At 40.4% G+C, this 141758-nt stretch overlaps 2 protein-coding genes across 2 annotated transcripts; one reads left to right on the forward strand and one right to left on the reverse strand.

The window, feature by feature from the left end:
- Positions 1-19160: 19160 nt before the first annotated feature.
- On the forward strand, positions 19161-116400 carry USP9X (ubiquitin specific peptidase 9 X-linked). The gene is made up of 45 exons (XM_066545490.1): positions 19161-19370; positions 43693-43946; positions 47516-47661; positions 47965-48044; positions 52094-52206; positions 52540-52758; positions 53942-54057; positions 54315-54566; positions 54644-54782; positions 56262-56414; positions 60102-60206; positions 61675-61881; positions 62712-62848; positions 67934-68067; positions 72328-72415; positions 73976-74318; positions 75739-75834; positions 77424-77635; positions 79169-79409; positions 79618-79767; positions 79871-79991; positions 80456-80586; positions 80845-81123; positions 84269-84394; positions 86401-86526; positions 89356-89522; positions 92832-92940; positions 93522-93668; positions 93798-93944; positions 94753-94960; positions 97262-97482; positions 97890-98080; positions 98502-98675; positions 100560-100701; positions 100877-101627; positions 102134-102257; positions 103515-103740; positions 104762-104891; positions 106514-106699; positions 108377-108597; positions 109649-109737; positions 112058-112214; positions 112612-112824; positions 113268-113363; positions 114803-116400. Exons 2-45 carry the CDS (start codon positions 43851-43853, stop codon positions 114935-114937), a joined length of 7644 nt encoding a protein of 2547 aa, XP_066401587.1. The 5' UTR covers positions 19161-19370; positions 43693-43850; the 3' UTR covers positions 114938-116400.
- A 10811-nt stretch (positions 116401-127211) lies between these two features.
- On the reverse strand, positions 127212-130878 carry RPL8 (ribosomal protein L8). Its single transcript, XM_066571663.1, has 6 exons — positions 130813-130878; positions 130520-130663; positions 129032-129173; positions 128574-128792; positions 127667-127782; positions 127212-127411 (listed from the first exon to the last, which is right to left on the reverse strand). The coding sequence occupies exons 2-6, from the start codon at positions 130655-130657 to the stop codon at positions 127253-127255; spliced, it is 774 nt and encodes a 257-aa protein (XP_066427760.1). The 5' UTR covers positions 130658-130663; positions 130813-130878; the 3' UTR covers positions 127212-127252.
- Positions 130879-141758: the final 10880 nt, after the last annotated feature.

Below are 141758 nucleotides of genomic sequence, written 5' to 3' on the forward strand. Positions count from 1 at the left end.
ATCCTCCTGCTCCTGAAGTACTTGCTGACAAAGTGAAGTGGATTTTTCTTGAAGCTAATGTCCCTTTAAGGATTCATGTAAATCCTTCATGGGTTTTGCTTTCATTTTCAGAATGACTGAATTTTATGGTGGAATCATATCAACTCTTCCATTTTAAATTCAGTCTTGCACCAAGGGATGTTTTCTATCATTATGTCTATAGTTAGTAAAAGCAAGGCTTTACCATCTGAGCTGCACAAAAACCAGCTAAAACACTTTACAGACCCTGTTTTCCTTTTCACAGTAGTTAGTTCCTCAGACAATAAGCAAATATATCACTCTTCTAGAGGGGAGTTTCATTTCCTCCTTATGTACATTACCTCAGGAGTGATTAAACTTTGGGCTTAGTTTGCAGCATCCAATTTCTGCTTCATCCAGCAGCTCTTGGCAGGTTGTTTTTGGGATTATGTGGCACAGAGTCAGTGTTGGCAGCACTGTCCACCCATGAGGATGCCCTTACACATCCCAGGGGGTGTGAGGAAGAAATGCCCTCCTTTGCCTGTCTCAGAAGGCTGTGGCAGGAAAGAGGGAGCTCAGAGCCACCCTCTTTGGAAGAGCAAACAAGACATCAGCTGCTTCCTGAGGTCTCCCTGGGAAACGCACAGCTCATAGGAGCTCTGGATCTTGTGGTTCTTCTCCATGAATGTGGCCTAAAAATAGAGCTGAAATGTGGCTGTTCAAGATACAGCCTTGTGGTAAACAAGGAAATTGAGCACATAGCCATGAAAGTTTTGCTTATTTTTTTCTATTGTGGTCTGTAAACTGTTAAAATCTATTGACTGTAGCTTTTTATTTTAGGGTCAATTGCCAATAAGCTTAAGAAAATCTTCTGTTGTTCCACTAGTCCAGCTTGGTGCAGATCTCAGGGGCTTCTTGCCTGTTTCCAAGGTTTTTTCCAGCAGGCACTCTGATTCAGTTAGCTTACAATGTAAATGGTATTTGTAGATACATGCCAAGTAGTATAGACATTTACAGGATGATTGCCTAAAACTGTCCATTATAACTTAATTTTCAGTTGTCTATCACTTGGGTGGACATTTTCCAGAATTTCCATCAGGTTGAAAGTAGAAGCCATTTGCATGTGCATGCTGGACTCTTTCAGAGCCACAGACAGGGAACATCACACACTGGCCTTGCCACAGTGAGCTGAGCCTCTCAGGGGAGACAAAGACAAAACTGATAAAACTTTTCCAGGCTTGCTTTGTCAAGGACAGCCATGATTCTGAAAATTGCCAAACTCATCCTGAAGGATCCTTTAGTGCAGATGGCATAACCTGGGGTGTTTCCATGGCCAGAGCTTTACTTCCTTATCTCAATCTTTCCCAAGACATTTTGGAGAAAGGCTGTTTGGGAGGGACTGCTGCTCAAGAGAGATTCTGGAGGGTCTGACAATAAGGGATCTAGAAAGTCTAATGATCAACCTCCCTCCTTTCCCAGCTTCCTTTGGAGGAGCACAGCTCTGTCTTTCTCAGGATACAGGAGTGGGAGGAGGGGTGAGACAAGGATGTGTGAGACAGCTGAACTCAGCTACCAAAAAAGCTGCTGCCCTCCCTTGTTTAGAGATGTACCCAAGCTGAACTTGCAAGCCTTGCTTTAATGATGACTCCACATCCACTGTGAGCTGCCTTCCCACTTATCCATTATATATTGTGGAAGTAGAATATGCAGCTGAAGCTTCTCCATCACTCTTTAAATCTGCTGTACACTCCTCCTTAGGCTCCACTTTTGGGACCTGGGATGTTTTGTTTTATTCTATGTGGTCTTTAACCCCATAACTCACCTGGGCTCTGCCAAGCTCATGCAGGCAGGTCAGGAGGCCATGCAGACATTCTTGCATGGAACAAAGGCTCCAGAAACCTCATTTTTTTGTCACACCACTCCAGTTTTTCACCATTATTGTGCCAGAAATGGCACCCCTGGCCATTGACAGGAAAAGCTGTCAGCACTGGTGGAGGAGTGAAGATGTTGGGCAGCAATACTGCAAGGTGGAAGCCATAAACTGGGCTGCTTTTCTCCTCTGACACCAAGGCATCAAAGACAGCCCAGAAAAGACAGAAAGAGGACAAAACCAAGAGCATGGAGACTTGAGCAATGAGGATTCTGCAATGTCTATGTTAAAGGCTTGTCAAAGGTCATGTTCTTTTAGGGGGCCTGCATCCCATGTCTTGCTGTCCTGCCTCCCCTCAGCATGCCTGACATGTTTTGCATCTTTGTTTCCCTCACCACCACTCCCCTTATGGATATCTATCACCAGCCTAGTTCCTTTCCTAAAGAAGGAGTTAATTTCCTAAATCCTTCCATCATGCCCTTGGCTTCCTCTGGTTTCTCCCACATTCTTGCTGTATCTCCTTCCAGCTTGGGAAGATGATGCCTGCACATTTGTCATGCAGCAGGAATGTCATCCAGTCCATGAATGTAGCCAGGAGGGCAAACTTTGTGGGTTTTTTTTTTCCCCCTGCAACTGACTGACCCTTCCTGTCACCAATTTATCATGCTTTCATCTAGCTCTGAAAAATCCTGTTAGAGTGTTGCAGTAGGGCACCACACCAGTCTGAGATGCTTCTTCTCTTCCTTTCAGAAGAGAAAGGAAATTTCAGAAATCTCATGGGTATTTTTCTTTAGTGTCTCACCTGGAAAAGGATCAAGGAACATAACCTTGAAATAAAGGCCTGCTAGCTACCCCCCAAAATTCAATATGGACAACCAGCTTTACTTTACATTTTATAAAAACCGTGGTGCTGAGTGCTGTAATGTTTACAGATGTATTTTTATTAAATTTACACCTACAGTTTTTGTGCAGTCAATCTCACAAATGGCAAACACAGGACTACTAATAAGTCAGCTGAAAGCTGCACGGAGGGACCAGGCTGGGAGGGAAAGGATTTTGTTGTTGTTGTTAAGGATGGCATGAACAAGGGGAAGCAATGAATGCATGGTTTTTCATTGCCTTGGCAGGATAAGAGCTCTGAAGGAGCCCAGGCATGCCCAGTCCATCAGAAGAGGAAAAAAGAGAACTGCAGATAACATTCTCTCCAGAGTGCAAAAGAGGAACCAAGACTATCAGAAGATGTCACAGGGAAGGCAGAAGTAAACACAAAGCCAGCTGGAGAGTTCCTGGAACAGGGGAGGAGTGGGAAGGCCTGTGAGGCTGGGAATTGACTGAATCCTCTGTGCAGTCACTCTGGGCACAGTTTATCCTCTCTTCTCCCTGGGGTGGGCAAGCAGGAAACTGGGTTATGCTCCCTCAACTTCTGGCTGCATGTGCACATGCCCAGGGAGAGGCTGGAGAGGGACCAGGCAGGGAACATATGGGATGACACAATGTGGATAAATGGAAATTTTGCCCAGGTCAAACTGTCAGGACAGAAGACAAGGTAGGAGCATGCAATGGGGTTAGATGTACTCCTGACTCTATACAATACATATCCTTAAATGCCTCAGTCCTGAAAACACAGCATTCTGAAAGCAAACTGTCCCTTGTCCTCTGCAACAGGCACACCTTTCCAGCACTGCCCTTCTCTTGGCACGGGGGGTGACAGAAGAACATCAGAAACTAAAGGTCCAGGGCAGCTGGAGTGAAGAAAGGGAACCCAGAGAGAGAAAAGGCATCTCCCAGTGAACCACAGGGAGCAGAGGCAGAAGGGTGCAAGGCAAGGGGTGAGGGGTAGAATGGGAGATAAAATTATGATGAATGGTATGGGAGAGGTAATTGTGTCACTGAAGGTCAGAGAAGGGAGAGGAGAAGAGAGAGAGAAGAGAAGAGAAGAGAAGAGAAGAGAAGAGAAGAGAAGAGAAGAGAAGAGAAGAGAAGAGAAGAGAAGAGAAGAGAAGAGAAGAGAAGAGAAGAGAAGAGAAGAGAAGAGAGCAAATGCAAAGAGAAGCCAGCAGGACTGGAGGAAGAGGAGAATATGCAGGAAGAATTGGGTGATGAGATCCCCTTGGAAAGAGGAGTGGTGTTGGTGTAGTGACTTTCACAGCACTCTGGGAGGGACTCACAGCTCTGTGACCTGCACTCACATCCAGTGGCTGATGCTGCCTTGGAAGTACAAACCTACATGTCCTGAGCGGTGACTCTCTTTCTTCTGGGCAGCAAAGAAGCTCAGAAGCTGCTGCTGCTCACACTGAGGGCTTTGGCACTGGCAGGAGCTGTTGCCATGTACATTTACAAAGGTCCCCACCTCCAGCAGCACCCAGGCACACCAGGAACTCTCCCAAGCCAAGGCAGCCAGGTGCACATCTGCCTACAGGGTGTGATGGTCACTGCTAACAATTTTGTAGCTCATCGAGGCAGCCCCTGCCCATTCTGCTGTGCACTGAGGGGCAAGCTCCCAGCACACCCATTTAACTCACATTCACAACAGATTATAATTTTCAAATATTTGTAAAGAATTATTAAGAGCTATGCCAGAAATTATCTGTACATCAGAGTCACTTATAAAGTGCAGGAGAATGCCTGGAGAAGCTGAGGTTTAGATTGCAAATAATGTGGTATCATGACAGCTTTTCACTGGGAGTTGCAGCACGTGCGTTTGCACTTCTATTATAAAACCTTACTCAGCTGCTGAAGGGGCTAAAGCCATTCTTAGGTTCTCTAAAAGATCTTTTTAATTTTCAGCTCTCCCTGTGGGAGGCTGGAGGCCAGCTATTCTTTCCACTTGAAGAGTAGGTACCTACAATTCTTGACAAGCAAAGTTCTTTGTAGGCAGACAAAAGTAGGCTAAAAGCAAAGATGCCTGTTAGGAGTTTTTCACCACGTACAGAAACTGAGAATTGTTGGTTCTTATCCTAACTTGTCACCCCATTTCTAACATATGCTAAAGATGGTTATTTTTGAAGAAAAGACCTTTATCACAAAGAAAAAAAAATCATATTTGTATTGCTCATAACAGAGTATAAAATGTCACTAAGAAAACTATTCAGCAAAGCCCAATAAAGTATTTAAGTGCTCACCTATGACAATTTAAAATATTCACTCATTTATATGTCAGTGGATGAAAAGTAACCCCTCTAGAACAAGTTCATTACAATCTTCTCCTGGTTTTGTGTCAGTGGTGCCCTCAGGTGTGTCCTGGACATGGCTGGTAGGTTTGGAAGGCAGCATGGTCCTGATGCAGAACCCAAACCTTTGTCCTCCAGACTGTACCCAGGAGGGCACATCTGACAGATCAAAGCAGTGGAAGTCCTGAAGACCCAGAGGCTTAGCTCAGCCATCATTGCAGTGCTAAGCTTCCTACAAAAACCTCTGAAATGTCCAGCCTCCAAACAGAATAAAAATATTCAATAAAGCTTCAGAAAACTACCATTCTATACCTTTAACACAAACACAGTTATACTTTTAAATAAATCTGATTTTGTTTTTGTAGGCTGAGTTTGTTCCTTAGTGCCTAATTTTATCTCAGGAGACTTAGTTGCCTAAATCAATATTTACTGCAATGGTTCAGTAAGACCACCGAATACAACATGTTATAGAATCACAGCATCTTCATATTGTATTTTAAAAGACATCAATTTTATGAATTGGGATGTATGAAATGTAAGCCTGGAATTATCCACCCTAATTTTTATGCACTAGGTAAAGTTTATTTCTATAAATGAATGCCTGTAAAGCAAGACACTATTTTTATCATCCCTTTAACTCATGTTAGATTAACAGATTTGGAGTCATTCAGATAATAATACGGGGTTTAGGTTATAATAAAAAGAGGATTAATAGCACCAACATTATCCACATGATATATTCCTTATGCCACCAGCTCTCCACTACCTCAGACAGCCTGAGCTTGGCACCACGGACAGGAAAACCCAGTGGCAGAACTCTTGCAGACTCCAGAGTCACTTTGGCATCCCTGTAGCACATTCCAGGTTTTGCAAGTGCTCATGAGTGGAGCTGGCTCCTCACAGATAAGAAATGAAAACATTACACAGTCAACTCATGGCTGAATAATCTTCCCATGGGCTTTGGAGGCTGAATGATCTTAGCAAGTCTTCAGACTCTCAGAAAGCAGATTTTCTAGGTCTAAGACAATGTTCTTGATATCGTATCCTCCTTGTCAGCAGAGAAGAAAGCAATGAACTCTTTCTTTTCTAGATCTTTCTCTTTATTTAGCAGCTTTTCCCAATGTAACATTTTAAACTGGCCATCTTGATGTATACAACAGCCTTCCTAGAAGCAATTAATGAATCCAGAAAATTATTTTGAAAAAATTGTAACTATTATTTGAGTTTGATTTCATGGTCTGTTTGCTACACATTTGTTGAAGACCATTTGAATTTTTGCTTAAACTGGAATGCACTCCTAACACAGCATAAAATATTAAACATTTATATTCTCATTTTTTTCAGCCAGATCCTATCTGTTAAGACTTCTTAGATCTTTCAAATGTTCATCCACTTCCAAACCAAGGTTCTCAGAGTCCTGCTCCAGCATACAGAGGCATGCTGTTGGGTTTTTGTTTGTTTTTTCTTCAGTTCCTCCCTAATACCCAACGTTTTGAGCTTTTACATTTTAAGAAAGGCAATTTTGTCATCTGCAAGTCCATCACATTATGTTTTTAATGCTTTTGTTAATAAAAAGGCAAAACCTGGTGCATTTCCTTTTATGATCTTGGAATTAATCTTCCAGGATAAAGAAAAATGAAACAAACCTTCTTGCTGGCTGCATTAGAGATATTTACCCTTGGCATTAGTTACTTATTATGAACTTTTCTCCTGCATTATCTCATTTCTTATTGTGGAGGTGAACTTTTTCATGTTATATAATGTTCTTGTAAGATTTACCACTGACAAAAATACAGCAGGAGTGAAGCTGGTGGTTTTAAGCAAACTCCTGTGTTTTACTTTCACTCTCAACCAGAAATAGCTCTTTAAAGTAATAAGTTTTATTTTGAAGAGATACTCAGTGTTCTGACTGTTGCATACCTTGCCTTCTAATCTATGCAGAAAATCATGAAGTTCTAACATTCCTTAGAGGAGAAGCTTTTACTTGGTAAGATGGACAGAGCTGTCCATCCTTGCCTTCAAGCCATTCTTCATTCCCACCAAGGGTGTGAGCAGCAGAAAAGTCACAGCCTAGAGTAAACCAGGCACACCCAGACTGCAGCCAGCCAAACAATGTGGAACTCAGCAATTCCTGCCCATCACCGCTGCAGAGGAAATACCAACTACAGCAGAACAATCTTGGATCCTATCCCTGAGTGTCCAAGAATGTGACATGTTTCCTCCAGTGCACGACTGAGAGAAAGCCAGGTAAATAACCATTGTGACTCAGGAAGAATTCACACAAAATGCCCATAGGGGAAGAAACACCTACTTGGCAGTCAGTGGTTGTTTCTCAAAAGGGTCATTTCATCCTAATCATTCAGTCTGGACCCTCAGGGGAAACTTCCTGAGGATGAGCCTGGTAACTATGGACTCATTTATAACTCTGCACAATCACAGAAATAAGAGGATTTTCAGAGACTTATTTTTGACATTTTATAAACTCTCTTGTCCACTGCTAAGCTCTCCATGCTATACAGGTTATAGACTACAAGTCTCTCTATTTTTTTGCCCTAGAAGGGAGCAAACCTGAAATTTCTCCATATTTCATGCATCCTCCTCTCTCCTGCAGTGAGGAGCCCCATTCTTCACAGGGACCCATCACCTGCACTATTAAGCACTATAACTAACCCAAGCAATCAAATTGGTTCATACCCATCTAAGCCCTGAGCCATCATCCTCCATTCATCTTTATCTTACAGACTCAAAAAATCATGGAATAGTTTGTGCTGGAAATGATCTTTAAAGAACATCCAGTCCAACCCCCAGATTTTTGAAATCTGTTGCTTTTATTTCAGAACAATGCCTTTGTGTGTCTGAGATATTTTCTGAATTCTTCAACTATGACAGTTGGCATGTTAGAAAATTATTTCCTCTCCCTACAAGCCTCATAGCTGCAGCAAAATAACCCACACTACCTTTATCTGATGTTCCACCATCAATATATCTATGCCTTGTTAAGGTTCTAGAAAAGCCATTCCATACTTTACAGTCATTTTTTAGTTTTTAATTAAGAATAAATTATGGACAATATGTCCATCATTTAACAATACACTGCATACACAAGCATGACAGGGAGGGACTGAAGACTGTGTGGGTTTTTTTCACATTTATTCCTATGTGAACAGCTGTGTGGTTGTACCACTGCATTAAACACTTCTATATATTGATTTTATGTTTCTAATAAAATTGACAGTGATAGCTCATATTTTGATTACCATAGGATAGATCTTTTTACTGTAATTTGCCTGTGTGGAATACATAAGGCAATACAAAAAGCAATATTCAAAATATACACAAATAATATTCAATTTCTCATCTCCCTTTTTGGTCTTTCACTATGAGATTAAATAGTTAGGAAACAATATTCCTTCCAGAAAATAAAGAAACAGAGATTGAGAAAACTCTTTTCCAGACAGTTTTGAATATATCTATGCCTTGTTAAGGTGCTAGAAAAGCCATTCCATACTTTACAGTCATTTTTTAGTTTTTAATTAAGCATGCACAATATGTCCATCATTTAACAATACACTGCATACACAAGCATGACAGGGAGGGACTGAAGACTGTGTGGGTTTTTTCACATTTATTCCTATGTGAACAGCTGTGTGGTTGTACCACTGCATTAAACACTTCTATATATGTATTTAATACTTCTCATAAAATTGACAGTGATAGCTCATATTTTGATTACCATAGGATAGATCTTTTTACTGTAATTTTCCTGTGTGGAATACATAACCCATTTCTGCTGTACAAAGGAACAGAATTTACAGATGAGTCCATCTTACAGTGCTAGGGATCTCTGTGAAGTTGAAGTTCTCTGCATCCATGGAAGAAATAGCAAGACAAAGCTAATTAGTGCAGTGAGAATCTGGGAGGAGAAGTTGCTTCCTGTCTTTGAAATTTTCCACATCTTGGGTGAGCTGATCAGGCAGTGAGTGCTTTGTGACAAGCTGCAAGGCTGATGGTACACCTTCGTTTGCTATGTGTTTTAAATGATATTTCCACACTAATATGCAGTTGTTTCCTAAGTGAATATGTGTTTACTTAGGCAAGAAAAATACTCTTTTTTGTATTTACAAGACAGTCGGCTTTAAAATTTTGCATTCATAGAAGCTGAGTAATGCACTTAATGGTAAGTAATTTTTTTCCCTTTACTCCCCAGTAGGTTTTAGTGAGAGAAGCTTCCTTAAGAGATGTGTCAGAAGAGAGGAAAATATGCTGGTCTATTACAGCAATGTGGGAAACAGTAATGTAGTAATTGTAATATTTATTAAGCTTCAGATTTTATACAAGCTACAACTTTTAGCTTGTATTTTTCTTTCATCAGATAAAGAAATCAGGGATTGAGAAAGAATAACAGAGCTTTCTAGCACATTCAAAATTCAGCGTGTCATGCCCTGGTGTATGAAATTGGAGATGTTCCAAACAATATTCATTGAAAATCAGCAACTTTTTCTCACTTCATAGTTTTGTATCCAGCCAATATGAGTGTAAATATTATTAATCAGAAATTTAGATGGTCTTTCATGAACAAAAGAAAGGGAAATGAGGAAGGCAAGAATGCCTTTCTTCTTGTTTCTCTGCTTCTGTTGCTGTCCCTGTATAATATGAAGACAACATGAAGTCTGTAAATGTGCTGCAAGTTAACTTCAGTAGTGTCACAAAAGCAATATTCAATTTCTCATCTCCCTCTTTGGTCTTTCACTATGAGATGAAATAGTTAGGAAACAATATTCCTTCCAGAAAATAAAGAAATAGAGATTGAGAAAACTCTTTTCCAGAGGGTTTTGAATTGATCAGGCACTTATCCCAGATAGTAAGATATACCGGCATGACTTAAAATACTTGATACTAAATTTTGCCATTAAGGGCATCTGTATAACTTTGAAGGATGACCTTTGCATACTATTAAAGGTATGCAAAAACTGATCAGCCACATGTAGAAATTGAAAAAACCCAGGTATGATCTTGATGAATTCTTCACATGTATGACACAGAGCCAGTCTGTAATTTATTTGTTCTTGCAAGCAACATCAACATCTAAATTTAGCATTCATAAGGCAACTCCAAGATTCTACACCTGAAAACTGTGTGCAATGTGATAAGTCCTGCATTTCCAGAGTCCATGTGAAAATTTTTAAGCAATTCTTTGAAGAATAAATTTATGTGTGGCTCCCAAGAAAAGCTGGACAAAGAATTTTCAATCTACACGTGAAGCAATGGTTGTCTTGTAATTTCTACTCCCTGATAAAATGAATTAAGCCTTTCAAGGAGGGAAATGAACAACAGTGAAGTTGAGCAGTGAGGATTTTCCTGTGCAGGACAGACAGAAGATCAGCCAGAAGAACAGCTGACCAAAGCTGGAATCACACAAGTGTCCACAAACACTAAGCAGAGGGCATAAATGTGGTTGAGTCCAGCAGCTGTTTGCTATTAGAATGAGGGTTTTCAAGTACTGTGTAGGTAATACTTGGACAGTGTAGCCCATTGTTTAGGGTGAGTTAAAGAAACCATTCCTGGAAAGAATTGTTTGTGGTCAGACTCTCATTATCACAGTTCTTTTCTCACCCCATCTTTCTCTCTCACTGGCTGCCCTGGCACCTCATCTGTGTCTGGTGAAACAGATAAGTGGTTGTCATGAAGCCAGGACAGGCAGCAGTCATTCCATCTGCTCCCTGAGCACCTCTGATGCTGTGGGCAGCACATTTCTGATCCTGTGGCCCAGGCAGTTTGTGCTCCACTTGCTGTCTGTGTGCTAGGAGGGGAACTGTGGTGGGCCCACCAAAGCCACTCTGTCACTCCCCTCCTCAGCTGGGCAGGGCAGAGAAAATCCACCAGAAGGTTCATGTGTGAGGTGAGGACAGGGACAGGTCACTCACCAGTCACTGTCATGGGCAAAACAGGCTCAACTTTAGGAAATTACTTTAATTTGTCACCAATCAAATCAGCGTTGGGTAATGAGAAAGAAACCCAAAGCTTAAAAAGCACTTTCCCCCCAGCCCTCCCTTCTGCCTGGGCTCAGCTTCACTCCTGACAGCTTTACCTCCTCCCCTAGGCAGTGCAGAGGGATGGGGAATGGGGACTGCAGTCAGTTCACTGCACATTTTCTCTACCGCTTCTTCCTCCTCTGAGGGAGGACATCTCAAACTCTCTCCTGCCCCAACATGGGTTCTTCCCTCGGGCTGCAGTTCTTCATTAATTGCTCCAGTGTGAGGCCCTCCCTCGGGGTGCAGTCCTTTGGGAACAGTCGGCTCCAGCACGGCTCCTCCATGTTCCAAGGCCTGCCAGCAAACCTGTCCCAGCCTGGGCCCCTCTCTCCATGGGTCACAGCTTCTGCCAGGAGCCTGCTCCAGTGCAGGGGTCTCTGCCTCCTCTGGTATCCACCTGCTCCAGCATGGGATCCTCCATGGGCTGCAGGGGATCTCTGCATCCCCGTGCCCTCCATGGGCTGTGGGGGAATCTTGACTCCAGCCCCTGGAGCAGCTCCTGCCCCTCCCTCTGCACTGACCTCGGTGTCTGCAGGCTCTTCCTCTCACACCTCCTCACTCCTCTCTTTGGCTGTCGTTGAGCTACAGGGTTTTTTCCCCCTCTCTTAACTAAGTTATGCCAGAGGTGCTCCCACCATTGCTGATGGGCTCAGCCCTGGCCAGCTGGGCTGTCTCAGAGCTGGTTTTGACTCCACAGGACACAGGGGAAGCTTCCAGCAGCTCCTCACAGAAGCCACCCCCGTACCCCTCGGCACCAAAACCTGGTCTCACAAACACAGGGTTCTTCCTGGCTTCCTGAGCCATTGCTCATCTTGCTTGCAGCTGCAAAACTCACTCCTGGGCAGACACCCCACTCGCTGAGAACCCAAATTTCATTTCATAACTATGCCAAGATGAAAGTTACATAGCCATTCACTTTTTCTCTGCAGCTACTGGGGAAGGGAAAGCAGCTGTGGAGGGCAAAGGTGGAATATAAATTCCACCATTGGGGCAAGCTGTGCTCAGGGAGTGCTGCCCTTCCCCATGGTCTGCCCAGAGATGCCAGGGAGCCACCTCTGACAAGGTGCCCCATTTGTAGGTGGTTACAGCCCAGTGAGATGGATACAGCTGAAATGAGTATTATTTGCCATGCTGGGAGCCTCACTCTCCTTTGAAATAGAGACAGACTTTTGATGGATTTAGCCCACTAAGTAGAGGCTGGAGCTGTGCAGTCGGCTGCAGTCTTTCAGCCATATGGTTTTGATACTCATAACATTCCTCGAATTAAGGTTCAAGGAAAACTTCAAAGTCTACTATTACTTGGTGAAATTAATACTATTACAGGCATTAATCTGTGGACTTCAGTTGGATTCTTCACCTGAGAAGAAGAAGGAATTAGTCTTTTGTACTGATGTGTAGTCACAAAATCCTTAAGAACTGTTGGCCATTTGGTCCATCTTATTCAGAGGGGAAAAAAAGGAGCACAAAATATGGGTGACTTGAGATTTTTTCCTGTCATTTCAGAAAGTAAAGGAATAATTACTTTGTCTCCAGGAAGTTAAAACACATTATTTTGTCCATTTTTGTTTTATTTTATATTTCGGTTAAATATGTTAAGATTTTCCGTAATAGATTTTAAAAAACCAGAAGTATTTCTAACCATGTCTTACTACATGTGCACCTAAAAGTACAAACTCAAGGAAAAAGCAGATAATTAAAGGGATGTTATGATATGAAATTTTATTCTCATTTTAACCTTGGAAATAACCAGCAATAAGTTTAAAAGCAGAAGAACTCCAGAACTATAGTAGTTTAGATTTCAAAAAGAAAATTAACTTGTAGATATCAGATTTGTCCATTTGGTCTCAATTTGTAACTGAGAGCAGTGCAAACTACAGAAGTAGTGACAAGTGAATTGTACTTTAAAGAGCTTTTTGCTTGATATTCAAAAAAGTCAAATCACAGAAATAATCCTCTGTTTACAGCATAAACTTTAGCTTTTGTCCATTGATGTTATTTCCACATATTTAGATTCTGAATTACACTTACCTTCCCAAGATAATGGTATAGAAAAAGAATAAATGGAAAAGAACTAGTGTGCTAAAAAAAAGCAGATTGCCTCTGGATGATGCAAGATCTACTTAAATATTGTTTCAGTAGACCAACTGATATGTCTAGTAAAAACAGACAAGCTTTGATGCATACAAGCCTGTTTTCAGATTTAATAAAAGATATTACCCTCTATACAAGTTCTGGCTTGCTTAATGCCTTATACCATCCTGGCTACAAAGACACAGCTATTGCTCAAACATTATTGCTACTGTGAACCTTCCAGCCAAAATATCACTGCTGCTGCACAAGTCCTGCTATGAGTTACTTCACATTTATCCAAGATATTTTAATGTAATCTCTCAGAAAGGCTGCAGGGCTACATAAAATACAGCACGGCCACAGTTAATCTGCATTATGTTTTGAAGTGACCTGCCACAGACTCTTGATGGAACAGCAGTAGCAGTTATCAAAATTCATTCCTTGCAAATCATCCATGTAAACTGGCATTTGCTTACTGTACCATTTCATCAAAAGAGAAATAATGATTGTTTTGGACAATGGGAATTATTTTTGTAGGTAACTGGCAATAAAATAGTTGAGAAAAACTTCTGGACAAAGTTAAAAAAGGAAAGCATGGAATGAAAGCACATAACTAAAGGTTCCAAAATCCTACTAGTCTGCATGCTACTGTATGAAATCCTCTTTAGACTGAAGAAAGAAAGTCTTTAGTCACATGAAAGGAAAAAACCCTAGCTTTACAAAATTGCAAACTTTCTTCCTGTAAATATTTTTAGATTTAAGCCTTTCTCAGAAGCTATTTTTATAAAGCTCAGATAAAACCATTGATACAAGATCTGAAATGAATCTGTGTTTCTGTTCAAATCATGTTTGCATGTTTGTTTCAAAATCTGTGGTTTACTCTTAAATAATATTTTCCTATTGTTTCTGATCACATCTTTTTTTTTTTCCCATTTCAAATGTGTAGTGGCAACCCTTCTCCTTTCAGACTACCCCGTTTTGAAGTTTTGAAACTTCTCATGGTTTTTTTAATGACACTGGTTTCACATGAGCCCATTGTCTGGCTCTGCCTCTGCCTGTTGGTTCCCCTTGATTCTTTCAGCCAATTTCAGTAAACCCTGAATGAGGAAAAAGGGCTTTTCAAAGAGATACTAATTCCTACAAAATTTTAGGAAGAGGAAGAAGAAATGCCAAAGAAATGCCCAGAGTGGGAAAGGGAAGTACAACTCAGTTATTATTCCTCCTGCTTGCTATTAGCTAATGAAGCTCCTGCCTAGCCCAGCATATCCAACATAAACCAGGCACTCCAGCCCATGAGGAATGTAATTTGGGGTTGAAGGGAGATCAGGGCTGGAAGGATGGAGGATGCTCAGCCCTAGGAAAAGAAGCTGCTTCCCTTCTGCTGCACCCATAGCAACACTGATGTTTACAAACCCAGCTGAGGAGGAGAAAATGGCCATGACGTGGTGGCTGGGGTTTGTGAACAACAGACTCCCTCAGATCCCCACCAGTGCCATGACAAACACTCTGTGTGCACAGGCATTCAGAAAAGCTGAGGAAATTCACAAACCTACAGAATTTCTTGCTGTTCTTTTTGAACAATGTCCTCATCTTGCACATTTAGGAACAACATTGACAAGTTTTAAGAACAGTTTCCCTTCTTCCCTCACTCTACTCTTAAGGCTGGAAGGAAGTCAAACTTCTTCAAGGTTCATGTGGATGAAGAGGACCATATGGCTGTCAAATCCATTTTTTGAACTCTGTCCAAGTCCTACGAGACGGATGCTTTTCACATGGACACCACATGGTTTATCTGAGGACAGTTCAGCTAGCAATGAACTAGACAGGGAAAATATTTTGAATTGCTCCCTCTCCAAAAGATAGGGGAGATACTCTTTTAAGCCTATAAACAGACTTTTTGACAAATGGTCTCTGCAACATCTTCTGAGTATTTGGTAGGCACTCTGAGAATTTCTATTCAGGCTGTTCATTTAACCCATAAGTGCACAACTAAATGAATAACAGGAAAATGCCACACCATGTTTCTCTTATCATAAGAATTGTTCCTAATCAGATAACATCCTTTCCTCAACGTGAGAGACCACAGAATCTTTTCCTTATAAAATCTACAGAATCCTTTTCTTATAAAATTTCTATGATTTCTGCCTAAGCAACCATTCTTTTGCAGCTGTAAGTATGGAGCACAAACTGGATTTAACTGCTTCTATGAGTCTTTTAAGAGTGACATTATGCCCATTCCAACATCACTGTTAATATCTCTTACAATCAGAAGTTAAAAGATGGAAAGTGAGTGACAACTATGAAGAGAAGTCTTACACTGATGTGAGGAATGGTAATTAAAGCAGTCACCTCAGGAGAAACTAAAATGAAATGTCTATACTTAACCTTTATTTGCAACAAAAAAGAGATAGAGCATCACTTCAGGAGAGTTTTTACAACTTATAGATACATCATTATCATGGGATTTTTTCCCTAATTTTGAATGCTAATTTATATGTAAAGTACTGTCACACAACCTGTTGTTTTCTGAGTGCTGGTGAACAGTGTGTGATGCAGCATCCAAGGGGCTGAACCAGAAAAAAAAGATCTTTTGTGGGTCTGTGGAAAAATTCTGCTTTCTCCCATCTGTTATTCCTCCTTTTGCTACCCCACTGCAAAACTCCACAGCTTTACTCTGCATCAGCAGCGTTGTGAATTTCATTTTTGTCTACTCATGGAGCAGTGCAGCCTCAACCAGAGTTTAAGGACTGGGAATAAACACACCCATTAACAGAGATTTTCTAAATTCTGAGTAATAACCAGAATGTTTTGGTTTTCCTTTTCAGCTAGTTCACAACTGGTTTCACTTTTTGTTTGATGGGCTAGCTGCAGTGCTGGAGCAGGGGAAGCCTTCAGGGAACTGCTTCCCTTCCCCACATTTTCACACTGAATTAAAGATGTCATAAAAGCATTTCTAATCATATCAACAATTTCTAATCATACCAACAGTTGTGTACAGCGGGGAATTAACCAGAATTCTGTCACAGAATTTGGAGCACTTAGTCAGATTTGTGAATTCCTACTGACTTCTGTCTTCATCTCATGGGTATTCTTTAATCAGCAATTTATCTCGCTTGTATTCTTGTGTTTCCACAGCTGCTGCACAAAGACAAACTGGTAACATTTATTTGCAGTGTTGGGGTGTGTGAACCTATTGAGGCAGAAGAGTGTAGCACAAGGTGAGCCACAGCAATGCTCTCAGAAGCCTGAGCAAAGAGGGGCAGGCAGAGATTCCTGTCTGGGCAGGAAGAATTCCCCAGCCAGGAGTCCATGTGCAGATTGCTGGTTCAGGAACCACACAGGGTTATTGCAGACCCAGTACCTTCTTTTATTTGGTGCCATAAATAGCTGTGTGCTTCAGCCTATTGTGACCTTTGATTAGCATAGCTTCAAGCTGCTGCTGTCAAGGCACTCCAGAAGACACCTTTAAACCAGGCAGGAGGGCAGCTATAAACAATAGTTTTGGTTTTTTTCCCCATGCAAAATTCCTCTGGTATTGCTGTGCTTCTGCAAATTGTACATCAAGTAGAATCTAAAACCTGAAAAGTACCAGCAAAGGTCCTGGGGAGCTGAAGAGCAATCAGTTCTTCATCTCTTCCAAGCCTAAGGCTTCAATTAAAATAATCAAAGTTCCCACTCTTGCTCTTGGCTGAAGAAATGCTTTTTCACCAGAGGGAATTCTTGCCACAAGTTGTACCACCATTGTTTCCACAACTACTGTTCATATCTTTTTGTTGTTGTTGTTGACTTTTATGTGACCTGACAGTCAATTTCTTGGTGGACAATTGCCCACATTATAAAAATCCACTGATGTGTCACTCTTTGGCTCTGCCAAAAAAAAGCCATGGTACTCAGAAGGAACACAGTATTTGGCCTGTCTTTAAAACAAGGGACTGTTTAAACAATAAAAGAAATTACCATCAACAAACACAGCAGTTTATTTTTAAAGTTAAGTGTCAAAATATAAGCAACTACAATTGTTTGAGGTGTCACCATGCCTCTGTAAGTTATCATAAACAGTGAAGGGCTTGAGGGAGAATACTGTGGTGGCAAAGGAAGGTACAAGCATTATAGGTGCAGCTATTTTAAATGCTTTCCCTGGAAAACAAAGTGGATTAATGGGAAATAGGGGGAAAAGCTGAAAGTTGATAAGGGACAAAAAAGGAGACCACAATCACACAGATAAAATGGCTGTTTTGATATGATTACGTGTATTTCTAACCCAAACACGAAACACAGACACTTGCAAACTTTCATCATGGTTATGGCTTATTTTTATTGCTGAAGAAAATGCACATACAGCTATTCCTTCAGTAAACAAACTGTTGCATTTGTACAGTGATGAAGCAGCTGCATCCCTTGTTTTGTTTACTGAGTGGCTAACACAGCAACATACTTCAGATTTCCATCCCAAAACATACCATCTAATGATCAGCAAAAAACCTAATAATTTTGCTAAATTAGGAAGCATCAGAACTTATCACCACTTGATTTTGAGCTCCAGCTTTTTATTGAAAAACACCCACCCAATGCTGTTCATCTCCTGCAATGAGCAATTGTATTTTAGTTTTTTGTCACTGAGTGGTCCAAAAGATAAAATATTTTGCACTAGAGTTAAGGTTGTTGGTCTGAGCCTCTCCAGCAAACTCCAACATGGGGAGCCTAACTTCCTCCCGTGTTTTCAGCTCAATACCGTATCTTTCACCTCCTGTTCGAAATTCTTGAACTATGTTGCTAATATGAGACTTTGATCTTGGAATTAATAAAACTTTAAGCACTACTTCAGGTATTCCTGAAGTCCGAGTTCGCCATATGTGCCAAACTTCTGTCCTGCCCCAAGCATCCTTTCCCAGGGTTTAAATCCAGGCTTGAAGTCCTCTCGGTCGCTATATAAAGCAGGTATGGAGTGGGGTTCTACCCATCTCCTACTGTGGCCATGTAAATGCAGACGCATCATAGGAAAAAGAATCAAAAAAATCACAGAATATTCAGAGTTGGAAGGAGCCGTGGAGATCATGGACTCCAACTGCAGGCCCTGCGCAGGACACCCTGAGAGCCACCCATGAGCCCTGAGCGCCTTGTCCCTGAGCTCTGCCAGGCTCGGAGCTGCGACCGCTGCCCCGGGGAGCCTGCAAGAAGGAACAAAAGCTCTGTCCAGCTTTCGGAAAGCGCCGGTGACCCGGAGCGAGGTGCGAGCTCTGCTCTGCGGGCCCTGAGGGCCGGAGCCGCCGCGCCGCCCGCGCTCCCGTCCCGCTCCCCTCCCGGCCCCAGCGCGGCGGGAGGCGGCCGCGCTGACGTCACCATCGTCACCGCCCTGACGTCACCATCCGGGCCCCGGCGCGCGCCCGGCGGCGCGGCGCGGGCCACAATGGAGAGCGCGCGCTCGCCCAACTGACGCGAAGCAGGCCCCGCGCGCGCCCGCGCGCCGCTGGCCGTGCGTGCGTGCGTGTGTTTGTGTGTGTCCCACAGCCCTCGTCCTTCCCTCACCGCCGCCCCGCACACCGACACACCGAGGGGGGGCCGGCCGGGAGCGGCGGCCCCGGGCGGGCACACGGGCAGCGCGTCACCGCCGCGCTCGGGTGGCCGAACCGCCGCCGCGCTGGGCCGGGTGCGGAAGGCGCTGCCGGCGCCGCCATCTTGCCCACGGGGCCCCGCCAGACGCGGCTGCGCCGCCGCCGCCGGGAGCGCGAGGAGCCGCCGCCACTGCCGCCTCCCTCCGCGCTGCCTCCCCCGCACCGCCGAGCCCTGAGCGCGGAGCTCCCGCCGCCCGGCCCGGCCCCGCCACCCCCGCCCGGCCGAGCCCCGGGCGCGCGTCCGCCCACCCCCCCCGCGTGCGCCCGGTGCCCGGACGGGGCGGAGCGGAGCGCGCAGGCCCCGGCCCAGCCCCAGCCCGAGCCCAGGCAGGGCCGCCGCCGCCGCCGCCGGGCAGCAGCTGGTGACGCAGGAAAAACGCCCCAGAGAGAGAGAAGCGCTCAGGGCCGGCACCCGGAGCGCGGGCAGCGGCGCCGGATTTGCCCTCCCGCTTCCCGCCGCAGCGCAGCCGAGTGGGAACCGGGGGAAGCGGAGCCGCCCCCTCAGAGCCGCGGCCTGGCATGAGACCGTGCCCCGCCAGCCGCCGGGCATGAGGCAGCGCCCAGGAGGGCTCCGGGCCGCCGCAGCAGCCGCCGCGGGACGAGGGGAAGCGGTGCGGGGGTGAGTGCGGAGCGGTGCCCGGGCGGGGCCGGGCAGCTGTTTGTGCTCCCCGGGGATGGGGCTCCGCGGGCCGGGGCGCGGCTGGGGGCGAGGACGGAGCTCCCCGGGACCCGCGGGGCGTGAGGCGGCGGCAGCGCCTCCCTCGGAGCCCCGGCGTGTCGGCCCCGCACCGCCGTGTTTTGGAGGGCGAGGGAAAATGGCTGACGGCTCCTCATCCCCGGCTGCCGGCGGGGGGGAGCGCCCGGCGCCCTCGGGGGGCTCTGGCCGCCTCTCCGGGGCCCCTCTGGCCGGACCCCCCCGGTGAGGAGGGCCCGGTGCGTCCCCGCAGCGCTGCACCGGCATCGCCTCCCCTGGTTCTCGCTTCCCTTCGCCCCGAACGCCATTACTGAGGTGGAGTGATTGGGGCCGCGTAGGCCCGGGCGACGCCTGGAAATCAGGCCCTGCCGAGGCGCTTTCCCGACGGTCTCAATGAAATCCAGCAGCAGCAGCTCGTTCACGCCCGCTGTAAACACTGTTAACACGTAGGCCACTCCTCTGGCCTCGGCTTCCAGCGCCCCGGCTTCCATGTACGAAAAACGTTCGTGGCTTTTTCATCTAATTCCTGCAGTTCACCGCGCCGCTTCTCCTCGGAGTTGTGTCTTAGGGCTTGTCTGTAGCGATTTATTTTAGGCAGGACAGCCCTCTTCCCTTGCCCGACGTGTACGGCAGAGGTAGTTGCGTGTAGTTTGGCCGCAGATACTCAGTGTTATTGTCCTCGAGAAAACGGGATTTCACCAGTTGGATGGGTTGTTGGGGTTTTTGTGTGTTAGTTACCACTGTGTTAACATGTGCTGTCCCACTTTGTGCAGCTTTGTTTGTATACAGTGGGAATACCTTTTGAAAATTACTTATTTTGTTCTTGAGTGATTTTTTTTTCTTTTAGAGGTATCCAAAAATGTTGGGGTAGTTTTTAAGATGCCATATTTAATTTTCAGCTTGCTCCTTCAGAAGTCCAGTTAGGTATTTTGGAGATTTGCAGTAGCTCGCAGCTGTACAGGAAAAAAAGAACCTTTCAGAAAAGAATTGTTCTAATTAAATGTTCAAAGGACTCCCAGGCTCGCTGCAGACATATTGTGTCTGTCTCAGCTGTTTTCATGTTATCTGTACAACTCGGTTGATATTCGCAGTTTTGCAGCTGTGTTCATATCACTGGACGTTTGTATCAGCCCAAAGACCCTCTGAAGTCGCAGGCTCAAAGCCAGCACCAGGCCTGCTTTTGCTGACCTACTTGCAGAACTGGGGCCTGTATTTTTTTAAAAAGTTGTTGAATTGAGATACTGTTATGCGTTCTTCAGCATACTGTGGCAACACTTGCTATGACAGATCACGTAACCTGGGTTTTTTGGCAGCTTCTCAGAGGCCTGACAAATGGCTGGTAAAATTGTTACATTTAGGAAGGGGCTATTGATGGCTGTTTGGGGGATTGACCTTTATTGATTATGGAATAGAAACTGTGTCCCTAGTAAGTAAGGGTTAGGGGTGGCTGAAAGCTGTAGGCAGCTAACTTTATTATTCATATTGTACTTGGGAATTTCCTTTTTTCATATTTTACTTGAGAAATTGTCAGGCCTCCCCACCAAAAGTATTGCTGATCAAGTTGCATATTTATTTCAGCAAAACCCAAGTCATACATGAGGGAGTTGGTTTGTTTGGGCTTTTTGTTTTGTTTTGTTTTCTAAAACAATGCTTTTGATTCTTGGAGTTGAAGTAATGTTTATTCTTTGAACCAACAAACTACGGTAGTGATACCAAGAATTTCAGGGAGGCATATAGAATATGTGTATTGATTATTCTGTTGCAATACACCAGACAACAGTGATACTTAATGATAGCTGTGTACAAAACCCAAAAACATAATCATAAAGCTGCAGTGGAAGAAACTCAAATTATCAGCATGTTTACGGGGAGGGAGTTAACCAGAAATAAATGTAAGATTGTATCATAGTAACTTTTCCCTCTCCAGAGGGTCTTGTACTTTGCTTTTGTGTAGTTTTCTTCGGGGTGTTTCTTTTGGGAAGCTTCTGTCTTAATCTTGCCTGGCTGCTGCTTCATGTCTTGCAGGATTTGCCTTTGTGGCAATTTCTCTGCCCATGGAATTGACAGGAAGACTACATCTGGAGGTGGTAATCAATAAAGATAGTGGTAGCAAAACTGTTTTCCATCTCTGTGGAACATTGTCACCCTTACATAAACATTTTATTCCTCACATTGTGGTGCCTTTGTGCTCAGACCAGTGCAACTACTCTGTGTTCTAAAGGCACACTTTTAGGTTTATGCATTTTATTAATATGCTGAAATTCATAGATGAGAGACTCAAAATAAACTAAAATAGTTATTAGTGTCTATTTTGCAAAATTAAATAGACTTCTGAGAAAATAAAGGTACCTGTAATACCTTTGTTTCAAGACATCTTATATTTGAAATTAAAATTAGTTTAGGACCTTCCAGTATGAATGCAGCCTTGGGTAAGAATGAATAGGAATTAATTTATTTATTAGTTTGAACAATTTATTTTTAAATGGCTTTGAAGTTCTGTTTCTGTCAGGTGTGTATTTAAAATATATTAAATTCCATGGAAAGTATTTCTGCCCTTCCTGCTATGGTTTGGACAAGTTCAGAACTTATTTTGGATATTTGAATGGAAAGTACTCTGAGTGTAGAGATATATCTGTATATGTGTATATAGATATATATATATATAGATATGTGTGTGTGTATGTATTTACTCAATTTTTAAAAAGAAACACTGTTTTAATCTATTCTAAGAGATAAAAAATAGGTATATTTTGAAAACATCCAGATCAGGATAGCCTCATTTCTGAAGTAAATGAATGAATCAAAGGTGTCCCTCACTGTTTTAAACTTAAAGCAGGATTTTATGTTTTTTAAGGACAATCCAAACCCTGCAAAACCCTTGAAACTATAGTACTAAGTTTAATTCTTTCTCTTGTAATCACAAGAGCCTTGCTTATCCAGCACTTGCAGAGGCCAGAGTGAAGATGTAAGAAACTTTGCTGGACTTTGTGTTCATTTGAAAAGTTGTAAATATGCTTTTGTGTGCAGTTGCTTGCTGAGTGTGAGCATTAACAGTAGTCTGGATGTGGATTCTCTTGTGCAGGTATCTTAATTTTTTTATGTGGATGTGTCTTCTCTTCACCCTCTGCATAGCTGCACCCAGTTTTATTGTCCATATCACCCCTGTTTGAAATCAGAATTCCAAGTTTAAAGCTGGACTTCAGGGTGTGTTTTGGGAACGCAGCTTGGTAGTGTCTGTCTTTCAGTGTAGTCCTTGTCTTTTGCAAAGCTGGCAGCGTTGTGTGCTGTTCCTGTGGACCTGTCTCATACCACACTTGTTATGTGTGATCTCTAAATACACAGCATTACCTTTATTTTTTAACATAACTGAGCGTGGTTCTGATAGTGCAGAGCAGAGGCCAAGAAGGTCTTCTGTTAGCACATACTTGCATGCAGTGAGACTTGAATCTTTCTGTCTGGGAAGTTGGAGCTACTTCAGATTCTGTGTTAGAAAAACACAATTACTTTTTTCCATGTATTAAATCTAGTTTTTTGTTCTCTTACTAATGTAGGAACACCTGAAAGTTCTCACACTCTTATTATGAAGGCCACAATTCATTATGAGTTCCCTTTTTAGAACAGTTATGTTGTATTGGCTGCTTCTCTTATGCTTAGGGCTAGAACGTGACTTGAGAATATGGTTAACAGAGGTGTCCTCTGCACTTGGGGATTTGGATATTTTGTTTAGAGTTTTCAGTAGATAGGGCAGAAAACTGTTCTGTCACTACCTTGCACCCTCAAATGTCAATTGCTGCCTTTCTGATCCATTGCAGAGCCCACCTGATCCCACTGGTGCATTGAGCATGTTCTGTAGACTGGGTTGGTGAAGTAATTTAAAATGGGGTGTTGGTGACATTACAGGAGAGCTGTTAATAACTGTCCTCACTGCAGAGGGTAGGAGGAAAATAAGTAAGGTCTTAAAGTAGCCAGTTGTGACTTGGTATTAAAACTTTTTGCTTCTCTTTCATTTTTTTTTCCTTGAGGGAGCTTAACAGCACAACTGGTTTCTTCTGCATTTTGTGTTGTGAATTTTCTAGTATTTGCTTTGTTTTATAAGAAGCCATTAGTTACTCATTTTATTTGAGAGTTGAATTCAGTCTGCTTGTTATTAAGGCTTTTTGGTTGACACGTTTTCAAATAAAAATTATAATGCTTGAAATGAAAACCTCTGGGATATAGGTATGTTCCCAAGCTTGCTTTTTAAAAGAACATTGTTGAAATATGATTTTCTTAAAGAATTATTTACTCTTGACTATGAGAATGATTACTTGCTTTTGGTTGACTTTGTGTCAGTACAGCTCTGAAAGAGATCCATGGGATGTAGATTTAAGGTGTAGGCATATTTTGAAGGCTGATATTATCAACCATTTCCTTGATGTCAGATTGAAGATGCTTTGGAGGTTATGGGTAACTATCAGGAATGTTACTGTGGGAAGCTTGTATTTGTAGCATCCTTGATCTACAAAACCACTGTGTAACCCTGTTTAGTGACTTAGTTTTTGTTACACGTGTAACTGCTGAGAAAAATGTGATTTTCTTGCATTTATCTCTTTGCATGGAGGTTTCAGCAAATCCTACTGTTTGGTTGTTAGCATTCAGCTGTGGATTTACTCAGAAGAGGGGAATTCCACATTGCATCATTCCTTAGAGATGTGCTTTTTTTCCAAATTCTGTTTTAAGCTGGGATTCAAGACTGTGTGGAAGGCAAGACATCCTTGTTGCATGAGTTTCCTCATATCCTCTCTGTTACAAATTGCAGAAGACTTCTTTTTTTAACAGAAGTGTTCAAGTGACTGCTTCAAAGTAATGAAAAGTATGTGGAGGGAATTTCAGGGCTGTCTTTTCATTAAGCTTTCATGTAAAATACCCAAAACTCAAGTAATAGAAAATTATCCCTAGAAAAGCCTTTAAGACAAGTAGCAATTTTTTGTAACAGTCAAATGGCACATGGAATGACAGAAAAATGTTCCAATTTCCACAGAGTTCCGTCCTTAAATAATTTAGTTGCTGGTTAACCTTTTCTTGAGCTTCAGTGGGACTGGGCGTGGGAAGAGGAAAAGGTTTGGTTTGTCTTAGCTGTAGCAACATGAAATGGTGAAAGAAGGAAAAAAAGATTGTTTGGAAATGTGTTCAGTAAGAAAAATCAGTAGTGATGTGTGTCAGTTATGATCTCTCTGTTACCAGAGAGGCTTTTTTGGTTGGAGGAGGGTGTCCTCACTGCCACTGTGCTGTGGGATAGTGGGGACAGGCCTGTGTTGGCTGTGGGTGGAACTTCAGTTTTCTTGTCCAGAAATAAATTTGACAGTGGGGTGAAGAAAAGTGTCATTTTAAATATAAGATAGGAATGAATGTTGTTGTCAAAACGTTCTTGGTAAATTAGCCTTGAGTTGTTTATGGTTTATGTTTTTCTGTCGTTTTAGCAATAAAGTACTTCAATGTGTTTTTTAGTAAATTTCAACAGGACAAGTTCATGAATTTGAAAGTTAAATGAGAAAGACGTATCTGTTTAACTTAATTTATAAGTAAATATGTTGATGCAATGCTGAAATTTTGATAAACCAAAACATTATACTATACATTAAACTATAGTTTAAACTGTATTTTAGACTCTGTGAATTTCTGATTTAGAAATAGAATATTAATGATTTGATAATTTCTGATGTTTTCTTTTAATGTGTTTTCCTGAATCCTTTAGCTGTGAGGATTTCCTTTTTAAAATCTTAAATTGTGACATAAATCCTCTGGAGGTTGAAGATATAACTCAAGTGGCTGGTTCTACAGTTTCAGGTTCCAGTTTTGCACAGCTCTCCATGTGTGTTGACCTGTCTTTCAGACAGTGTTTTATTAACCACAGTGGCACCTTAAAATCCCAGGTGCTTTCCCTTGAATACTTGCAGTGGTGTGTGTGTATATAGAAACACATGTGCAGACAATCATGCACTGGGACTTTTTCTAGGATGATGTACTGACTTTTTTTCTTAGGTGAGGTGATAATGTCAGATTTCTGAAGTGCTTTGCAGTTCTCTTGCTGTGTCAGGATGTCCTTGTGATAGTTTTGGTAATTAGGCAGAAACACAGCCTGAAAATTCTTACAGTGTGTGTTCTTGTAGCAGTTCAGCCGGGTTCCTGTGGTTGACAGTTTGTCACATGTCTAGTGAAGATGCAGCTGAAAACATGAATTCCCTTTGTGCCATTTGAGAAGCCTTTTTTTCCCTTTCCTTCCATGTATAGGATTGGAAAACTGAAGTTGGTTTTTTTGTTGTTTTTTTTGAATGGATGCAGCAACCATCAGTTGAGTGATGTTCAGTGAGATGTCAGTGATTCAGTGAGGTAGTGAAGCCTTGCTGTAAGCTAATGTGTCATGAAAAAACCCCAATCAGTCCCAGCCTCTGGTTAGCAGGTGTATGGCTGGAATTTTCCACCTATCTGCACCATTCTGAGATTTTTGACTAGATGAAGCAGAGTTTGATAATTCATCCTGTCGTGAATGTTCCTTTTATTTTCTGTCACTTTCCTGATAATGGTATGAATATTTGGGACCAGTAGAACCCCGCATATGTTGCCTGGAGGCAGCTGGAGGAGGACAATGGTTAGTTTAGTTTCATTGTTGGCAGGTGAGAGCCAATATAAGAGTTTAATTGGAAGGTTCCACTGCCCTGTGTTGGTTGATCCTTAGATGGTACTTGAGGAAACCATCTTTGTCTGAACATGGAATTGTACCGGTACTCAGTGCACTGTTTGTGTCACATTTCCCCAGGTACAGGTATCACCCTGAGGGCTGAGGTGTTGTGCAGGTTATGGACTCGTGTAGGCCAGCAGTGAGTAACTCAACAGTTGAGAGCAGAGGATCAAACTCTCTCCTGCTTCGTGCTCTCAAGTATGTGCTTACACTGTGCTACACCTGAAACACACTTTGAGGATTTTGCAGTGTTGATGAGTCACTGCAGTTCTTTGTGGGTGTGAAAATACAATAAATAAGTAGTAGTTCATGCTTAAAATGAAGACTAACCCTGTAGTTCTACTTTCAGTTTTACAGCAAAATTGCTTTAAATATGAGTTTGTCATTGTATGTCACTTAAGTTCTAAATTGCAGTTGTCCACTAGAATTCTTTATTCCATATATTTGACATAATCAGTTTCTCTAGTGTGTTTCATCAATTTAAGTTCTTGTCTTAGAACTTCCTTCCAGAAATGAAGTGGGGGGGGAGAAGCCTGAACAACCATGTTGACTTTTAAACAGTTCAGTTGCAATGATTTTTCTTTTGATAAGAATTGTGAAGAAGTTACTTTGGGGATACATTTCTATAGGTATAACAAAACTTTGCTTCTCACATAGGCTACCAAAATGTTTGTTTTCTCTTAAGCTATTTTCATGGTTTTTGTGATGATTTTCTTTTAATAAGAAAATATTAAAATCTTTGTAGTTTGCTCCTACTTGCCTGTTTGGTCAGGTGTTAGTAGTCTGCTTTCAAGGAGAGTTGTCTTGTCTCTAGTGAATAGCTGATGTTCTGTTTCCCCAGAATTGGTGATGCTAGGGGTATACTTTGGAGACACTTTGTAGCTGTCAATAAGAAAGTGTCTGCATTACACACAACAACTTGTCACAGGGTGCATGTAATCAATTGAGTTTTTCCTTTGCCTTGCTGCATTTGTAAATATGAGGTTGATATTTGAGGTGCCTTGTTCTTGTACAGATTCTTGATAAATGGAAGTGAAAAATTTTCTTCATATTATTTCATCAGGACATGGGGTTTGTATTTCAGAGTGATTTTCTCTACAGAACTAAAAGCTTATTTTTAAAAATGCGTCCATTATTCATTTTTTAGCCGAATTGTCAGATGGCTTAGTGAAATTACTTTAAAATTGTGTGTGGTGAAAAACAAATGATGCAAGGAGCCTTGGGAAAAAATTATGAATCATGGCCTATATAAGCATTTTGATCATTTAAGAACCATTTAGGGGGATAGCAGATGGATCCTGTGATCCATCCTGGCCTTGAACACTTGCAGCAGTGTGACATCCACAACTCTGGGCAACCTGCTGGAGTGCTTCACCGCCTTCACAGTAAAGATTTTGTTCCTGGCCCATCATCTAAATCCACCCTCTTCCAGCTTAAAGCAATCCCTCTTGTCCTGTCTCTACATGCCCTTGTCAGAAGTCCCTCTCCAGCTTTTTTCAAAGTCCTCTTTATGTACTGGAAGGTGCTTTAATGTCTCCCCAGAGCCTTCTCTTCTCCAGGCTGAGCAACCCCAGCTCTCTCAGCCTGTCTTTATGGCAGAGTTGCTCTTGTCCTCTGGTCCTTTTCCTGATCCCCTCTGGACCTGCTCCATGTCTTTCTTGTGCTGGGGACCCCAGGGCTGGACACAGCACTGGGGTGGGATGTCAGCAGAGCAGAGTAGGGAACAGAGTCCCCTCCTTTGCCCTGCTGCCCACACAGCTCTGAATGCAGCCCAGGACGTGTTTGGCTTTCTGGGCTGGGAGTGCACATTGCCTGGGTTGTGTTGTGCTTCCTGTCCCCCAGCACACCCAAGTCCTTCTTCTCCTCAAAGCTGCTCTCATTCCATCCTTTACCTGGCCTGTACTTGTGTTTTGGGTTGCTCTGACCCATATGTAGGAGCTTGCACTTGGTCTTGAACTTCAGGTTCCTCTGAGTTTATATAAACATGGAAAATGGGGAAATAGGAGAATGAAGCTTGTCATTAAACTGGTGTTTCCCTCACACCCCTTAATTAGGAGCTCTTCCTCCCGTTGGATCCTTGACTCATTCAGTCAGATGGAATTGGATTGTCATTCAGTATTTTATCTGTGGAATTCTTTCTGTAAATGCATGTGTGACATCAGTCTAAATACTGAGTAGAATTATTCCTCTCTTAATAAGAAAGCTTGATAGGTTCTTTAGGTTCTTTCTATTCTCCTCCTGTATATGTTACCCAATCATTAATCAATCAGCTTGTGTTGTCTTTGTGTTATTGATGAAGAGCTGAGACACAGAGGCTGTGAACTCCAAACCTACCTATTGCCATAGCTTTTCAGTGGATTTTTGTTAGATATTCAGGAGTTACAGAGTTTTTTGGGCTTAAGTTTCTGCTGTGCCTCCTCACTCTTTCTCAGTTTTCTCTTTCTCTCAATACCAAGAGGAATGAGAGGAGGATGAAAAGGTGAATCTGAAAAAGGCCAGTGTGTTCTCCAACAATGTTTTTGAACAAGACATAGATTTAACTTTGGGGATTTCTATATACCTGCCTTATAAGCCAGAGATTTCCCTTTTATTTCTGAAGTTCTGTTTCTTTCCTTATAAAACATCATTAAACTTCTGTGACAAATAAGGTACAGACAATTTTTCTTCCTGGTGCCTCAGTTGATTACTGTTTACCCAGGGGACTTAGTTCAATGGGAATGAAATTACAGTGGAAACCAGATTACTCTGAAAATTCCAATTAGGTAGGAGAAAAATGACAAATTCAGCCTTTGACAAATACAGAGAACATGTTGTGTCTGTCTCTCATGCAGTTTTGTTAAATGAAAACTTGTGAAAAAGTCCTAAGGTGTTGACTGTCACAGTGAATGTAGCTGTTGTACTCAGCTACTCATGCTCTATCTCCAGTTCCATTTTGGTTTTTGCCTGAGTTTCCAGGTAATGTTTGAGTTGTAGAGTTTTGCTTACAGTTTGATAGCTCTGGCTTTTTTTTTTTTTTTGTCATCAGAAATAAAATTTTTGCCACCCTCTGTGTTTTACAACTTCTGTGTTACCTGCTGTGGCTTTGTCATTAAGTTGTCTGCTTGTAGTGAGAATATTCAAAGTATTACTGCCAAATAATTTTCCTGACTCATAGTGATCTGCTGAGTATTCCACTGGCTTTATCATAATTTCCAGGACAGTTTGTTGCCTTCACCTTCTCAGACTTCTTGCACTTGGCATTATTTGCTGTGGCTGCTTAATATTTCTTTCATGACTGAACTTGTGCTGTTGGTGGACTGACATTCCTGGCATTTATCATCTGCTAAACAGCTTTCTCTATGTGCATTTTCCTGTGATATCCATTGTGCTTGGGAAGAATTTTGCTCCTTATGACTTTTCTGTGTTGTAAAGGCTCATTTGTGCTATAATGTACATGAACCTTGATTATATATTAGTTAAATATGTGCTAATTCTAATTGACTGTGTTCTGTTTCCTTCCCTTTCCCTTCTCTTCTAGGGTGTAATTTCATGAGAGATTTGCAGTGATGCTGAAAGAGTTGGTTCTATTCATGGTTATGTGTTCTTCCTGTTTCTCCTGCCATTGTTAGTGTTCATATGGCATATGATGCAGCTGAAAACTAAAATTATTTTATTCCTATCCTCCAGTTACCTTTCAGCCAGCTTGGCTTCTTGATCTGGCTGGTGGTGTGGTGATGCAAGGGCTAATTCCATAGTGGTGAAAAAGTGGTTAGGATGGAAGGCAGCAGGATTGCCCTCCTTCCCTTCTTGTCACAGTGGAGACTTCCCTGATTTCAAATGGACTGAGAGGCTTTACTGTGGGTGAAGGCCTGTCCACATGCAGAAATCCAATGAGACTTATTTTCTAAAACTGATCAGGATATAATACTTGTACTGGGGGATGAGATTGCTGTTGCACACTGAGATTCTAACAGTAGAAGCAGAATAGATCCATGCACACACTGTGGTAGCAAAACCACCTTATTGGAGTCCTGTCACTCTCATGTGGTGCTGGTATAAGCACTGTCCCTGAGAAGAACAGGTCCAGTCTCCTCTTGTCTCTCCTGGCCTGTTGGTCAGCCCAGCTCAGAAGTGGGATCTTTGTAGGCTGTTTTGTGAGGGAATGAGGGCTCATTAGCTAGGGGGTTTATGGGATTGGCAGTTTATGGGATTATTTCAGTGCAGGGAGAACAGCAGCAGTTGTTGTGGATTTTTTTATTTTGTGTGTGGTGGGTTGTGGTTTTTTTGAATGACTTTCTGGTTTTCAGATAGCTGCAACAGAGTTCTTAAACCCATCCTCAGCCTTTAGGATGATTGTTTTCTCCCTTAGTTGATTGTTTTCTCCTGCATTTCTCAGTAAAGAGGGTTATGACATGCTTTTTAATAGGCTTTATGGATGCAGGAATATTGTGTTTCTGGGACAGTGGTGTCACTTCTTGCTTCTGTGGGGGGGGAGTGAACATAATGGAAATAATTCTCTTATTTCCAGCCCTGCTTTGTTCTTAGTGTACTTTCTAGGGGCTTCTTGTTCCTTTCCAACCTTCTCTGCTATGTATCTTTTTGCATTTATATCAAACTACAGCCTTTTGTGTTGGCAGAAGGAACATGAAGACAGAAGACAAAACTGCTGTTCTGTTGCCACTTCTTACTTCCCTATAGAGAGGCCAAGATTTTTAAGGGGAGTTGTTACACAAGTTCTCTGGAGCAGGTGGATAGTTTTCAGGGATTTCTGGAGCATTCTGGAGCATTTCAGGGCTTTCTGGGGCATTCATCTGCCTGGGAAAATGGGCTTGTATGAGTTTGGTCGGAATGGAGCACATTTAAGGCAGACAATATTAAAAGACGTGAGCTGTCATCTTGTAACACCTCTAGGGAGCTTGTGCAAGCTTGATTTTTCAGTGTAAGTATCTTCTGACTGAAATGGTAGTAAGGCAGCAGAAAATGTCAAAATGTTTACTGGCAGTTATCTGGCATGGAACAGTACAGAAACCGCCAGGCTGAGTAGGCAGTTGGTACGTTGAAACTAGTTGGAAGTTGGGCTAAATTGTTAAATAGTTGTTTGTTAAATAGTTGTTAAATAGTTTGTTTGTTAAATAGTTGTGAAGAAGCTTATTGAAACACAAATTTTAATGCTGGTGTCACTTTCGTCTGTATTAGAGATATTTGAATTACACTTGACAATGATGATGGTAGAGTTTGGGTTCTTGTGCTTACTTTGTGCTGATTAAACATTACATGAAAAGTAGAGTTTAAAAAAAAAGTAAAATTAACGCTAGTACAGTTACAGGAATGCTTAGATATTTGAATTTAAAGCATTTAAAAATATCTAGGTATTTCACAAAGTTGTTAGGATTCAATAATGTAATCTGCTTCCAGCTTAATACCTCTGTTAGGTGTTGTATCATGCTTTAATTATTTACAATTAACCAAGCAGTAAGTTGTATTGGTTTTATGCATTGTGTGAGAATTTCCATGTGTTGATAATGTCACAGAATATTAGATGTAAAGACTACTACCAATTAATTGATTTTCTTTAGAACTGTGTTTAACATAGTTTAGAGAAGGCATTAAGTTTTCCATAGGGCACATGAAGCAAGCCAGAGGGGCTGAGCCTGAGTTTTGCAGGCCAGTTTTAAACTCCACTTTTTTACCAGAATCTTTACAGTCCAGTTGCAGTGTTGGCATGGGGTGCTGCACACCACGGTGACACATCAGGAACTGGGCATAAGCAGGGTTTAAGAAACAGTGCACAAGTAACATGTAACAATAACGTTGTAGTAATATCCCTAATTTACTGGCTGAATGACTTCAGCCAACATTTCAAATATTTATAGCCCTGAGTTTTGCAAAGCCTTAAGTGCAGTATATATACTATAAATAAGGCCATGTTTTAAAGCTGCAAGTGCAACAAAGCTGCAAGATGCCATTATCCTTCCCTTCAGATACTTGAGAAAGAATGGAGGTAGCAAAAGTTGTTCAATACTTACCAGTGGCCTCATAAAATGCATGAATCTCATCAGAAATTACAGAATCCACAATGTGTTTATGTATCTCAGGAAGAAACCAAGGCCAGGGATGGCACTGAACATGAGTGAGGATTTGGACCTTGGTATGGTTTGGCACAGTCTTCCAGGCATGGAATGTTGAAGAGTTATTTTGTTTTTTACTCTGTTCTGTAGAAGAATTGGAGTTGTGAATGGTATTAAATGGCTCCAGTACCTCAAAGGGAATGTTTTGATTTAAACTATTCTAATTAACTTGTTTAGATTTTTGTCAGCAGTTAGTATCATCTGTAATCCTGAGGCAGTTGGACTAGATGATCATTGGAGGTCCCATGCAGATGAACAAAAGAATTCTATTCTTAAATATTCCTAGGATGGAAGGAGGAAGTAGATACCTCATTATTTTAGCTTCATCAATCCTGCCTACGAAATTGTGTTTAAAAAAACCCTGAGCTTTCTTTGTGAGCCCTGCAGCAAAAGAAGGAAACAACATCCAAGGAAGTTTCAGAGGTTTATCTTCTGTTTATCCTCTATTAGAGCTAGGGTACAAAAGTTCTTAACAATTATGAAGGGCTTGTGCCTCACTCATAAAAAGAAGTGAGATGTTCTGTGGATGTCTTTTGGAATTTACAGGACCCCTGTTCTTCTCTACTTAACTGTAGGACCTGGCTTAGAGAGACATTCTAGAATCTAATGCAACCTAAAATAACAGCAAAACCTTCCTGCATAGATTGCAGAGCTGAAGTACTATCAGTGGCTTCACCACTACCCTCACAATATTTGATACAGACCCCAATATTTTTAGCAAGTTAAAGGTCCGAGCATTTGATGATGAAAGGAGAAGGCCTTGAGCATTGCCAGGGTTGGGCATCCACAGCCTCCGTGGGCAGTGTATTCCAGTGTCTCACCATCCTCAAACTTAAAAATTTCTTCCTAATATTTAACCTAAATTTCCCTTCTTTCAGTTTGTGCCCATTACTCCTTTTCCTGTCACTGCCACTCCTGATGAAGAGTTGCTCTCCAGTTTCCCTGTAGACCCCCTTCAGATATTGGGAAGTTGCTGTGATGTCTCCACTCAATCTTCTCCTCTCCAGGCTGACCAGCCCAGCTTTCTCAGCCTGTCTTTGTTAGGGAGATGCTCCACTGCTTTTACCAACGTTGTGGCCTCCTCTGGACTTGCTCCAACAGTTCCATGTCCTTGTATTGGGGACACCAGAACTGTACACAGCACTCCCAAGTGGGGTCTCACCAGAGCAGAGTAGAGGAGGAGAATCAAAAGATTTTAGAGACTACCTGAATTTTTGTACTGCATTGTAACACAGTCTGATTAAATTTACAGGGAAAAAATAGAGTTTAAAAAAAATAAACCTTTACTGAGTGAAACCAGAATTATTAACATGATTTTAACAAACAGGAACACATTCCTAGCCAAACCCTTTACCTAGCAATTTGCAATTTCATACTGTTAATATATTACCAATTATGTAGATAAAGCTATAAAATTACTAGAGCCCATCACAGAGTAACATGAGTTATCTGGTAAGACTGACACAATAGAATGTGCACTAACAGCCAAGTGTCAGGTCATTTACCTAAAAAAGCACATACAGAAAACTTTGTCTGTATTGGTGAACATGACAGAAAGCACAGTTATTTTACAAAAGCAACTGCCTGCGAGCAATTGTTACACATACACATGCATAAATACACATACAAACACACCAATTGTATGTTTGTAGCAGGAATGAGTCTTAGCTCTGTTTTTTAATAGAAACATATAATTTTGGTTACACAACTGATAAGAAACTTGTGAATTACAGCCTTTTACATCTAGAAAAAAAATAACTAGCCAGGAAGTTCTCCCTCCACATCAATTTGCTGCCCCAGTGAAATGACAGTGCAGTGGGATGAATCAAATATCTGAGCCCATTACAGAACATGAGAGACCATCCATTGCCAAGGTAGCCTGGCTGTTCTGGGGTTTGCAACTATTTATCTACTCCCTTGCAGTTAGGGAATAAAGATGTCCTTTTAAGATTGCTGTTTCTATTCTCTTTGACTTCTGGGCTTATCAAAGAAGAAAAAGAACTGAGAAATCAGCAGACAAGAACTACACAAAGTGTACTTTTAACTGACACTTTCCTTTCAAAACTATCAGAACTGCCAATCAGGCACACAGACAAAATCAGGAAGAGCAGAAGAACCTACCTTTTGGTCCAACTTTTGAGAGGAGTTTACAGCATTTCCTCCACAAGACATGGCATCTCCTCCTTGGTTCTGAAGCCCCAAATTATAAATACAATAAGGCATTATTTTGAGCTAGGAGTTTTTAAGCTGTGGAGTTCAAGAACAGAACCAATCCATCTAAAATGTGTGTTTTGCAGGTCTTTTAGCTTGTGCTGCAAGAAAACACCTGACTGCTTGAATTAGCACACTGAGCTAAGAAAAGCAGCTGATACCACTATCTCCTATATATAGATACACTTTCAATTAAGAATAATGTACATACACAGAAACCATCTCTAAACATAAGTCTGAAAGCACAAATGATAAAGAGTAACATATTCAGTAAAAGTGTTCTTTGTGCAAGTGAAAAGGGAGGATGCCAGATACATTCCCAGAACACTGGGACTGTTTTTGCTCAAGTGTGATTGAACTTTGATGATGAATTTTGCTCCATGGCTTGCAGAGGTGTAACTGTCACATCCATTTTTGAATTGGATGAATCCAGGACCAAGCTGTGGGTTTAACAATCAGAAGTAAGGGACCAAGAGCATTTAATCAGTCTTCAGTGCAAACTTTAGACATGCTATTTTCTTGAAGTAGTGACAGATGTAACAATACAATAACAATTACTCCACAGATGATAGATTACCAGCTGCTGATGTATTCCTTGTCCTTGCCTGAACTGTTCTATGGCTGCCTGAAAAGGACTGGGTTTGCACTTGGACCTGAAGCATCAGCTCAGTCCTGATTGGCTCTATTGCCAAGAACACATTTTTTGAGTTGCAGAAGGACAGCTTTGTGCATAATAAACTGTAGCATAATTGGGAAAAAATATAACATAACTGTGAATTGGGTCTGACTGAAACAAGTTATATTCTGAAGTTCTTTGATATTTTTGTTGTTTTAGTTTTGAAAGTATTTCCTGTTGTAGCTTGTTCTATTAATAAAAGGTAAAAGGAAGTCTTACCCACTTCTTTGCATGTTCATTGGGAATTCAAGAAAAGGGCTTTATAGTAAGTGAAAGTCATGGTTCAAACAATTTAAGCATTTCAAGATAGATTTTTGCATTTACTAGATAGAAATCACTTAGTAAGTTTGCTTTTCTTATGTTCCAGTGTGTGCATTTTCCAGTGCTTTTTATATTTACTGGATTCTGTTCTTGAAAAGTCTGGATTCTTTTACTGTCATAGCTACAATTTTCATCTCCCATCATAAAACCCCATATTATTTAGCTACTTATCAGAATGTAGTTTCTTCATTGCTGGGAAATATTTAGACCAGTAGTTTAAATAATAGAATTTTAGGGGCTGAACATTTATGTCCCTCTTCCTTCTGTTACTGAGATACACTGAATATCCTTGAGGATGTATTTTAGTACCAGTTGAACCAGTGTGACCCCCAGTGAAAGCTCCTGAGAGTGCAGGGTGGTTGTACAGGATGAGGCCCAGTCTTGCTCATCCCTTTGTCTGTGGCAGCAGCCTGGGACGTGCACCTATGGCAAAGCATGACAGCAGGGCCACAGCTCCCTGAGGGGAATCAGGTAATTGTCTTAACATTCGGTGGGTTTTTGTCTAAGGCATTGACTGGCTGCTGTATATTTGGATTCGTCTCTGTTTACTGTCACATGAGCAAAACACTTCTTCAGAAGAGGAGCTGAAACTGTTTTTTCCATCTGGTAGCCAGAATGAAGTGTGTGATCTGAAGGTCTGTCCTTGCAATACATTATTTGTGAAAAAGCATCATGTGCTATAAGTAAGCAGAGGTGCACTCTCTGACTGTTTCATGTCCCAGGAAGTATTGGCAGGTGAATGTCTTTTGGAGAAAGACACTTGCTGCTGCTCTCCAGTTCCCTTTCAGTGCCTGGCCTTCAGCAATTACTGCTTTGAAGCAAGACAGTCCTTTGATGTAAAGGGTTTCCTTTTTTTATTTAAGTCTTTTGGGAAGTTACTCCACATGGAAGCACCTTTCCTCTGAAGTCACACTGACATGCTTGGGAGTGTTTAGCCTGGAGAAGGCTCTGGGGAGACCCTAGAGCCCCTCCTAGTATAGAGAGGGGGCTTACAGGACAGGCATGCAGTGATAGGACAGGGAGAAGGGCTTTAAACTGAGAGTAGGTTTAGAATAGATGTTAGGAAGAAATTATTTCCTGTAGTGAAGCACTAGTGCAAGTTGCCCAGAGAAGTTGTGGATGCCCCATCCTTGAAAGTATTGAAGGCCAGATTGGATCAAAGGAACAGCCTGGTCTAGTGGAAGGTGTCCTGTCCATGGCAGGGCTTTGGAGCTGAATGATCACTGCAGTCCCTTCCAAGCCAAACCATTCTGTGATGCTGTGAAACAAGTTAATACATTTTGAGTATATTGGCTTTGTTGCCTTGATGTGCAGAACCAAATCCTGTTGTCAGCCTTGGCTTGAATACAGTTTGTTTTAATTAGAATTTCTTGGGCTTCAAGTTTAAAAGATCACTTTCTGTGCTCTTACTGCTTGCTTAAACTCATGTGAGTGCTGCATGCATCTTGAACAAAGTGAAGTTGGATACTGTTAAGTAGATGTATCTTAGCTGAGCTTAGCCCCAACACCAAGTTTTGAAATTAAAAAGAAAAGAATCCTGAAAGAACTGAGGTATGTTTCCAGACAATTCCCCTTTATTTTGTTATCTGAATTTGAGGGCAAATAGAATTGTATGTTTACATAGATGTTCTAAATGTTTCAGAAACTTATGCTGCCAAATGACTTAATTTCAGGTGTATTGTGTGGAATGATCACCAAAAAAGGTTACTTGAAGTAACCTGGTCTTCAGTGAGAACAGTTTCGTTTGTAACCATCACAGTTACTCAAATTCTGTCTTGTACTGTACCATTAAGACATTTATTGCTTTGAACTAATGTTGGAACCTGATGCAGTTAACTATGTCTCATATATACTCACTTCTTTAGGAGAAGGAGCTTAAAGTGGTTTTTTTTTGTAATATTTGCTATTTGAGATAACATCTTCTGACTGCTGCTTATCAGGTATTTTTTAAATGTTGAAAGTTAGACACTTCTTGCTCTTCTGAATAGTAGCTTAATGGCAGGTTTTGTATTAATCATTGAATGCATTTCACTTTCACTGCATGTCAGTGTTGATGAGTGAAATGCTGTGACCTCCAGTTCTCTATTCTGATTATGTAAATAATTTCCTCCTTCCTGAAAGATACAAGGCACAGGGAGGAAAGAAAATGGAAAATGTGTGGGGGTGTCTATATGTTGTAACTACTGAATTAGGTCAGTGTTACAGATTTGGGGGAGGTGTTTCTAGTTAAAAAGTCGTTCTGGTTGAAATAAAGGCATAGGGTAGAAGTCTAGAATTTTTAAACTAGAATCACATCATAATCCTTGTGATGAGTCAGTACTTATTAAGGTTTTAAGAAGGCAGTTCCTAGAATCATCTATGAAACAAATCAGTGATACCTTTCAACCCCAAATTTGTGTTGCTGCTGTTGAGCCTTTTTGCAGTACACATCACACTTGTAATGAAGCACATCTGTGAGCTCCCATTTCATGGGAACATCATTCTGTAAATAAATTGGTGTATGGTTGTTAGAAAGCTCTGTTGTTACATGTTAAGCAGCTCTTACTCTGGCATTCATTGTTACCACATGGCAAAGTCGATTTTGTGACATATGTCCTCACTTGTGTATAACCAGGAAAAATAGGTCTGTCCCCCTAGATAGGGCTTAGGTAATGCTCATGAATAGTAAAATGTGTTTTGAGGTCTGCCTCTGTCATCTGGTACCTTGCATTTGCTTTTTTCTGAGACTCTGTATTTTAAGTAGCTAATTCAGGGATAAGGACTGTATGTAGTGGGGTATTTCAGTTACTTTTGAAGAGGAGACTGAGAAACTCAAATGAAGGCCATTCTAGAAGTCAGCTGTATTAGAAAAATATATTTGTTCCTTCATCATTGTGTGCTAAGATCATCCTTCGTGTTATCCTTAACAGAGTATTGTGTACATGTTTGCTTCTTGCCTGCTACTTATCCAGGAACCCACATCTGATTTTTCCCCCCTGGCTTTTGAAAAGCTTGATTTCTCCCCAAACCAAAATTAACCTATTCTGCCATGTAGGCATAAGGCTGCAGCCTGTGGAAGCTGAGGTGAGGTTCAGGTGTGCAGCTGTACTGGCTGGTTGAGTCTGGAAGCAGAGGCCTCTCCTGGAGGACAATCTTGCACCTGGTGTCCTCTGTGTGGGCAGCAGGGGCTCTCGTGGAGCTCCTGGGTGATGCCTTCTGAATGGGGACCATAGGGAGTCAAAAAATCTAGAGTTGTCTTTTTCTGGGGCTGCTGAAATTCCAGGGAGTCAGGTCGAGCAAAAACTGACTTTCACTTGTGATTTAGTGGTGGATCAGGGTGACAAAAGGAGATGGGAAAAGCATGTCAAATAGGAATTTTCTCAGTGTGCTTCAAAAGCAAGAGTCAGTGGGATTCATTTGACTCAGTCTTCATGGCCTCATAAAGTGCCAGATTAGCAGTAAAGGAGTGAGTTTGTCACTTAGCAGGGTTCTGTCTCCATCTTGACCCCATGTTAAAACATCCATTCAGAGCTTTGGGTAGAGGTGGTAACTTGTACCTGTGGTATAGGGCAACCCTGGATGTATGGGCAGACTGGGCAAGGAGGTACTGGAAGGCAGTGCTGCAGAAAGGGACCTGGGAGTCCTGGTCCATGGAGAGTTGAAGGTGGGTCAGCAGTGCCCTGGCAGCCAGGAGGGACATCTGTGACCTGAGGGGCATCAGGCACAGCATCACCAGCTGGGCAAGGGAGGGGATTGTCCCCTGCTCTGTGGCGGCTTCGCTGGTGCACCTAAGCTGGTACACGATGATGTAAGAAAGACATGAAGTTCTTAGAGGATATCCAAAGGAGGGCCATGAGGATAGTGAGGGGTCTTGAGGGGAAGCTGTGTGAGGAGCAGCTGAGGTCCCTTGGTCTGTTCAGCCTGGAGGAGACTGCGGGGAGACCTCACTGCAATCACAGCTTCCTTGTGAGGGGAACAGAAGGGGCAGGCACTGATCTCTGCTCTGTGTGACAGTGACAGGAGCCAAGGGAATGGCCTGAAGTTGTGTCAGGGGAGGTTTAGGTTGGATGTTAGGAAAAGGTTCTTCCCCAGAGGGTGGCTGGGCATGCTGGTCATGGAACAGGCTCCCCAGGGCAGGGGTCACAGCACCAGCCTGGCAGAGCTCAAGAAACATTTGGTGAATATTCTTGGGCACATGGTGTGACTCCTGGGGATGGTTCTGTGCAGGGCCAGGAGTTGGACTGGATGATCCTTGTGGGGCCCTTTCCAACTCAGTGTATTCTGTTGATTCTAGGATAGTGTGGTGAATCCAAAGTCAGAAATAGTAGAAATGAGATGTATATAAAAACTAACAGGGTATTGTGGCTGGACAGTGCTCAGGAGGAAAGGGACCTGGGGGTGCTGGTTGACAATCGGCTGAACATGAGCCAGCAGTGTGCCCAGGTGGCCAAGAAGGCCAATGGCATCCTGGCCAGTATCATGAACGGTGTGGCCAGCAGGAGCAGGGAGGTCATTCTTCCCCTGTACTCAGCACTGGTGAGGCCACACCTTGAATATTGCGTCCAATTCTGGGCCCCTCACTTTAGGAGGGACGTTGAGATGCTTGAGCGTGTCCAAAGGAGAGCAACGAGGCTGGTGAGGGGCTTAGAACACAAGCCATATGAAGAGCGACTGAGGGAGCTGGGGTTGTTCAGCCTGGAGAAAAGGAGACTCAGGGGTGACCTTATCACTCTCTTCAACTTCCTGAAGGGTGACTGTGGTGAGCTGGGGGTCGGTCTCTTTCTCCGGGCAACAACAGACAGAACAAGAGGACACAGTCTCAAGCTGCGCCAAGGGAGATGCAAGCTAGAAATAAGGAGGAAGTATTTTACAGAAAGAGTAGTCAAATACTGGAATCATCTACCCAGGGAGGTCGTGGAATCACCATCCCTCGAAGAGTTTAAAAAAAGACTGGATGTGGCACTTGGTGCCATGATCTAGTTGAGGTATTAGAACATGGGTTGGACTCGATGATCTTAAAGGTCTCTTCCAACCTAGAATTTCTGTGATTCTGTGATTCTGTGATTCATTAGAATTCAGCTGAATTGTTCTATTGGGCTGTCTGTACACTTATATATACATATATGTCACTGCATCAGTTTACATTTGTTTATAAATTATCAAATTCTTTATAAATAGGTATAAAAGCAATTCATGAGCTGAGCCAAACTGTGCCTTGATGCGTTGCAACTCTAAAAAATTGAATTGAATAGCCTGAATTAAAGAAATGATGAGAATTCAAAGTTTCATGCTTTATTAGTTCTAGAGAGGTTAAAGCAGTGGTGTGTTCTCTGTGGACATTGCAGTTTGATGTTTTCTCTGAAACAGAAATGGTGAATGAGTGGCTGAAAACAGGACTGGTGAACCACTGCCTTCTAATACTGTTTAAATTGCATGAATTGGATTATAATTGCATTTCAATTGCATTGAAAGTATGTTTGTATATTTTGTAATTAAAAGGAAAATACCTGAACAAGGATATCCCTGCAATTGAGAACATGCCTCTGACTACAAGAAGCACTCAGATGATTTATTGGAAATGGAATGTTTTTAGTTAGCTGCAGCATAACTTGAAGTTACTATTGTGTGTCTTGAGGACATCACATAAACTTGGAGGAAGAAGTGATGGACTCACTGACGAAGTTGGCCTTGTCTAATGCACATGACTAAGACAAGTGAAACTGTGTAAGCCCTGAAATACGCTTTCCTGGGAATGTAATTTAAGTAATATGCATGGAGAATCATCATTAGACTCTAAAGCAAATAACCCCTAAATAAGAGGAAGAAAAAATAGATGAGTCCTTCATGTAAATGTTTTGTATTTACTGGCATCTACAAAATTCATAATATTTTTCTTAGATTTTATTTCATTCTATGAATTTGTAAGATTTTGAGTAAATTGGTTATTTCAGTCGTAGCTTTCTTGTATCTTCTTAATTTGTGCTACTTTTCTTGAGCAGAATGGAATTTACAAAAATGCTTTGCCCACATCCTTCAGCTAAGCACAGAGGCAAATCTGAGGGTAAGTTCACGCTAGTGTCAGTCAGTCTGGCAGGAGAGCTGCAGTTTGTCCTGGTTCCCTGGCTGGCATTAGGGTGAGCACTCTCTGGCCTTGCAGTGCACTACTTCAGATAATTAAAGAAACTGAAAAATAATCAGTCTTTGTACATTTGGTGGGGTTTTGTTGTTGTTTCCTTTAGGAGTCTGAACCAGCTCACTTCATGATAATTCAGCCCAAAGCATTAGAACAGGGAAGAGATGAAATCAAGCAGCTTGCCCTTGGCACCAGCTATTTTGGAACTGCAGCTGTTGGTGGACACTTCTGCCTGCAGTTTAAGCCAGCCTGGGCCAGGATTGCTGCTGAAATGAGCTGTTTTACCATTTTCCTGCTTCTTTGCTACCTCGCTCCTTGTGCCAACACAAGTTTTTTATGTGGCTGTTCTGTGACCCAGCCCTGTTAAGGAAGAATGGTGGTGATTAAAGAAGGTTTATTGTGGTGGTGGTTGGCTTAGGGCTGCGGAAAAGTGCAGTTGGCAGCAGTTTGATTTCACTGGTTTATGTGAGTACCTCCAAACCTCCATCAGGTAGTGCAGAAGTGACTGCATTGAACTGCAGTAGACTGCAGTGTGTGTGTGTTTGTATATATAATGTGTGACAGGAAACTTACTCTTGCTGGTACTTTCTACTTAGTGATCTTTATAGACATCAGCAGAAACCAATTAAATACGCAGGAGGGCATTTTTTAAAAAGCACGGATTAAATACCAAATACATTCATTTCAAAAATTGCATTTCAAAAATCAGTTTCTTCGTAAGGAAAGTTTTGAGTTGTTAATGCATTTGTTCTGGACTTAGTAGGCTTACTAAGCCTTATGAATATGAATTATGAAAGCTAGAGATGGATAATAGTTGAGTGTTTTGAAACAGTACAATTTTACTGAAAAGTGAACATTATTCTAATGACATTATTAGAGATCTCTAAGTTTGTTGGTGCTGTTAATACTAGAGACTAGGCAGAGGAGTTAGAGTGTATTCCGTCAATTTTTATTGTATATGATATGCCTTGCAAATTCACACAATATAAGAAAAGATTTTAAAGTGTCTTGGAGAAAGATAACAGCATTGAAATTTAACTTGAGATGAGACATCATAATAAAACACTTGGGAATATGCATAGTGTTACACAGAAATTTCACTCCAGTTGTTAACTTGAGGTTTTGGTGATTGGATCAGGAACTCAGCACTGCCAAATTCATCTTCCTGGAAACTCATACAACTCTTTGTATCAACTTACTTGGCTTTTTAACTTCCTTGGAACTGTTTTTGTTTTATGGGGTGTTTGGAAGTCTGAGTTGCTCTGGGAAATTACATTTCAGCTTCCATGGTTATACAATGCCTGGTGGTATCTAGTGGAATTGATGTTATAACTTAATGCAGCTCTTTTTGTCTGTGTATAACACAGTGAAGTTGAAACACAGTGAATATGGAACTGTTGGTATGGCATTACAAGTTCAACCAATCTGATGTCACAATTTTCTACATATAATCTGCTAAACCACTTGGTGGGGATGTGATGGGCTTTGTAGTGGGGCTGAAAGGCCAGTGGACTCAGGCTTTCATAGGCACATGCTGGGTAAAGGGAATACAAGTCAAATTCCCTGGGTGAATACTGATGTGCTAAGAGGAATTCAGCTGCAGGTAGAATCAGCTGAGGTAGAATCAGTCTCTTAACTCCCTCTGCATCTGCAGTTAGACACTGTCAGGAGGAGAGTACTGCAAAGATTACAAATTTGGCTTTTTAGGCTCTTAAGCAAGTCATTTCTACATAGACCTTGAGCAGCACCATGAATTCAGATGGAGAATCTACTGTAGGAATTCAGGCACAAAAGAGCCAGAGCAAAGAGCTGCACAGATTTACTCTGAACACAGAGACAACAGACACACATTTGGAATGTGTGTCAGTGTCTCAATGGTATAAAGGCAGTTGTAAGTGTAATTTTTACTTAGAACATTAAAATAATGTTAAATATTTCAAATGTGACATTGTCAGTTGTATTCAATAAGAAGAAATAATAAGTCTAAAATAAAAGATTCTCCATAGCAGTGTATTTGTTTCTGTAATGTTCTTTTCCAGGTGTGGATTGAGTTTCCGTACAAATGTTAATACAGGATGTTGTCTTTTTTTTTTCCTCCTCAGATTATGCAATGGTCTCTGCAAGATGGCATGTTCTTGAGTTGGAGCTTTTTAAGGCAAGCATATGCTGGTACTTCAACTTTACTAAGTGGACTATAATTTCTTCTCTCACATCAACTACATAAGCAGACAAAATTGCAAAGATCTGCCCTGTGTCGAGTATGACAGCCACGACTCGTGGCTCTCCGGTAGGAGGGAATGATAGCCAGGGCCAGGCTCCTGATGGACAGTCCCAGCCTCCCCTCCAGCAGAATCAGGTATGGTATTAACAATCAATTCATCTAAAAATAAAGGACTTTGTTCTTTAGAAATAGTGTTCCTGAATTATTTGAATTTGTATATTTCTGGAGATCTCTAGTTAAGTTAGAGGCTTTTGTGTGCGTGTCTGGAAGAACAACAATATTTTGAGGGATGAAGGCGGTGGTATTGGCAAAGTAAATATGGTTAGAGAGCATGGCATTGCAAAAATGCTTCCTTTTCAGGCAGTGGCATAATTCCTTCAATCATACCTGTTTTGGATAAAAAGGCTTCTTGGATTAATACCAGAAGCTTCCTCAGAACCACATTGTAAAACCTGCCACAGATTGGTAAAACCACTTTGTGAGTTTGGTTTCTGCTCAGTTTTGCAAAAGCACTTTCTGGATAAAGCAGCTTACTCAGGTATCAGCCCTTCCAGAGCAGCTGCATCCGGGTCTCTGTTCATTGTACTTGACTTCCTGAACAGCTTCTCATGTTCCTTGCTTTCAGAAGAAAAGCAAAAGCTTTCATATATTGCATCACAGTGTAATACAGTGTAATGACTCTTTTTTGTTGGGGAAAAAAATACCGGAGAAGATGCAGTATCATGTAAAGCCAAAACCATTTAAGAGAAGAACCATGCTTTGTTATTTCAGTGTGAAGATGGTATTTTTTTAATACCGTAAGGTTTAGTGATTGCTCCTTCCTGAGAGTGAGTTGTACTTTGATATGTGTGGTGGGCTGGCCCTGAACTGCCAAGGAAGTCTCCACTGTCTGACTCCCTCTGCCTCAGTGGGATGGGGAAGAGAATTGGAAGGAAAAAGTGAGGAACTGTTTGGGCTGACATAAATGCAGTTTAATAAATGAAAGGGGTAGGGGGAACAAGTGATGCAAGTGCCATCACTCACTACCAGCTGATGATGCCCAACCAGTCCCCAAGCAACAGCTGCCTTGGGAAAAGAACCCCTTTGTTTTATTGCCAAGTGTGACGCTCTGTGGCATGGAGTGTCTTTTGGGTCATTTCAGGTCAACTCTCCTGGCTGTGTCCCCTCCCAGCCTCTTGCCCTGCTGACTGCTGGGGGCAAAGTGAGAATCACAGGATGGGTACGATTCAAAGGGACAGCTAGTGGCCATCTAATCCAGGTTGCCTGCTCAAGCAGGGTTCCCTAGACCACCTTACTGGGGATTGTGACCAGACAATATATCTCCAGAGAAGGAGACCCCACAACTTCTCAGGGTAATCCATTCCAGTGCTTAGTCAGCCTCACTGTTAAGTTCTTCCTTATGTTCAGGTGGAACTTCTGTGTTTCAGTTTTTGCCCATTGCCTCTTGTCCTATTCTTGGGCATCATGGAGCAGAGGTCCATTCTCTGGCACCTTTCTGCTATTATTGAGATTCCCTCTAAGCCATCTCCAGGTTAAATAGGCCCAACTCCCTCAGCCTTTCCTCAGTGAGATGCTCCAGTTCCTTCATCATCTTTGCCATTCTCTGCTGGACCTGCTCCAGGAGCTCCACCTCTCTCCTGTACTTACGAGCCCCACATTGGACACAGCACTCCAGGTGATCCTCACAGGGCTGAGCAGAGTGGCAGCATCACCTCCCTGACCTGCTGGCAGTGCTCTTCCTAATGCACCCCAGGATCCCCTTGGCCCTCTTGGCCACAGGGACACGGTGCTGGCTCGGGGACAGCTCATTGTCCACCAGGAGCCCCAGGTCCTTCCCCCCAGAGCAGCTTCCCAGCAGGTCAGTCCCAGCCTGTCCTGGTGCCTGGGGTTGTTCTTCCCCAGGGCAGGACCCTGCATTTGCCCTTGCTGGATTTCAGGAGGTTCTCTGCCCATCTCTCCATCCTTTTGAGGTCCTTCCCAAGGGCTGCAGGGCTCTCTGGGGTACTGGCCCCTCCTCCCGGCCTTGTGTCACCAGAGAACTCACTGAGGAGGCTTTTGCCCTCAGCCAGGTCATTGATGAATAAGTAAAACAGTCCTGGCCCAAGTATTGAACCTTGGGGGCCACCCCTGGTGCCAGGCCTCCAACTAGACCCTGTGCCACTGAGTAGCCACCTCTGGGATCTGCCATTCAGGCTCTTCTCAGTCCACCTCAGTGTCCACTCACCCTGTCCTTGCTTCTTGAGTTTGTGAATGCAGAGGCTCTGAGAGACCGTGTGAAGTCGAGGCAGACAGCATCCCCTGCTCTCCCCTCATCCATCCAGGTTGTTGTTTCATCATGGAGAGCAATCAGGCTGGTCAGACATGATTTACCTTTAGTGAATCCATGCTGACCTCTCCTGATCTCCTTCTTGTCTTCCATGTGGGTAGAGGTGGCCTCCAGAGTGAACTATTCTGTCACCTCTCCAGGGGTTGAAGTGAGGCTGACTGGCCAGTAGTTCCCTAGGTCCTCCATCTTGCCCTTAGTGAAGACTGGGGTGACATTTGCTTTCTTCCAGCCCTCAGGCACCTCTCCTGCCTCACTATGATTCCAGCAGTTCTCTCAGCACTTGTGGGTGCATCCCATCAGGGCCCATGGACCTGTGGATATGAAGTTTAATTACACGGTCTCCACCCAGTCTTCTCAGCCAAAGGAAACTTCCTTCCTCTAGACCTTCTCCTCAGTCTCCTGGCTGAGGCAGCAACAGGACCACATCTTCCCATGTATTTATTTTGGTTATGATGTATTTGAAGAAGCCCTTGTTGGTACCCTTGACGTTTGGCTAATCCCTAGCCAGGTTTTATTCCAAGTGAGCCTTGGCTTGCTTCATTGCATCTCTTCAGACTCTGACAAAATCCCAGGTGGCCTTTCCTGCTTCCACCTCATGGTATCTCCTGCCTATGTCTGAGTTCTGTCAGGAGTTATCAAAGAGAAAAACAGGCCTTGAGTCTGTGATAGCACTGTTCACCAACAGACAAAACACTGATGTGTTCCCAGTGCTGTTTTGGTCCCAAATCCAAAACCTAGCACCCTACAGGCTGCTGTGAAGAAAATAACACTCCCTGCCAAACAGATGTGGCACAGCAGGTGAAAAATGTTCTTGAGGTTTTGTCTAAGTGTTGCTCTTATTGTCAGTTCATACTATTTCTGTGTATGAATAATAAGAGACATCTGCATAACGTGTTATATTTTGCATGGCCCATCAAAGTGGATTTAACTTTGTTCTTCAAGGTTGATTAGTAGGTGGTTATAGTAATGAGTCACTCATGTTTAGCAAACTCTTTAAGAAAGTGTTTTTCATGATTGTTTTCCTCTGTGCTTTTGTTGAAAACTATCTCTCTACTTAAAGTAATCAACTTTTCTGGACAAGATTTATAAAAACTGGAGCTTCAGTGTATTTATTTCATCTTCTGGAAACATGATCTGCTGAAAGTAGAAGCCACTACCAAAAAAAACCCCACTTTCCTTGCTGCGAAAGTAGCTTGATTTTTAAACTGCCAAGATAGAAAAATATAGCACATTTTATGCTCTATTTTTGTTAATAAATCTGAAATAAAACTGTTTTATATTGATACGTACTTGAGCTGATTCTTTGGAATGCAAACTGCCAAAACAAGTGGAACACAAGTGCAGGTAGTACTTGAAGTATTTTCCATCTTTATTTTAGACTTCTTCACCTGATTCTTCAAATGAGAACTCCCCAGCTACCCCGCCTGATGAGCAGGGCCAAGCTGATGCTCCACCCCAGCTTGAAGATGAGGAGCCTGCATTTCCACACACAGACCTGGCAAAGTTGGATGACATGATCAACAGGTATTTTCACACTTTTTTTAAAAGGTGTTGATGATTTGTGCAAACATCTTGATAGTGGAATCAGAATTTTTATATCTTTGTTTCACTGGACTTCTTGAAATGCTTTTTTTGTTGGGTTAAAGTTGTAAAGAAAAAGAAGCTTGAAGCAGAATGTGGTTTTCTTTGGGTTGGTTAGTGTAATACTTGTCAGGACATTTAAAAATCTATGTACTGAGCCTATATTTAAAAGCATTACAATAGGGCAAGAATTCTTGATTTTTCAGAAGCACAATTGAAATTGGGTTTGTTTGTTTTTGAATATAGGCCTCGATGGGTTGTTCCTGTATTGCCGAAGGGGGAATTAGAAGTTCTTCTAGAAGCTGCTATTGACCTAAGTAAAAAAGGTAACTGAAAGACATTTGATTATTGGACTGGTGTGCAAAGTTCTTTTTTGTCTTTTGAATCCCTGGTGAAGGCTTAAAAATTCTTAATAATTTCTGTTAGAACCCTGGTCTTGAAGATTGTATCAGAGTGCTATGCAAAATCTTATGAGAACTTTAAAAAAGCCATGAATGTAGTTAGAAATAGGTGCCTTAGCATGAGTAGGGAAGTTGAATAAGCTCAGAGACATAAAAATCCTGTCATTCCTGTCATACCTGTTTTCTGTATTCACTTTGATATCAAACCTAGTGGGTTTGGTCTTTATAGCAGATGCTAAAACGCAAAGAATTCTAGTTGTTTTTATTTTTTGATAAGTTTCTAGTCTACCTTTCAAATGTCTTGCCAGAAATTTTTGTTCAGATTTGGCACTCTTATACTTTTAAGAATATCAGAGAAAAGTTAGAATTTTAAACAGCATGGCTTAGACTAATAGTGCTACCAGTGCTTGCTGGTGTCTGACTTGGGAGTAAGAGGGTTCCATATCAGGACAGTGTATGTGCCTGTTAAATTGTACTGGTCAGATTGACAGGTTTGCCATGTGTTCTGGAAAGTTTTGTTCTCCTGGGAAGTTGCTTATGAGTTGAGCAAGATTGCTTTGAGTAATAGCAAGAGTCACAGCAAAATAAATTTTTAGGATATCTACACTCACCAGCTCTTTGTGTTTCGAGTATAGTGTTATACAAAGTGCCTGCTCTTTCTTCTGCATAGGTGCTGGCCCAGAACAACTTCATTTCCATGTTAATAGATGTTATTCTTAGGCAGCTTTAAGACTAAAAAGCTGATTGTGGTCATGATATTCTGGGTTGTCTTGATTGTCAAGTCTCTTTTGCTTTGGAGCACTCTATGGAGAAACAAAAGTTAGGGTGCATTCTTGTGATCCAGCAAGGATAATGACATATTGTTGCCAACACTGATTTATCAGCTCTAGTTGTGCTTGGAATTGGTGGCTTTGTGTGTAGCTGGGCCTGGCAGGAATCCTCAAGCAAGTGTAGGATGTTCAAGGGATCACATCTGTTCTGAAGGGAAAAGAATGCCAGCTTTTCAAGAGAAAGTGCAGCCACCTTTGTGTCTGCGTGGTTGGAACAGTGCAGTAAGAAGAAATGATCTGCTTGTGATTTGTGAGAGAGAAGTATATTCTGCCAGCTGTTAAGTCATCTTTAAAAAGAAAAACAACCCAAAACCTAAAGGCTGTCAATGCAGTGAAGTAATAAGAGCAGAATGAGATTTCTAACTACTCCTGACATCAATGTACTTCCCCAAAGCATCAAGCTTAGTTGAAAGTTCCCTAAAAGAAAAGCTTATTTTTCCTGTTGAAGTTGTGAAAAACAGTGGAAACATATTCATATGCTTTTGCACTTTGATTTTAATTAAGTTGTTGGTGTGCAATTCTAAAAAGTACTTCTGTGTTGCTACTTAATTATGTTTCCTCTTGCCCTTTAGATGAATTGCTGTGTGTAAACACTAGGATTATTGGAAAAGGAGAAAACAAGCAAAGCTCTTAAAACTAGGTGTTTACTGTGTTATCTTTACAGCTTCATCCTAGATTTTTGGAGGGTTTTTTGCTGCTTGAAGTTACATGATGGCTAATGTGGTTCCTTTTAAATAACTTCCAGTTCCCAAGGAATATGATAGGGTGTAACTGACACTGTTTGGGTAGCTCAGAGCTTGGCAGACACTGTTTGAGAGTGGGGTATATATAGAGAGGCAATAGAAATGGTTTGGTTGTGTATATTTCTAAATAGATTAAACTGCTCCATTATCTCAGTAACATCTACAATTCAACCCCTTACTACCTGTCTGTGGGAATTTTTCATATTCTGACAAGATCTGTTTCCAAAAGGAGGAACTGAAAGGATATACTGAGAAATAATCAGCTTTTGAATTACATAAACTCTGTATTTATGACTGTATCCTATTTAAATAGTGAAGGAACAAAACCTAGAAAGACATCACTCACTACATGTTTTTGCAGGCTCTATTTTCTTGTGGCTGGGGCTCTTAAAAACCTTTTATTCCTAACACAGCCCATGGCCATCAGCATTCTGGAGTGACTTCACAGTAGCTACTTCTTTGTGACCCTGGCTATAAAATAAGAGTGATATTTGCATCATCTTGAAATCTTTTCAGGAGCAATTGAAAGGGACATAACTAAACTAATTGAAAGTACTTATATGAATGAAATGTCAACATTACCACCTTCAAGTGGAAGGAACGAATTTGACAGAGTAGTGTGAATCCTGTTAGACTGTGACTTGCATTATTCCTGGCAGATGCACCCATTTATGGAAAATTCTCTTTTTATGTGTAGGCATCGATGTATTATTCTTTGTTAAACAATGAGCCATGCAACTATCAACAGATAGTCTGGAATTATTTGCTAATAGAAGAAAACCTATTTGAAAAATAACATTTAATAGCTAGACTGATGTTTATCTTCACAATAAATCTGGAATACTTATGGAGTATTTTCAGTAATGAGATTTGCTCCAGAAGTAAATGCCGTGGTGAATTGGATACTATAAATTTAAAAAATAAAAAATTGTTTATTCTAAGGTTTTGGTTTTTTATAGGCAAGAATATTCTCCACTTTTTCTTCAGAACGATTTTATTGCTCTTAACATTTACACTCAGTTTTTAAAATGCTGCCAGAACTTTACAATGTGACATACGCAAGCAAGATGCAAGACAACTTCTGGAATTTATAACTAACTTAAACCGAAATGAGATTTCACTACACAATGTAAACCTTCATACTTGATCCCAAATCTGTGGTTTTGATGAATTGCATGGAATGGGAGAGAGAGGGAGGCCCTAGGGACAAAAAAAATTAAATCCATGTGTGCATGGGCACGTGTGCATCCAAAAGTTAGGCTAGCCCAGCAATGGGAGTTGTTTCCAGCACCCTCTAAAGACCATCTCCATCTCTCTCAAGATTATTCATCTGCATTTCTGTGGGACCACTACTGAGTTCCTTACTGAAGCTGTATCTTCTGCATTTCCTTGAAATAGTTATTTTTACCTCTCTTCACTCACTGGTTTTGCTGTTAGCAAGTAGATAAGAGAGAACATAAAGAAGAATGGAAGATAAAGACTGTACTTACTCTTATTTTTGCTAGTATATCTATCGAAGTATTTTGTAAACATGGGGGAAAAAACCAACCCAAAGCACATGTTTTTAAAAACAATTTTAAAACTACGTAAAAGAGTGTAATTTTTTGAGGTGGTTTTGCTAGAACATTAATCCAATGAGTTTATTGTCCATTTAAGCCTATGTAAGTTTGTTTTCATCCAAACTTGTTTAGAATCACTTCTGAAACTTTAAACACCGAACCTTTGAAGTCCAAATGTTGTGATTTAACCCCAGCCAGCAGCTAAGCACCACACAGCCACTTGCTCACTGCCCCTCCACTGGGATGGGGGAGAGAATCAGAAAGGAAAAAGTTAAAAAACTCATGGGTTGGGATAAAGACACTTTAAGAGGTAAAACAAAAGCCTTCTGTGCCAGCAAAGCAAACCAAGGAATTCATGCACCACTTCCCATGGCTGGGCAGGTGTTCAGCCATCCCCAGGACAGCAGGGCTCCATCACATGTGACAGTGACTTGGGAAGACAAACAACATCACTCCAAACTTCTCCCCCTTCCTTCTTCCTCAGCTCTGTAGGCTGATCATGACACCATATGGTCTGGGATATCCTTGTGGTCCTTTAGGCTCAGCTATCCTGACTGTATCCCCTCCCAAATCCTTGTGCACCCTCAGCTTACTTCCTGGCAGGGTGGTGTGAGAAGCAGGAAAACCTTGGATGTGAGAGCCCTGCTCAGCAGTAGAGAAAACATCCCTGTGTTACCAACACTGTTTCCAGCCCAAGTCAAAACACAGCCCTGTACAAGCTACTGAGAAGAACTTACCAACACCAGCACACCAAATCTCTGCTTTCAACATGTAAAATGTTCATGTAACTGCTAATGAAATTCCATGTCTAATAGTTTGTTGTTCTTTCTTATTTTAAATAGGCCTTGATGTCAAAAGTGAAGCATGCCAGCGATTTTTTCGAGATGGGTTAACAATATCCTTCACAAAAATCCTTACAGACGAGGCAGTGAGCGGCTGGAAGTTTGAAATTCATGTGAGTTTTTAAAGTTGTGTTTCTGAAGAGTGTGGTAATTTAAAAAGGAAGGAGACTGCCATTGTGATTAGGGGGAGACTGTAAAAACTGGAGCTAATCTTTCAAACTCATTTTTGAGTTGTGAGAAAACTGATAGGCATGGATCTGGACAGGCAGTGGGGAGTCATCTTTCTGTCAGTGTTTCACTTTATTGCCTCCAGAGTTTTGGAAGGAAATAAAACATGAGAGATGATTTGGGGGAGAACTAGAACTGTGTATGTTCTGAGTTTATAGTTCATATTCATTGTTCAATCCCCTGCCACATTCTTATTTGTTCTTTTTTTTTATGAACAGAGATGTATTATTAACAACACTCATAGACTAGTGGAACTCTGTGTGGCCAAGCTGTCCCAAGATTGGTTTCCCCTTCTTGAACTTCTTGCCATGGCCTTAAATCCTCACTGCAAATTCCATCTATACAATGGTACTCGTCCCTCAGAAACAGTTCCTGCAGGAGTCCAGCTCGCTGAAGATGAACTTTATGCCCGTCCTCCTGACCCACGATCACCAAAGGTGTGAGAGCCTTTCCAGACCCCTGTGTTTTATTCTGTGCAGTGTTACCTAATGACACAGCAGCTGTAGAGAAGTGTTCTTAGAGTGGGGGCCAAAAGCCCTCTTCATTCTTCTGTCACTAAGATGTTCTGTTGGTTATGACTCCTGATTTAATGTGCATTTCTCCTCTTACTCCTCCTGTCTTTGGTCCACCATCAAACTCTGTCACATGTTTCTGTGGTAAGCTGGCACAACTGCTGGAATGCCATTCCTACTGTGTTAATTGGCTTGCTTGTATTTGCCAGTTGATGGATTTACCTTCTCCCTTAGCATGAAATTTTGTAGGTGATACACTTTGAGAAGGAGATTATGTGATAAATTAGGAATTTTCTCTTCCTTACAGTTTCCAGTGGTGGAAGAAATGTTTTTTAATTGGACATGAGATACCACTGTCAGTGTGGTTTTTTCAGTGGCTTTGGTTTGGTTTGGTTTGGTTTTCTTTTGGGGGGATGTTGAAGGTTTGGGTTTTTTGGTTGTTTGTGTTTTATAGTTGTGGTTTCTTGGGGTTTTGTTTTTGTTGTTTTATTTTTTTAACTATAAGTGAAGATTAGCCATCTATCCTGGTTCTTGAGTCTGAAGTTTTCAGAATTGATCTCCAAATGGCATTGATAAGACTTCAGGAGTTAACTGAATTTTATTTATTTTATATATATATATATACAGCTTTTTAGAGTGGGTGTTTTTTAGTTTTTTAATTTTTTTTCTTTAGTGGAACTGCTGACTTATTTGCTTGTAAGAACCAAGGATAAAAAAAAAAGTCTAGCGTCCTTGGGCTTCCTTTGCATTACTAGTTGTGTTTAGAAGAATGTTACTTTGCATTCTTAATGTTTTTATATATGACATTATCACATCCAGGACAACGAAAAAATACCAGAACTGTCAGACTTTCCAGCTAAAGCTGGACCTAAATTATAGTCAGTGTTATTCCTAAATAAATTTTCTTGAGTAGCTCATCTACAGCATCTGCTCTTTGACATGATAACAGAAAAAATCTTGTTGCCTGTTTCTGAGCATTTCCTTGAAACTGAATATGTAAACTGTGTAAAGACTATTTTAAAGAAAATGTTGTCATTAAAAGGTACTTGAAGGTATTTCTAAATGGTACTTAGTAAAAACCAGAAAATAACTGTTTGTTTTATTACAGGGTTGGCTAGTAGATCTTATCAACAAGTTTGGCACACTAAATGGATTTCAGGTCTTGCATGATCGATTCATGAGTGGATCAGCATTGAATGTTCAGATCATTGCAGCTCTCATCAAGTAAGTTTTTTTCTAAATAATGATTTATGCATTTGCAAAAGTTGGACTCAGTATAAAATACTGTGTTAGCAGAAAGTTTAAGACTTCTATTGAAGCACTTCCTTTCACTCCATCTCTTCATTCTGCTGGTTGTGTCTACCTTCACCATTTCATGTGCTTCTAAGTAGATATGAGTTTCTTTAAATAATTGCACCTCCTTAGCATAATGTTGCATGACTATTGATTATGACACTTTCCTTTTTTTCTTTGTTTTTTAGGCCATTTGGACAATGTTTTGAATTTTTAACATTACATACAGTGAAGAAATACTTCCTTCCAATTATAGAAATGGTTCCACAGTTTTTAGAAAATTTAACAGATGATGAACTGAAAAAAGAAGCAAAGAATGAAGCCAAAAATGATGCTCTGTCAATGATAATCAAATCTCTAAAGAACTTAGCTTCAAGAGTTCCAGGACAAGAAGAAACTGTAAAAAATTTAGAAATATTTAGGTTAAAAATGATTCTTAGGTAAGATGCTACTTCTAATATAATATGCCACTGGTGACATTTTTTTCCATACATCTTACATTAAATTTTTCTCACAGGTTGTTACAAATTTCCTCTTTCAATGGTAAAATGAATGCACTAAATGAAGTTAACAAAGTAATATCCAGTGTGTCATACTACACTCATCGACATGGTAATCCTGAAGAGGAAGAGTGGCTCACAGCTGAGAGAATGGCAGTAAGTGCTCCTTTTCAGTGAAGTTCCTTGCACAGATTTGGTTTCTCCTTTGTACTTCAACTGTAGAAGTAGCTCTGTATTGTGGATCCAGCACACATTGTTTGTTTTCATATACAGTGTTAGAAACATTAGGCATCATGTCCTGGTAAAAAAGCACTTTATAGTAGCCTTTCTGTGAAAAAATGCTGCATTTGTGTCAAAACTGCTGTTGAGAATTATTTTCAGTGCTGCTAAAATCATGGCCTAAAAGTGGATCCTTGGATAGTGTGGGTTTTATATAGAGTTTTAAAAAAACCAGATAAACCTAAATAAAACAAATGTGATTCATTTGCAGCTGCAGTGTTGCAGTAACTAGAAATGTAATGGTCATTTAAATAAGGATGTAGTCTGGATTTGGTGCTTCAACTTTTTCTCATTAGAGTTCTAAGTGACTGCTCTGCTTCTCACATTTCAGAAGCTGGATGCTTCACTACAGAAAACTCTAGATACCACATTTTTGTTTTAATCAATATTTTTGTATTCTGAATACTTTTGCTTGAGTGTATGTATAGGGAAGTATGAAAATGAGCAATTGTAAAACTAAAATAAGAACTATTTTCTCTTAATTTTTGTGAAATCTAGTTGTGTTAAGTGATTTTTACACTGTTCTGCCCCATCTTTCTGACTGGCCACCTGTTGTGAGGTTTGTAATCTACAAGAGGACATCTGACAAGAAAAAATAACTGCAGTTTGGACTTTTTAGAGCAATAGGAGGAAATAGGTCTATTTTTTACGCATTTCCTACAGTTTGGCATCTCATACAGGACCTGTGTTTTTAACTGAAAATGCCTAGATTTCATTATTTCGTGAGACCAGCTTGAATATTGTAAGTCTGATCAAGGACAGTGTTGAAGGTGATGATTCTGTGGGTGTTTTCTCTGTCAGTGCTCAGAGTACATCTTGCTTTGCTTCACTTGGAACAAAATGGTCTGACTCTGTCAGTGACACCACTGAGAAAATTGCATCTCCTTAAATATGACTTGAATATTTGCCTCTGGTTGAATTAGAAACATTTAAAAAACCCTAAAAGTGGTAGTACTTAAATAATAATTTTTATATTTCAGTCCTTGCTTAAGTCTTTTTTATGGGATATGCTGTAAGTGTACCAGTAGAGTTAGACGTGTCTTAATTTGGTTTTGATACTTAATGACTGTGAATTGGAAGATAAAAATTTTGTTGTTTGAATAGAAGAGTTAACTCCTCTTCATGTGGGCTTTTTATGTTTGAAATTGTTTGAGCATTTTCCAATAATAATCCAGAAATATATTGGATTATTTTAAATGGTGATTTTTTTGAGAGAGAGGAAATTAAAGATGAAAGCCTTTCTGTTGTGCTGCATCTTTTTTAATCTGTAACAGGTTGAATTTTTGTTTTGTAGTTTAAATATTAATGATGGCACCTGAATAATTTGAGATGGCACTACTTTCTTTTTATATTCAGGAATGGATCCAGCAGAACAACATTTTATCAATTGTATTAAGAGATAGTCTTCATCAACCTCAATATGTAGAAAAACTTGAGAAAATTCTCCGGTTTGTCATCAAAGAGAAAGCTCTCACTTTGCAGGATCTTGACAACATTTGGGCTGCACAGGTAAATAATTCAGCTGCTTGTCTGCTGCTGCACAAGAGGCATCTCCTTGTATGACGTGTGGAGGAGAGAGCCTGGGCTGCTTCTGCTCTGTGTTAGGCAAAGCTAAAGAAAATTTGAGGTGAAATGGTGTTTGATTTTGGGGTCTTAGAGCTTAAAATTGCCATCTGAAGTGTCTCTAGTGGAAGGGGTCAGCCACAGGTATATATAAAACCTGAGGGAACAACTCAGAACATGGTGCAGAGATGATCCTTCTTAAGTATTAACAAACCTTCAGCATTGAGCAGAGACATGATACACAATAGCTTAGCATTTTAAAATGCATGGAGAAATAAATATGTGTTGCTAATCTCTGAGTTCCATGCAGTTGTGTAAGTTTTTCCTGGGCAGAGTGTGATTAGTAAGGCTTATAATAATGACTGTTCTAGAAGTTATTTAGCTGCAAGCTCTTTTTCTTGTGTTGCAATAATGATTTTTGAAAAGTTCTGAATTTTGCAATACTGATTTTTTTTTACTTGCTTGACTGGTGAAGTGGATTTCCCTAGCTGTGGACTGCATGATTCTAATACACAGACTAGGCAGCTGGAGAGACAAAATCATTGAGAATTACTAAGTATACAGAAAATTTAAAAAAATAGGATTGAAACATAAATAATGGGTAGTGAAACTCTGATTGTACAAAAAGGTCTTCAGGCCAGTCCTTCAAGTGTGGGAAGGCTAACTCTGGTTTCCAAGGCAGGGAGGGAGGGCTGTACTGATTTGAGCAGGGACAGAGTTACATTTCTCCATAGCAGCTTCTGTACTAACTATGTCATCTCAGCTCTGTTTTCTCACTTTCCCTCTGGTCACTCTCTTCCCCCATGGAACTGTGGGGTTGACAGTTGAGTGAGCAGCTCTGTGGTGCTCATTTGCCAGCTGGGTTATACCCTGACAAAGGCCAATACAAGTTTGGTTATTTTCATAGCACAGTTTACATGTGTTCATGCTGTTCTGAGACTAGAACAGTTTGGCTTAAGTGGACTTATTTTCAGGTTACATTTATAACACTTGGGACTGCAGGTGATGTAGGGGAGATCTCTGGTGTTGCACGTAATTTCATCATGCCTGGGCTTCAGTTCCAGCATGGCAGTAGCTGCACAGGCTGAAACTCAATACAGTCTTTTCTTATTATCCCAAAATCCTGTTAAGAAAATTTCATCATGTAGCACAGCAATACACAGATTACTTGAATTAAGGTCTGGGATCATACTCTTAGTTTTCAGCTTGCACTCTGTAGATCTTTCCAGATGACAAGATACCTGTAGGGGAAAAAAAAACCCCACAAAACTTTGAGAGGTTAGTTTGCTGTTAGTAGGCCTCTTTTACCTATTTTAGAGTCTCACTTTTAATAAGAGGAGAAAAAATCGGAAATTTGGGGAAAAAAAGTTTTCCAAGCAATTACCTTGCTCCTAGTGCTTGGAGATAGGACATGTGGATAAGCTAGTGGAAGTCAAACTTTCTACCCTTCCAGAAAAATGTGAATACATCATGCAACCCTTAAGAAATTGGGATAGTTCACCTTACCAGTTGAAAAGTAGGTGGCTTCTGCAGTGCTCTGGCTGTAATTTTGCCCTGTACTTTTTTTTTGGTGAAAGTAACTCTTATTCAGGTAGATGGTTTCACTGTGGCTTTAACCATGGGATTATAATGGACTAAAAATTAAGAATCCTAGAATTTGTTAATAGAAAATGATTTTCACCTACTTCACTACTCCCAGTGTATAGTAGTTTTTAAAAGTTCTTATTAAATGACTGCTCCTGAGAGCAGCTGGGCCACGAAATTCAGTAGTGAGGAGTTGATTTACTGTGTAGCTTTATATAACAAGCTATTTTAGCTTGGCCTCAGTGCAGCAGTGGGGGGGTTTTGCTTTCAGGCTCAAGAACTTGTGTTGCTGCCTGGCTTTAGAGGCTCAGCCTGCACCTGAGACTCTTAGTATTACTAAAAGTAAGACAATTATGCTGCTTTTGCCTTTCAAAGGCAACCTAAGTTTTAATTTTATTGAAGTGTTTTCATGTCTTACAAAGCTAGTGGTCACAATATAGGAGTGCATTTGATTAAAGGAGTAATGTTGTAAGTTTTTAAATGCAAGCATTAAGTTGCAGGGGAAGATGCAGCTGTACAAAATACAGAATGGCAGAGGTTGAGGTCTCATGACTTATGTTCTGGAGTATTTAACTGGAACTTCATAGTTATTTCCCTGTTCCTGTGCAGCAAGCTGGCAGGTCACACACCAGGTTCCTTTCCTCCTCCCACTGTCTGCTTTTGCTTCCCCAGACCCTTTAGTGCTTTACAGCTCCCCCATATCTGTTAAAAACCTCCCAAATCAGGGTTTTTACCTGCTTTATTCTTGCTCCCCCCAGGAGTTGGCCATGCTGCTCCTTTTATTTGTTATATTATAGATGCTCTTTCTGCCTTGCATGCTCTCAGTTTTTCTTTCTGTCCAGGAAATGGTAAGAGGAAAAAAGTTACATGATGTTTTCCAAAGTCAAGTGGAATTATGGGTTTAGTAATCCCCTCTCTTGTAATCTGACTCATAATGTGAAAACAAACATTACTGCTTAAAATGACTTTTTTTAAAACAAAAATTTAGGACACCTTATAAAGAATTTAAGGCACAGCATGTAACAAAGCTATTAGTCTGGGTTTGGTTTTTAGTTTTGGTTTTAAATTACTGATGGAAGCTTTTAGTAGGAATTGAATTTCAAAAGTGCTTATACATGTATTTTTAATAGTGTACAAGATTAATTACACCAGAATGTGTATTCTAGGTATTTGTTTTGCATTTTTTATTTCTCACCTACAACAAAAATTTTACAGTAAATCAGCTATTGATTCTCATAGTCCATATTTGTTGGTTTTGACTGCAGATGTAAAGTACAGGATGTGTTTTCCAGCTTGGGCAGAAAATGTTCTTCATGCTTGGAGTTAAATGAAACTAGTTTTGTTTGCCCTCATTGCCTTCCTCCTTAAATGTCAAAATTGTGATCTACACCACACTCTCATTTAAAACTGTGTCTAGTATAAAACTCAACATCTTGTCTTTAGTTGTTTCATTGCTGGATTTGTAAGTTTAAAAGCTGCTGGACTTCAAAACATTGTCTGGTAACAAGTTGTTTGTAATAGAAGGCTTTAGTTGTCTGTGAATCCACTAACACAAAGGAGGTACTTCAGCCTGAGAAACTGGTGAAATACTAAAGATTGGTTTACACCTTAAAATACCCCAGTGAAATTCAGAAGTGTATTTTGAGTCACTCGTTATAAAAAAAAACCCAAACCATAAAAACCCACACAAAACAACATAAAAATGCCAGTTTGTAAGTTAAAATACCCTTTTAGATTTTATTGTCCTCTGTCCCAGCTTGATTTTGTAGCAGGAACAAAAAAATTAAATATTTTGATGCTGCAGTATTTATGGTCTAAATAAATACTTGTGTGCACACCTACAAAGCACACTTAAATACTTGCACTTAAAAGGGAAATCTAAATATTTTGAATTCCCAATGAAGTATTCCATTTGCTGTGCTGTTCCCACAGCATCAGCTTTTCTTGCTGGCCACCTCTAATAGTCTTCCTTATAAAAATTCTGTAGAATGTCTTGCTGCTTGACTTATTATGAATTGTTGGTGGATTCTTTTTTTTTCTTCCTGACAGGCAGGAAAACATGAAGCCATTGTAAAAAATGTACATGATCTACTTGCAAAATTAGCTTGGGATTTCTCTCCTGAACAGCTTGATCACCTGTTTGATTGTTTTAAGGTAATTTTGTGTTTTGACTGTATTCAGGAAACGGGTTGTGAGAGTGTGTGTAAATTTGTGGCTTTTTTACTGTCTTTCTATCTCCTTTTAGATTTGCTCAGTTTCTCTGTGTTAAAAGACTTCTTAATGTGTAGCAACAGTCTGTAATATTTAATTCTATAATGAGCACTCCTTGTGAGATTTTCTGTTTACTTCCTGTCTAAAACAAAGGCCTCTTATTTTTGTTTAGTAGACAGTTTTGTTTTCTGGTTTGAACTCTTCAGGATAATGCAGGTCTGTGAAGCCTGTAGTATTAAAGCTACATTTAGCAATCCTAGGAATATAGAATTTTCCAAATAAAATAAGTTATTTGTCTTAGATACTTTTTTGCATTTGTTCCAAATTAAGAAGTGTTGGTGATTTAGTAAATTATGTTTTTTTCCTGGCATTAGCGTAGGTTTTGTCAGGTTTACTGGGCAGTGCTACTTTTGATCTTTAAGTAGAGGAGATCAAGGACTTCCGTTCCCTGCTCCCCCAACTTCCTCTTTATCATGTAATAACTTTTCTCTGTTTAGCTTACATACAAAATGAAACAGTCTCAGGAAGATAAAGCTGAATGTTTATAAACACACAGTGATTTGTTTGAAATGACAAAACAACTTGTTTCTGAAAGTTTATGTTATTCACTGGCTTTTATTTGCAGCTTCCAGTAGTGGTGCTCTCTGGTTTGTTTTACTGTTTCACTTTCAGGACATGATCTGCTGTACTGCTTGAAAATGCAAGCCAGCTTTGTAGACTCTGCTTTCTCTTTTTAGATAAATGCATTATAGTCATATTTTGGCTTACATGCAATTTGTACTTTGTTTGTTGTGGTCCTGTAGTTTGGTGAATGTGGGTCTAATGTTCTGTAGTTCAGATACTTAACCCAGTGCTCAGAACTGCTGTGTGTAAACTGTTGTGTCTGACCTTGAGATGGATATGAAGTGATGGCATATTGAAAACTTATTCAGGAGAAGGTTAATGGAATGCTGGGGCCATGTGTTTCACTCTGATTCAGAGGCATGAATGATACTAAAGTTTTACTTATGTAGTGATTATAAGTTATTTAAGAAATCTTTTAAGTGTAAGCACTGGAGTTTTGTGAAAGCATTTAAAAGAAACAGCTGAGCCCACTCTGTTGATGCAATTGTCAATGGTAATGTTAACTTTTAAAACACATCTGTGATCTTTGAATAAAGAGCCATCTTTTTTTGAGTTTCAAGATGAATATGCTGTAGTTGTAAATACAATACTGAAGAGAAGAGCTCTTCAGTTGTGTTTGGCTTATGTATTGCTCTAATTTGCTATATATTATTAATGACAGGAATTAATGGGAAAGTTTTTTATGTAGTTGCATCACTTTATTGTTGCATTGTTTGTTAACAGTGCGGGTTATGTGTGGAATTTTTAAAAAATTACTTTTATAATTTTTTTTTAAATACTCTCTTAGGCAAGTTGGACGAATGCAAGCAAGAAACAGCGTGAGAAACTGCTGGAGTTAATTCGTCGCCTTGCAGAGGATGACAAGGATGGTGTGATGGCACACAAAGTGCTGAACCTTTTGTGGAATTTGGCTCACAGTGATGATGTGCCAGTTGATATCATGGACCAGGCTCTTAGTGCCCATATAAAAATCTTAGATTACAGCTGTTCACAGGTGAGTAAACCAGTATGAAATCGGTCTCTGAGTTTCCTTCCATTCCCCACAAAAATTTCAAGCTATTTGGTAATTTCACAAAAGTGTTACTTACATAAATTTGGATGGTTCTATCAACGTCCTAGTACTTCTAAAATGTTACAGGACATATTTTAATCAACACCATTGGTGCTTTAATGGGAGAGAGAGAGTGTAGTACATCAGTTTGCCTGTCTTGTTGTAGTTGGTGATGTACTGTAATTAGCACACTGGAAGAATTGGAAAAGAACCCTACCTAGGGAGCAAGGAAAAGCAACCCTCCTCCCCACCCCCTTTGCTTTTTCCCAAACTTCATGCTAATTTGTTTCAGTGGGTTTTGTTGCCTTTTTTTTTGTGCCAGTAAGTCCTTATCTGTCCTGTATATTAGAAAGGACCTAGCAAGATCCTTTTCATACTATTATACACTCTCCTTCCCTACCCAAACTTCTGTGAAAGTCTGTCAGAGTAGTAATTAATTATGGTTTGAAATGAATCCATTATCCATCTTGTTAAGAAACATTTTCTCATTGTTTCTTGATATTTTATGACAGTGAGTAGAAATAAATGGAAGAAGAAAGGTATTTAAACACTTGTTAAATAAGCAGTGCTTGAGTGCAGGGAGTTTGTAACACACTGGTAGCTTCTGCCAGCATGTAGTGCTGCTCAGACACTTCTGTTATGCTTTTATGCTTCAAAACTCAGGTGATTCAGTATTTGTTTGACTTTGAGTGCTCCATTTTGGACACAAAGAAAGGGAATTAGGATAGTTCTGCAATATGCTTGATTTTGATTATAAACTGCTGTTCTTTAAGGATCGAGATACACAAAAGATCCAGTGGATAGATCGTTTTATAGAAGAGCTTCGTACAAATGACAAATGGGTCATTCCTGCACTGAAACAAATTAGAGAAATTTGCAGTTTGTTTGGTGAAGCACCACAGAACTTGAGGTAAGAATAGAATTCAGATAAAATTTTGTCTGTTGAAAGTTGGATGGGTTGGAATTTAATTTTTTTTTTGCAAGAGGTCTGGAAAGTCTAGGTAAAACCATAACCTGTGTTGGAAGATGGTCTTGAGTTTGTTCTAGTGTGTATAAATAGTGTCAGACACTTTATACACACGGTGTGTATAAAAAGTCAGACACCTGAGTTTAGTAAGAGAGCATTAACTTCTTTTTCATACATGTTTTTAATAATTTTTATGGTATTCTAGTGGAAAATCTGGATTTCTTTTTCAGTTATTCATGGAGTTTCCTGCCTAACAATGGAATTAGCTTACAAAGCATAAATATGTTTTACGTGCCCCTGTGGCTGTATGCACACACATACATACACAAACACAGCCACCCATCCTTGTTCTTTAATGAGAAATTCTTGCAGGTCATCTAGTTCATATGCTTAAAATCAAAGGTAGCTTTCTGGTCTGGGTGAAATTCTCTACTGATTTTCTCTCCTGAATGGAATAGATTAGAAATGTGTGGAATTTGTTTTATTGGGGTGGGGGTTTTTGTTTGTTTGTTTTGTTGGGGGTTCATTTGATGTTTGTTTCCAAAAGGAAGAAATAATGAGAAGCCATTATCAGTTTGGACTTTTAAAGTATACATGATTATTTTAATTATTTTTAATATCTTCTCAGTAAAAAAGACTGAGCCCCTAAGAGTATTCGTATCCACATCAGAATTTTTACATACTCCTGAAAAACATTGTTGGCTTATCAGTGCTGCACAGTTGCTTTGTTTTAATTCTTGTAATCAGATAAAGTATTCAAGTCACTGTTGCTGTTACAGTCAGCTCACAAGAAGGATCAAATCAGGGAAAGTTGAAGAAAATAAGCTGCAGTTTGCACAACACTATCTTCTTACTGATAGCATTTTCAGGAGCTGTGATAATGTTGCATTCCTGGCTTCTGGAGTTTTCTTTATTTATTTGGTTTGCAGCATACTTCTCAAATTTTCAGTATATTTTAATTCCTTGCAGTTTTTCATTAATGATTGCTTGAAGTTTATCCCAAAAAGTCACAAAGTTACCTGTCAATTAGCAGAAAAGTCTGTTTTCTGTGTTGTGGAATCCTTAACCTTTTTCATGCTGTAAGATCCAGGCAAACCAAGCTACCTGGTTATTCAAGTTGAATGCTTTTAGCACAGTGCCTTAACAAAGATACTTTGCTTTAAGTAATTAATTACTGAAGCACTTCAAGCATTCAAGACATTGATTTAGGTTTCTGCTCCAAAGTAATCTTGGGAGGAACTGAACTTCTTTTGATTGTGGAAATGTAGGTTTCCTGTATGGTCTGTGTACAGTTAAATAGTTTGAATGTCTCTCCTCTTTTTTTTTTTTCAATCTGACCATATTTTCCTCAGATTTCAGGGCAATCTGCATTGCACTATGTAATAGCACCTTATTTTTATACTGAATTTGAAAACAAATATGGCAGGAAAGTGAACTTGTAATTGAAAGTTTTAATCAAGGAACTTAAAAACCCTTTGTTAGCAAGATACTGTTGAGGGAGTTTAGTCAGGTGGTATTACTGCCCAGGTGACTGGGAAGTGTGCTGAGTGAAAACATAGTTTTGAAATAATCAGTGACTTTCCAGTCCTCTGAATTTTCTCATAACTCTTAATATTGATACAGTTTGGAAACTGAAATGCATGCATACAATACCTCTTCCTATCAGCTTCCCTTACTTGACTTAAAACTTTAACATCCTTCTAGAATTTGGAGTGAAAATAAGTCCAAACAGGTATTTGTGACAACTGCCTCAAAAACATGTCACAGAGCACATATTCTTTATGCTACACTTTTGAGGTGGGTCAGCTGACTGGCACTGGCAATGGAAAGTTCAGTCCAGATCAGGAAGTGCTGCTGATTCTTGGCAAAAATCTGTATAAATTATCTTATGCCATTGGCACTGTAGAAATTCTTTTGAGGGGGAGGTTTTAATTGTTGCTAGTTATTCATGCAGTTGAACAAAGTGATGAATTGGTTATACAATTGCTGTGGCAAAATTTAGCTCCCTGATCACAAAGAAATGCTACATGTGTCAGGAAGTTCAGCTTAACCAGAATTGCAACAGAAAATAATATTTATGTAAGTACGAGGACTCTTATGGGTGCAAAGATGCTTATTAATACTTAGGAAGAGTCACCTTTATTACTCATAATATTGACCTTTAGTTTACAGATAATCCTCATAATTCTCTCTGTGTTGGGTGGTAGAACCTCCTGTAGACCACTATCAAATGCTTAAGTTTGACCTGTGTCTACCTGAGCAGTAGAAGACCAGTCTGTTAAATTACTTGCCCAGGAGAATTAACTGAACACTGAGAGTTCAGTGGTTTCATAGTGCTTTAGGGCACCAATGATGCTTCAAGTCACTTTTTAGCCTACATAAAGGAATTTGTGGGGATTGGTTGCTGCAATTTGGATTTTTCATCTGAATAATCTGCACTCTTTTAGTGGTACATAGCATTTGTTCAGTTGGCATAACTGTCATCTTCAAAAGCTGAGTTACATATGTAGTATTATATTGGGTGAGTTATATGTGCAGATAAATAATTCTTTTTAATCCATTTAAATTAAGTTGTTTGGAATTTTGCCTTTGCCAGTTTGCCAGTATTTTTTTAACAAATAAGCATTCTAGCTATGTCCTTTTTCACAATCCAAAATACTTTGTAATCCCTTTCAAAATGTTATTTTTTCTTTTTATACATTGGCTTTTGGTATCCATTTAGTATAACACAATGAAAATATGAGTTTTACTGTTGACTTCAATTTTTCAAACTCCTCAGTTATTGCACATTAATGAGTGTCTAGTTACCAATGTGTCATAATATTAAAGGTTAAATGATTGTGTCCCAGGGACAATGTCATATTAGTCTAACCTTAGATGCATAAGGAAAATTTTAATTGCATGTAGACTTTGTCTTAATACTAGAAAACATTCTAGAAGCTCTTGTTAAATCAGCTTTTTTTCCTGTGCATAAAGACAATCATTTTGCCTTTGAGTCCATCCTAGCAATGGATCAAAATAATATTGGAAGTGTTGTTCACGATCACTGTTAAAACTCACAGCTCATAACTCTAGTTATTTCAATTATTCAGCTTTTCAAAGTCATTGCTAACCAAGATGGATATTTGCAAATGTACTCTTTGTGCATGTGGCTGAGAAAGGAGAGAAATAAAAAACACCTCACACAGAACATTGTAGTCTTCTGCTGATAAAGCTTTGGTTTTGCTGTACTTTGTGAGATTGACACAAATGCATAATATTATGAATATAAATACACACTTTAATATCTTTGATTCCACAAAACACCCCATCTTGGTTCTGTTTGTTCCTTTAGTTGTTTGATCATATGTATTTCCCAAATAATCAGTGTTCTTATTTTCTGTAACCTTTGTGAATGCAGTTCTCTGTCTAGAGGTAAAACTTGGGTAACCACTAAAATAGAAATCCAGTCTTTTGCTGGATTTGCTGCTGCTTTATTCTCAGTAAGGAGGTTGGTGGAGATGGAATGAAACATAATTAGAAAGTTTCTTAAAGTGAAAACAGAGAATGTTTTGAATCTATGAAGTCCTGTATGTTTTCTTTTTTAATGCTTCCATCCATTTTGTTTTCTGTCTGAGAAATGTCTGGGTATTTGAGTGTTTTTCAAACTATTTTAGAAAATTCTGCATGTTATGAAATTTAATCTTCTGAAAACCACAGTGCTTAGCAGCCCAAAGTCTGTTGGTTGCAGATAAAATTACTGGCAGGGTGTTGGTAGCTTCTGTCTTTTAAACCCAGATGGACATTGATCTTTGGCCAGTGAATCAATTTATCTGTGCAGTTACATCTGCAGTGAAATGTGGTTATCAGCAGCAAAGATCACAGTCAGATGATGCTGGAACTGGGATTCCTTGCCTTCCCCCCTGTTCTCTGAAGGTGTGGATGTACTGTGGAGTGCTGTAGGCCATGCAGTATGGACACCCCCTTTCCCAGGAAGGATGGGAATTCCTACCTGTAATCCACTCAGCTAATTCTGAGGTCTACTCGTTTAAGTGTTGAAAGAAAGGAGAACAGTTGGAAATCAGATCTTTGTTTCTTTAGGGCAGGCTATGGGATCAGCTGAGTGGCTGTGAGAAATGCTGCTCTTCCCCCTGACACCACTTATTTTCTTTTTTTCTCTCTTTACCATGGAAGAGCAGTTCTGGTTTATGCAGTCAAGATCAGTGCTCTGATCTACAGCTGCAGCAGTTGAGACACTTGGAGAGTGTTCTGCAGAGGTGATGAATCCTCAGGCTCTAGAATTTGATAGTGTTCATGGCATGTGGGTCTTGGACACAAGCTCTGTAGTTTGCTTCTGTCATCTGAATATTTCTAGTGTTGTTTAAGAGAAGCATTTTTGGTCAGGTCTTGATAATACACTTAAATAACAATCTAATTATTTATTTGGGACATTTCCTTTCTTGAATTTTTCTAGGGGCTTTTAGGTTATATGCTCTGTGTAACAGGTTTTTTTGCTTGTACCAACATTTTCCCACATAGTTATTGTTAGGAAAAAATCAATGCTATTTTTAGGGGTTTTTTAAGTCTTGAAATAATTGGTTTGGTTATTGGCTAGTGTACATAATGAGTTTTACTTGTGTTTTAATGTTAAATATAGAAAAGAATGTCAGATGGCTCTGGGAGAAACCAGGGTTATGCATATTGTAGTTATACTGTAGTTGAAGGTCTGCTGTGCATTTTGGGCAGGTGTTTATTTATCTTCTGTCTTGCTGCAGATATTCTCCCTCCACCGAGCTGCTCCCATTGCTTTGATGTTTTCCATACATTTTGTAACCATAAAGTCCTCATAAATTACCTTCTTTAGTAACTCCTAAGAACTGTTGATATGTCAGAAGATAGAAAAATATTGTCAGAAACTTAATCTGTGTTCTGTTTGAGATATTGTAGGAAAATTTGGATCTTGCATCAAAGATGTGTCTCTTAAATTGATTTCTGAACTATTTGGTGCAAAGCTTCTCTTCCTCTAACACACTTGTGTTTTAATTTCAGTCAAACTCAGCGAAGTCCCCACGTGTTTTACCGACATGACTTGATCAATCAACTTCAGCACAATCACGCCCTCGTTACACTGGTTGCAGAAAACCTCTCTGCCTATATGGAAAGCATGAGGCAGTATGCTAAAGGTGAGTCTTAACATCAAAAGCATAGGAGAACTCCAGCTGAAAATGGAGTTAAAAGTAAATTCCCATAATAAAATAACTATTAAGTTTATTTTATTTGTTTAATTTTCAAGCATCTGTAGGGTTAATAGCCTTTGTGGTGACTGGGTAAGAAAAGCTTAAAATACTAATTTTTTTCTTTTTTATCATTGAAAATGTGTGTTTAACAGCAGAATATGAGAATATGAGAAAGTGGCAGCCATTGTTTATGTGTGGATTGATAAAAATCATCTTGCCTGCCCTACTTAGGTTAGTTTTTTGGTGGAAGGTTCTAGTAGTAAAGTTGTAGTTTTGAATTTTGAAGGCTCCTTTGACAAGTTTTTTAATCACCTCACTTTGCAGCCAGTATTTAGAATTTGTCAGGGAGAAGGACTTCAAACCACAGGGATACCATTTATTTTTCCCTTGTAACTCCGTCTGTTTAGGCTCTCTTACTGTGTTTGTTGTTAGCAGCACTTGGGCAGCACATTGTGTTAGGATTTTTGTATTTTAGGCTAAATCCAGCTCTTTGCTGATGAATTTACCCTCTTACTCTGGATTAACTTTTAGCTACTGAGGTAGAAGCATGGAAATGAAGAAGAATGGTGGGCCAGGAAACTTGGTACACTGAACCACAGATCTTGAAATATAAAATTATGCCAACAGAAGTGAAAGGAGGAGATTTACACTCCTCCTTCCCTACCACTGGCTTTACTGACTGGAACCAAGGACTGTTCTACCCTGGCCTCATAACAGCCTGGCAGCCTTTCTGTTGCATCTCAGAAATAACACAGTATGTTCTGCAGGGATTCAATGTAGGTCATTCAGGGAGGACAGGATATTTGCACATTGGAGAGCTTGTAGCTACCAGTGCACAGGAAAGTGGCCTTTTTGGAATTCATGTGTTTTGGAATATTTAAAAAAAAAAGTATGTATGTATGTATGTGTATATATATCTATATATATATATATATATATTTCATATAAGAGATATCCAAAATACATACTTGTGGACTTGTGTAAATAATGGTGCTCTGTGAAGATGGGTCACTTCAGCAAGATGTAGGCCAGTGAGAATAACATTCAGTTAAATCTACATACTGCAACTGTATTTCTCTATTCAGGAATACATGGAGGGGTTTATCCTAATTTAAATACCTAAACTAATAATGTTAAAATAATACTAAATTATTTGGTCTGTTTCCAGTATTAGTTTAGGAACTATTTTTAATTTATCTTATTTTTTAATTCTCAAGCCAAAAGGTCATTGTTGAAAATATTGTTTACATATCAAATTGTTGAGGGCAGAAGAATTAGGCTGATGATTTGCATGATTCTTTTCCTTTCCCAAAAACCCACATTGCCCTGCCCCTCCCCAGCTGTAGTGACTCAGTTAAGCAGTGATACAAACATCTTCAATGCAATAGGAATTACAAGTGTGTAAAGGGTTTAAATTTAATCTAATTACAAAGCAATTAAAATGCTCTTTCTTGAGATGAAGCTTTTGCAGAACTTCTCATTTGTATCAGAGTACAAAAGCAGAAGAATAATAGTGTGGGATTTTTTATTAGGTACTTTATTACATTATTAAGGGCAACCAGGAGATCTTCCTCATGTTCCAGATACTGTGCTCAGACTGTAATCCACATCTCCTGTGCAGAAACTCTTTTAATTTTCAGTTTTATGTACTAAATAGAGCAGAACATAGAATACTGTGATATTTGTCTTCCATGCCTTCATGGAGGGGAAGAAAATATGCCAGGGGGCTATATAAATGAAAGGGAATAAATGAAAGGGGAAGAAAGAAGATTATGCATGTGAAATCAGAAAGAACTGGAAGCTGTAGAATTAAGCTTGGCTGAAGAAGGCGAATGAGACAGAGGGGGGAAATTCAAGGCAAAGATACAAACAGCACAGGTCAAACAAATGCCATAGAAGTAAAAAATCCAGTTGTTGACAGATATTCTTGGCACTTAACACTGCAATTACTAGGTAATTTGGATATTTTAAAATTAATTTTGAATTTGCCATATGTTTGTTTTCCTTGAAGTCTTCCCTAGCTGTGTTTGGAAAACAGTGTTTCTAGTCTACTGTTATTCACTAATGCATAGTGTTTTCTGGCATACTCCCCTTTAGTATGTTTGCCCTTTTGGGGTTAAAGGGAAGCCTAATCTATATTTCTGAATTTTTTCCATGCTCTGTGGTTTTCCCTTCTCTTGAATTCATCCTTTCCTTCAGCTCTGCAAAGTCTTCCATGAGATGAGACAACTGCTCGTGGATTTTGTAGTCCTGAAGGAGGTCACAGTTTCATCTTTTCAAAGATTTATCAAAGATCTTTTGAAAATTTCAATTCTCCTTTATCTCTCTTTTTCTGCAGTAATAAAAATCCAAAGTGTTAATGAAATGTTTTTGTAGAAACTGTGCCATATGATCTTCTGTGTGTGTTTATCACTAATTATTCTTAAATTTTCCAGTTGTTTTCTGCTCCAGTGTGTTAGGAGATTGCACTTTGACTTGCTGTGGGATGTGCAGAGTAGAAAACAAATCTGGGAGATGTATAAAGAATGTGATACAGAAAATATTTTGGGAAGTAGAATTTTTTTGTAGTTCAGAGTTTTTCAGAATTCTGAAGTCCATCCACACTTCCTGTCTGCAGCTGGCTGGATTTGAGTTCTCCTGTCATTGCCACCATTGATGTTGTGTCTGTGAATTAAACTTTAGTCAGGAGGAAAAAGCCCAGGTAGTTCCCACAGTGAAAATAAACAAACACCACCACCTCCCCCTCAACTAATCAAAATCAAACAAAAAACCCACCCTCAACACCCAACACTTCAAGTAATCTGTTTTAATTTCTCTGCCAATATGCTTATCTACCCTGATTTTTTTTCTTCTGGAGACACAGCATATTTTACTAATTCTTAAATAATTTTTATTTACATACTTTTATATTATTTCTTCAGATTTTTTCCCCACATTTCTCCTTTTGCTAGTTGCTCATTTAAGAGCATTTCATGGAAGTCATGATTTAATTTTTAAGAGTTTCTGATGAACATAATGTCTTCAGTTTTGCAGACATTAGTTAACTACTGGTCTTCTGTTTCCCCTGTCACTCAGTATTTAAGGTAGTGTACCTTTTATACTTGGATATAGAGAAGAATATTTATGACAGTTATTTTTCTCTTTATTTTGAAGCACTGATGTGCTTATTTTTGCCCCTGCCTGATGTAATAAGAGATAGTGATTTTCAGCTCTGAAGATAAATTTTAGTGTTAGTCTTAATGTTGTCATGAGAGGGTCTATCCTGGCTGGGTCACCTTAGTTAAAGGCAATCTGTACATCATTGCAAATAAAAAATAAAGCATTAATTAGTTTATAATGGAGTTGTCATAATGAATGTGTCATGATGAAGTACTGCTAGTACAGATGAAGGTAATGTAACTGCAGATCTAGATTGTATCTCTTTAATTTAAAAAAATCTAAACAACAGTCAACCACCAAACAAAACCACACCAAAACCATGTTCCTGTGAACAAAATTGCTGTTTGTTAGGAGAATATTATGATGAACTTTGACAAAATGCAGCTAAAATTTTTACTTCATGCTTTACTTTCGAAAGATGCCTTGTGTTTCGAGCTTGTCAGGATTGCAAGCATTTGGGGTTTATGTTTGGAAACTTGCAGTAAATAAAGTTGTCTTATACTTTCTTCCTCTGAGTGATGTTGTGTGCATAGCTATGTATGTGGTAAGGTGGTAAAGAAATGGAGTCATGATTTCCTCTGGAGCAGAAACAGCCTAAAAAACAGAAAAATGAAATTTTAGAAAAGATGCTGTGTAACAAAACTAAAGCATCCTCAGAAAAAAAAGCACTGGATAATTGAGTTATATGCTTGGTATACTTCTATTTTCAACTGACTTTTGACTTCAAGCTGACTACTTGAAAATAGAGAACATTTATTTGAATAAGTACAGTGCAAGTTGTTAATTGTTCTGAGCACTTTCATTATTCTGAACAATGAGCACATAATTGTTGATTTGGTTATAGACCTCAGGAGTCCTTGCCTGTGTTTAGAATTGGAAGAAGCATTAACTGGTGGCTGACTGCTGAAAAACTCTTTTCATACGCCTCACTGAAAATGTACCGGGCTTGGATTATATTCAGAGTAACAAGTCTTCAAACACACCCTCTCTTCTGGAGCCAGCATCACTTTTCTGAGTGTGTTGTCTAATAAAATGTTTTATTTGCAGAGCATGGTGAGTATGATCCTCAGACTGTGAGACCAGGAAGCCGCTACAGTCACGTGCAGGAGGTACAGGAGCGACTGAACTTCTTACGGTGAGCTTTACCTTGAACATTTCTTTAACTTCTTTAAGAATATTTTGAATGCTTTTTGAAGAAAAACACTTTGCATTTCTCTCTATTCTATAGCTTTAATTTGTTTTGTTAACTTCTTTCAAAACTCAAATGCAAAAATACATCGAATGTTTTTGGTTTGGTTTGGATTTTTTCCTGGAGGGCTTTAATGCTGCTGTTGGAATATTCAAATAAAGTTTATTAGACTATTTGGAATCCAAGGCTCTTATTCTGCACTAAGATTTGTATTTTTTCCTGCCTGTGTGCAGAACCTTACTGATTTAAATAAAGTGTGTGGTGGATACAGTTACATTCCTATTGGGGTGACTTAGGTTAAAATATAAAGTATTCCAAGTAGGGATGTGGCCCTGTGTCCTTACTTGTATCACACCAGAATTAAATCCATGATCATAAACTGACACATACTTTCCTCAGTCAGTGATGATGTGTTGGCAGCAACGGAGGCCCAGAAAGAAAGCACAATAAAAAAAATATTTGGATGATTTTGGCCAGCTCCTGTTGGAGTAAAATAAGAAAACAAAAGATCTCTGCTCATCATTGAGCTGCAGAATGCGGATGCTTTTTAGACTGAGTCTCTCTCAGCTTTTTCCTACTTGGTTTTAACCTTGTTTTAAATGAGTAAAAATACTTGAACTGTTATGTTTGAATTATTTTTTCCTTGTTTTATAAAGGAGATTTTCTTTTATGTTTTAAAACTTTATTGAGAATTTTCATTAACTGAACTGAAGTGTTAACTGTTTAATGAAATTATACAATAGCACATGGATAGCACACTTAATGTATCACTCCTGCATGTTCCAAACTGTAACTTCCTTAGATTTAAGTTCGCTATTTGTTAATGTACAGAAATTTATGAAGTTCCATGAATGTCAAATGTAGAATATGTATGTAGTAATTTTTGAAAAGCAGTGCCATAACTCAGTCCCTGATTTCTTCTACATTTAAAAAAAAATTAATAATAAAAGTTAATCTAAAGAACTTTGATTATCATTTGTTCCTCCTGAAGCATCCTTAGTGTTAGCTCTCAGATTTAAAGTTCTTAATAATTGTTTCATAAGAACTGAACACAAATTAAAAACTTGCTTAAATAAAAGGGAAAATTTCCAGTTCACTGATTTCTGCTTCTGGCTCTGCTCCATGCTATTGTTACCTTTTTTGCAGTTTTGCTAAATCAAGTCTTAGAACATAGTGAATCACTGAATTAATTTTGTCTCATATGTTGTGACCTGACTTCTAAACTAAATAGTGTACGTTAGGAAGTGTGCATTTCTTTGTATATAAAATGTAAACAATGCTTGGTTTTTCTGTGTATTTGGATTTGATTGGTCTTGATTCGTTCAAACTTACTAAGATATCATGGGGCTGATTATGAGTGGATTGATGATGTAAATGAAATTCTCATACTTGTGATATATACATGTATAATGTGCATATCCAACTTTGTGCCTGTACTTTTTACTGAATTGTAACTCTGGATGTGTATTAGACAGTGCTGTTAATTGTCTCTTTGTTTTGCTCAAGATTTTTATTGAAGGATGGTCAGCTGTGGCTCTGTGCCCCTCAGGCGAAGCAAATATGGAAGTGTTTAGCAGAAAATGCGGTTTATCTTTGTGATCGCGAAGCCTGTTTTAAATGGTATTCCAAACTAATGGGGGATGAACCAGACTTAGACCCTGACATTAATAAGGACTTCTTTGAAAATAATGTGCTTCAGCTGGATCCTTCCCTATTAACAGAAAATGGAATGAAATGTTTTGAACGTTTCTTCAAAGCTGTGAACTGTCGAGAAGGAAAGCTTGTAGCAAAGAGACGAGCCTATATGATGGATGACCTGGAATTAATAGGATTAGACTACCTTTGGAGGGTGAGTTAATTGAAGGAAGCATCTGAAAGGTTAACTGCTAAGACTTTCTCAGTCTCTTTAGGCTTTTAGGAATGTGTAATTTATTAGTAATGGACTGAAATTACAAAAATCTGCTTTTTCCAACTAAATACATGGCTTTTGACTCCACTGTCTTCCCAGCAAGTATGCAAGTTGGTAACTTTGCAAACTGATGTTAAATGGAAAGTTATTTGAAACATAAGTATATTTATGTATGCACATGAAATTAAAAATTTCCCAATACCATTGGAGAAGAAAAGATCCTTCCAGATGAATTATCTGCAGATTTCTGGTTTTTTCACATGCACATTACAGTTAAGCTTTGTTTCTTGCACTTCATGAGCTATTCCATGGCATTCCTTCTAGTGTGGTAAACTGGAGTGATTCTAGATCAGACCAAGCGATCGCTGGTCTGATTGTTTCTCTTATAATCACAACATTTTGGCTAAACATGGTGGTTTTCTAGGATCTACAGATTCCATATAACCACCTATTCTCTATATATAGAATCTTCCTTTTCAATAGAAAGGTTGAAGCTTCCTGAAGCTTGCCAAATCTGTTGGTGAAAACCATCAGTATTTAAATTGTAACCTAATTTTTTCAGAGTATTTCTTGTTCTCAAGAGCTGCATTAGAGCCCACAGTGGTGCACTCTGACATAATTATCATGGCTGTGTTTGTAAAATGTGTACAGCAGCAGTCTTCAGTAATTTTGGTTGTGGCTTCTTGAAGGGTGGGGTATTTTAATCCAGGTGATAATAGTTAAAACCAAAATAGATCCCAATTTTTATACAAATAAGTTCACATCATGTTTGTGAACAGAGACCCCACAGAATGTTAGCATGTTTTGGTTTTGGGAATCAACTTACTCTGATCAGCAAAACTCAGGAGGCTTGAGCTGCATACCCTGCAGGGGTTGTCTATAAAACCTGCTGTCAGACCTGGTGACTAGTAATTAAAATTTAGATTATCAGGTTAGAAGCAGAATTCATTTGCTTGTCCCCTTTCCACCCATTCAGAGCCATTTAAATACTTGAAAATTCTGTCTCGTGATGGAGATTGTTGAAGCATCTGAAGTTTTCTTATTCTCTGAAACAAGAGAAAATTTGGAATGTTATGTGAACATGAACATATAAACACTGCTTTTACTCTGTTTATACAACATAATCCTTTTTTGCCAACTCTGAACTTCAAAACTAATTAATTATTATTTTTTCCTCATATAACCATCTTGAGTGTAAGTTTTATTGATTGTATTTTCTAACTAAGCATTTTAATCCCTTTCACCTCATAAGATAATTAGACATACTGTTGTGTTGAGATTCTTATGTAGTAGTTTTTGTTTGCATTTTTACACCAGCAAGTTTTAAGAGATGTAAATGCTTTTTTTCCAATTGTGTTAGGTTGTGATTCAGGGAAATGATGACATTGCAAACCGAGCAATAGACCTTCTTAAAGAGATCTATACTAATCTTGGCCCAAGGTTACAAGTTAATCAGGTAAGAAAAAGCAACAAGAAGACTGAACAGAATAAAAATGAAAATAGTCTTTAAATGATAGTCTTAAACATCAGTTTGGTGATATTTTTGTAGTTGAAAGATTTGAAAACAGGAAATAGTTTCTGTGTTTTGGCGGGTGAGTCCTACCATCAAATTCTGGGCAGATGAAGAACTAAAGTTTTTTCTCATATTTGCAGACTGAACTCTCATTAATTTTTCCCACTAAGTTCATCTCTGTATTTGCTCTTATTACTAAGAAAACAGTTAATGTCATAAGAGGAAAGCCTTTTGTTGCACTGCAAATTGTGGCACTTACTCATACGGGTAGCTTCAGGGGCTGGGTCTGTTGGGTGCTGTCACAAGCTAATGTAATCTCTTTTTTCTGGCATGCCCCTTACAAAAGGTCATTGAATTTCCATGTAATGGTCAAGCTGAGGTCTAGCAAATCAGATATTATCTCCCTGCATTAATATTTGCCAGGAGATGATTCAGTGGACAGAGAAGAGATGCTGGGTTTCTGTAAGGGAAAGGGATTTCATCCACAGGGTCCTTGACAGGCTTGAGTAGTGGACCCTTGAGAACCTTGTGAAGTTCAACAAAGTCAAGTGCAAGGTTCTGCAGCTGGGTTGGGGCAATCCCAGGCACAAATACAGGCTGTTGGATAAACAGACCAAGAGCAGCCCTGCAGAGAAAGACTTGGGGGTGTTGCTTGATAAGAAGCCCTAACATGCACTGGCAGCCCAGGAAGCCACCAGTGTTCTGGGCTCCATCACCAGCAGCGTGGGCAGCAGGTCCAGGCAGGGGGGTTCTGTCCTTCTTGTCTGCTCTGGTGAGACCCCACCTGCAGTGCTGCATCCAGCTCTGAGGCCCCTAACATGGGAAGGACATGGATCTGCTGGTGAGAGTCAAGAAGAGGCCATAAAAATAATCAAGGCCCCTTCCAACCCAAACCATTCTGTAATTATGTGAGTGCACAACTTTAGTGGAGGAATATTGTCCTTTGGACAATCTCCAGTTGATAACTTGCCAGGTATATTTCTAAAAACTAATATTCTACTTGTCTTCAAAAACACTTTCATAATCTTCAGAGCTGCCAGTCTGCCAAGTCCAGCACAGCTGCTCTAGGTGGTGAATTCACAGCCATTCAAGCTGTATTTTCGTGCAGTGGCAGATGGCTGGAGGCTTCTGTCTTGCTGTAGGTCTGGGCTTACTAAGCATGCATTGATGTGTCCATCTACACATGCTTAGCTCTGACACTTCCAGAAGTGCTGGATTTATATGCACACAAGAATTCTTTAACATAGTCTGAGAAAAGGAGAAAGTGAAAGTCCAACTCAGTATTCTCTGTCCAGATTTTCACTTTTTCTATTTACATACAGTACGGTTACAGCTGCTGCTGATGTGAGATTATTGAAGTGCACACTAAATTAGAGCTATCTGTTGATGGGAGTTGCTGGAATAAAACAGGTTTATTGAGTAACTTACCTGTTTTGGTTTGGGGATTTTTTTTTCTCCATCATTTGGTCATCCTTCTGAAAAGATGGATTCTAATATGTCTTGTAATTACTCCAATTTCTTAATGTAATTAGGTAGTGATTCATGAAGACTTCATTCAGTCCTGTTTTGATCGTCTGAAAGCCTCCTATGATACATTATGTGTGTTGGATGGAGATAAAGACAGCATCAACTGTGCAAGACAAGAAGCAATAAGGATGGTGAGAGTGTTGACTGTTTTAAGGGAGTATATAAATGAATGTGACAGTGATTACCACGAAGAGAGAACTATTCTACCTATGTCAAGGTATGTGTGAAAAAGCAGTATCATGATTTTGATTTCTGTTAAATTTCAGTACTATTATCCTTGGCATTTTTACATTTTAAATGGTTTCTATTTGGGTGTTTCAGAATTCCCTTTTCTTTGCTAATACATGAAACTCTATTTAATTTTTTTTTTTGCAAGATCAGGCAAATACAAGTGTATATGAAAGGGGCAGCAGGCCTAAAAATAAACTTGGTGGTTTCTTCTGTAACAAGCACAACGTACCTTGAGGCTCAATTGTTTTGAATATGATTCTTTATTTCAGATAATTACTTAAAAGCAGTACTGTTCTTTACATTAGCATTGGCAAAACTTTTTTGTTTCTCATAGTCTTATTATACAAAAACATGTTGTAAATGTATATATTCACCTTCCAGAATTGTTTGTAGAGATCTCAATCTTACTTTGAAAGATTAAATTTTTAATTATCTCTAAGTGAAATATTCTGTAAGCTACTCACAAGGAGGGGAAGAAGATAACCAGTACTTTGAAGTATATTTATTTTCTGTACACCTTCACTCTTCTTATACTCGTCCTTGAGTGAAAACTTAGCTTAAATCCTTGGTGTCTCTATGGATTTATGATGCAGCTAACATATTTTTAAACATGGTGGAGGTTTTTCAGCCACTTACTTTAAATGACCTTTTTGTCAAAAAAATTGAAGCAATTGCTATTTCTTCATGGTGTGTGAGTAATTTGCAGTGTTGCTACAGCTTTTTTACTGCATGTACTGATTGATTGATTGATGAGCCCTAACAAAGTTTTCTTTTTGATTGTGGGTACATCTTTTTTTTATGGGCTGCTGATTTGATTAGACTAATCTTTCACAGGCCTTGTTAGCAAGGAGCTTTATGAGGAGTCTTTGCCTTTTGTTACATGGGATTAGTTTGTTGGGCTTATCTGGGCACATCTTTCGTAATGAGCTCTCTGCCATTGTGGGGAGTGTGATCACTGCTAATGTGAAACCTTTTCTTCCTTTTTTTGACCACTTCAAACTTTCTTTAAAAGATTTTGATTTTAAAAACTGGAATTCTAGCATAAAACTTACAACAGCTTTTGACAGAAGGCATTAAGGCTGATTTTGACAGAAGGTATTAAGGCATTGGAAACCTGATGGATTTTTCCGATCTTGGTGTATTTAAAGCTTGAGTTGCTTTGCTGAAAGAGCAAAACATCATTGCCAGTCTGATTAAGCTTTGTTTGCACATTTTGATCAGGAAGTTTACAAGACAGAGAAGAGATCTGAAACTTTATAAGAGACTTCTAAAGTTTCTCTCAGTGTTCCTAACCTGACTGTAAATTTGACCATATGATTAATGCATTTGTACTGAGTGTGGGTTCTTAAAAGATTCTGTGTATGTTGTTGCCATAGTTGCTGGGGCTTTCACTAAATCTTAGACTGGAAAATACCACGTAAAGATTTGATGTTGAAATACCTGCTGCAAAAAATGCAGGAAGGAAAAGAATTTATTTCATGAGGGCAAAAATAACTTTTGCTTTTCTATTTATTTTCAGAGCTTTCCGTGGTAAACATATCACACTTGTGGTTCGTTTTCCAAACCAAGGCCGGCAGGTGGAAGATTTGGATATTTGGTCTCACACGAACGACACGATTGGCCAAGTGCGGCGCTGCATCCTCAATCGCATTAAAGCCAACAGTGCACACACAAAAGTAGAGCTGTTCATTGGGGGTGAGCTGGTAGATCCTGCAGATGACAGAAAATTAATTGGGCAGCTGAATCTCAAGGATAAAACGGTTAGTGTTGCAGGCTGGGTATTTACATCAATTCAGATGTCCCTTCCCTTTTGTAAATGCTTGAAAAATATCGTGTATGGCATCATTTATTTTTGTTGAGTAATTCCATTCTTCTTCTTACATTATGCCATTAACATTTTATCAGATGCTTATTTGTTAAAGAATCTTAATTTTTGGAGAGTATTTAAACTATGATTGTGTTTTTCAGCTAATTACAGCTAAGCTTACACAGATAAATTCTAATATGCCGTCAAGTCCAGATAGTTCTTCTGACTCTTCAACTGGTTCTCCGGGCAACCACGGCAATCACTACAGTGATGGTCCAAATCCAGAAGTTGAAAGCTGTTTGCCTGGAGTGGTAAGCATTTTCTGAAATTAACAGTTCAAACATGGTTTTTCTTACACTTTGTCTTTGGCTAACAATTTTTATTTATATATTTTTTTAATTTGCTTATTTTAAGATCATGTCACTGCATCCTCGATACATCTCTTTTCTTTGGCAAGTTGCAGACTTGGGCAGTAGTCTAAATATGCCACCTCTTAGAGATGGAGCTCGTGTTCTTATGAAACTCATGCCACCAGGTAAAACTTAACTTTATCCTTTTTTTAAATCTTGCAATATGCTGTATAATAATTTCTCATCTGATACATAAAAGTGAAGATAGGGGAGTATTTTCAACTTTCTGGTAATTTATTGGGACTGTAATTCATTACTGTTATCCTAATTAGGACTGTAAAAGATTTCCCAAGTAGTTATTTCTTTTCTGCTATATGAAGTTGCATAGTTTGCAGTTGGTACTGGGGTTAATGCCACAGTGCAGTCAAAATGGGGAGCATTGTATTTTAAGGTGGTTTTGTAGCACTGTTTTAATAGGATTACTTTTGACTGTAATAGTCATTGGAGAACAGTCTGTAGTCTGATTTTGTCAGTTTTTGCAACTGTTCTGAGACACTTAAAATTTTTCAGATTTATAATTGTAAATAGTACTGGCTTGTTGTGGAGTACTTTTGCTGCAAAATGCTTATAAGTTGTGTTTTTATTGCAGATAACACTACGGTCGAGAAGCTAAGAGCAATTTGTTTAGATCATGCAAAGCTTGGGGAAAGCAGCCTTAGTCCATCCCTTGATTCTCTGTTCTTTGGTCCTTCTGCCTCACAAGTGCTGTACCTAACAGAGGTTAGTGATGCTTTGCCTGTTCTTTAAAAATTGTCAGTTCTCTCTGTGGCAGTCCTGTCTGTAACATTATGGAAGCCTAACACCAAATTCTGGTTTGAAATTAACAGTTGAAAATACTGAACAATTTACTGGCATAAACGTGTATGGCCAGGGCTGTCAAAGCATTGCTTATGTAGTATTGCTACAAATTCTTATGTTCAATCATCTGTATCCAAGCTGGTGCATTTCCATTAGTTAACTCTGTATTTTCTTCTACAGGTAGTTTATGCCTTGTTAATGCCTGCCAGTGCACCTCTGGGAGAAGATGCCAGTGACTTCCAGTACAACTTCCTGAAAAGTGGTGGTTTGCCTCTTGTGCTGAGCATGCTGACCAGAAATAACTTCCTGCCAAATGCAGATATGGAAACTCGAAGGGGTGCCTACCTTAATGCTCTAAAAATAGCCAAATTATTGCTAACAGCAATTGGATATGGCCATGTTCGAGCTGTGGCAGAAGCTTGTCAGCCAGTTGTGGAAGGCACGAGTACAATTTCACCGGTAATATAAACCTTCCTTGCTGCAAATAGCAATGTGCTCTGTGTTTTATCATGTGTGCAGCAGCATCTCCTTACTCTTCACTGACAATCTGTTCTTTGAGTGCATTGCACATCGAGGGCTCACGGTACTTTCAGATAACAATTGCAATTCTAAAAAAGAGATCAACTTACTAAACAAATCCTATTTCTTGGTGACTGTAAAAAATTAGGTATGAGATGCGCTTGCTCTGTATATCATTTTCAATGGTTTGCATGATTGTCAGTATAGTCAACTTCTCATTTTTAACTCTATTCATCCTTCTGGACAAAATGTCCAGCACACAGCAGGATTAACACATCATGTGATGTGTGAACAGCTGGCTCACAGGTTGGGCACAAAGGGTTGTAGGAGATAGTGACAGAGGGGTGACCTGTCATAGGTGGGGCTCTGCAGGGCTCCATCCTCAGCCCTGTGCTCTTCAACATCTTCATAAATGACCTGGATGCAGGACTGGAAGGGATACTGAGCAAGTTTGCAGATAATACAAAACTGAGAGGAGCTGTTGGTGCCCTGGAGGGCAGGGAGGCCTTGCAGAGGTCTCAACAAATGAGAGGACTGGGCAATCACCAACCATAGAGAGTTCAACAAGGGCTGATGCCAGATTCTGCACCTGGGGTGGGGCAACCTTGGATGTATGGACACACTGAGGAATGAGATGCTGGAAAACAGTGACACAGAAAGGGACCTGGGTGTCCTGCTTGATGGCCAGTTCAATGAGCCAGCAGTGCCCTGGCAGCCAGGAGGGACATTTTTGTCCTGAGGGACATCAGGCACAGCATCACCAGCTGGGCAAGGGAGGGGATTGTCCTGCTCTGCTCGGGGCTGCAGCAGCCTCACCTCGAGCGCTGGGGGCAGTTTTGGGCACCATGATATAAGAAAGGTGCAAAACTCTTGGAGAGCATTCCAAAGGAGGGCCACAGGCATGGTGTGGAGGGCCTTGAGGGGAAGCTGTGTGAGGAGCAGCTGAGGGCACCTGGTCTGTTCAGCCTGGAGGAGACTGAGGGGAGACCTCACTGCAGTTACAGCTTCCTGATGAGGGGCAGAGATAGGGCAGGCACTGATCTCTGCTCTGTGCTCACAGGACCCAAGGGAATGGCCTGAAGTTGTGTCAGGGGAGGTTTAGGTTGGATATGAGGGAAAGGTTCTTCCCCCAGAATGTGATTGAGCACTGGAACAGGCTCCCCATGGCAGTGGTCACAGCACCAAACCTGGCAGAGCTTGAGAAGTGTTTGGACAATGCTCTCAGGCACATGGTGTGACTCTGGGGATGGTGCTGTGCAGGGCCAGGAGTTGGACTTGGTGATCCTTGTGGGGCCCTTCCAAATAGGCGTGTTCCGTGATAAATGGGAATTCCCCATTTGTGAGGTTCCATCTTAAATAGTTTCTTGATCTATAACCTGTCCTCAAGAATACACAGAGAGCCCCACTTCAGAGCACTTAATTCCAAAATACTGACTGAGATCCATCTCTGAATTGGAGAAGTACATTCCCCTTAAATCTCAAACATAAGTACCTGTTCTGGTTAGCTGCATCCGTTAGAAGATACATAATTAATTATTTTTCAAGTAAATCAAAACTCTTATGATTACAAAGAAGTGAAGATCCCTTTTTATGTCTCATGTTAGAGTATAATAGGAATATATTAATGCAGACATGTTTGCCACCCTGTCTTTCATCTATTTAAAATGAGTAGATTTTACTGCCCAGTTTTCTTACAACAGTTATTTGAAGGGCAGTTTGGAACACACATTGCATCACTTGAGTCTTGAAGTATTGTTTGAAACAGGCTGACTTCTTAGGAGGTAGTAACATTTGTCTACAGTTGCTGACTTTCACTATTTGGAGTTGCAAACATCTGATTTAATAACAACAGATTTGTTGGAAAAAACACTGTTATTCTTGCTGTCACCATCATCCTCTTTGAGGGACTTTTAGTATTTTTTATTCCCTTGGGAGGCAGGTGGGATTTGTTAAAATTTTTTAATTCTCTTACCTTAAGCATAAGTACCAAAGCATAATTTCTGTCTTGGCTTTCCATCACTGTTTAGGAGAAGTAGGCAACCAAGGTTATGTATCTATAGTTTTCAGTTATTGGTCTGTTGCTGTCACTAGTACCTTTAAAATAGCTTCTTCCTTGTTTTCATAGAAGGTTGAATTAATAATGTTAAATACAATGTTCTGGTACACAGAACTGATTTACCCCATACATACTGCTGTTGATAATTTCCAATAGCAGATTGACTATGGAAGCTCTGTTAGTCTTCAGTGGAGGCTTTGTAACTTTGCTCTCTGAATCACGTGTCTTAGTGAAGCTGACAAAGCAAGGGATGTGACCAACCCCAGACCTTCCCAGCAGCCTCACAGTGTGTCTTTTGAGCAGCATTTGAGATGGGCTTTTTGAATGACCTGGTACAGGAAAATGAAGAAACTCTTCCGTTTTAATTTGTAACCACAGCACACCGTCTTTTGTTTGTCTGTGAGAAGGAAAGAACCATTTCAGGTTTTGTCAAAACTATGGAGCTCTGGCAGACTAAGGAGAGAGGGATCTATGCTCAAACCAGTACAAAAAAAAAGATAAAAACTTGTCTTGCTGTTTCTATTTTGAAAATATTATAAAAAACCAGGAGGGATCATTTAGAACAGAATTCTTCAAGAGTAACTTTAATGTTTAAAATGTAATTCAGTATAATAAAAACTGCAGCCATATTCTATCTGAACACTCTTATCTAATCCAGAGGGAGCCCCCATGTTTGACCAAACCCTTTCTTTCCCACATCTACTGAAAGGGAAGGAGGCATTGTAACAGAAAAAAATTCTGTCAGCTTGAAGTAATCTGATCAATAAACAAGCCCCCAAACCTATTAAGTTTTGAGCAATGCCTTTCAACTACTTGTGCTCTGTGATCGTCCACTGCAGCATAGTGTCTTCAGGTGTGATGGTATCTGTTTGAAAATGAGGAGATTTATTTATGTTGGCCTTTGCACTAAGTTTTCCTTCCAAGATCTTATCTACTTCTATCAAACCTTTCCAAGTAACTTTAGATCTTCATATCTTTTTGCTTTTTTTTTCCCATGTAAAAGTAAGTATGAGAAATACTTTCTTCCAGATAAACCAGGCTACGCATGACCAGGCAGTGGTGCTACAAAATGCCCTACAAAACATTCCTAATCCAACTTCAGAATGCATGCTGAGAAATGTAGCAATACGTCTTGCACAGCAAATATCTGATGAGGTTGGTGAATTCCTTTCTGTATCACCTTTTTCCTTATAGCATCTTTTCTATTTTCTTAATCCTTAAATTTGTTGCTTTGTAAGACACAGATTTTCCTTTTAAAATGTTTTAGGTAATGATCAGATGAAAGAGAAAAATCTCAAATCATTGCCAGTGTATCTTTATATATTGAAGATGCTTTAATGACACAAATGAAAACCTCAGTAAGGTTAAACAATGGGCTTTGCAAACATAGTTGTCTTATGTGTATGATGTGGCCAAAGCCCATTTGGATCTGGAATCAGGAGTCTTGTTAGAGAATGTGTCAGTGAATTCAGTGAGTTCAGCAGGAGCTAAAACTGCTTTACCTTCCTCTTCCACCTGCATCTGGATCCCTTGGTTTCCAGGGTGGGAGCCATAAATACTGTGTTTCTGTACTGTACAGCATGTCTGCAAAACCATCTCCAAAACATTTCTGAGATATCTAGATAGAAGATATTATTGTATTCTCATCTTGGTGTTGACAAGTTCACTATCCCTTGAGAACAAAGGGCAGTGTCTAAAGAAAGCACAACATGCTGTAAGACTGAGCCATCTGCCTTCCATCAGTGGTGGTTTTGCATCCATAGGTGTAAAATCAGCCAGTTCAACTCTGATTTAATCAAATTTCTTCTATAGAAGAAGTATCTTTTGAGCTGAGATGTGAGGAAAGGTTTTTTAATTCTGCCTTTGTCTTTCCTAGAGGCCTGCTAATAAATAAGTAATTTTTCTTTCACCAAACACATCAAGCAAACAAAATCTGCATGTGTTTAACAGTATTGCTGTGGAAGATTTGTCTGTAATTTTCTGAAATTATGAATACTGCTGTAGATCTAAATTTCATGGGTATTGTAGTTTGCCTTCGAAAGGTTTTTTTGCCTTTTCATGTTTTGATGGTCAAAGACTTTACAATGGATCTCACAATTTTAAAAAAATCTGACATGGTTTCCATAGGCCAGAGAGAAGGCTTTAGCATAGAGAGGAATATTTCACCTTTTTTTTAAAAGTTGATGCTTAAAGACTTTGAAACTACAATGAGATAAAAAAAACCCTTTTGTTTTTCTTGTGTCACTGTTGCTGTAAGATTTCTTTACTTGTGACAAATATAAAATACCTTTTATTTTTCTTGGAAATATTGTTAATGTCCATATCAGTTCAAGAAGGCACATTGTTCAGGTTTCCTGATGCAGATACCTACTTAGCTCAGCTTCTTAAGAGTCCCCTTTTTATTGTCTGAGCATTAGAAAAATGAAACTTGAAATCCATCTGTCTGCCTTCTGCTTTTAGAGATCACCTGTTCTTTGGACAATTCTGTTTTGAGTATAGACTGCAGATAAGTTTAGTAGTTTTTTTGAAAGTTGATGTGAACCCTAAATAATAGCAGTTGGAGTATGTTTTGTCATGTGTGTATATCAGTAGAAACTAGTGGATGTTAACTCAGACCATGCACAAAGTACTGAAGAGTGACTCTGCATTCATTTAGTACATGAGCTGTGTCCTTATTCATGTTCAACCCTCTGTGTCTTGAACGTGAAGCAATTCCTTTATATAATGATCACATACTTGATAACATCAGTGTGTTCAAGCTGGCTACCAGCTAGCATAGCATGGGGAGAAACCCTAAAATAAGTTCAACTTTTTATATTGCTTAAGAGGCTGGCTGCCTTCCAGATGAATGTTTGATGTTTTCTTGGGTTTTTTTTCCTAAATAAAGAAGGTTTTAGCATTGAAATTGGTAGTTTCTGCTAAGTCTTAGAACCAGAGTTGCCTACATCCTACTTAAAAAAAATAAATTTTACATAATTGAAGTATGAATACTCTTCAAGATACATCATCTGTTTTCTATTTAAGGAAAAAAAATCTTTGTTTTAACATTTAAAATTTTAAATTTTCTATGAAATTCATTTGTGGGAATTTAGAATCCATTGCAGTGTTATTTGCAGCTGTATTTTAATGTTGCTTTAGTTAATTTCTCTTTTTTTTTTCAGGCTTCAAAATACATCCCTGACATCTGTGTTATCAGGGCAGTACAAAAAATTGTTTGGGCATCAGGTTGTGGATCAGTTCAGCTGGTTTTCAGCTCGAATGAGGAAATTAGTAAAATCTATGAAAAGGTAAGAATTCCTGAACAGATGCTTTTCTGTATTACTGTTTGTTTTTGTACAAGAGGGAATGGATACAAAGGGTTGACCTGGTCAGAGTCATGAGTGTGATGAGCTTTTAGGTGGATACAGTGATGTGTTTCAGAATCTAGTATATCATTGTCATAGCACAGCTTAATTTTCTATTCCAAATCCCTTTCCTCAGTAACTGGTGAATTGAAACTTGAATCTGGTGTCAGTTGAAAAATGCACCAGTTCTGTAACATGTTTTCAGCCCAGTTAGATTCTGCATCTAAATTAGGAATAAGCATTTCCTGCAAGGCTAGTTTGTCTAGTCTTCAAACTTAAAAGGTCTATTCTGCAGAAGTGATTCAAAGCATATGTGCAGTCTAGAATGAGAAAGAAGAGCAAAGTGATGTGAGGAGCATTGGGAAAAAAGATTTAATTGCTGATTCTGTATGGCTTTTCTTCTTTAATTCATGGGTTCACATGTGGTTTACACAGCTGGTTTGGAGTTGGGAGTTCTGTATCAGTAGATTATCACACATCTTGTGTTAAAGTAATGTTGCTTACAGTTACAGGAAATAACAATCTGGATTTGGACAGACTTTAAAAAAGCATTTCCTATTTTTATCTTGTAAAATCGGGTTTAGTACTCATCAATACTTGCCTGAGAGTGAAAGGAAAAGGAATATGTAGGGAGGCTTAATTCTTGATGTGTTTGCTCTTGTGTTTAAATGATCAATTGAAAGAAGAATATTTACTTCAGCAAAATGCAACACCTCTCCATTGGCTTTCATAGGGTTATAATGGCATCTGCTTCTACTACTGTGGGCATGACTTCTTAATGAAATAAACTGGGTCTTGGGGTTTTTTTAGGTAATACTTCCATATAAAACATGGTTTAGTTTGTGTGACAGTCCAGGCATGTGAAGATAAACTCTTATATCTATATGTGGGATGCTTTAAGAGCAGTAGAGCACTAGAGAAAACATACCTACAAGAAAAGAGACCTAAATTTGCTTTTTAAAAATTCTTCTGGGTAGAAATTGTACAGTTAAGTTCTGTAAAAATATTTTGAGGAAATGGAAGTTTTAAAAGAGGTTAAATTTAAGCTGTATGTTATTGATCATCTTTCACATGATTTTGTGGGTTTTTCCTTTTTTTTTTCTTTTTTTTTTATTCTTATTGATACCTACATGGACACCGGTAAAAAATAGTGGCTGCATTTGGTTTCTACTACACAAAAGGGAAATAAAAATTGAAGGGGAAACATTGGAAATTCAAAAGAGGAAGAAATTGTAGAAGTAATAAGAAGGGGAAATAAAGTACCCTTTGTTAATATAACATTAAAAAAGAGGAAAGTATCCTAGAAATAGAGGAATATCATGGAAGGAAAGACACAGTTAAGAGAACTGTATCTGGTTGTAGATTAGACGAAGCAGTTTTTATGATGGCTTTATGAAGATGGAATATAACAATGTACAGACCCCCCAGCTCTGTATATATATATATAATAGTATATATATACATATATATATATAATAGTATATATATATATATATATATATATACACTATTATATATATATACTATTATATATATACACTATTATATATATATAGTATATATATATATATATATACTCGGGTGCCCGAGTTCAGGGAAGTATTTCATTGAATGTAAAATGCACTTTGCCTTCCTTCTGGGTCCCTGCAGCTGTGCAGAAATAACTTTCCCTTCTAACCAGGGCTTCACTGCAGAACAGGTGCAGTTCTGGATTTGCTGAAGGCATTCTGGTTTTGCTTTCCGATCTCGTGTCAGGACTGCCACATCCTCCTGCTGCAGTGCAGTGACTGCCTTTGATTTTTTAGTTATTGTGCATAGACAAAATAGTGTTTGCTGCCAGAGTGAGGCATATTTTGGCCTGTTCACAATTAGTTCTCTCCTCTGCATTGTAATCCCTTCTTTCTGCCTAATTAATCTTGATACCTTTTCACATATAAAACAAATATTTAATGGCTGTAGTTGATGTGACTAACCTGCACTTATGATTTATAAATGATAAATTGAGACCTTCTCACATTCAGTTTCTTTGGAACTTCTTGAATGTAATTACTTCTAGATGGAGGAGAGGGTTTGCCATTATTCTCAAAGTATTTATTCTGAAAAAATGTACCAAAATCAACTCAATTAATTCAAGTGTTTAGTCTAAGAAGTAACCTATGCACCAATTAGAGGTAATATTATTTTCTGTGTCAAAAATCATGACAGCAGCTATGTTTAAAACTTGAACTTCAACTGTTTCATCTTTCTGAAAAATAGCAAAGTGATTAATAAATTCTAGCAATATTAAAAAGCTTTTGGTCAAATAAGTTGTGAGTGTCAAATCCTTGTAAAACTGAATTGATGAATTAATTATACAGCACTATGGCCTTTCTCTGTTTAAGTAGTAGAGTTTTCCGAGTTTTAAATGCCATTTTTTGAGTGGTAAAGAAAAACAAAACAAAAAAAATCCCAAACAAAACCACAGATGCAAACTAAGAAAAACTCCCAACAGTACTAGCTGGTGTAACTGTTGCCCATAGTTGTCCTATTTAACTTCTGTCTCCATAAGTTCATGCTTGAAATCCTCCAGTGAGAAGCACAATTCTGGAAGTTCAAGTCATCCCACACAGTGCTTTGGCTCAGATCTGAGTGTATAAAATACTTGGCACTGATAATCACTTAGTATACAAAGCTGTGGTTTGTGTTTGTGTTTAGTGATATACCTTGGAGCCAGTTGGGTTTCTTGGGATTGTTTTCTGTACCCACTTTGTGCACTCTTGTTTGTTTTCACAGACAAATGCAGGAAATGAACCAGACATGGAAGATGAACAAGTTTGCTGTGAAGCCCTGGAGGTGATGACCCTGTGCTTTGCTTTGATTCCAACGGCACTGGATGCACTCAGTAAAGAGAAGGCGTGGCAGACATTTATTATTGATTTACTATTGCACTGTCACAGCAAGTAAGTTTTGGTCACATCTATTATTTTGCAGTTCAAAAGGAATATAAAGCCTAAATGCAGAGCAGTGGCTTCATCCCATCTGGAATTGTGATGTGAAGTGCTGGGTGTTTTCAGAAACCATCCATCCAGGTGGAAAGTTGTTAATATGTTATTAAACTTGGTTGCCAGTGCTTTGATCTGTTACTAAAGAGTTAATTTTAATTTTTTAAGTTACTGTTGTTTCATGAATATTCTAACTTTGAGAAATGACAGAGATCCAAAATTAGTGGTGTCTTTAAGTTTTGCAGTATGTTTTAAAGGGAGTCAGATTATGGTGCTCTCAAATGAATGGGGTCAGAATTTGAGCAGAATTCGTGTTTTGGGGTTTTTGACTTCTGGATAAACAGGTTGAAAGATCTTATGTTTAGGAATATTTGCCTTAATGAAAGGATCAAGTATCATCAGAGCATCTCTTTACAGTGAACTCTTTGCACACATTGGTGAAACTGGAGGGTTACCAGAAATACCACAAGCTTTATTAGTTTGCAGCCTGTGGTACAGGGTGTTGAATTTCAGTTTCACTGAAAATACTTCATACTGAAAGTATTTCCATGCTTCACTGAAAGTACTTCCATACTTGCTTGTATCACTCATATGGAAAAATAGTTCATACTGTCGGTACAAGAAGCAACCACTTCTCTCATATGCCTATAAAACCTGTGATAAACATAATAATCTCACTTAGAATGGTGCAACTGTTCATTGTTACGTGGTAAAATAGCATAAGCATGAGTGGAAACAGAAGATTGCTTTGTAAATTAAGATAGTGAAGTTGAACTAACCTGCTGAAAAGTTCCTCTTCTGAATTAATGTGGAAACAAATCAGTGTTTGCAGTGCAGAGAAAGTTTAGCAAATACCAGACAGAACTCTGAATATCCTTCCACAACTATTGTTCTCTAATCTCCTATGCTCAATCAGAGAACAATGTGAGCAAAATATGCATGTGAGAAAATATTTTTGGTGCACCATAAAAGACAAAGACAGAAGATGACCAAGTTAGATCTCACAAATAGAATCTTTCCAGAAAAGATCAGATGGATTGTTGTTTTTTCAGAGTTTGACTGGGACTTCTGTTTCCTCAGAGCATAACCATGTTATACCTCTTTACTGAGAAGCAGAATGCAAAATGTTTAATACTAAATGCTAGAGTAGTTTTTCTCCTGCAAGGTAATTGATTTTGTAGTGGTGTCCTCTGAATGCAAGACCAGCTTAGTTAAGAGGAGATAGCCAAACAATTAGTCCTAAATAATCCTGGAACCCAGAAGTATTCTGCTGATCTCTGCAAAGTGTTTGGTGGCCGCATGTATGTGGCCTAAATACATTAAAATTCTTAGTGCTGTAAAGCCATGGCACTTACACCCACTGAAGGGACTGTCTTCTATGAACTGAACAGAGACCTGTGTCCTGGAGCTCTCAGGAGGGCAGGACTCAGCTTGCCAGCCTTAAGGGAGGTGCTTGGCCTCCAGCTATTCCTCCTGCTGAGTGTGAGTTCATTGTGCAGCTCATGTCCTGTGTGCCAGCTCTGTGCTGTCATCATGTGTCTAAAACAGCATGAGATGCTGTGCTCAGGCAGCTGCATCCCTCTCATGATTCCTTAAGAGCTCTTAGATGGTTACAGCTTCACAGAAATGTAATACTTGTGTTCAAACACTGCATACTCAGAAACATAGAAGTGTGAGGCATGTCACATTGGTCACATTTGTCACTGAAGGAAAATATCACCTTTGTCTATTTCATTCTGCCTTCAAGTGCAGAGAGCTGAGGAGTGTCTATGTGATGTGTCCCAAGCAGTATCTTAAAATAACTTTCTCTGAGATGTTCTTCTAAAACATTGGCTCAGCAATCAGACCCCATCAAATCTCAATTATTGTTAAGAACAAAACAGACCAGCCCCACCCCACAGTCTGCTGCAACTCAGAGCAGAGTAGGAGAACTTGCAAAGATAGGGAAGGGTGACAAGGGAGATCAAAGCTCTGCAATGACTTCCATCTGAGGAACAGCTGAATAGCTGGGAACACTTCATACTGGAGGAGAGATGAATGGTGGGAGGAGAATACTACAGAGACCCTTAAAATCAGAAGTAGCAAAGGGAGAACAAATGGAGAGCTGTGTTTCTTTGTATAAGACCTTCTTGGGCATAACATTTAAGCAGTGCAAACCTTCAGTTTGGAAATGGTTTGAGGGGTTCTTTCATGAACTTGTTTAGTGAGGGCTATGAAATACTGCTCTTGGTAGTTTTCTTGAGTCACAGATTGTTAGAAGCTGAGAGAACATTCTGGAGAAGTGTCTCTGCATGAGTCCTTCTTGTGCACTTTGCTTTGCGCATGGTAGCAGTGATGGTGCTCAGCCAGGTGCATCTTTGCTCTGACCTCAAGGTCATCCTAATGTGGCTTTGAAATCACAGTTAACCACACATGAAAAAGCTCTGAAGGGAAGAGGATTCTTTGGTGTGCTTTCCACTCTGACTCCATGGGCACAAAACAGAGGCAGCCACACCAAACAGACACTGCAAAACTCAGTTTTTCATATGTTGAGATACTTCCATAAAATCATTCATTCAGCATTCGTGGTCTCTTCCCACACAAAAAGAGTTGCTCCCAACAGTTTTTACAAGGCATACTGCTCAGACAATTAATCCTACAACTTGAAAGAAAAGGATTTGCCCTAATTTTTTTTAGGTTTTTTTTTTTTTTTTTAACTGAAGCTTATCCATTCCTGCATTGCTCTAGTGATTAGATTAGGTTCTGAGGTGAAAAATTTCCTTTAATTATAGCCACTTGAATTTTCAGAAGGGTCATCATCTCTCACATCTTACTAATGATAAATTTTGATCACTTCAGAGATACTCAGCAAACTGCTGCAGTGACACATAAAAGCAGTTTTACTGGAGTAGTTCTCCTTTGTACCTGGTTTTACCAGGTACAACTGGTGCTTGATTAGGAAAAAAAAAAATTTAGGATTGCAAATGTTTGTGTTATGCAATAATTGCTGTCAGTTGCAAAGGTGTAGTGGCTTGGTATTTCTAAGTTTCTTTTTCTTTAACCTTTAAATATTTGATTTGTGGAACAGGTTTTGTACTAGAATTCATGCATCTGAAATTTCATTGCAAGGAGAAATGATATGATGGGGTAGGGAATAATTAAACTGTTCATGTTTCCTACATTATGTTCAGTTTTAGAAAATGGCATTAAGCAGATAAACACAAATTTAATTAATGTCCTGTCTGGATAAGGAGATTGAATTTAATGTTTCTATTCAATTATTTCCAGAACTGTTCGTCAGATGGCACAGGAGCAATTCTTTTTAATGGCTACCAGGTGTTGCATGGGACAGAGACCTCTCCTTTTCTTCATTACCCTGCTGTTTACTGTTCTAGGGGTAAGTTTTCAGAGATAAAGTCTTCAGTATGGGAATGTATGTAAAAAGTAATAGGACAAAATACCTGCAAGAAAAGACAAATTGCTATTAATAACAGTCATTATAATATAGATTGCTTCTGACCTACAGACAAGCAGCACAGATGATTTCCATTTGAGCTAGATCAGGGGAAAAGGGACTCTTGCATTTTCTGATAAGAACATGAACAGTAGTCTTTAATGTCTGCATTTGATCTTTGGTGATTGCTAACTTTTAAGTAAAAATTATTAGCAGGTTAGAGAATACCTGCAGTTAGTGCCTTCTCCTACTGGTCCTGCCAGGGCTTTCCAGCTCATGGCTCTCTTGAACATTTGATCAAAAGTTTTGATTTGGTTTTCTTTTTCTTATTCAGGTATAGAAATTGTTACTAAAATAGTTGAGAAGTCATTCATTAGCAGCCAAGTACAATTTTAAACTTGTAAAAATTAAAAATTACCTTACACTTGTTTTCTTCTATATTTGCTGTGAGATTTAGGAGAAGTACGTTGGTGTTGCACTGTAAGTAGAAGCAGTTATAAATTCTTTGCTTTTGGTTTACTCAGAGCACTGCAAGAGAGAGAGCTAAGCATTCTGGAGACTACTTCACCCTCTTAAGACATCTTCTTAACTATGCTTACAACAGTAATATTAATGTACCCAATGCTGAAGTTCTTCTCAATAATGAAATTGACTGGCTTAAGAGAATCAGGGTAAGTTTCAGGATAAGTTTATTCCTGATAATTAGGTTTTTGCTGCAAAACTGCAAAGTTTCTTGTAAACTGCAGTTCTGAGCTTAATGTTTGCTGTTTGGAGTGTCCTAACTTTCTCTTAAATGGCAGGATGAAGTAAAAAGAACAGGGGAAACAGGTGTTGAAGAAACGATCTTAGAGGGTCACCTTGGAGTAACAAAAGAGTTGTTAGCATTCCAGACACCTGAGAAGAAATACCACATTGGTTGTGAAAAAGGAGGTGCTAATCTCATTAAAGTAAGTTCAAGTTTTTTGACCTCTGGAGGGGATTTTTTTGTCTTTGTGAGGTTTTGGGGGTGGGGATTGATTTTTGGGATTTTTTTCTTCTTTGTTTTTACCTATAAATAAGTAAAAAGAAACCTCACATCTTGTGGGTTGTATCCATAAAAATGCTTTTGGTTGGAGTTTAATGTTTCCTTTTTTAAAAAAAATTAAATTGCATGTTTCAGTCATAAAGTGTATTTAACATTTTCATTCTTACTTAAGTACTGTATTTAACATTTTAATTCTTATTCCAGTACTTGACAAACACCACACAAAGATAGTGAGATACAGTCTCACTGTACAGGACTGCTTTCCTTCATTACCTCTGTAATGGCTTTCCTGCACATGTTCTTAATTACTGCTATTAATGCTTAGGGCAGGTTTGAACAAATGCATCACATCTGAGCATCTCTTTAATCAGACATGTTTTCTTTGTACCTCTGATATTGTAAAGCAGGAGTGTTGGTTTTTCAGCACTAATTGTTAAAGAGCTTTGTAGATAATATTGGTTTTGCAAAAGAAATTTTATACCGATCAAGAACAGTACAGATTTATTTTTAACTTGGAGTGGGGAGATGGGTTTGCAGGGAACCACTTTAGAATGGAGTTCTTCTGTTCTTAATTTAAAAGCTCATTATGGTATTGTTCTCAATTTTTACTCTTGGTGGGATTTTTTTGTTAAGGACCCCTCTGGTTCTCAGACATTCATTTATGTTATAACCATTACTCTCTTATAAAATAATTTCCATGGTAACAGCTCTTATTGTCTTATTTTTTTCAGGAGTTGATAGATGATTTCATCTTTCCAGCATCCAATGTTTATCTACAATACATGAGAAATGGAGAATTGCCTGCTGAGCAGGCCATACCAGTGTGTAGTTCACCAGCCACTATTAATGCTGGCTTTGAGCTCCTTGTTGCACTAGCAGTTGGATGTGTGCGAAATCTCAAACAGATTGTAGACACGTTGACTGAAATGTATTACATAGGTACAGCAATCACTAGTATGTAATACTTTTTAATTATCTATTTTCTACTCCTTAATGTATATATCATGTATAGGTTTTGTTTCTATTATCCACTGAACCAAATGCTGAGTTTTTTAGTTCATGGTTTGTTTGTGGCTGCTTTTAATGCTGCAAAATCAGTTTGCCAGTGTAGGCTTTGTTTGTTTTTCTTTATGCAGTAAATGTACTGACCTACATTCCATGGTCACATCCAAATTCCAGTGACAGCCTGACCCTTCCTGTCCCAATTTCTCACCTTTGTCCATACCAGCTCCCAGGAACTTCATTCTGTCTGTATCTTCTACTTCATTCTCATAATTTCAGGCTCTTGCTAACCAATTCCAGAGCCTCACCAGCTTAGTTTTAGAGCCAATTTCTTGGTTGCTCACCTGATTTGTCATCATTGCCCATACACAGACACAGGTCCTCTGTCCTGCTTCTCTTTTTAGTTCTGAACTCATTCTCTGCTTGTCATAGTCCTTTTTCAGGCTCCTTTTTGGCCTTGTCTCAGCACAGCTCTGCACTGAAAGAACTTTCTCCTTCTCACTAGAGAAAGGTTGTAGTGATTGCTGTCTGTTCAAAAACTTGCACATGTTAGTGCTTCAAAAGCCAATAGTCAAGTGAAACTTGGGCTGATTTTCACAAGAAGGACAAAAGGCTTGTTTTCAGCACTGATTATTGTTGTCATAAAAAAAGCATTTCTTAAAAATTATCAAGCAGGAGGATATTTTCTCCAGCCCTTAAGAGACACTAAAACCATTCTGCTGTAATATTAAGAGGGAAAGGGAATCAACAACCACCAAACAAAATCCAAACACCATCAAACCAAGGAAACCCAAGCTCATATGGTGAGAAAGGCTGGGAGAGTTGGGGTTGTTCAGCCTGGAGAAGGGAAGCCTCCAGGGGTACCTCATTGTGACCTTCATTACTTAAATGTGGCTTGTAAGAAAGATGGAGAAAAAGATTTGTACCAGGGCCTGTAGTTACAGGACAAGAGGCAATGATTTTAAACTGAGAATAGATTTAGATTGGACACAGGGAACAAATTCTTCACTATGAGAATGCTGAGACACTGGAACAGGTTGCCCAGTTGTGGGTGCCTCATCCCAGAAGTGTTGCAGGCCAGGCTGGATGGGGCCCTGAGCAATCTGGTCTAGTGGAAAATATCCTTGCCCATGGCAGGGGGCTGGACTAGATGATCTTTAAAGGTCCTTCCAACCCAAACCATTGTGTGATTTAACAGATGTGTAAATTCAGAGTTGAGCAAAACCATAAGCAACTAAAAAGAGTATCCAAAAGTGGAAATTGTCCACTGCCTCTCAGAGTGTCAGAGCTACTTGCTTGAATGGTGCTCTCAGTGGGTCACTTGAGGTTTTTCAGTCTCTTCCTGTTCAGTTCCATCTCAGATGAATAAACTATAAGGGCAGCTTTATGGTTTTCCCCTCTGCCCCATCCTTCTTTCTTCACCCTTTTCTATTGGGAAGTAGTGTATTTCTTATCACCTCACAGTTAGGGGGATTTCATGGCATTCCCTTCCATTCAAGTGTTTGATAAGCACAACAGAACACCAGATCTCTGTGGTATGTCAGACAGAAGAAAGAACAAATGTATGAGCTGTGCATGCTCTGGGATTCATATACCAAATCTGCTTGTTAATAAATATGCATGCTCTCTTATATCAGAATTATTAATATCAAGTTTTTTGTGTAAAACTACAGACAAAACAAGAGGTTAGCTTAGGTGATCATGAATGTTCTCAAAGCGATGTGAGGGACCTGAAAGAGAAGACTCGGGAGGAAAAAAGTATATAGCAAGTTATATAGATAGCATTTGCTAAAACTGTTTCCCATCCTGGCAAGAAAAAGTGAGGCTTAAGTGAAATTCTATAATTTTTTGAAGGATTGTAAATTTTTGAGAGTACTATAATTTTTAGAAGGTTTATAAATTGGTTATATATTCTATATTCATTCAGCTGAATTCTTCAGCTAAGAAACTTGCTGGTATTGAGGAAAGACTTCTGTTTCATATATAAATAGACTAAATTTTTGCCTCTTTAGTTATACAGTAGAATAAAATGTTGTAATAAGATTACAGATAGAACAGTCCTTCATAGAAGTTGTTTAAAGTTTAGCTATTACATTTTTTGATGGAACTTTGTGTTTTATTAAATTGCAGTATGATACAGACTTACAATAATATGCAACTGCCCTTTGTACTGCATGGATGTTTTCTTTATTTTATAACAAACCAGTTCCCTGACCACTCTCTGCTGTTTCCTCGTAGCTTGTGAAGCACTCACAGAATGGGAATATCTGCCACCTGTTGGGCCTCGGCCACCAAAGGGATTTGTGGGACTGAAAAATGCTGGTGCCACTTGTTACATGAATTCTGTCATTCAGCAGCTGTACATGATTCCAGCCATCAGGAACGGGATTCTTGCAATAGAAGGCACAGGCAGTGATGTAGATGATGACATGTCTGGGGATGAAAAGCAGGACAATGAGGTAAATTTAATTATATAAAATTACCTAATCTTTAAATTGTAATTACTTTTTTAAATGAAAAGGTTGTAATAAATTTCAGTTGCTAATCAATCACTCTGATTTCCACTGATACCTGTGGGGAAAATAGGATAATATTTCATACTTGAATAGGTTCACTGCCAGAGGGGCACTTCAGAATATCCAAGTGGCAGATCCAGGGTTTGCAGAATTCCTCCTCAGGCATTTCTACTGGAAAGCACTGCACCTTATTTCAGCCACCACAACTTTGTTAATGCAAAAAAAAAAGACAGTATTTGGGTTTTCAGCTGAGTATGAAACACCTTAGATTGTCAAATTAAACAAAGGATAAAACTAACTACGGGACAGCTACATATGGAAGTAAATTGCACAAATTTTCTGCTTTTCAGAGCAATGTTGACCCACGAGATGATGTGTTTGGTTATCCACATCAGTATGAAGATAAACCAGCACTAAGCAAAACTGAAGATAGAAAAGAGTACAATATTGGAGTTTTGAGGCATCTCCAAGTAATTTTTGGCCATTTAGCAGCTTCCAGGCTACAGTACTATGTACCAAGAGGGTTTTGGAAACAGTTCAGGTAAGTAGAAAATTGAGTATTGATATTGATTCACTGGATCACTGAAGTGCAAAAAAGCTAATCGTAGTAGAATGGCAACGATGTAAAGTGTAAATTAGCAGAAGTTGTGCAGCTTTATCTGCCTTTTCACCAGTCTGTAGAAGTCTGTTAATAAACTATGTTTACAGCAGAGCGGTTCTTTCGAATATTAGCAATTTTTGATAGTGAGACTTTGAATTAAGTATGAAGTTATACACAAGAGCTTGTTTTCACTTACCAGAAAGTGTCAGGGACAGAACAACAGGTCATATAGTACATCAAAAAACAGTATTTTGGCTCTTCAAGGAGGAGGGGTTAGGAGCTTGAATCATATATTTTTTCAAAATAAAATTGCTGGCAAACAAAACAAAAAATATTTGACAAAATGTGCTTTCATTTTCAGACTCTGGGGTGAACCTGTAAATCTACGTGAACAACACGATGCTTTAGAATTTTTTAATTCACTGGTGGACAGTTTAGATGAAGCTTTAAAAGCTTTGGGCCATCCAGCAATGTTAAGTAAAGTTTTAGGAGGGTCCTTTGCTGATCAGAAGATTTGTCAAGGATGCCCACATCGGTAAGTGTTGAAGATTTAAATCTTTTTTTACAGAAAAACAACCCATGTTTGTGTCCTTATAAAAGTAATTAGAGTCAAGAGTGGGCTTTTTGTGTGGGTTTTTTATGCTAATAGATTTTACTACCTTATTTTTCCTACAGCTGAACATTCATTTGTCTACAAGTACTTTAGCATTATTGCTTCTACTTCACAGATTGTATGTGAGGCATTGTGTATTGATCAAGGCAGGAAAAGATTATGTTTTTTCATGCTAAAAGTGAAAACAATTGTAGGGACTAAGTGCACTGTAGAAAATTTTAATACCTGGCCAACAATTGTTGCTGTCTTTGGTTTTCCATAATGTGTGTTTAGAGCTGAGCCAAGTAGGAATCTTCAGTTCCAATGAGTAAAACTGTTCATACTCACTATGTAACCTGTAATTAAGGTCAGTGGTGTAGAAAGTTCATCTTTTTCTTAAGACTTCTGCTGTATTTTAGATACTTTTAAATGTGAATACTGAAATTCAGTTTTGTAGAAGGCATATAAGAAACCACCCATGTCAAATCAGACTGCAAGTGTGTAGCTCACTGTTTTGATGATGGTTATTAATGAAGGAATAGAACTCAGTATTGTAAAGTTTTAATTCCCCTGACTTTTTAATTTATCTCTCTATTTGGTTAAAATTGCATGCAAAATGGTTAAAATTGCATGCAGAATTCAGGATGGCTTAATGATTAACTTACTCTTTTTGGCATTTGGCTTTTTTTAAAATTATTGTGTTTATTGGTGGCCTTCTTACTGTTCAGATCATGTATGATTCTTTAACAGTACATATCTCTGTACATTGCCATTGCAAATTCTCTTTATTTTGAAAGCTGATCATTTCCTTTAACCTCCAATTAAAATACTGGAAAAAATTATACAGATGGATTTTATTGTGGTACTCTTTCAACTTCAATTGATCTAATGTATGAATAAGAAGAATTTGTAAAGTGAAGATTTTAGGTTTCATGGGTTACAGTGAGTGACTAGAAGTGAGTTGAAATACTGCAAGGTAAAATGATAGCACTGATTTCACCTTCTATGCAATGGTAATGAAATGGCAGATCCAGACCAGAAGCAACATGAGTTACCATTCATTCTTTATATTATCTATTATCCAGAAGTATTTCTGTGTTTTTTAACTCTACTGGATTTACATCATGTTACTTATTAACAAAAATGTCGTTTAGGGAGGAGAGAACTGATAGTAACTAAACTGTGGATTTGTCTATGGCAAATAAAAGCCTGTCTGTATTTTTTGTAAGCTATTTATTGGATGAATTAATATTGCTGTTGGTTGAAGTGTTTCTAAATATTTATTTATTCAGCCTTTGAATGCTTGATTGCATATCAGGGAAACAAACCCCTTCAGGGTTACACTGGAATAGCTGTGGCTTTTTAAATTTATTCATCACTTCTTTATTTTAAAAACAAAAAGTTGCTTCCAGGATGTATCAGCTGGTTGTCTCTCAAGCATTGCTGGCTCGTTGCTAGAGATTTGTTCACAGATTATATTTAGAACATGATGTCAAAGTCAGTCATAAACATTCAAAGAGATTTTATGAAGATGGTGATTCAAGGTTTTTTAGATAGAAAATAAAAAGGCTTTTTGTTTGGGTTTTTTTGCTGAATTGGCATCTGTTTTGAACTATTATCATTAGCTGTGATACAGTATTTGTGTTTATCACTTTAATTCCTGACCATAAAAATACAGTGTGCAGATACTGTAATGTAACTGTAGGAAAACTGCTGCAGTAAAAAAGAGTTCAGTTCTTTTACTGCTTACACACATGGTACACATGTAAAACATCAAAAGTTGAACACATTCCTGCCTTTCTCATACATTTACCTCTTCATTGCTAGGTATGAGTGTGAGGAATCCTTCACAACTCTGAATGTAGATATAAGGAATCACCAAAACCTTCTTGATTCTTTGGAGCAGTACGTCAAAGGAGATTTATTGGAAGGTGCAAATGCATATCATTGTGAAAAATGCAACAAAAAGGTAATGATTCCTTATATTTTTAATTTGTGTACAGCTGTGATGTTACAGCTGTACTAAGTTGAGTCTTAGTTCATGTTTGGGAAGAAAAATCATCCTTTCATTACTCAGTTTGGTATTTGGTGAGAGTATATGAATGGAAATTTGAGAGCTGGTAACTGTTCACGTCCTTTTTTAGGTGGATACAGTGAAACGCTTGTTGATTAAGAAGTTGCCTCCAGTTCTTGCGATCCAGTTGAAACGATTTGATTATGACTGGGAAAGGGAATGTGCAATCAAATTCAATGATTATTTTGAATTTCCACGAGAACTGGACATGGAGCCTTACACAGTGGCAGGTGTAGCAAAATTGGAAGGGGATGATGTGAATCCTGAAAATCAGATAATACAAAATGAGCAGTCAGAAAATGAACACTCTGGGAGCACAAAATACAGACTTGTGGGTGTACTTGTGCACAGCGGCCAGGCCAGCGGCGGACATTACTACTCTTACATTATCCAGAGGAACGGTGGAGATGGTGAGAAGAACCGGTGGTACAAATTTGATGATGGAGACGTGACAGAGTGTAAAATGGATGATGATGAAGAGATGAAAAATCAGTGTTTTGGGGGAGAGTACATGGGCGAAGTGTTCGATCACATGATGAAGCGGATGTCCTACAGGCGCCAGAAGAGGTGGTGGAATGCTTACATTCTTTTTTATGAACGCATGGACACGATAGACAAAGACAATGAACTAATAAAATATATTTCAGAAATCGCTATCACCACTAAACCCCACCAGATTAAAATGCCCTCGGCCATCGAGCGAAGCGTGCGCAAGCAGAACGTGCAGTTCATGCACAATCGGATGCAGTACAGCCTGGAATATTTCCAATTCATAAAGAAGTTGCTTACTTGTAATAGTGTCTACCTAAACCCTCCTCCAGGTTAGTATGGGAGTGTGATAATTATGGATTCATTTTTTACAAGAAGAGTTTTGGTTTGTGTGGCCAAGGATTTATCTAGCCAGTGAAAATTTGGTGTGTCCTGCTTTGAATACTCCTGTCCTTCTGCAGTTGAACACCTTCTTGTTGAATGGTTCATCAGTGGTAACTTGCCAGAATATTTAGCAAAAAATACTTTGATAAACTATCAGCTATTACTCAGTTACTGTACTAAATCAAGTTAAAATACTCAAGTTTGAGGGCTCTTTTGTTGAAAACAGTTCTCAAAGGTGAGATGCTGAATTTGTAAAAGACATATGTTAGCCTCCAGGTGCCTGTATTAAAGCTTACATTTTCAAATGATACATTATAGAAGCTAGGGGCTATTTTAATCAAGTTTCTTCTAAAATTGGAACACCATATCAGACAAAACAGTAATCTGAAATCAATTAAATTATTAAAAATTGCTTTTACTTTGTCTACATGTGAGTATTCTGATTTTTCTTTAGGACAAGATCATCTGTTGCCTGAAGCAGAAGAAATAACTATGATTAGTATTCAGCTTGCTGCTAGATTTCTCTTCACCACAGGATTTCATACAAAGAAAATAGTCCGTGGCCCTGCTAGTGATTGGTATTTTGTCTTTTAACAACAATTGCAATTTTGGAAGTTTGATGTCTGTTAAAAGATCCCATTTAGATACATGGTGAAGGTGCATGTGAAAAGGGGGGAAAATTTGAATAGAAAATACTGGGAAGAATTTGAGCCTTAAAATATCCTGCTGATCTGAATAGTTTCAAATTTCATTTTCAAAAAGAGCTTAATTCTTTTTGAAATTCTTAAATTCTTAAATCTCATGTTTGAAAATGAAATGCTCTATCTTTTAAAAAGAATAAAGGAATGGAAGCTGTCACTAGCACAGAACTAACAGGTTATGTTTTCTGACAAATTCAGGATGTTTTTTACATTGTTTTAGTGATTTTAAACAAAGCTCTTTACAAGCCATTGTTGCAACTTATATTTGAATTCTGTTTGTGAAACATGTATAATAGTCTTTGAGACATTGTTGGCAGAGTACTTTATGTACATTGCTATGGAGCCTGTAATTCAAATCCACACTGTGACAAACAGTGCCATCTTACTCGTTTTAGTCCTTCAGCTGGGTTATTCTCTGCTGGGGAGAGGAGTGGGGATTGCTGCTGGTCAGATTGGAGAGAAAATCTGGTATTCATGGCCAGTAGTTTACCAGGTATTAGTAAGTAGCTGTGTAATAATGGCAAATTCATACCCCCAGCAACAACTTCCAGAGTAGCTTAAGTTACTCCTTTTAATTTAAGAGATCAAGAAGAGTTCAAATATTCCTGCTGAAAGGACAGAGTAATGCAAGGCCCTCTCTGAAACAGATATTTTAGTCTTTGGGTATTGGTTTTTGATTTTGTGAGGTTTTTTAAGGTCTCTAAATGAGACTATAAATTCTTGTTAGGCTACATATTTAGTTGTGTGTTGTACATTTAATCCACCTGTGTTCTCTGCTGCTCACCCTCTCCCCCAGTTCCAGTACAGAGACAGTGATGGCTGCCAACACAGGACCTGCTTTGAGGAGTAGTTAAGGGGTGTAATGCTGTCTTAATTCTTATAGGTGATAGAAGTAAAATTAGGTTAGGTTTTTATTTGAAGTTAGGTTTTTAGTTGAAGGGTATCTTCTTTTTCTGATTGCTCATAAGAGTATCACTATAAGAACTACAAAGTATCTAATTAGAATCATTTTGTGAACAAAAATGATTGGGTATCACCTTTAACCCATATTTTCTTCAAACTCTGCCAAAGAACATGTCTACCAAATTCACTCATGTCTGCATTTGCTCATAACTGTGCCATCTCCTGTTGCAGGTATGATGCCCTGTGCATCCTGCTCCGTCACAGCAAGAATGTACGTTTTTGGTTTGCACACAACGTCCTTTTTAATGTTTCAAACCGCTTCTCTGAGTATCTCCTGGAATGCCCCAGTGCAGAAGTGAGGGGTGCATTTGCAAAACTTATAGTATTTATTGCACATTTTTCATTGCAAGACGGACCATGTCAATCACCTTTTGCCTCTCCTGGACCTTCCAGTCAGGTATTTAATTTTCTAATGAAAAGCTTTTGAAATTTATTCTTACTTCTTCATTATAAGCACTTAATGTAAAGTAAACTCTGGTCTTTGCACTACTGAACAGGATGTAACTCAACCAGTTAGAGTTGCTGTCAGAGGGTTCAGTTTCCCCTCATTTGTAAATCTCTGTGAAGGCTCAGTGAGACCTTTGAGCTGGGAGTGTGAAATCTGCAAAAAAAAAAAAAAGCAGTGGTTATTTTAGTCAAGTAGTGTCTAGGGAAGCGAACCCTTGTTTTTATTTAGAACTGTAAAACAAACAAACCCCCACAAACAAACACACTAACCTGAAAACCTGCAGGAGTTCCCTAAGTTTTAGTCCCATGTATCTTGCAACAGTGAAATTGTTAAAAATTGTAACTTAGTTTAGGAGTAGACAGTGAATTGCCTGATTTCACACTCAAACAACAACAACAAAAAAAGCCTACATCTTATTGTGATACTTGTGATAACAATGTTAAAAAGATCAACTTTTTTGAGCCTTTGCTTTGTCATGTTTTAATGTCTCTTTTTTCTTACATGATCCCATTTACCTTCCCAGAATGTTTTCACTGCTGTGTCCAGCAAAAGAATTTGTTAAGAATTTAGTTGAAGCTCCATAAGCTTAGGAAGTGTTCTGTGTTGTGAGGTATTTGAGATATATCTGAAGAGGTAATTGGGTTGTCTTAGTCTACAAAGTTAATGGTGGAATTGCATGTGTGTTTCTTGAGTATTTAGGCCTATCTGCTATTGGAAAAAAAGCCCAGTTAAAAGTTTCTGTGGCTATAATTTCATGGACTTACACAGTATTGAGTGATGGGAGTCTTATTGGGTCTGTCTGTGTCTTTTTGTCTGAGACACTCAAGACTGACCAGGTGCTGCCACTTTGGAGCTTGTATAAATCCCATACCTTGTAACCAGTTCTGTTCTCTGTCATAGTAAAAAGTAGAAACTAAATCAAGACATGATAGATTCAGCCACTAACAGCAGAACTTGTTTCTTTCTGTAGGCTTATGATAACTTAAGTTTAAGTGATCACTTACTGAGGGCGGTACTGAATCTTCTGAGAAGGGAGGTATCTGAGCACGGGCGCCACTTGCAGCAGTATTTCAATCTGTTTGTGATGTATGCCAATCTAGGTAAGCAAATTGCTTTTACTGCCAACACTGTAATAAACTGGGGCTTTATTGATGATCCAGTTACAGAGATAACAGCAGGAGGATCCAGTTTTCCATCCTTAGGCAGATTGTTATAGTTATGTGTCATATAAATGCTCCCTAGCATCTGTGTTCCCCCTCTTTGGAGTTTGGAGCTTCAGTCTCCCTGTCATCCATGGAAGATAAACATGAGAAGCTTGGAACTGTAAAACAGTGTCCTACTGAGAGAGGGTGGGAGTGAAACTTTATAAAATACTTGACTGTTGCTGTTTATCAGCTCATGCAGGAAGTAGACAATTTTAAAGGAATTTAATTTCCTATCTCTAAAATTAATCTAGACAATTGTGTTAATTTAATTACAGCTGTAATGTCTGTTGCTTTCATATACTTTGCCTAGCAAAGCATTCTCTGTCTGGCAGGTTTGTGTCATGACACCAGAGTAGAATTAGTGTCATGGCAGAGAAGAGAGATGCAGTTCTTGTGCTCCAACTTCTCTTTTCTTCTTCACTAGCTTTTCATAGTCAGTGCAGTTCAGGCCTCTGAGTGCTCTCCTACTCAGAGGCCAGATAGGAAAATATAATTTTATTTGTGAGTCTGATCATTATCATGATCTACCCTGCAGAGATAAACCTGGAAATACTAATACAATAAGCAGTTGTCCTTGTCTCATTACTGTTACCTGAAGGCTTCTGTATGAGTGTAGAGTCCATTCAGCAAAAACCACAATAACATCATTCCTGCATTTTGTGGAAAAGATTAAACTGTCTGACATTTTGAGAAATCAAATAGTAGATTGTTCACATCAGAGCAAGTGAGAGGTCAGTTCTACCAAGAATGCAACTTCAAAACTGTCTAGCATAATCAGAAAAAATGCCATTAAAAAACCACTTACACTCCTCCTTATCAGAAAAATAGAAGGTAAGGCCCAGTTGTATTTCACAATAAGACAGACTTGGAAATGTATGAAAAATCATTACTTTTAAGCAAAATAAGAAACAGAATGCAAGAAGGGATATAGTGAATTTCCTGGTGAGTACTTGTATAGTACATGCATGGTATTCTTGTAGTAAAGGCAGATGTAAGTTTGGATTTTTTGGTTGGTTGGGGTTTTGGAGCTTTTCTTATTTATTTTGTCACTTAATTTACATTTATTACATCGTGTGGCACAGTTAAAAAATGTCTTAAGTTTGTGATTGATGTATCTAGGACATGATAGAAAAATAAGAAAACACACTCTGGGGGTTGTTTTTCCTATCCTGGGCCTCACAATAAAAGGATTAATTTATTGTCCAAAAGACTTCTCTGAGGCTTTGCTATTAACACAGATGCTACTTGTGCATTGCTTAAGTGCTAATGAGCACTGTGAAGAAATGGTAGTAATTTACAACTCTCCTTCAATGTGATTTTTCACCTGTATATAATTTTCTTCTTCTACATCTTGATTGATTTGATTATTTTTTCCCCAGAAGGTATAAATGAGGTTTAATAGAACTCAAGAACTAAAAAGTTACGAGTCATGTAAACTCTTGGTTTTTTTCTTTTAAAAAATTCTAATTCTTCAGTGCCAGAAACAAGATTTTTTTTCCCTTCCCTTCCCCATAAAGGTGTAGCAGAGAAGACACAACTTCTGAAACTAAATGTTCCTGCAACCTTCATGCTTGTGGCTCTGGATGAAGGTCCAGGCCCTCCAATTAAGTACCAGTATGCTGAGCTGGGGAAGCTGTACACCGTGGTGTCACAGCTGATCCGCTGCTGCAACGTCTCATCGCGGATGCAGTCTTCTATCAATGGTACAGTGAATCCTCAGTTTGCTTTAGATCCATTGACTAAACCAGTAAATGTCTTTTTGTGCATGTTTAGCTATTATTTATAAAGTGTATCAGCTGGAAAAATGTTTTCCTTTTATGTTTAGCAGCTCCTTTCAGTTAAAGAAACAAATCTGTTTGTTGTAAGCAAAACTGATTTGTTACACTAAAAAGACCAAAACAGAAATCTGTTCTGTATAAAATGCAGATATTTTATATTGCTTGGTTTATTCCTTAAAAATATAGGGAAATAATTAGTAAAGTAAGAGGCTGTTCATTACAAAATAGTAATGCTTTTAGAATAGTTTAAGCCCATTGTCAAGAGTTGTCCAAAGATGTTTTTATCCTGAGTAGGCGATGAAAAATAGACTACAGAAATAATCTGTACAGGAAAAGCACCACAGCAGGTTTTGAGATAACTGATAGTGCTTAGCACTGAAGAGATGTTGCATTGTTTTGGGCAGCTCTTGAATATGATTTGATGCACGTTCACACTCAATACAGCAAACAGCAGCCAGCGCTTCAATTTATAAAAGATAAAGAATCAGTTAGAAATTGATTAACCACAGTGTAAATCATTAACATTTCCAATAGCTGAATAGAGTGCAGTTATTTTTGAGGAATGGTGACAGGATATTGGGCCATGTGGACTTTATAGCCTGTATCTGTACACGTTCTGCTAAGCATATTTTAGACAACCTAATTAGAAATCTGTAGAGAAGCTATTTAATGGGAAACTCATTACAGCTTGATGTGTCAGGCTATAAAGTCAATAGGCTAGACTGTGCTGTAGTGAGATTAATGAACTGAAAATTTTACTGTGCTGTAATAAGCTTCAGAATCATGTGGCAATTTTAGTTGGGTTTTTTTCCAGTGCATTACTGGAAGCTTAGACTGAAAAGGTGTCTACCCCTGAAAAATAGTTGTATATTCAATATATTTATAATATTGTACTAAAAAAGATTATTTATATGAACTTTGACTACTAATTATGATTACTGTTTGCATAATAAAGTTATTTTTTCTTCAGCTTATGAAACTAGAAAAGTTTTCCCTAGTCTTCTGTGCATCTTCAAACAATAACTCAAAACACTGCTAAATTTAGAAACATCAGGAGCAAATCAACATTCTTTCACTACACAAAATGAAGCTGACTAAATAAGATACGTTAATTACAAAAGCATATTTATTCTCTACACTCCAGAGATTCAAATGGGACTGTTCTAACATGGATACTCCCCTGAACACTTTTGCATTGTCTTGTGAAGTAAACAGACATTGTGTCCTTAAAATATGACTTGGGCTGTGTTACACAAGCAGTGAAGTAGATAAATGCAGGAGATAAGAGGATTTCTCTGAGAAATCTCAGTGAATTCTCCTCTTGCATATGAATATGTCTCCAGCTGTTCTGCTTTGATTGTCACTGCATATTATCAGAGAGGGAGAAGTAGCTCTCTCAGGCAGCAAGTGTCAAGCTTCACAAATATAAAAATTAGTTATTTCTTACTATTTTTTTCAAAGAAAGTCAGCTGTTAAGGTGGGGGGGGGATTGTGTTTTTTCTCCATCTGTGTTTTTTGATGAGTTACACCAGTTTGTATTTTGGAGTATCTACACTGAAGGTACTTCAGCACCTTTTAATCTGTAATAACTGTTTATTCCAGGTAATCCCCCACTTGCCAACCCTTATGGTGATCCTAATTTATCTCAACCTATAATGGCACTTCAGCAGAACGTAGCAGACATTCTGTTTGTGAGAACTAGTTATGTAAAGAAAATTATTGAAGATTGCAGCAACTCTGAAGAGACCATCAAGTTGCTTCGTTTCTGCTGTTGGGAAAATCCTCAGTTCTCTTCCACAGTCCTCAGTGAACTACTTTGGCAGGTAAAAAAAACAAGCTAGGAGAAAGATGGGAATAAAATAGGAATGATTCTGCATTTATATGTAAGAATGTTATACTAAATACTGAAGGGGTGCTTGATAAATAAATTTCCTCAAGATGGCATCCTCTGTCAGTATTTACAGTCTTAGGTCTGTACATCACACTGGAGCAGTGGGAAGTGCTTTATGAATTTAGGGAAGCACTCAACCATTAACAAGTCAGGAATGATGTGTTAAGGGTGGAAAGTAGACTGAGGTGGTCTTTGTGTATTTCAAGAGCATCTGCTAAAGCTTTCTGTCATTATCCATAAAAGAGATTCATAGGTGACATGAAAAGTTGGAATCATTTCCTTAGATCTCCCTTGTATTTGTTTCAAGTATGTTTGTTAAGTAAGGTTTTTTACAAGTCTGCAGAACATTTTTGGCTTCAGACTCAGCAAAGAATCTTTGATACTGTCTTACATTTCCATTGTAATTTCTGTAAGGTCAGTTACACTTTTCCACTTCAAATTAAATTCTTTACTTCTGTTAGCCCCTCTTTATATTTGCACTTTTTTTTTTTTCATGTAACATGACATTTTTCTATGTCCCTTTGTTTGGCACTTGAAAGATTCATAATACAAATAACTTAATTGATATTTTATTAGCCATGTATTTTACATTTCAGGATAACCTGTGAAAACAAGCTTTGTACACATTGCCTAAAAGTAGCAATATCAATGAAAAGTGCCATTTTTAAATTTTTCTTTTCTAAAGGAATTTCTAAGGTACTGTCTTCAGCATATCATGCTTGGGGCTTCAGATCAACTGTGTCAGAAAATCATAGAGACATTTTCTCCTTTACAGAACCTACTGTATTTAAAAACAAATCAAATTAAATTGCAACCTGCAAAATTCCTGACACAACCAACACTTTCTAGAAAAGAAGTACTGTATCTAGAAATACCCTTTGAATTACAGTAAACTTCAAATGAATTGTGTTCTTGTATTTCACTGTGTAAGCTGCCTGCCTCAAGAAATGCTTTTTTGTGTTCTCTGCATTTTCACTTTTTAGGTTGCATATTCATACACATACGAGCTTCGACCTTATTTGGATCTGCTTCTGCAAATCCTGTTAATTGAGGACTCTTGGCAAACTCACAGGTCAGTATTTACCTGTGCTTTTATAATTCAGTATTGTTCTGTACATATTGTTTTTCCAGTGGTTCTGTTGCTAATCCAAATAATGCAATTTTTTGTGGTTTTATCTGAAATTTTGAGATAAGTACAATTTTTCATATTCCTTCCTATAGAGAAGTTTGCTATAAAGCCAAGATTTTTCACATACAAGAGAATGTGTTGTTTAGGTTAAACTCAGGTTAAACTTCCCTGTGAAGTGCTCAGATTGATTCACAGAAAGGTCCCCTTGGGGTGGGTCAGCAACAGCGTGGGCTTGCTCAGGAGCACATCAGATGTAGGAGTGGTATCAAGACATATGAAGTGTGAATGTGGGAGAAATAATATTTCACATTTATTCACATTATATGGAATTCAGGTATTCTCCATATGATCACGTTTCAAGAGAATTGTAACTCAGCATATTACATATTAATCCTGTTGAAAACCTAATTTTTATGTTTACAGAATAAAGCTTTTGAAAATTATTAAAATTTTTAATTACTCCAAATACTATTTCTGAGAACAGTCAGTTTTTCAGAAGTTTAATTTAAAAGTAGGTGAGATAACACAAATGTCATCAGTGTGCTGCCTGTCAGTGTTTTAAAATGTCACTGTTTCATAACAAGCAGTTTTATGTAGTATGGGATTTACTGAATCATTTCCAACTGTGTCTCATAGGACATTTGAAATACTTTCAGTGAGAGCACACTTGCTGGCTATGGGAGTGGACTCCTGTCATTAGCTGTGGAAGCAGACTGCTCATTTAGAATGTTACCAATTGCCTGGGCTTATTTTAGGAGGGACTCAAAGGAGATGCTGGTCTGGCTTAACCACACTCCAAAATATAATAACTGAGTTGTAAGGGTTTGGTAATTTTCTTTATGGGATTTGCTATGCATATATAATGCAGTTAGCTTATATTATCTTCTTGATAAACAAATAATTCATGAAGTAAGTCCACAGTTTGCTGGAGGATGGGCATTCTTTAATAGATATGAAGTAAAACAATGGATATTTAGGGTTGAACAGCAGGTGAGGAATCATGGAAGTGGTTGTTGGGGATAATGCTGTATTTGGAATAGTGGGGTATGAACGAGGTGTAATGTTGTAGTTAGTGTGGCTTCCCTAGAGAAGTATATCACTGCATGTCCCATTGCAGTGGCAGGAGTAGCACTGCTCCATGGAATTGTGTTAGGCTTCCACAGAGGGTATTAAATGGCCAGCTCCAGTCATCCACTCCATGCTGCCACTTCTGGCCATAGCTTGAAGTACTTGTCTCTGCCCTGTTCTTGGTTTTGCTGTGATAATCAGAGAGTTTAATGATCTCATCCAATAAAAAAAACTCCAAAACCCAACAAACAACCACGAAACAGTGAAATTGTCCATTGTAAATGGTATCTTGTAACTGCTGGAAACCAAGTCTCATCTGACCCTGGGCAGTGTCCATCCTCTGGTACTGCAAGATCACTGCTGCTGGCCCTTGGCATCAGACCCACTCTCTTAAATTTCTCTTGATTTGACAGATTCAAGTGCCAAGTTTGGAATGGTGCAGGTGCCATTAAATTAATTTAACTGAGGTAAAGCTCAAGCCTTACAGATGGAGCCTGGGCTGACAGCTGCCAGGGCTGTGAGGAAAAAGGGCAGTTCTTTCCCTGCCATGGGTGTAGCTCTGTGAGACACCACTGTGGGTTCTGTGCCCCCTCTGACTTTTTTTCAAAGCCAAAAGTGTGCCAGTTCTCAGTGTTTGCACAGTTTCAGGGTAGCAAATAATTCCGCCCTGTTAAAGAGCAGAAGACACAAAAACTGGGCTTAGTTCCAGGGGATGCCCAAGTCCCTTATCCCATGCACAGATATGTACCACTCATTCCCCTTCAGAGGAGCTGCATGTAAAGAGTGTCTTTGACAAGCATAACTGAGTTTAAGTAACCATTCTGTTGAGGATTTAACTGTTCCAATTCTGTAAGGACCTACTGGGTTAATAAGGCTGATTTGTAAATGCAGTAGATACTTTAGCAATAAAATTGAACTGTTAAAGTTGATTACTGTGACTAGAATTAATCATAATTACATTTTTATATATCTAGCTCAGTTATATTTTTAGTATGTTTGGTAATTTTTAAACTAAGTTATATATATGACATGCCAGGTTAATTTTCTGATTTTTAAAAAACCCTCTTGACTAACACCAGAAGTCAGAACATCAACTGTCCCTTTTGTAATTATATTGTATATAGAGCCTTAATTCAAATGCTAAAACTCTGTAATACTGAAAGTTTTGTCATTGTTTTGGTTTGTTTTTTTCTAGGATTCACAATGCACTTAAGGGAATCCCAGATGACAGGGATGGACTCTTTGACACCATTCAGCGCTCGAAGAATCATTATCAGAAAAGAGCTTACCAGTGTATAAAGTGCATGGTAGCTCTCTTCAGCAACTGCCCTGTAGCTTACCAGATCCTTCAGGTGATACCTTTTATTCTGTTTCTTGCTGGTTCTTTCCCCATTTCTGTGTTTAAAAAAACCCCAAACAAACCCCACCATTATTCCGTTTTTAACACCTCAATTAAATTACAACTTCCAGGGACAACTCATTTGAACCTCCTGTATGAGAAGGTCATTATAAGGGATTGAAAACAATCTGGTTAAATTCACACTAATTTGCAGCTGTGATACTGCTGCAAATCTGCAGACTTCATTTCAAATTTAAAGTTTTCTTTGGAGAAAAAAGGAAATTTGTGACTCCTTTAAACAGCAGTAGATAGGTTGGTGGTTTCTGACAGCTTATGTTTAGGAAAGGAAAAATGCTTCTGTTTTCAAGAACACAGGAAATAATTGTGAATTGTTCATTTTCCACCTGCAGAGCAATGGAGATTTGAAGAGAAAATGGACCTGGGCAGTGGAATGGCTTGGAGACGAGCTGGAGCGTAGACCATACACTGGCAATCCCCAATACACCTACAATAATTGGTCTCCACCAATACAGAGCAATGAAACATCAAATGGCTACTTCCTAGAGAGGTCACACAGTGCTAGAATGACTCTTGCAAAGGCTTGTGAACTCTGCCCAGAGGAGGTAAAGAATTAATTTGACTTTCAATTAAAAAAAAGAGTAAAGTGCTTCTGTAAATAATTAACCTTAGCAACAGTCTCCACTCCTTTAAGAGCTAACACATTTCATATGTACTTATAAGTATGGATTTATGTTTTTATTTTTCAGTTTTTATTACTATGCCTGTGGACATCTGTCACTTAGAGAATTAGCCATATAAAATTGAAATTGACCATTTGAAGTAGGTTATGAGTGGGTCTGTATTTCCAGTAATACATTGATAGAAGGAATTTTCATTTATTACAATACAAGCTATAGGTGACAGAGTGGGGTGGAATTTTTCTCTGAATGTCTAAAACGTGACTCTAGCATGTCTGAAACAAAATTTGCACATAGGATTGGTTTGGGCTAGAATAATTGTAATATGTTTTTAAGAAGTAAATTAAATGGGCTGTTTCAAACTTTAGGAACCAGATGATCCTGATGCCCCAGATGAACATGAGTCTTCTCCACCTGAAGATGCCCCACTGTATCCCCATTCACCTGGTTCCCAGTATCAACAGGTAAAAGCTCTGAGTTGAACTATTTATTCAGAGTTTCGGGTTTGCTTTTTTTAGCATTTATAGTGGCTTAAATTATAGGCATTTAGCCAGAAGCATGTTATTGTCAAATACCGTGTTTGGAAGAATAAAGGTACAGCTCCATTTCACCAGGAGCAGTTTCACCATCAGAGCTTCAGGTGGGAATTTTATCAGATCATGGATTAATCATCCACAGAAAGAGCAGAGAGATTGATGTAATCACAGCCTAGTGCATACTCAATTTGATTCTGTTGTTTTTATTGACATTGATAATATTTTGTGAGCTGCTTTCTTGTTTTCAAATATAAGATCAAGTCTCAAGGCCTGAATTTGGATAAGTGGAAGGCTTTTGGAAAAAAGCAGATGGCTTTGTGGCCATGTAACTCATGCTATGAACAGTGATCTCTAAATTTTAAGAACTATAAAATCCAAATCTGTTTTTATGTTAAATGGCTGCTTTGTTAATACTTTCCAGTGGAAAGCCAGATCTGGAAGAAATCATAAACAGGGTCTTCTTATAGAATTGACTAAATTATTGGATCCCTCACTTAGTTGCCATATTTTGTTCCAATTCATTTTGTATATTCCAAATCTGCTAATTTAATTTCCTTTCCTGCCCAAATCCATTTTCCCCTCCATCTTGCTTTCCTTACTTGATGTTCTCAGCAGAGCAGTTGGTAAGTCATGCAGATTTTCCCACTCCTTCCTGAGCTCCCGAGTTCAGACACATTCCGTAACCTCACCATTGCCCTTGTCGTGTGTTCACTTTCTTGCAAGAGATAGCATTTCTCACTAACACACACCCAATCCTCAAACTCTTGGTTTCTCCACAACTCTGCAAAACAGTAGATAAATGAGGTGGTTTTGTTTGCCAGATCTGTGTGTGACTTCTTAAATTGGGGCAGAGCATTTGTAGAAAACTGCTGGTCTAGATTTCATTCAGTTCTGTAACACTGAGGTTTCCCCCTTAAAAATTAAAGTATGCTGCATAAACATAGGTTTGCTTTTTCCATTGTTTTAGGGAAAAAAGTCAAGCTGGTTGAATCTGTTAATAAAATATGTGCACAGTGTAATGTGGCAGCACATAGGCAACCTCTCTTGGTCTCCTTTTTTCCTTTCTTGCTGCTTTTGCTTTGCATGTAACTGTTTGTGATTCAAAAGCTGAGATTACTGTTTCAACTGATCTTTTATCTTTACAAGTTAAAAGTTTGTTTCCCTTTTGTGTAAATTGGCCAGGTACGTGAAAGGTGTGACTCAGAGGAATGAAGCAGCTGGGATGTGTGTTCATACCATGTCGGTACACAAGAAGTTGGTGTGCTTGAGGACACTTGCCAGTGGTCTGAGTGGAAAGGGGGAAAGCAGGGAGTCAGGAGACAGCCCACAGGGTTAAATCCCTTTGAAATGTGTGTGCTTTGTTGCAGAATAACCACGTGCATGGACAGCCATATACGGGCCCGGCAGCACATCATATGAACAACCCTCAGCGAACTGGCCAACGAGCACAAGAAAACTACGAAGGCAGTGAAGAAGTTTCCCCGCCTCAGACAAAAGATTAGTGAAATGCACATAATCAATTAACTTGCTCCATCAAGACTGTGCACCCAGGCCTTACAGTCCAACTTTTCTCTGTGTCTGGCTAATATTTAAAACTAGAAAAACTATTCCTAATCAACATGGAGTGGAGAGTCTATTCACTGTCTTATCTGCAGAAAATTGCTGTCAATATATAACCCGCCTGCAGTGGAAAGTGTATAGTGTTTTGTAATAAATGGCCTGATGCTAATGTGTAAATGGCAAAGGTGTATATAGTATATTAATGTTTGACTGTTAATTCTTGAGCAAGAAACATTTTTTTTTGTCTTGATGAGACTCACAGATCTACAAAAACAAAAAAATAATTTCTTGATATATCTGCTGCGCTCTGCAACCAGTGTTGCCTGCCTCATGGCAGTTGGATCAACTCCTTTACAAAAAAGCCTATCCATGTCAACCACAAAAATAGTTTCATGTTAATTCTTTGCCACTGGAGTCGATTTTACTATGAGCAACGTAATGGCTGGTAACCTTTTAATTATTTGGTTGATGTGGAAAATTGGTGATGTAACATTGTTTCTAGATCTTTTTTCATTGCCTTTTTCATTCTGGTATTAGGTTAATCACTTTGAAGCTATAGTTATGCTGTAACATTTAGCATGGCTTCACACCAAGTTAGTGTAGCCAATGAGGGAAAAAAAAAAAAAAAAAACAAGCGTGACAGCAGTTGTCCCAATGTGACAACTGTATTGCTCAGAACTTTTTCTTCTTACACCTAGACTATAAAATGGGGAGGGAAAATGTGACAAACAAGTGGTTTTCAGTTTCACATATGTTCCTCACATCTGATGTTTGACAGTTCTCTCTCTGGGTGGGATAAAGAACACTTAGTTTTCAGTAATAGGAATTTAAAAGATTTAAAACAAATATGCAAAAATTTGCTATGCCAGGATGCCTGGAGCATAATAGACTGTATTTGGTGTGCTTGTTTTGTTTCTTTGGTAGAGCTTATTAGATAAACTTCTAACACTTTCCTTCTACTGCATCCCAGTGAAGTGGAAGTCAACAAAATCACAGAGTACTTGTGAGTGCCACTGCACCAAGTTAACTTGCTGGTTTTCTGCTCGTTCACAGTTCTACTTGAAAGCGAGAATTGTCTTAGCTCTTTATCCATTATACAGAAAATCTTAACATTAGAAGCAGGGTTTAAATATAAAAGAAACTACTGGTTAGTCAAATACAATTCTGAGGTATCTCTATTCCAGAATAAACATTTGTTTAAAGACTTAAAGAAACGCATCAGTAAATACTGTATTTAAATGAGAATTGGTAACTTGAATGTGTGTAATTTTTTTGGAACCTGTCTAAAAACCAAATACCCCTGCAAAACAGATACAGCCCACCCTATACTATTTAAATATTTTGCTGTTTTATTTTATAGAAATTATTTTGCTGAATTCACAAATAGAATTTGATTTAAGAAGAATGTTTTGTCCTGTGGTGTGTGTTGTTTTTTGGGGTTTTGTTTTTTAATGGACTGCACAGAAAGGTGAGTTCTGTGCAGTGGCACTATGCTGAATTCTGGAACAACAGTCACATTGAGATTCTGTGCACAAAAAAAAAAAAAAAAATTGGCCCTCAAGAATAAAATAATCAGGACAATTACACTGTAAAAGTTTCTTAATGTGATTTATCTTGTACTTTTTGTATGTTTTTATATATACATATATATATTTAAGAGCACAAGCTTGATGGTGTTTTTTACAAATGAGTTGATAGAAACAAAGCTGCTTATCAAATTAAAGGTCTGTAGTTTTGAAATGAACAATGGAAAATTCAGTCCAAGTGCATTCTTAGGCATTTAGTGTAACAAGGGAGAGACACAGAAGATTTTTGAATATTCTGTGTAGTGATGATCACTTTTATGCTTCCATGTTTTTCCTAGTGCTCAAGTTAATTCAGATTTTCTTCATAGTTTTTTAGTAATACCATTTTACCTGGATTTAGTAAATTTGGATAACATGTTCCCCTTTATGTTTGGGGATGCTTGTTGGAGGTTTTAACTACAAAAATTCTACCCTGAGTTCTCAAGTTGAAATATTTATTTGGACCAGTAATTGTTAAACAGGCTATCTCAGAGGCGATTATTACATATTTTGTACTATATAGGTAAAATATATAATGTGCTAGTTCAGCCTTGCCAAATGTGTTTGCTTTTAATAGTGCAATGATTGTAGAGACATGTCAAACCTGTGACACTTTAAGGCTGTGGCTTTCTCCAGCCATACCCAGCCCTGCCCCAGAATTGGGAATGGCTGCAGTGGCAGTTATGTTCCAGGCAGCAAACTGAGGATTTTGTGCATCTTTGTGACATGAAGAAGGATAAACCCATATTGTTTGCTGCAGCTGTTGCTTTTTTAACAGGCAGCTCCAGTGTAAGGTGCAATGTTTTCTTCACTCTGGGCAAAACCATTTTGAATTGTACTTCTTAACAAATACTGTACAAGCAAAAAGTCTGATATGCACGTTTCTGTCGCAGCATTTTGGCAGGTGACTCCAGGCGCTGCACCTGGCGATACCTCCTTGGTGATGGCACACTCTAAAGCAGTACCCCTCAAAGTGCCTAAAGATTCCATTCCCCCATCACTGATTTCAGTCCTGTTTTCTGTTTAGAACAGTTTCTAGGGAATCTCTGGTCTTCCATAAAATGAGCCAATAAATAGTAAAGCAATTCCTCGTGTTCCTGGCGGTGTAACATGGAATACATAGAAATTGAAAATCCATGGGTGATGTTGAGTCAGGGTTAGTGTGTAGTTTGACCTTGGGGGAAATCCATAACCTTACTGAGCAGAATTTCTCCATCTTGTACATTTGGATTGTGGTTGTTTAGTGACTAAATTCAGCTTTTAACACTTGCTACTGTCAGTGTTAAAAATAGTACAGCCATATATAAAAAGAATTCAGTCACTGTTTGTGTATCAGTAAATGTACTCTCTTTTGGTCACAGAGTTGGTCACCTGCACCTATGTTACCCCTTTGACAAGAAGGAGATGGCTCAGGGTTCTCTCAAAGCTTGTTTGTCCTGCAGGACCCAAACTTGTGGGAATGGACAAGCAGAACAGGACTCTGCTTGACTTGGAATTTTTCACATTATTTTCCCAGCTGACTAGAAGCTCTGAAAATTTGAGTTCTCTGTTTTTCAAGCTTGTGTATCTTGCTGAAATTGAGCCAGAAAGAAATGAAATTCCCCCATTGACATTTCTTTTTTTATTTTTCTGAATGAAACTTTAGACAACATGAGAGATTTGTGTTATCATATTTGCTATTATGCCTTCTCAGCCACTCTGTTGTGCCTAGCTTGTGTGTTTTAGCATATGTATCATGAAAAAGCACTTACAGTTCCAAAACTTCCTGTATATTTCCTGAGATCCAGGAGAGAATGAGATTAGCCATTCTGCCAAAGCTAAAATGGGCAAAAATTGGCTGCTGTAGCAATTTACTTCATTTTTGATTTCAATAAATTTTGTCTACCTCTTAAGTCTTTTGCCAGAAATGAATAGGCTGATGAGCTGTGTCAGGGCAAAGTGGCTCCATGTTTTTGTTGGTGTGAGTTCCAGTTACTGGGCATTGCAGGGAAGCTTTCAGTGCAATGAATTTAACTAAAAATTAAGATTGACTGTATAAATTAGGAGGAAGAAGTGGCCTGATGGGGAATTTGCAGAGTAACCAATTAAGTATTTAAATATCTTAGTTAAACCTCGTTAGCCCACACTTTCAAATCCACATTGAAAGCAAATTCTCTCCCCCATGACAAAAGACACACAATTATTTTTGGGAGGATGAGATGCTGATGCCAGCCTCACATTTCTTAGGACAGGTGTGGGAGCTTCCCATTTGTGGCTCTGCTCCAGCACAGCATAATCAGGACCACAGTGATTTTGGCTCTCTGTCTTCTTACTTTTCATGCCCTCCATCATGTTCATGGTACCACTTTCCCACAGCCATGAGGTTTGGGAGTGAAGTTGCACCTGCCTTGCCTAGAGCCAGGCAGAAGAGGCTTTCTGGGAGCAGTAGGAAGTGTCTTGTACAAACCAGGAGCTGCACTCTGCTGCTGCAGTGGCAGGAGGCAAAGTGGAGGGATCCCAGCTGCTTCCTGCTGCAGGATTCCTGCTCTCCTTGCAGGTGTCTGGTGGGGAAGGTGACTCCAAACCGCTCTTTAAGCTCTGAATTGTCTCCTGGCTGGCAGCTGGGCTCACAGTGAGCTGTGTGTGCCCTCTGTGCCATGCCAGGCTTCCCTGTCCCTGCCTGCCAGTGGGGTTGCCATGTCAGCACAGGCATTTGGCTGACACTTGCCCTCCAATCCAGACTGGAGGAAGGGCTTTAACCCAGCCTGAGCACTGTCACTTTTCACACTGGAAATTCCTAAGGCTCTTACCACAAATTTCCTTTTATTTCTAAGGGATAAAAGTCTCCCCTGGGCTTTAAGTGTCCAGAAACCATTCCTGTGTCATTTATTCACAAGAGCAAGTGCACAGCCCCACCCCTGCAGTGTCTGTCAGGGGTAGGCTGTGTCTGGAAGTGTGCTGACAAGAGATTCCAGCCATTAAATTCAGACATCCCCATCCTGCACTCTGATTTTCTAATGCAAGTTGTGGTGAATCCATGGATTTCAGCAGCATTTATGCCAGTTCAGTTGATTTCAGCACTGTAAGAGTGGAAGCTGGTGATGGGGTCAGGCCAGCTCAGTCAGTGGGTGGCACAGAAGACAGAGCTCTTGTTTGCAGAGAAATCAAAACAAGCATGAGGGAACCAGTTTCTGAAGGAGAAAAATACTCCTGAATAAGGGCTAACTTTTAATCAGATTTTTAAATACCCAACTCCGTATTTTTTAGCTTTAGAACTCCTTGAAGCCACTTTTTGATAATAAAACTGACCTACAGGCTGTTTCCTTGGAACAATTTAATAAAGCCTTAAATCATAGCAGCACAATTCTGAAATGACAGGGTCATTGTTCAGTGGTCAAAATAATGTACAAAAAAAGTCTTCTAGTTTTTAACCATTAGATAACCTTGAGTAAAGAAATAAGAGGAAAAAGGTTCCATGACTTCATCCACAATCTGACCATAGCAAAACATCCAGTGCAGGAAAAAAGATCATTCCCTTCCCTGTTTCTATAGTATTCAAAGTATCTGATCATGTTAAATTTTGTTCTTAATTTGCAACTGCTGTTCCAGTAAGTTGGTGTATTTTGCCCAAAGTGGTGTGAGCTGCACAGTCTGCATTTGCAGTGATGTCCCCTTTAGTCCACACCAGAGCAAAATGTTTAAATGTTTGGTTTTCCCCTATAAGCTGTTCCTGATCCACATTTCTGCTGTGGTGTTGTGCTGTTCCTGTTTTCATACAATGCCCAGGGCTGGATGAATGCTTTCCAAGTGTGGTTTCACCTGAGCCATTAAATGAGCAGTTCTGTTCCTTTGCTGTAGTGATACCTCTGTAGGTGCAGCTTTTAAAGGTATTATTGGCCTTTTTTGTAGCTTTATTTATTGAAATGCTGCTCAGTTCTTGTCCCTAACTCTTAAATTCCTGTCCATCATTTCTTGTGATTCTTTCTTACAGAGTTTTTCACTCTGGATTGCAAGGATCATTTTTATATTCAGTATTTTTGTATTCTCTTGGAATCAAATCCCTTCACTTGCCATGATGGTTGTTTACCTCCTGTTTTTACCCACACCTGCTGTCCTGCTGTTTGCTACTGCAAGTAAAAATCCCAAAAAAAACCCACATTTGCCAGGCAGCCTGGAGCCTTTCACAGTGCAGTAGCAGCAGCCACAGCCTTGACCAGGTGGGCTTTGTCATCTCTTAAAACTTCTCATTTATGTGGGATAGGAGAGCTTTGTGCTACTGATGGCAGTCTAGAATTCTAATAGCTTGTAGCTTACTGGTTTTCTTTGGTTGGTTGTTGTTTGGGGTATTTTTTCCCTTCATTTTCTATATTGAACCATTACTCTACAGGTGAATAAAAGCAGTAGGTTTTGCTGGAATCTACTCTGGAAAAGAAGGTGGATTGAAAAGTTGGACACTTAATATACTTGATTGTATTTAAATATCTGGTAGGTGCTTTAAAGTCCTCAGAAGGTCTTCTGGAAGCAAATTCCAAAGCTTAGAAATGTGAAGATTAGTTCTTCAGGACTTACTGATACTCACCAATTCTATCTGCCTGCCCTGTGCGTGACTGGGGACAGGTGAAACAGCAGAAATTGGAATATTTTGCTGAAGGGAGAGGTCATGCTGTGTGAAATCCCTGGGGAGCTGGAGCTGTGCTTTGCCTGGCCCCACACACCCCTGCTGAGCCTTTGTGTGAGACCTGTCCTGAGCCTCGGGGCTCCCTGGGCACCAGGAGCTGCTCCGAGCAGCAGCTTCAGACTAAGTAGCATGTAAAGCATTTTCTACTCTTCTTCTCTAAGATCTGTACCAAGTCTAATCCTCTGAGCAGAAAAGGCAGGGAGGGGGCTGAGTGAGGGCCTTCACAAGCTGCTTCTGTGAATCCTTTCTACCTCTTGTTCGTTGCTGGGAGCGGCTCCGGCTGTGCAGGAGCTGCCCTGGGCCAGGTGAGGTGCACAAATACCTGGTGGGGCTGTTTGCTGGGCAGGCACTGCAGTCCTGCCTCCCTGGGGATAAATGGAATTGTTTGGGGTACCTGTGTTTGCATCCAGGTGAAGGATCTGGCATTTTTCAGGGGGCACCGTGAGGACTCTCAAACATTTCTCCTCCCGTGTGAAGTAGCATCAAATCCTCTCACAATTAATGTTCAAATTACGCAGCAGTCGCAGGGAGGGACTTGGTTTTCCAGCTGTGTTGGTGAGGGTTTAGAAAGGGAGATGTGGGAATGTGAAAAGCCAGGATTCTGCAGATCAACCCAAGTGTTAATCTAGAACATAAAAATGTTACTGATTGCTACTGTGGTTGTGTGTAAGACTGAAATGCTGAAAGAGAACTGTAACCCTCCCACTCGGAGTCTGAGAGAGACCTGGCATTGGCATTCTGAACACTTCTGCAACCTGAACCAAAAACCTGCTGTGGGAATGTAGACTTACCATAGAGCTGTGGAAGAAAACTTCAATCGTGTCACTTCTCTCGGTCTTCAGAGCAGTCAACATGGTTTTGATGTAGGTTTTAGATTATGTATATATAAATCTGATTGAAGTACCAACAGCAAACCATAAATAAAATGTGGACTTAATTGAAGAACGGGCTAGTGGAGGCCTCTTGTGTTGAATTTATTAAAATACAATATAACCAAGTTGGTGGAGGAGACTCGCTGTGATGAAGACAGGGAAATAAAGCTGGAGTTGAGCCAGGTTTGCTGCTGCCTCTGCACCTCCTGTAGCACCCACAGAGTGGCTGGATGGTGCTGTGGTGGCTGGAGATGAGCTGGGAACACTCCTGGCATCACCTTCGTGCCTGAGAGGGCCAGAGGCTCTGGGAGTGGCAGCTGCTGCAGGGACAGTGTCCTGTCACATTCCAGGCCAAGAGGAGCTGGTGCAGCTGCTGGGGAGCTGCTGTGACCCCGGGGCCTGCCACGTGCCCCTTGCTTTGCTCTGCCAGAGCCAAGGGCCAGCTCCCAAAGAAATGTGAGGTGGGTCCAGTGGAGAGCTACTGGAAACCTCTGGTTCCCCAAGTTTGCTCTTGAAGATATGCAAATGAAAGTGGAAAACAGTGGCAAATTTCTGGGAATTTGTGGTACTAACATGAAATAAAAAAAAGAACAATTTAAAAAGGACATTATGGAAGCAGGTGACACAAAAGGTTCCAGCTTGGCATGAGAAGAACTTCTTTCCAGTGAAGGTGGCAGAGCTCTGGAACAGCTGTGGAGTCTCCCTCTCTGGAGACATTCCAGACCCACCTGGATGCATCCTGTGTCACCTGCTCCAGGTGACCCTGCCTTGGCAGGGGGATGGACTGGGTGCTCTCCAGGGGTCCCTCCAACCCTGACACTTCTGTGATTCTGTAACACCTGAGTTTGTCCTTGGCTATTTAGTCGATGTCGCCCATCTGAGTGGACATGAGTGTGAATTCTCTGGACATCAGCATGGTGGCAAAACTGAGAATTTAGGGTACACTCTGGATGTATCCCAACAGATCATTGGGGGTGGGGGGGTTGCTGTAAACTGGGAGAAGAAAGCTTTTGATGAATACAGCAAAAATGTAAAACAACTCCCACGAATGTTTCTGTTCTCACATTTCTCACGGAGAATTTGTTAATGCCACAGGACAAAAAAAGCCATTTTTAATTTAACCTCTGTGGAGGCTGTAAAGATTTATTGATCACCTGACTCCCTGCAACCTTTTAGAATTTGGGCTCCTGTGGTTTTTACATTAGCTGAAAACACAGCCCGAAGCATTTCCCTTGGATTTGATAGATACTTACCTGGGAACTTCAGCATAACAGTCAGGATCATTATCTTGCTGCTGGAGCTTGTTTCCTTCTCTTCTTTTTGCAGAAACTCCCTGTATGGGTTTGCTCTGGCCTTTTTTCACCTCACACTGTTTCCTTGCATCTCCCTCGGCAGTTCTTCCCTGCCTGCACCAGTGTGTAGCAGGCTGTGGGTCCTGCAGAGCTGCTCCCCTGTGATTTCTCAGGGCTGGGCAGTCAGGCTGGGAGTGGAGCTGTGGAAAGCCCCGGGGCAGTGACCTCTGTCACCGGCTGGGGTTCCATGTACAAATCACAATCGGGACGGGGCTGCTGTGGAACTGCCTTGAGCTGGTTCATTTTCCAGCATCACTCTCATTCCATGGTTGTGACAATGGGAAGATGCCATCAGCTCACATCCCAGGCAGCAGACAAAGACTTAATGTTACAATTTACTTTATAAGTTTTCTGACCAATCACACAGAGCAAAAGCACATTGACAGTAGCTCTATCCAAGCACTATAAGCACACGTACCTTTGGTTAAAACAATGCCTGCTTATTTCAAATACAATACCTGCTTGTAAGCCTTAAAACAGAGTGCACAGAGCTCCATTATTAAGCTTCAAACTTCCTAATATCTTGCTAGATAAACTTTTCTGTAGCTTAGGGAGTTATTCTAGACAAGCATTAATACACAGACCATTGTTCCATTTGTCCTTGCTTTTCTACTTTTTAAATAATTTTTCTGCTGACCAATCTCATGGCTACTGCTTAGCTCTAATCACAGTTCTGCTGTCTCTGATGCCTGCCTTTTGCAGCTTTCCCAAAACCCTCTGATTTTGTGGATTCCCACAACATTGGGGTGAAGTGACCCTCCCTACTGCTTCCATGACCCTCCCTACTCTTCTACGGGGGTGTTGGCAGGGGACAGTGATGTTAATGTGGGTTCTCTTACCGGGAAGGAATTTGTGATACCTGTTCATGTTTAGGTAGCACTTGGTTCTTCTCAACACACCCTTAAAAAAGTGTAAAGAAAATGCTATTTGCCCTTTCAGTAGATGGAAATTTAAGGCCCTTCTAAAGGAAGGCCTTAGGGCTTCACTGGTACGTATCTTTATTTTTGTTTTTATTCTTTTTTCTTTCAGCAGACAAAGTCATATACTGGAAATTACTCTGAGAATTCTGCAGGAACACTAAAATCTTTCTTTAAAACAGTTTGCTTCATTTCACGATTTCTGTAACTGTGCTAATCTTTATGTGAGGGGATTTAATAATATAATAATAATCCCAATTGTTTTACTAACGAGCATGGCTTTGGTTTTTAAGTTTGACTGTATCCATAGTAGCTCATGTCTTCTGTGCAGTATTGGGGTTGGGAACTGAGATGCTCCTCCATGAAGTGAAGTGCCCTGGGTATAAACCATACAAGCCAATTGACTGGGTATTCTGTCATGCTGCTAAAACAGTTGGTTTGAGCGGGAGGTTGCTGATTATGATACACAATTAAACCATAATTACAACACATTACATAATTACTCCCACAGCAGGGGGGTTGGAACTAGATGATCTTCCAGGTCCTTTCAGCCCCAAACCAGCCTGTGATTCCATACAACGAGCAGTGGGGGTAGAAAAAGGGCAGGACCACAGAAGCGGCCGTGTGCCTTTCTACTTTTTATTGTCTTCATTTATATTTGAAAGTGTTTTTGTGTTGGAGCTGCCTCAGTGGAGCCCCTCCCACCTCAGGGCCAGGTTTGTGCTCAGCAGCTCCTCAGCTCCTGCTGCTCTGCCCTGTCCCTGCCTGGTTGATTTCTCACTTCTGCAGTGGAGATTCCAAGGGAGCTCTGCCCTGCTCAGCTGAACCTGAGCCTGGTGCTCAGCCCATGCAGAGGACAGGGGCTGGCTTAACTTCAGCCCCGTTTTCATTTTCTGTTCAGGGCTTTCACAGATCCTCCCAGCCTGAAGTTAAGCTTGTTAGGAACTCACCTGTATATTTTTATTGGTATTTTTAAGATTCTTACTGCATTGTTAATTGTCTTAAACTCCCCTGTTGTATAAACTGCTGGAGTTCACCTCTATTCTACAGCTTAAATTAGACCTTTAGTTTAGAAAATACATTTCAGTTCACCTAAATTTTTCATTGAAGGTTGGTTTCTTTAGAGCCTTTCATTGTTTATTTGCTTTATCTTACTCCCTCTTCCCTCATGTTTCTTTTCACAGACTTTAGCACTGGAGCTGTTGGGGCTGGAGGAGCATTTTGCCCCTTGAGTCTTCTGGTCATTTGCCAGGATCACAGTGGCTTTTCCAAGTTCCATGTTCACGTTGGTAACAGGAGACTGCACTGGAATAGTGGCTGCAACTGGAGTTTGGTGAAGGGAGAAAAATCTTTGAGATCCTCATACTACTGTGTGAATTTAGAGACTTCTGGCATTGCAGCCTGTATGTTTACATTAAATGTGTTTGGAGCTGCATTAAACCCTGTAATATGGTACTAATTTATTTTTGATAATTTGTATTAATTACTCCCTACTGATGGATTTGGTGCACTGACCCTGTGGCTGTGAACACTGGTGGGCACTATCAGAGCCTGGAATAGCAGTAGAGGCAGCCAAGGATCAGTAACCATCTCCCTCCTCCCAAAAAAATATATGGGGTCAACAGACCCAAACCTGGTTGGAAACCATGATTTTCTGTGAGTCCTTTAGGGGCATTTAATGCAAATCCTTGTGGAACATTAAATACTTCATCTGCTTTTCTGATGGTGTTTGGGAGGAGTGTTGCACTGTGGGCCCTGTCAGGAGAGCAGAGGAACCCAAGAGCTTCTGAGCTCATGGCAAGAACAGATGTGAACTTCAGCCTTTGATGGAATCGGAGCAATATAAACAAATAAAACTTGCTCTTGCTTTTTCTCCCCAGTGGGCTCTGATGCCTTTCTCCAAGGTGTGGCTTGGACTTTTTAAATCACTTTTCCCTCCCCAGACAGACATGGGCAGCTCCAGTACTGGATTTGTGGGTGAGTGTAGAAATGACTTTTCCCACTTTGCATTCCACTGGATTCCCATCAGTGCAAGTCATTCCCATACAGGGAAGCCTGGTCCTTGGCTTAGACCCCTCCAGCACAGCCAGAGCTGCTGAGATCAACAGGAGCCCTGGCTTGGAGTGTGCTCAGACATGAAGCTGAGCCCCATCTGCTTTCAGTGATTTTTCTCTCCTAAGGCCAGTCCAGCAAAGCTGTGAAGCCATTTTGCACTAAACCTCATCACTTTTCTCATTCCCTCACAGAAGCTGGCTTTTCACAGGACAGCTGTTCTTAGGACACATTAGTGCTACTGCCCATGTTACTGCAGCACCTTGGAATGTCCCATCATGACCAACCTGCCAAGGGGAGATGTTTGAAGCTGTCTGCCCTTCCCACAAACTGGTGAGTAGAGGGAGCAGTCTGTGTAACACCTTGAATTTCTGGCACCTTTCATCTGGCTTGAGCCTCACAGCTCCAAAAGGAAGCTCAAACCTTGCAGTGAGAACAGCTGAAATATTCCCAAGTTTGCAACTCTCAAGTTTCCCCCATCACTGAAAGATGAAAATGGAAAACCATTATGTTAGGTTATGATTTTCAGCCGATTCCCAAATTTAACCACGGATTACTTGATTGCTTCGTCAGGCCTCAGCTTCCACAGAACCAGGCCAACATGAACACCACACCAGGGCACAAGAGCACCCACAGCAGTGTAACTCCAGCCTGCAGGAGCAGCTTACAGACTGCAAGTGCTGCCTGAGAGAATCCCTGCAAGGGGAAAAACCCCGAATCTCCACTCCCAGCTTCCCGTACTGAACATGATCCCAGTTTTACCCCCACTGCAGCAGCAGACACCACGGAGTGCACACGAGCTGTGTTGTACAGATTTATTGGGTGGCCCCCAGGGTGGGAGCTCAGTTCTCCTTCTCCTGCACGGTCTTGGTGCCCCGCAGCCGGCCCGTGCGGCGCGCGGCGATCAGCCCCACCTTGCGCCCCGCGGGAGCGTCCCTGCGGATGGTCGAGGGCTTCCCGATGTGCTGGTGGTTGCCTCCTCCGAAGGGATGCTCCACAGGCTGCCCAGGGGGGAAGCAAGACAGCAATGTAACCACAGAAACCGGTGCTCAACAGAAATCAACAGGTTCAAGGGGACAAAGTAACTACTTCACTCTTCATGTGGTACAGCCGCCATGGAGTGCTGCTAACTCACCCTGTGGCTGCACATTGATCTGGAAAGTTTCCCTCCCAGATACATGCCAGGCTCCTCCCAATATCCCACAAAGCTTCCCTGAACGGTCAGAGGGGACAGGGATGACTGCAGCCAGACTCACGTTCATGGCCACACCACGGACACGTGGCCAGCAGTTCCTCTTGGCCTTGTACTTGTGGTAGGCACGGCCGGCCTTCAGGATGGGCTTGTCAATACGGCCTCCACCAGCCACGATTCCTGCAGGGAAGGGCAGGAATGGTCACACTCAAACACAGCACACACCAGCACCACAGAAAGCCAACACCAACGCTGACATCAGAGCCGAGCTACAGCCTTCTTTCTGATCCAATACACATGGTTTGAGCTTTCTTTCTAAAGCACTGCCAGTTTTACTGCTACGATTTCCTGAGCAACGTTAAGCTTTTCAAGTGAAGTACGAATTGAAAGAGCTCAGGGGACTGTGAAGAACTTTGAGGTCAAACATCTACTTGTTTCATGACTTACTGAGTCAATTTTACTGGATTAACACACCAGATTACTCATTTTGGTGTCTTCCATGCAGAGGCAGGCAAGTGTCACCAGCAGCCATCTCAGCTGTCAGTCAGGTGCACAACAAACCTGGTGCAGCCTCTGCTTCTTGGCAGTGGTTTTGTCATTCCCTGTCAGACCCCCCAGAGCACTCCACCCACCTGACACCACCAACAGGCTCCTTCAGTGCACCAGAAGCAGGAAATCAAAATGCCATTTCCCATATAAGTCCTTCCCCAAGAAGTGCAGCTTTTACAGGCTGAACAATTCCTGAGGACAATGAGCATCTACTTTTCTGTCCTCTCACTAGGTCAAACCTCCAAATTTAGGTTAGCAACATGCAACAGTAATGCAGGTGTAAAATGCAAGCCAGGCCCCTGAGCACAGACGGTCCAGCCTGCACATGACACTATTTTCAAGGTGGTTATTAAAAGCGGGGCCTTGTTTGGAAGATTCAGTGACAAGCAGCCAGTGACAAGTTCACAGTGATTGCTCCTCACCCACAACAGCTCTGTTTGCAGAAGAAATGACCTTCTTGGAGCCTGAGGGCAGCTTCACTCTGGTTTTCTTGGTCTCGGGGTTGTGGGAGATGACGGTGGCGTAGTTCCCGGAGGCGCGCGCCAGCTTCCCGCGGTCACCCGGCTTCTCCTCCAGGCAGCACACGATGGTGCCCTCGGGCATGGTGCCCACAGGCAGGACATTCCCGATGTTCAGCTGGGCTGCAAAGAGCAGGAGAGCAGCCACAGCTTCACTGGGAGCCCTGGGCTGGGGTTACAGCCCTGCTGAACACGGGAGGGCTGCAGCAGCAGGGGCGTGCACTCCAGCATCCCAAACTCCAGGAGCTGGGACACCCTGCCCAGCCCCAGCCCAGCCCAAAGCCCAGCTCAGCCCTGCCCCAGCCCCACCCCATCCCCAGCCCCAGCCCCGCCCCTGCCCAGCCCAGCCCAGCCCAGCCCACCTTTCTTGCCGCAGTAGACGAACTGGCCGGTGTGGATGCCCTCGGCGGCGATGAAGAGCTCCGTGCGTTTCTTGAAGCGGTACGGGTCGCGGAAGGCGATCTTGGCCAGCGGCGCGCCCCGCCCGGGGTCGTGGATGATGTCCTGTGGGGATGCAGAGCTGCTCTAGGGCAGGACACAGCCCCTGCCCCCCTGTGAGGGTGAGAGGCCCTGGCACAGACTGCCCAGAGAAGCTGTGGGTGCCCCCGGATCCCTGGAAGTGCTCACAGCCAGGCTGGATGGGGCTTGGAGCAAGCTGGGATAGTGGAAGGTGCCCCTGCCCACGGCAGGGGATTGGAACTGGATGAGCTTGAAGGTCCCTTCCAGCCCACATCATTCACTGATCACAGGATAATGCCTGTGTAGGTGTGCTGCTTGGAGCTAATCCTGCCTGAACAGTTTTATTCCTGACATTCTGCAGGAACCCAGTCTCTCCATATAAGAAATCCTCTTGCACTTTGCCCAACCAACCACCTTTGGACAGGACAAGCTGGGCACAGGCAGAGACTTCTCCCTGTGTTTCCCTGGGATTGAAGCATTTCTAACAATCAGCTAAAATTAAGTTTTTAAAGCTCCTAAATAAGGAAGCACAACTTGTTGTTTCTTTCACACTTGAAAAAACATGGCCATTCTGCTCCTGATGCACACTGGGACTCAGATACCCAACCATGCATTTACAGACTACAGACAAGTGACTCTGACACATCTCTAAGATGTGTTTGTCTTTTAGGATAGCTCACAAACTGTTGGTGTCCATTGCTGACATTTTTTCAGCCCAGTTGGCCAAATCCCCTGTATAGAACCAAGTTCAAGTCAAACCCTGCTACCCATCTCCTATCATCACTGCAGTTAGGTGAGAGTGAAGAAAATTCTCTCTACAATCTGAACATGACCGTGCTGTAAAACACTGAAGGGCTGTTCAGAGCATCCAGCCAGCAGCACTGATGGCACTCCACAGTCCCTGACACGCAAAAAAAGTCTCTGCAGCACCCCTGAACCACTATCACACCCCAAGTACAGGTACTGCCTTGCTCCTGCTGCTCAAGACCAAAATGATGGGTATCACTTGGCATTTACAAAAATTTTGATTTTTTTTTTTTAAATGCGCAATTAACTACATGGGAGACTCCCCAGCCACGTTTCCTGAGGCACAGAGAATTCTTAGGCAACATAAAACCACGCTGGTACTGCTACTCTTAGAAAAGCTCCAGCAGAAACCCTACTGCTGACCAAGGATGCCCCCTCTGCTGCGATCTTCTCATAAACCTACCAGAGTTGAACTTTTCAGGGAATATGATCTATATAAGAGCAGAGAAACCTGGACCGGACCAGACGGGATAAGGCCCAGCCAGAGGGCCGCGGGCAGTGCTGGCAGCGCAGGGGGAGCGGGGCTCGGCCCCGGGGACGCGGTGCCCGAAGTCCCCGAGCAGCGGAGCGGGGCCCGCCCGTACCTTGACGATGCCCTTGATGTAGCCGTGCCGCTCGGCGAAGTCCACGGCGCGCAGCTTGGCCGGGCCCTTCCTGTGCTTCACGTGGGCGCGGAACACGGAGCCCGCGCCTTTCCTCTGCCCGCGGATGACGCGGCCCATGGCGCCCTGCGGGGACACGGGGACAGCTCAGCGACACCCGCGGCACGCTCAGCGGCACCCCGGCCCTGCTCCATCCCCGCCCTGCCCCTTCCCGCGGCCGCCCGGGCGCGGATGGCGGCGGATCCGGATCGGGATCGCGGCCGGCCCGTTCCTACCTCACTCCGGCCTCCCGGGGAAAGAAGGAAGGGCTGACGTCACGGGCGCGCCGAGGCTCTTCCGGCGCGGTGGCGTCACGCAGGAAGGGGCGGAGCTCCGGCGTTCCCTCATCTCGTCCGGGCCCGGGACAGCGGGAGAGCCCCGGGATGGGATGGGGTGGGTACGGGGGGCAATGGGCACGGACAGACGGGAGCGCTCTGGGATCCCGACAGGAAGGGGCAGCCCTGCGCGGGGCCGGAGTTTGGGTGCGGCCGTGCAATGCAAGTCAGGACATTTACTGCACAAAGGAACACAAGTAAAAGCGACGCACGCGGAATTGTCCCGGTTCCCACAGCGTGATTTTACAGCGTTAAAGGCAGCGACAGACAAAGCCCCGTCTGAGACACTCCAGCATGCCTTTCTGTGGATAATATAAACAAAACCTGTCGATTATATAAGTAGAGAATGGATAGTTAAAAATATTCCCTAGCAGGGATTGCTGTCTCCGAGGGAGGCCCCGCGGGGACCGGGGCTGTTTCCCCTCGCTCCAGACCCGCAGGTCCCGGTCCAGGCGGGAGCCGGGGCAGTTCCCGGCCCGGGGCAGTTCCCAGCAGTGCCATCCCGGGTGTGAAAAATGCCAGTCACTTGTTTTTAAAATTTTAAAAATTTAATAGTAATAAAATAGTTATAAAATAGTATAATTAGAGTAATAAAAATTTGAACAATTTGGATTAGGACAATACGAGACAATAAAAACAAAAAGTTATAGACAGTCCGGGTACCCCTTTCTGGGCATGATAAGCCCAAAAAAGGACCCACGTTAACAGAGGATTAACCCTTAAAAGCAATAGCCTGTTGCATATTCATACACCTCATACATGATGCATAAATTCCATTCAAACAAAGGATTCTGTCTGGTCAGTGTCAGCTTCTTCCTCTGAATCCTAACGGTGTCTTCAGGACTGAGCAAGGTGGGAAGAACTCGATAAGAGAGCAATAAATTCTCTTTCTCTGAAAGATTTAGGTGTCCTGTGGCTGCTATCTTGGTGCCAGTCCCTTCTTTAAAAAAAGTATCTTACATAGCATAGTTTCTATTTTAACATTTTGTTATTACCTAAAACTATATTTAACACACTACTTAAGAAAATTAATACAGCATTACTTTCTAACATAACACATATAATATTCATTTTAATATTTGCGAAAAGCCAATCATAAAATACGCATTTTTCACAGCGGAGCAGTTCCCAGCAGTTTCCATCCCGGTGTTCCAGGACCCGTTTCTCTGTGTCCTTAAAACACTCCTCCATACACTGCGAGGGGCCAGGGAGGAACGGGGGCAGAGGGGGCTCCACTCCTCCAGGGCTTTCCTCACACAATCACAAATTGGATTATGCAGGAAAAGATCTCTGAGTCCAACCTGTGACTGAACACCACTGTGTCACCCAGACCATGAGTGCCTCCTGAGTGCCACATCCAGGATCACCTCCGTGTCACCCAGACCAGGTCACTGAGTGCCACATCCAGCCTTTCCTTAACACACCTCCAGGGGCAGCGACTGCACCACCTCCCGGGCAGCCCATTCCAATGTCTAATAATTTCTCCTGTGAAGAAATCCTTCCTGCTGTCCAACCTAATCCTCCCCTGACAGTGCTCTCCTCCATCCCTGGTTACCTGGGAGAAGAGACCAGTCCCCACCTGGCTGCACCTTCCCTGTCAGGGAGCTGCAGAGAGCAATAAGGTCACCCCTGAGCCTCCTTTTCTCCAGCCTAAACATCCCCAGCTCCCTCAGCCTCTCCCGACAGGACTTGTGTTCCAGACCCTTCCCCAGCTCTGTTCCCTTCTCTGGGCTCTCTCTTGCCCCTCAAAGTCCCTCCTGAACTGAGGGGCCCAGAACTGGACACAGCACTTGAGGTGTGGCCTCACCAGCACCCAGCACAGGGGGAGAGACATTTAGTTTAAACCTAAATGATCTCCTAAAACTAGGAGATCCCAAGGCTGCTGTCCTGGGATCTCACATTAACAACCAGAGACCCCCAGCTAAGAGCTGCCATGCCAAATCCTTCCCCAAAGGGCTGGACCAAAGGTGCAGTTTGTTAGGAGGAGGCTCCAGCCATCACAGGCACAGCTGGATCTGTAATAGTCAGATTACAATCAACTGCATTGTGCAGTTTAAGAGCTGTAGGGTTTGGGTGAAGAAGTAACTGAGGATAAAACCCCAGCAGGTGCTTTAAGCTGCCTTTGCCAGATTTTAATCAATATTAATTCGGGCATAATTGAGAGACAGAGCAAAGCAGAGGTAATCATCTCAGTGTTCCTAATCAACTTGTGGTTTGCCTGGAAGGGGAAATGAAAAGTGTTTTAACACCAGATTTTCTGCATCAGAGGCCACTTTTCCAGAACAGGTCACTGCCAGTGACCCAATTCACTGAAGATGGACTATTTAACCTTATTTGACTCATTGAAAATTAGGAAAAGCTCATCAGCCCCACACACGCCATTGCTCCTCTCCTGCAGCTGAAGAACCTACCCATCCACCATGTCTGGACAGAGGAGCTTCCCCACCACAGTCTTCCTGGGGCTGGTGGAACTCACCCTCCTGTAAGATGCAAAACCCCTTGATGCCAAGGGCTCAGAGCTGGGATCCTTGTCGGATCCAGCCCAGGTAAAAGGATTAGCATGGCCAGGAGTCCACCCCGCCCATCTGCTGGAGGTCACTGTCCCTCACATAGACAGTGTGACAGCTGGCCCCATGTGACAGCTCAGTGCACCATGGCAAAGTGCCACTCACTTGGGCTTACACTGAGTTTATGTTCACGCTCAGTGGGAACATCTCAAGACTTTGATTTATGGCTCCTGTGGCAGCAGGAGTCTGGTTAGCTTTTGCTACTAAATAAAACAAGAGACAGATCTCTAAGGAACTAGATAGGAACCTGAATTTCCAAAAAATGCCCATAAACCCAGCAAATTACATTGGTCACTCCTCTTTCATGTAAGTCCTTTCCTTAGTAAGGACTTTGTAAGAGGTAGTTGTGTAATGATTTAGTACACTCATCAGTTTCATTATCCTCTATCAACTGTGCTTTGTTTTAATTTTATTGTTATTTAATTTGTGGTGCAGTGCTGTCATCATCTGTGAAGCTGCAGCCTCTTGATTCTGTTGTGGGCTTGGGCAGCTGCAACCCTGCCCAGGTACTGCTGCAGCACAGAGGGATCATCCCTAACTCCTCCCTGCCAGCTTTTGGGTGCCCTGAATATGGGCAGAAATGTCTGTTCCAGAAGAGTGTGAAGAGCTCTGAGTTCATCATCATCACATCAGAGGCTGTTTCAGCCTTTCCTCCCAGTAGTGCTGAGTGGTTGTCACCTATTTGTGTCACCACAGGCTGTGTTTATGCACACCTCAGGATCAGAGCATGCTGCTGCCCAGGGCCCCAGGGCTGGTATCATCCAAGCTGACTCTTGAGTACTTTTCCATCAGAGAAAACCAGGAGGAGGCTGGGAATAGTATGCATCTAGGTCTCTATGCACTCAAGATTCCTTAGGATGCACACATGAATGCAAAACCCTGAAAGCCTCCAAGTTTTCCAGCCTAGGTGGCATTAAGAAATCAGAGAAGAAATGCAAAGAGATGACAGAACTGCATTAATGATGATGTAATTTTATACCTGATTTCTTCTTTTATAAGAGACAACATTAATTAACGCTTTCATCATCAAGGAATAACAACATTGTATTTACCTGGCCCATCCAAGCACAGACTGAGCTCAAAACAAAGTTAATTATTTACTTTAGCTGTGCTTTCAGAATTAATGGAGCCAAAGAAATGCAAGCAAGTGGTTTACATTGGATGGTAATTAGATAATACTGCCCAGCTTTGTCAGAACAGTGTGGCTGTGTTGTGCCCCAAGAATCTCAGTGACAAAGAAATACAAGTGTGGAGCACTACCAGAGATCATAATTCTCTTTAACTCTGAGGAGTGGAGGTGATGCTGTGGTTTGAAAGGAGGCCCCCAGGCCCTGGGCTGATGTCATCTCCCAGATCCAATCTGTGGGATATTTCTCAGCATGAGGAGGAGGTGGCAGTGCCAGAGTTCCAGCAGGACAAGCCCATGCTGGGCAAGACAGTGTGAGCCAGGGGCTGCTGACAGCAGAACAAAAGCAATGCAGGTGTTCCCTGGCACTGCCACCATCTGCACTGCTGTGCAGCAGCTGCTTTCATGCAGCTTTCAGCCCTGAGATTTTTGCCTTCAGGACATCCTTTCTGGCAGCTGTATCCTGCTTTTGGCTGGAATAGAGTTAATTTTCTTCCCAGTAGCTGGTAGAGGGCTGCGTTTTGGATTCAGCATGAGAACAACGTTCATAGCAACACCTAAACCATCAGTGTGTTAAGCAGTGCTTACTCTAAATCCAGGACCTTGCAGTGCCTCGTGCTCTGCCAGTGAGGGAGCATGGCCAGGACAGCTGCCCCAAGCTGGCCAAAGGGATATTCCTCACCACAGAGTGTGGTGTCCACATGAACTGGGGCTGACCATGGCTCAGGGACAGGCTGGGCAATGGTCAGGGGGGTGAGCAGCTGTACTGTGCATCACTTGTCCCTCGTGGGCTTTAGTCATCTCTTTTTCCTATTATTATTGTTGTTATTTTTTACTTTATTTCAAGTATTGAACTGTTCTCATCTCAACCCATGAGTTTTGCCTTTTTTCAGCTCCCCTCCCCATCCCACGGAAGGGGGAGGTGGGTGAGTGAGCGAGCAGCTGCTGGTACTTAGTTGCCATCTGGGATTAAACAACAAGAAGCTGCTTTGCTTTAAGACATGACAGCCTTTACCAGTCTCACTGCCTCTCTGCCAGGAGTTCCAGCTGGTGGGACGAGGAGCAGAGGCAGGGCCACCATCCTGGAATTCTCTGGCCAAAGCCTATTTTTCCATCAGCACTCAGGCTGTGCTGGAGCTGGGAGAGTTTGCTTATCTCCCTGAGGATTCTCCAAGCCTGGAGCAAGCACAGGGTTGTCTGCTGACCCAGACACATCCTGCACATCTGCACAGATCAGGGGTCTGGGGCTCTCAGGAAGCCCTGGCCTCTTGTGCCTCCCAGGCACAGGAATCCAGATGGAAGTCTGATGGTGCTAGGCAAAATAGGGTGTGCTTCCAAAGCACGGCTGCAGCACATCACAGCCTCATATTTTGGAAGCAGCTTCATCCTTTGGCTGCTTCAACTCCAACTGTGAGCTGAGCTGGCTGAGTCATGGCCCCACATCCTGATTCCAGGGCAGTGACACTCAGCAGCGGGGAAGCACCCACACTGCTGGGCAAGGCCAGGTCTTCTGTCTCCACAGCCACTTCCATGGGCTGGAGCCCATCCCTCAAGCATCTCCCCTGGCTGGCAAATTTGCTGTGATAATAGAGAAAGGATAAAAACAACTCCCCTGATTCTGGAAGGGCTTTGGCAGAGCCGTGGGTGCACCCGCATCAATGCACGGTGGGAACAAGTCAAGGGTGTGTTGCCTTAATTAATCCTTTCATGACAGTCATAAGCTAATTTGCTGAAGGTTAATTGCACTGTAAATAGCAAAAGGGGTGGTGTTCTGCTTGCAACAGATGGCAGCACCAAGAAATTTTGATGAGATGGCTGTTTGGAAAAGGGGAAGAAACAGCGAGGTTTCTCTAGGACCCTGCCTTGAAAGGGAACTGAGGAGAGAAGCCCTTAACTCTGTGCATCTTTTGAAAGGGGAGGAAATAAAGAATGGCTGTAAGTGTTTCCTCTCTGGGAATGGTATGCTACTAGGAATACAATCCTGATCTCCTTTAGGTGGGCACTTACCTCTGTTTATGGTTTTAGTGACCTCTCGGGGGCTTCTCCTGGGATTAGGAACTGACACATGGCCTGCTGCCAACCTGCAGCGTCACAGCTCCAGTCTGCAAAAATAACACACCTGCTAATCCCAGCAAACACCCTCGGGGAGATCCACTTACTGCTGCTCCAGAGCAGGCACAGGGCAGTCACCTGCTGCCACATGGCAAGGGAGGGGCCACAGACAGGAGCAAAAGGGGCAAAGCCTCATCTCCTGTTCTGCATCCAGAAAAACTCCTTGGACTCCAAGGAAACGTGTTCTGTACCTAAAAGCCAAGGAGCCCTTTGTGGGGACCCCCTTGCAGCAGCCTCCCATAGCACCCTCAGCATCCTGGCAGGGTACAGGCCACTCAGCACTCCTGGCTTTCCAGAGAGAAAAATCCCTCTCCAGAGGCACCACAGGCCTCTGTTCCACTGACAGCTCCCAAAATAAACACCTTTGCTCTCCCCAGAGGAATTTCTCCTGAAAGGATCAGCTTCTGTTTGCTGTCTTGAAATAAACAGTCTCCCTCAACTGTACCAAGTTCCCTAGTCTGTCTCATTCCTAAACCCTGGAGGGAGTTCCAGGGAAATTACTTGAGCTTTCCCTTCTGCTCTCGCATGAAGCAGAGGTCTCATGACAGCCACTTCATCATAATTGCAGCTCTCCTCTAAACTGCCCTGTAAATAGAGCACAGGGTGACCTGGAAGGAAACCATGCTCTTCACAGGGTTTCCTGTGCAGATTGTAATTTGCAAGGCAAGGATTTAGGTAGAAGAATCCTTGCCAAGTCCCCAGCCTGCAGGCTCAGCCCGTGTTCCCTTTTGAGTTATTGTACACCTGGTAACCCCTGGCTTTGGCAATGCCCCTGGAACTCCCTGGCCTTGCAGAGGTGTGGCGAAGCCTTAGCCCGGGGGCACAAGAGACTTGGGCTGTGCCAGGGCAGGACTTACCACAGAAGCACGGGATAAAATCGGGGCAGTGTGCAGAGGGAAAAGGCCATTTCGGTGTTGTGCCTTGTGCCCAGAGGGAGCTGCCGCCTGCTGCCCAGCCCGGCTCCAGCACGGAATGGCTCGGCCGCTTTCCTGTTATCCCAGCAATGACAGTCCGGGTTCCCGGGAGAGGGGGGACCCAGAGCTGGAAATTCCCAATCACAACGAAGCAATTTGCACTTCACAGACGGGTTTAGCACTGCTCATTAATTAGGTTCTGGTGACCTCTAGAGGCCCTGAGCCCAAAGCACCTGATTTCTGCGGGTCTTTCCTGAAACAATGAGCACGAGAATTCTGCTTTATTTTAGTTTCAAACCAAGATTCACTTTAGCCTTAGCGAGGTAGGCATTGAAGAACAGTAATTGATTTTTATTCTTTTCTTGTTGTTCTTTTCCTCCCACTAAACGTGGGAGCCTCAAAGCCTGCACAGTAACTGTTGTAAATATTCATATTTTAAAAAGAAATTTGCTTTGTGTATCATCGGTAAGAGAGGAACTACTTCTCTCCTGTATCTCCAAGGATATATTAATCTAATCAGTGATCTTGGAAAAACTGCCCACCTCTCTGGTGAGATAATCCCATTGCTTACAAGTGTCTAAATTGTGTGGGGTTAAGATCCAGGATTGCAGAACACTGCCTTTTGTGCACGAGTCCTTGCAAGGCAGAGCTCAAACCCTGTGCTGGCTGTCTCAGGCTGGAGCATGACCATCTTTTCTGAAAAATATTCTCACTGCAAGCAGGGGAAAATTGACAATCCCCCAGATTCAGGGCCAAGCAACACTGTATGTAGGAAAATTACCTTCTGCCTGTATTGTAAAATAACAATCAAATTGCCTGCAGGGAAGAGTGATGCAAGAAAATGGGTAAGAAAATAAATGGTTTTTTACTCATACATCTGGATCAACTTATTTTTTTTCCTAATGAGATAAACAACAGGGGCAGCTGATGGAGAAGGGGAGAAATCCACTGAGCCAATTTTCTGTCCTCTTGAGCAGCTGAGATACAGGATTGAAACCAAACCAAGGAACTAAGAGGATTGGAAGGAGAGATGGAAGAGGAGTGAGACCCTGGCCAGAGAGACATTGGAGAGTTAACTGAGAGAGGCTGAAAGCCTTGGAGAAGCTTAGCAAGAAACAGAAAATCTGGAGGAGGTGAAACATATCTGCAGCAATGCACAACTCTTCAGCAAACTTGCATGGATGTGTGGGAGACCTCCTAAAGATTTCTAATTTAAGAGCACCCAGCTGTACTTCCAGATTTAGCTATTAGCTGGTTTTCCTACGCAACAACCCCCCCAGGAAAAAAAAAAAAAAAGGTTTTTCTCCTGGCCTTTCCTAAAGGACCTCCTGCCAACACTTTAATGGCAATATTTGTTTGGTGACAACATTCCTGGAGGCTACAGCCAGGGCAGTTTGTGCATCCATCTTAGTAACCAAACACAATAGCACAGGATTCTCTTTTGCTTGATAGATGTCTGTGTTCTCACAAGACAGGAAAAAAGTGTATGTTTTGGTAATAATTTGTTGTTGTTGTTTTCTTAGGGCATAATGATGGATAAGGTTTTTGAAAAAAAAGAAGATGTAATTATTTTCTTGGGGAGTGTTTTCTTTTTCATATTCTCTTGCTTTGTTCTTCTCCTTTGCTGGGTAGGCAATAGAGCTAAAAGGATTTCATGCCTCAAAACAGAAAGGAATTCTGAGCTACTGAGAGGAATTAAAAATGGAGGAAGGGAGAAAGGTTTAAAAATGGATTTTAAAAGAATTTTTATTCAGACTGTGTAAAAACTCTTCTGAGATTGATTGAATCAAAACTCCTGAGAAACACATGGGAGAAAAGCTCAATTTGTTAAAGACCTGCACTCTCCTCTATCTTCTAAGTGCAGCCTACAAAACTAATTTGATTTTGTTGGTCCTCCGAGAAGTCCTTTAGCAAGAGAAGGCTGGGGGGGGGGGTGTGGGGAACCTCTCTTTTTTGATATTTGTGAGATAAAAAGAAACCCAAGCTCTAAGGCCACTTGCATAAGCTTTGTAAAGCTCTCTGAATTAAAACAGAAAAAGCATTTCTTTTGTAGTTGCCAAGAAATGCTGGCTCCATAGAGTGCACAAGCGTGTTTAATTTACACAGGTTTGTTGGCTGGATACTTTTGATCAATAGTATCACAGTGCTAATCAGAAAATGACAGGTACTTTTCATGTGGACTTTTTCTGGGTAAAACTTTTGAACTTTTCTAATCTCTCAACTGAAAACGAGAACAAAATATTGCTCCTACCTTGCCTCCAAATAGTGGTTTTCCTTCCTTTTTTTCAGACATAAGAAAAAGAATAAAAGGAAGGAGGTGAGAAGGAAAACAAACATGAAATGGGAAAATAGAGAAGTAAAATTCCTCCTCCCTCCAAGTAACTGTCAGGGGTTTTTTCCATTAAATATGCCATTACATTTAGGATTTCCATTTCCAAATGGGAAAAAAATGCAACTGGCTCCAAATATAAGAACAATGCTTGGGGGCAGGCCTAAAGTGAGCAATAAATCAGAGCAGAAAATGTTTTGCTTGGGGAACACATCGTGATTAGATCATAAATAATCCTCTTTTCTTCTATACGCACCATAAAGTAAACACAGCTGTGAGCAGGGGCAGATGCTGGGGCACAGCCACGTTTGTTTGCACACACAGAGCACTCAGCCCCTTCTCCCAGGGCAGCTCAGGAGGAAGGGCTGTGGCACAGGGGATGAAATGGTGTCAGCTGAAAACCTCCTTCAACCACAGCAGCAGAGCCAGGCAAGCAGGGAGATGTCACCAGGAGGAAGCAGCCCCTTGGCAGCAGGAAACTTAATGCTGTTTATTTCTTGGTAAGCGTGGCATGTTACAATGGCAGTGACAAAATATTTGTTTTTTTGTGGCAGGATCACATAATGGAGGAGGCTGTGCTGAGAGAGAGGCCTGCCAGGGTGTCCTCCCAGTTCTCAAGTATAAGGTTCATTTTCTCCATTTGAGGCCCTGTTGCTGGCCTTGCAGTTTGCACTCTCAACAGTCATGGTGGTACTTCTTCTTCTTCTTCTTCTTCTTCTTCTTCTTCTTCCTATTATTATTATTATTATTATTATTATTATTATTATTATTATTATTATTATTATTATTATTATTATTATTATTATTATTCCTTGTCCATCTGAACATTTCCTTAGTAATTTTTAGCACTTAGAAGTGAAAGGGTTTTTTCCCTGAAAGACCCCTGAGGAAAGGCACCTTCAGTGTCTCCAGGGATGCTTCCAAAATGCAGCACAGGTGAGCCTGGGGTGACAGACACAAGTGGGAGCAATGCTGGGACAACTGCTTTTCCTACCAGACCTGAGGAAATTTCCACAATTAAACCAATTAAATTCAGAGCTAGTCTGAGGTATCTGGAGGGGTCCTGTGTGGGCCAAAGCTCTTTTGCAGGGAGAAAAGCAAATCCATCCATCCACCTTCCAGCAGAACTTGCTGGGATCTGTGTGGCAATTTCCTCCCTCTCAGATCTTCCAGTGAATTTTTCCATGACAGGGATAATCCAAGCTAATCACTTCCATTTGACCCAGTTTAATCACCACCTTCCCCAAATGGAGTTAATAGGCACTTAATTCTAAACAAGTGAGGAGGATGGTTCATAAAAGAGCTTGGAAAAATCACTCTTCTGTTCCTAACACACTCTTTTCTTTCTTTTTTTTTTCCCCTTTTAATTTGTTACCCAGAGTTGGTAACTTCTGAGGCCTAAACCACAATACATCTTGAGCTCACTAAGCTAAAAATACTGACTCACCAATCACAGCATACTAATGAATCCTCCACAGGAAAACTAATCTGTCATTTCCCTTCCCACAGGAACATGCACAAGTGGTTAAATAGCTAAAGATTTTGTACAGCCTCTCTGCCTGTGCCATTGTACACTGAGATCTTGATTCAGGTACTGGAGGCACACATTTCCTTTCTTTCAAGAATTAGTTTTTGGCATATTATTCCATGTCTGTCATTCTGCAGCAGCACTAATTTTAATTTTGCTTTGCAAGTATGACAGCATTCATAGAGTCTCTGATTTTGGGATGGTTCTGGGTTTATTCTTTCAGAGACATGTCAGGAAGCAGTGGGAGCAGGGGGCTGGGCACAGCAGATGG

The sequence above is a fragment of the Molothrus aeneus genome, chromosome 2 (assembly GCF_037042795.1).
Source record: "Molothrus aeneus isolate 106 chromosome 2, BPBGC_Maene_1.0, whole genome shotgun sequence".
Classification (NCBI taxonomy): domain Eukaryota; kingdom Metazoa; phylum Chordata; class Aves; order Passeriformes; family Icteridae; genus Molothrus; species Molothrus aeneus.

Excerpts from the sequence above, each read along its gene's own strand:
- USP9X (XM_066545490.1), top strand. The coding sequence starts at position 43,851 with ATGACAGCCACGACTCGTGGCTCTCCGGTAGGAGGGAATGATAGCCAG. Across the intron at positions 79,992-80,455 it reads TATGAAACTCATGCCACCAG|ATAACACTACGGTCGAGAAG; the intron begins GTAAAACTTAAC and ends TTTTTATTGCAG. Across the intron at positions 86,527-89,355 it reads TTAGTAAAATCTATGAAAAG|ACAAATGCAGGAAATGAACC; the intron begins GTAAGAATTCCT and ends TTGTTTTCACAG.
- RPL8 (XM_066571663.1), bottom strand. The coding sequence starts at position 130,657 with ATGGGCCGCGTCATCCGCGGGCAGAGGAAAGGCGCGGGCTCCGTGTTC. Across the intron at positions 128,793-129,031 it reads CGTCTACTGCGGCAAGAAAG|CCCAGCTGAACATCGGGAAT; the intron begins GTGGGCTGGGCT and ends TGCTCTTTGCAG. Across the intron at positions 127,412-127,666 it reads TCCGTGGTGTGGCCATGAAC|CCTGTGGAGCATCCCTTCGG; the intron begins GTGAGTCTGGCT and ends CCCCCTGGGCAG.